We start from the raw sequence: 144,179 nt of genomic DNA on the forward strand, positions 1-144,179 counted from the left end.
ATGACAAATATATGCCTCAGAATATTACTAGGCCATGAAAGTAAATGAAATTCTGATATAGAACTTACTTCCTAAGTACCATTCCATACCCTGTAAGGAACTAGGCATCCTCTATGAGTTGCTGGCTGCACAACTGGAGCAAAATAAACCTGGATACTGTTAGGTGGCCAGAGAGTAAGTGGTCCTCAGGAAAGGATATATGAACACATAGACAAGACTGAGACCACCTTGAGAGACCTGAATGGCCAAATGGGGGACAAACTGATTAAGGAAGAGTAATGAGGGGCACCTCGGTAGCTCAGGAGGTTAAGAGAATGCCTTTGGCTCAGGTCATGATCCTAGAGTCCTGGATTGAGCCCCACATTGGGCTCTCTGCTCTCTGGTGAGCCTGTTGCTCCCTTTCCCTCTCTCTAACTGCTAGTCTACTTATAGCACACAATCTCTCTGTCAAATAAATAAATAAAATCTAAAAAAGAACAATGATCTTAATCCATACAAGTAAAATATCCATGAGTCCACATTGAAATGACACTCAAAATTAAATGGGGGTAGGGAGAGGGGAAAGGAATAACTTTTATAGTACAAAATTCAAATTTTAATTAATAAAGTGTAAGACAAATTTTTAAAAATCACGATTTATGTTGTCAACACAGAATATTATCTGGAAGTTAGTGAAAGAGTGCAAGTTTGACTTCTTTGCCGATCTGGACGTATTTCTTTTTGTTGTCTGATTGCTGAGGCTAGGACAACAGTGGTTGAGAATGGACATTCTTGTTATGTTCCACACCTTAGGGGAAAAGCTCTGCATTTCTCCAGAAAATGGTATTTGCTGTGGGTTTCTCCAATAAGGCTTTTAGGAAAATATCTAAACAGGGAAATATCTAATATATAATATAGATATAGATATCTAAATATCTAAATAGGGAAATATCTAAACAGCCCAAGTGCAGAGTTTTAATCAAGAAAGGATGCTGTATTTTCTTAAATGCTTTTCCTGCATCTATTGAGATAATCATATGCTTCTTGTCCTTTGTTAATGTGATGTATCACATTGATTTCCAGATACTGCACCACCCTTGCAGCCCAGGAATAAATCCCACTTGGTTGTTGTGAATAATCGTTTTAATGTACTGTTGGATCCTATTACCAAATATCATCCTAGATAAAGGGCTATTATCAAAAATCTATAAAGAATTTATCAAATTCAACACCCCAAAATAAAAAAAATGCAATCAAGAAATGGGCAGAAGACATGAATAAACATTCTCCAAATGGCCATTTAAATTGCCAACAGACACATGAAAAAATGCTCAGCATCACTCAGCATTAGGGAAATACAGATCAAAACCACAATGAGATACCTCACACCAGTCACAATGGCTAAAATTAACAACTCAGGAAACACCAGATGTTGGTGAGGATGCAGAGAAGAGAGGAACCCTCTTACACTGTTGGTGGGAATGTAAACTGGTCCAGCCACTCTGTAAACCAGTTGGAGGTTCCTCAAAACGTTAATAACAGATCTATGCTATGACCCGCCAATTGCACTACTAGGTACTTACCCAAAGGATATAAACATAGTTATTTGAAGGGGCACATGCACCTGAATGGTTATGGCAGCAGTATCCACAATAGCCAAAATATGTAAAGAGCCCAGATGTCCATCAACATTGGAATGGGTAAAGATGTGGTGCGTACACTCACACACACACTCATAGTCACCACACACACACAATGGAATATTACTCAGCCATCAGAAAAATGAAACCTTACCATTTGCAACAATGTGGATGGAATTAGAAGGTATTAGGGGCTAAAGTGAAAAAAATCAAAGAGAGACAAATATTATTTTTGATCATATGTGTAATTTAAGAAATAAAAAAGAACACAGGGGAAAGGAGCGAAAATTAAAGGCAGAAAGAGGGAGACAAACTAAGAGACAACTATAGAAAACATACTGTGTGCTGAGGTGGGGAATTGGGGTAACTGTAACTGGGTGATGGGCATTAAGGAGGGCACATGATACAATAAGCACTGGGTGTTATACAGAACTGAGGAATACCTAAACTCTACAACTGAAACCAAAAAATTTGTTTTGTCAAAAAAAAATTGTCACTGTGTATGAATTATTGTAAGCAACAAACATCAATACATTCTAAAATTAGCAGATATAGTATAACAGAATTTGTGGGATTATCCCCTACAGATATTTAATATGTAACACTAAGAAATCAAAGGAACATCACTAGTGACAAGGCATATCAACAGTATATGATCTCTAGTGATGAATTGAGAAGGGAGCACCATTTCTGTAGTAATATGCACAATTTCAATGACAAAAATCGCACAAACTCATACTGATGAACATTAAGCGATATTTTACAGACCCTTCAAAAATATCAAAATCATGAAAACCAAACAAAACTCGTCAATGGTCACAAGCAGATGGGACATTAAGGAAAGTATGAGAAGTATATGAAACACGGGATTCTACTTTCAAACATGGATTATAAAAGGATCAGGTAAAAGCAGTTTATCAACTTCCTGGTTTAGATAACTCTCTCAGGCAAACAAAAAGATGTTAATATAAGTTACAGAACAATATACATTTCTGTAAGCCAAAAATTATTTCAAAATAAATATTTAAGAATTAATATTAATACTTTTTGTTTCCAGCCTATAAAAAATAATGCTCCAAACATTTTGGTAGAGCAGGCAAACCAAATACAAAAACCTGGCAAAAAAGAACAATATAAGCTGTTTATTTAGGAATAAACATGTATGTTTAGAATGTTTATTTGCAAATGTTTAGAATTTGAATATGTTTGTTTAGAATTTGCAAATAAAACTTTAACAATTATAATAGGGAAATATATATGAATTCACACACACCTTCATGCACATTCACACACAAATGTAGTTCATTCATTGAGAAGATGCAAGAATGTTCATTTTTAGGAAATGTTAGTTTTTAGCCTAATCAATGATTATAATAGCAAGTATGATCACCTATAATACATGACAAATACAAAACATTTTATTAAACCTGTCAACAAATTTTGCAATAAATGCTCAACAAAGGAAGGATACCTAAAATGTCCCATAATTAAGTGATACTTAAACTAACAGGTTTAATATTCACTGTCAAATAACCAAGAGCCCTTTCTGCTTTCCTATATTCTGTAATAACCATGAAAAAATAAAGAAAAGCACAATTTTGGAACTTTAATGAAATACTATTAGGAAAGTAAACTAATTATACAATCCCCATCACTCCACTAACAAAACTATGATATGACTGGGAATGATTAAAAAAATTACACTAGCAATTTTCCAACATAACAATTTGATTAAAAATAGAAAGACATACCTTGCAGTTGGATGATTCAATTTTAAAGAGATCTATTCTCTCCTAATTAATCTATTAAATTTGGTGCAAATGAAATTAAAACTGCATTTTTTTCCAACTTGCAAAATAATTTTAAGCATCAATTCAGAGAAAAAAATGCGACTATAGACAGGGAATATTCTGAAAAGAAAGAAGAGAAATGAGATAGAACTCAATGGAATAGACTAAAAATCATCAATAATTTTAAAGTATCAATAGAATGTGAGGCAAACAAATAGAAATGCAGCTGATTATATGTGGGAATTTCTAAATAACTATGGTAAAATTTAAAATGAGTGGTAACTGCTTAAGTCAGGGTAAATAACTTGAGTATGTAATGCTTTAAAACCACAGTTAATGATTAATGAAAAAAATGACAGAACTGACAAAAACGTAGAAGAAAATACAGACAAAGAATGCATGATGGTAATGCCCATGTTTTACAATAAAAACACAAAACTCAAAAGGCATGAATTATAACATTATATTTCAATACACAACTTCTGTACAACCAAAAAGTAAAACATCACAGTAAAATGGTAGTGAGAAACACATAGTATTTCACTTGCAATGCATGGCAAATGGTTAACATCCTTAGTCATAAATAATCTCTTAGAAACCAGTAACAAATGCACTAATATTCTAAGGTAAATAAAAAAAGTAAGTGATTAGCAGGTTTAAAGACATATGAAGATGACTAAACTGAACAGTAACAGAAGAACAATTCCCTTGTAATACCATGTTATCAAAGATTAAAACACTGAAATCTAACATTTGTACGGTTTCAGAAAACAGGTATCTTAAATGCTGAGAGGCAAGATTGATGAAGACAATGTAATTTGGTGAAAATTGAAAATTTCTACTGTAGACTCAGAATATAAATTTTGGAGAGCATTAATTCAATAAAGTGCAAATACTAGGACTATTTCAACAAATTAGCTGGAGGAATTAAAAATAATTTATATATAAGCACGTTATATGCCTAGAAAATCTGTAGCTATGTATGGGTGCAAAAGACTACTAGCCTAACAATTTGTTCAGCAATATACCCCAAAAGGAAATACACAAAACTTCATTAACAGTAGATAATGTTTCTGTGACCTTTGGAATCTGGAAGATTTTTTTATCAATCAATTTTAAATTTACCCAGTGAAAAGTGAAATGTATAAATATGTGCACTATGTATTTATGAGAACACTGAAATGAAGCCTTACAATCATACCATCCTGAGCTTTTCTGTGTATTAACATCTACACCATTCAAGCTCCTGAGATTTAGTCAAATGTCAATAATGAAAACAACATGCCTTGTTACAATTCCCTCCAATGACACTCATCTTTAGATAACTTTCAAACATGATTTTTCTCAGTCCAGTTTTTCTGATCTGAAAAGTATCCACCCCAACACAAGAATGAGAAGTCTCCATACATTATAGAGATTGTCTTTTGGATTTGAAGATGGTGGCAGAAATAGCATCAGTTTCCGGTTTAGACATCACACATTAGGAAATGGGTAACAAATTATGTACCATCAAATGCAACAGCCATTTTATTGTGAAGAAATAATAGATGGAGAATTACTTTTGGAATTTTTTTAATAAGGCTAGACATAACTACATTTATTGTGTTGACCACTGCATAACACATAGAATTATCAATTCACTATCACTGTTCGCTATCTATATACCTGAATCTAACATAAAATTGTAGGTCAAGTTTTTCCAAAGCCAGTTATTGGTATTCTTTCTCCTTATACCTTGATAAATGGACTGATTCCAACATTCTCATTTTATGTTATCTTTCCAACTATGTATTTGAATTCTTGCTTGTATCTCTAAATTGCTCATTTACATACAGAATTATTTCACATAATCTCTATGCATTTCTGTACACAAAACATGACAACAGTACCAAAAATTCCAATGAAAATATCAAAAGGACATCAGTGCATTTGGTGCGAAAAATGGTAACTATACTAATGATACAGACACTACAATGGAATTCAGGAATAGATTTAGATCCTAAATCCATTATTCCAACTGGCTACCAAAATTGTTGAATAGGCACTACCCCAAGAAGTTCTTAATCTTCTATTTAGTAATCATGTGAAAAAATACTTTATGATTAAAGCTTTCACACCTTTAAGGTTATTCTGGGATTAACAAGTAGGCAATAAGTCTCTCTGAAAAAGAATATCTAAGGAATCTGACAGCTTTCTATCTTGACCTCACATCTCATCAATTAATCTTCCAAAGGGGCAGAGTGGGTAATAAAAGAAAAATGAGAATCCTAATACTCCTAGGTCCATCAGGATCTGGAATTCACTATTTGCTATAACATCAATGGTTTCATTAAAAACTGCTCCCTCTATTTTTATAATTCATTTTAGTTACTTCTAAGATTGCATATCATTAGCTTAGTGCAAGTGGGCTCTAGCCTCTTTTGCATTCCTGAAACTCACTTAATTTAAAATAATCACTTTTTCTTATTTCTCTAATTTCTTATCTTTTACATAATTTAATTCCAAAGTCACAAGAGAGTTCAGTAAAATTGTATTCTGTGGCAGGCAATAAGTAAAATGCTTTTTGAAAAATATCAGCAAGAAATACATAATGTGAGAAGTGATATTATGAAAATCAATTTTGGGATTGAGCTCATAATGATGTGTGATTTGATGGGAAAATTGTGAATGGATCCCAAAATTAAAAAAAAAAAAAACTTCTGAAATTCCATAGTTGTAGGTCTTAACTAGGTACCTTCTTTCATCTATTCTTATCTGTAACATCAGGTCAGCTGTTACCCTGGCACTACTCCTATTAAGATGGAATCTCTACTAGAAAGTGGGTGGTCATATAACAACGCTAGCCAACAAAATATGGCAAAGTGATACTACATGACTTCTAAAGTTGGATCATAAAGGTCACAGGCACTTACACAAAGCTAATACTCATTTTTATGATGCTTCCTCTGGGGTAAACTCATTGTGTGAAGGTGCTTTAACCTAACCGCAGCCTTCCATGTCATCCCAAACCAAATGTAAAAACATGTATGAAATAGGGTAGACCAAATAACTCCAGCCTTAAGCTGTTTGAGTAATTGTTAAACACAGGTTCTCCTGGGCTTAAGCCTACATTCTGGCACGGTCTGAAATCTTCACACACAGAAATCATGAAATTATAACTCAAGAGATGCATTATGCCAACAACTTTCAGGGTTATTTATTACTCAGCAATATTAACCTGAACAGATCTCATTCCCCACTAGCTGCCACCAAAATAAAACATTAATCTTAAAAAAAGCATAATATTAACTCCTGTCTACCCAAATTGTCCCTCTCTAGATCAAATGAACACTTATCCGTCCTTACAATCGTTTCACCAAGGGGTATTCCTGGAACCAGAGATGGGAAGTGAAGAACACTTGAATGAGTAATACTGCCAATGGAGGTCTGGTGATACCAAATCTTGCAATTACAAAGAAAGATGGCAGAATTGTGTTTTCATGGAACTATCATCTCCTAACAGGAAAAAAAAAAGAAGAAACATTGTAAAGTAAGATATATACTATTCTCATAGAATAGCTAAAGCAGCAGGTAAGTGGAGGCTCATCACGAACTTTCTTACAAATTTCTTTTAATGCTTACACACAACTCCTCATTAATCAATCCCATATATGATACAACTCTCCATCAGCATTTAGTTTATCAATACTTTTCAAGCTTTTATTTAAATTCCAGTTAGTTAACAAAGAGCATAATACCAGCTTCAGACGTACAATTTAGTGATTCAGCACTTCCATACAACACCCCTTCTTCATCACAAGTGCACTCTTTAATCCCCATTGCGTGTTTCACCCATTTCCTCTACCTACCTCCCTGCTGGTAACCATTAGTTTCTTCTCTATAATTATGTTTCTTGTTTTGCCTCAGACTCTTACCTTTGCTACTTTGTTTTGTTTCTTCACTTTCACATATTAGTGAAATCATACTGCATTTATCTTTCTTTAACTGCTTTATTTAACTTAGCACTGTACTCTCTAGCTCCATCTACTTTATTCCAACTGGCAATGTCTCATTCTTGTTTTATGGCTGAGTAACCCATTGTGTTTATTTATCAGTTCTCTCTTATCCATCAAATGATGGACCCTTGGGCTATTTCCATAATTTAGCCATTGTAAATAATGCTGTATAAACACTGGGGTGCATGTATCCCTTTCAATTAGTATTTTTGTATTCTTTGCATAATTGCCCTGTTCAATTAATTGCTGGCTTATATTTTTAACTTTTTAAGTAACCTACCTTTTTTTATTCCACAGTGGCTGCACCAGTTTGCATTCCCACCAAAGGTTCAGGAGGGTTCCCCTTTATTTTCAGTTTCTATGAACTATAAAATATATAAAATATAAACTATAAAATATATATAAAATATAAGATATATTTGCAAAGATCCTATTTCAAAGTTTTTTCCAATTCATGAACTGATCATTTCCTTTATAACATTAATTACATCATAATTGATTATAAATGAGGTAAATAATTGAAAGAAGACAAATAATCTACATTCTGCATATACTATTCATTTCTATTTTCATAAAATTATCTTTGGAAATAATTAACTTTCTCACGAATTCTCAGACTTGGTTGAATATTCCAAAGTCAGCCATTAGTGATATTTTCCTGAGCTTAGTAGTATAACCCTTGTCCTAAAACAGCACTACTTGATCCAAAACCTTCTTACCTGTAGTTCCCAGTGAAGACTTTGAAATTAAGAAAGTCCATTGGATGAGGAAGGAATGTTCCTGATATGAGCTGTTCTTGGGTTATCTATACATTTCTTCTTTTCATAATGTACATCTGATAAGTAAGTACACATTATAGCCAATCAGTTACAAATGAGACACGAGGACACACAGATTAGGATAACTGTAGAATTATAATGATTATTGAATGCAGATAATTAAACAAGCAGCTAATATTACTGTACAATAACTTACTAAATAATATAAAACCAACAGCTTGCTGAAATCCTGCTGACAGACTCTACCATGAAAGAATCCATTCTCTATCATGCCCATTAAAAGTCATTTCCAAAATATACCAATAAACGCTCCTTCAAACAATTTGATCTAGTCAGTAATCACAAAAATGGCAGTATATTACGAAAATTTTCCCTTTATAGAGTTTCAAGGATTTCTTTAAATCACTGAAGTGTTTATAAACCCAAATATAATTGTTTAGCACCTACCTCAAATCCCATCTTCTCTCATTTCTTTTCATAGGTCCCATAATACTGTTTCAGTGTGTAGACTTTCTGCTCTATTGGAGTCTCTAGATCACTCACAAATTATTCATAATGGCCACTGGGAATACAAAATTGGATATAACAGCCCAATACTCCAAAGAGGATAATAGGCAACGAAGCAGAGAGGCACAGATTGGTAGTACCTTTAAAAAACCCCTTTCATTGTTTAAATGTTCCTTTTGAAATCTTTAAAATTTCAAATGCAGAAAGCAGAACAGTCCTCCATTCCCATCTCCCCACACAGTAATGATAAATTTTTGCCATATGATCTTCTAGGGAAATTTCTATTCAACAATTCATATATTCATTTCAGACCGCCAAGTAGTAATAATACAGATAATTAACAATGTATTACCACTTAACTTACACATACACAAAATTTTAAGAGTGCTAAAATAATCACCAATATGATAAAACTGATGAGTACTCATTACTTAACTCTTTAACCATGTCAAAATAATTACATTCCTCAGGAATAGTAACCATTAATATTTCCATTAGAACAACAGACATATATGGACATACCTCTGTAAACACACTATTAGTTGATGTTTGTTCAAAAGGTGAAATAATTTTAAATGTCCCTTTAAAACATCCTTTCATATCAGAAAATGTTCCAGTGTTTAAATTATATTAGTATAATGAATAAGCTATAACCATTACGATTTTTTATGGGTGTTTATTTCAGATGCTCCAATGTTATACTCAATGTAACTTTCTTCTTTGTAAATCTGAGATGTAAAATAGACAAAATCCCAGCAGTAAGTTATATTACTTCAAATGTTTTCACACTTGAATTTCAATTATTATGCCAAACCTCTGTTCAAAAACTACACTGCCTTCGATGTTTGTTTATACTTTTCTGAGAAATTTTCATAATTTATTACAGGCTACTGAGATGGAACATTTTTGACATTTGTTTATTACATAACATACAAATATAACTATACACTGGAAATTTTCAAAAAAACCTTTTAGAATAACAAAATAATCACAGAAATTCTATTTTAATTTGGATATATATACACATGGTAACAGATCAGAAGACAAACATATGGATAGCTACTCAAGCATTTCATATTAGAAATAACATATTTAGATAGAACATAGAGTCAATTTTAGAAATGTTTAATTAAGTTTGGAATCGAAATACTATTTCTACAATTTTCAGAAAAATAAAATACAAAGCAGTAACCTACAAATAAGAAAAAGAACATTATCAGATTTATATTCCTAAAACTAATTTTACATGTATACATGTACTTAACATTTATATTATATATGTATATATGGATATAGACATATAAATTTGCAATGAGTAAAATAATAATTAGAATACAAAATGTCTTCTAACTATGAATTTATCTGATATTAAGCAACAATTCACTTCTCATGTATTCATTCTAAAGTTAAAATACATCCTGGGTATTTTTGTTTTGGAATATAAAATCTAATACTTTCTTCTACATGAAAACATAATAATCTTAAGAAAAAGGAAGACGATCCACCTAACATCAAAATGTTACATATATCTAACAGAACAAATTATTAGTCACTTACTATACTTCCAAACCATTTACAAAAAACAACCTGTGGTATCTGACAATGAAGTATTTACAAATTTACATGTCATGAAATTCCATGCTTCTGGATAAACTAGGTATTTATAAATAATTTATTAATTTGTAATTTATAAAGTCGTCTTGAATGTTGTCATGTTATCCAGTTAAATATAAAACTGAATGGCTTGAAGGAGAATACAATTTCTTACATATTTCCTATGATTAAAATACATAACACCCTATCAGCAATACAACTATAAAATTACAACTTAGAATTTTTAATGCATAATAAATACGAGGACTAAACAGTGATTAAAATGTAAAATTTTCTATTAGAGAATGCAAGAGTAGTACACTCTTAACTTTCTCCTTCTTCTAACAACTCAGATACCAAAATATGTATAGCTCTAGAAACCTAAAATTGTTGCAATTTGTAATTGCAAGTGCTATTACACTTGCATTGCTATTACATTTGAGAACAATGAAAATATGAAATTTTACAATGAATTATTTACAAAATTATACTTTGTGAGACTCTACACATCTAGAAAGACTAGATGTTAAAAATTAAAAGCTTGTGCCTGCCTATTATTTACAAAGTTGTCTTGAATATTGTCATGCAACCAAAGGAACACATACAGAACTGTGTATAGTTCCAAGAGGTAGTATAAAGTCTCTTTAACAAAGTCATTTATATCTCCAATGTAAAAAACAACAATAAAAATAAATGTGGGGGAGGGATGTATAGGTGGAGCACAGAGGAATTTTAGGACAACTAAAAGAGTCTGTATAATACCATGATGAATACAGGCCATTATGTCCAAACATTATGTCCAAACATTATGTCCAAACCAACAAAATGTACACCAAGAGGTAACCATAACAAACCATGGACTTTGGTTAATTCATGATATGTCATGTAAATTCAGTAGGAACAAATGTACCAGTATGGTAAGGGAGATTGATAATGGGGGTGCCAAGTGGATAGTAGTGGGAATTATGCAATCGTGGGGCATGGCCTATATTGCAAATCTTGGTACCTTGCCCTCAATTTTGCTATGAACCTAAATCTGTTAAAAAATAGTCTTAATGTAAAAACAATCAAGATATGTATATCAGGATGCTACTAATGAAATACATTATGATAAATCCAGAAACACCAAATGAATTTACATGATTTAAGTTTTTTAATATACAATTTATATAATGGCACCCTATTCTATTACGAGAATGCTATAATGCATAACCTTTTTTCCTCTTAACAACCAAATTAATGTTAAATGTTGTATCGCTCTAAGAGCCTATTTATCAATGATCAATGCTTTGCAATACTGATTTTAAAAGACAATAATCCTAACACATTTACAATGAAAATATTTACAAAATTATACTATGACTCAATACATCTAAAAATATTAGAGGTTTAAAATTCATTTGCCAATTATTTACAAAGTTGTCTTACTACCACTTAACAATGAACATAGAAATTTTGTGATTTAGATTCTATAAAATGTTCTTCAGAAAAATCACTTTCATCAAGAACTTCAGTACATCTGGGAAAGTAAGATAGACTTACATGTCCCTTAAATCGGCAGAAATATAAACAGGTACAATTTAACTACTGCAGTCTAAAATTTCTTCTAAATGAAACTGTGAGGAAAAAAACTTTTAACCCCCTCTTCTCCCTGACTATATATATATATATATATATATATATATATATATATATATATATATATATATATATATGTGTGTGTGTGTGTGTTAACAAAAATATAGCTAAGAATCTTTTACCTCAATTTAAGTCATTTGTTTTTAATTATGTCATCAATCCATGTTATCCTATTCAAGGGTGCATAATATTAAAAACAAAACGTTTCTACCCTCTATTTTGTTCATCAACAATTCTACAGACTTCCTAAGTTAGACATTTATCAACTACTATAAATACCAGTGTTTACCAACAAACCATAAAAAGCCACCCAAGTACAATTCTTAGAATAATTTGCAAATGTTTAACGTTTCAAACTTCTGGTTTATCAATAGCATGACTGCAACATATACATGATGTTCAGAATCTCTTTAAACCAAAAAGGATAGGAAGCAAATGAATCATACATTATAGATGGGACTGGAAAGCATCCACTGTCCTGCCCATATATATGTCACAACAAACCACTGATCATGCAGAAAAATTAATTACTATATTGATTTTTTTAAAGTATGGTATTTAAAAGTAGGTTTGTCAGTAATGTCTGTATATCTGGAAATAACAAGTGTTTTAGATAACTAAATACACAGCAATCTAGAAATCATACTTAACAGTACAGGCTTATTTTACCATTTCATGTCTACAAGCATGAGAAAAAGTTTATGTGCTCTAACTTTAGGTGGAATATATTCAAAAATATGACAGAAATGTCTGTCCATCAATAGTTATATGTAGTATAAAAACAAAGATCTGTTCACATTTGCACACTATTTAATAACAACTTGCCACACACCAAGTGAAAACACATAGGGGTGGTTTTATAATACTTCTATTGGTAATATAGTTTTGGCCATAGTTGTTCAACATTAATAGATTTACTGTGTGTGTATGTATGCATGCTGTGTATTTGTGTGTTTGTCAATAGGGTTATTTCTATACACTTAGGAAAGCTTGTCCATTATATATATGCAGCGCTAAAATGCTTCCCTGCTCTGTTCAACATTTAACATCCAAAATTTATACTGAAATTTGAAATTATTCAAATCTCATATTTAAAAATATGAATGTAAATAATTTCTATATTTAAAAAAGTGTCTTAAAAAATCTCAATAACATAAAGAGACTTTCAACTATAGAGAACAAACTGAGGGTTACCATAGGGGAGGTGGAGGGCATGGGTTAATTAAGCGATGGATATTAAAGAATGCACTTGTGATGAGCACTGAGTGTTGTATGGAAGTGCTGAATCACTATATTGTTCACCTGAAACTATTATTATACTGAAGGCTAAACTAACTAGAATTTAAATAACAACTTAAAAAAACCCCACAAAAATAAACATCAAAATCAATCCTAACTCATGAGGATGCTCAATCTACTATAGCTACCTATATCAATTATAGCAATGTTTTCACTTTTAACATTTCAATGAAAATATATTTCTGAAATTATTGACATAAATTATTTATCTAACGTTTTATAAAATGACACTGACCTATATATACACAAATACTACTACAATCTCCAGCACCAAATACATCCCAAATAGAAATGGTACAGTAATTCAATTTGCCAAAATAAAATGTTTTAATTGTCTCTCAGATTGGTATTTCAAAATATGTGCCTATCAGCAAATTTTGTGCAGATGTTCTAAAACAAAAACTAAGATCTATCAGTCTATATAATTCAGGTAGCTATCAATACCTTCCAGCAGCTAAAGCTCATAAGCTAAAACTCCCTATATCATCCATCACCAAACAACACAAAGAGCAGACTAAAGCTGAGTGATAATTATTTGGCCAATAAGTATTCTTATGCTAGGATCCTTAATAAATACTTATTTTATAGACATGTATCCAATACATCTGTGTGTATATATACATGTGTGTATGAAACCAACCCCTAAAATCGAGTATTAAAAGTTTAAAGCAGAAACTATTATATATTATCCTAGCTGTTTTACACAAAATAATCTAAGAATATACACCCTGGACTTCAGCTGCCCAAATATTTACTAATAGATAATCTGAAAACTCTTATGGGTAAATTTTCACACGATATAGAATTCATGTATTTATACAAAACATGTTGATATAATAGTTTCTATACATTAGGAAAACAGTAACTGTGCCTATTATATATACATTTTATAAACATTTCTTTGTTCAGGCCATATTTAATGACCATAGGTTTGACAAAACAATCGCAAACATCCCCCATAGGAACTTATAATCACCTATACAACTATAAGAGTATTTTAAAATAACAACAATCCAGTTATCATTAAATGTTAAATTCCACTGACCTATGAGAACTTTCATAACCTGTTGTTTAACCACTTGTAGGATTTACCTGGTAACCCTATTCTGTTTGTATACAAACATCTGAAAACCATGAACAAAGGCAAATCAACACTTATGACATTTCTACCATGATGATTCTTATCTAAAACAATATTAAATATTATATTACACACTACATATTACCATAACCTAATGATCTGATGAACACCTGAGACTAGATATAATATCACTTGAGAAACAAAAATGCCTATCCTAATAAGATGATACGTATTTTTAGCAATGCCTAATACCAAGATTAGATGTTAAACAATTACATTATATATTTTAACAAAAGATGTAACAATATCCACTGAATAGGAATTAATGTTGAGAGGCAATTTAACAATTCCACCCTTAAAACATTAACAAATTCCCACACCTGTACTAACATTACAGTATTAATAACACATATGCAGGTTCCCAACATCTGAGCATGGAGTAAAACCTGGCTGTTAAAGAACTATCTCTGAACTTATGCATACACATATAGCCCTCCATAATTCCCTGTTCTCTAACTTCTAAATTCTGCTTTTGTTTTTCTAATATAAACATTCTAATATAAAAATTCCTCTATATTCTAACAATTAAAATGCCCCAAATATCAGCCATCTCCTGCTTAATAGGATGTTTTAACACACTTTTTTTTTTCAATTATATACAGGGAAATAAAAAAGCCCATCAAACATGCATAGAGGCAGGCCTCTTATGCAACAATTCCATCTTGAATATTAAATCTAATACAAGTAGTAACATAAAGACTATTTACAGAATAACATCTACACCACACAGAGCAGCCTTAACAATATTACTATGTGACAACTGCATACAGAACAATCCCCATCCCCCACAAAATGCAACAGCAATAATCCAATCAGATTTTAAAATGTCCATTGCCAAGAGGTATCCTAACAGGTCTGTTTCTATAACCGTGTATTGAAAATATTTCCTATACATATGTTAGCAAACTCTTTCTTAGCAATCATAATACCTTAAAGTCACAAAGCAATTACATTTGGTTATTTCATCTAAATACTCTCAAAATGCACATAATTAAATAGTACCTTACATTTTTTCCTGATTAATAAAGACTCCCCATGTCCATTTCCTTTTTGCTACCCATAAGCACTCAAACAATGAATCCAGAATTGTGTAGATCTTTACAAAACTGCTTCACTTCTTTCTAAAGTCTTTTTCGGAAAGAAGTCTTACCAAACATGTTTTTAGAAACCTCCTTAGGAAACCAACTCTATTATCACAGCAACCACTTAAAAAAGGATCTATCCACAATAAAGATTGGCTTATAAATGTAGGTCTCTGTGCTTAAGCATTAGATTCCAAAAAAGATTAAGCAAAGAAAGAAAACACAATAAAAAACTAATACATGTTGAATTTCATTCTCTTCACCTCCTAATATCCAATGAATAGTTCATACATACTCATCATTTACTAAGTATTTCACATTTCCATTTCAATACCATTTCCTAATCATAATTTTCTTAAGCATTTAAATAAATTTTTAAGCTATATATGTCCAATAAATTAGTTAACAGATTAGGTTCCTAGCTGTTTTAAAATGGCAGGTAGGGGAAGAAAAAAAACGACTAATATTTGTGTTTATCACGTATGCAATAAATGTCTAATGCAGGACAATTACCGGTCAATATTTTGATGGCAAGTTGATACTCCATAGAATGAAAAATACTGAGATATATTTTCCAAATCCAAAGACTGACAATGAAATATAAATATTTGAAAAGAAAGATGAATTTCAGGATAGTATACGTCTAATTTATTTTGTCTGTGATTTTTGTAGTTGTTAATGCTTCTAGCTCAATTCAGGACGTGTGGTTTCTCTCCACATATTCCTAGAAGGCTGGCTTGTATTTACTTGAGATTGTCCACACTAGACCAATACAACAAGTGCCATCCATTTGAAAATCATTTTCAATTCAGTAGAAATACGTTCACACACTTCCATTTTGGGGAATAATTTGGAATGAGATGCTATGATGATCATGTGTACCATGAAATAGAGTAGATGATGTACAGAGTGTCTCTATAGGGTCCTGGTCAAAGAACCCTTAAATCAGCATGAGGTTTAAACTTTCATAGCAGTCCCTGTAAGTAAAATTGCACATGATACTCCAAAAGAATTTGAAAATTACAATTTTATCAATGCAGATATTCAGACTATTCTCTCCTGTTCATGTTAATGGAGAAAAGGTATGTACATTATCCTAAATCATCCTAAATTTTAATCACATTGTTTTTTGCGGCACAAATTTCTTATTCAGGAGATAAAAGTGAAAGAAGGTCACAATATTTACGAATACAAATGTTCAGTGACTGAAAGTGGAAAAACTTCCAGTTTTAAGAGTGGCAAAAAAAAGCTCTTAATATTATCAGTTTATATAATCTTTGTCCTCTTCACTGATTATTGCTTATTTCTAACACTCTTGAAACATCTCAATGTCAACTGCAGATTTTTGAAGCACGGTGACGTGGTTTGTCATATCTTTCCCAAAGAATGTTCTGGCAGACAGATGAATTAGAGAATCTGAAGCTGGAAGTAAGGGGAGCAGTTAGAAATTTTAATACAGTTAAAATACAGCAATAATTAACAACGAAACTAATCTAGAAAGACATATCCAAAACATGATCTAATAGATTTTTGCACAGTATCTGCTGTCCAATAAATTTTCCTAAGTTTCTGGATGAAATATTTGTCCATGTTTCTTAGGCTCCATTCATGTCCATGAATGACAGCCACTTCCTCACCTAGCCAGCATTGCCTTTTTACATGTGTGTAAAACTGACAAACATATCATACAATGACTTTGAAAGGATGTTTATGAGTGATTTGTAGGCATTTCATTTTACTTGCCAGTATTTTCTTCTCTGAATTATCAATACATGTTTTTGTCATTTTGATTACAATTTGCTCCAAGTCTTTTGAAAAGAGCTGTACAGATATTTATGTGCATTACAAAAACCAAGAGAATAACCAATATATTTTTCCAACCCAAATAATGACACATTTTCATATCTTTTATGTAGTCAAGTACTCTATTACCTATGTCAATAAACTGTCATATATTGTCAACAGTGCTCTCTTGATTTTTAAGAAAGGTGCACAAAGGGTTGAGTTCAACTGAACATGTGGTTTTCTAAAAATTTAAACATGGAAGATTTATTCTCCTGTGAGCTATACTGAAACAGGTGTAAGTATCCAATAAGAGTACAAAACCTTAAGGACACCCTCTTCCCTTTCCACCAAGCCCCAAATAAAAATTTGGCACTCTAATGGAGAGAAAAGGCAAGCTGAATTTAAGAAAATACCACCCAATTTTGTACCGTCAGCAATGTGGCACAACAAAATTCCCATGTTTTGCGACTAAAAACATTAAAAAGAAAGAGAAATTGGAACTTTATTCTGAAGCAAGCCTTGCCTATACCATAAAGAAAATTTCCTGTGCCTTTTATTCATTTATGTCTTGATTCTACCAGCAACTATAACAATGTATCAATAAGGGGAGGGGCAAGATGGTGGAAGAGTGGGGTCCCCAAGTCACCTGTCCCCACCAAATTAACTAGATAACCTTCAAATCATCCTGAATCTACGAATTTGGCCTGAGATTTAAAGAGAGAACATCTGGAATGCTACAGTGAGAAGAGTTCACGCTTCTATCAAGGTAGGAAGACCGGGGGGGAGGGCGGGGGGAGAAATAAAGAAACAAAAGGCATCCAAAGGGGAGGGACCCCCAGGACAGGAAAGCTCCATCCCGGAGAAGCAGGAGCTTCACCAATCATCCCGGGAGTTGGAGCAGGATCGCAGGAGGGGTGAGGATGCCCTCAGACTCCCTGGGACACTAACAGACACCTGCGCCCCAGGGAGAGTGCGCCGAGCTCCCTAAAGGGCTGCAGCGTGCATGGCTGGATCCAGGAGCAGCTGGGCAGGGAAGGCTGGGGGGGGGGGGGGGCGGCTCCATGGAGAGGGGACTGCCTGGCCAGAAGCACGAATCCAACAGCACAGGCCCTGGAGCGAAGGCCCAGGAGCACATGGTGCGGGGGACACAGCCCAAGATCCAACCTCCCCCCGGGACAGGCAGAGCCCAGAAGGGCACAGGACAGCAAGGACACTCCTGTCTCAAGCTTAGCAGATCAGCAGCCTCGCCCCGGGAGCAACCAGGCCCATGCAGACTGAGAGCTCCATAGTTACTGCAGGAGCTGACTCCAGGGCTCCAGGGCTGGCAACCTCCACTGTGGTTGTTTCTCCTGGAGCCTCAGGGGGTAAACAACCCCCACTGATCCCTGCACCCAGCAGGGGGCAGAGCAGCTCCCCCAAGTGCTAACACCTGAAAATCAGCAAACCAGGCCCCTCCCCCAGAAGACCAGCTAGACAGAACAGTTCCAGGGGAAGTCAAGGGATTTAAAGTATACAGAATCTAAAGATACTCCCCTCTGTGCTGTTTTTTTTTTGGTTTTTTTTTTTGCTTTTTGATTTCTGTTTGCTTCCCCCACCCTCACCCCCACCTTTTTTTCTTTTTCTTCTCTTTTTTGTTCTTCCTTTTTTCTTTTTTCTTTTTCTCTTTTCTTTCCTTCTTGCTCTCCTCTCTTTTTCTCCTTTTCCCAATACAACTTATTTTGGCCACTCTGCACTGAGCAAAATGACTAGAAGGAAAACCTCACCTCAAAAGAAATAATCAGAAACAGTCCTCTCTCCCAGAGTTACAAAATCTGGATTACAATTCAATGTCAGAGAGCCAATTCAGAAGGACTATTATAAAGCTACTGGTGACTCTAGAAAAAAGCATAAAGGACTCAACAGACTTTATGACTGCATAATTTAGATATAATCAGGCAGAAATTAAAAATCAATTAAATGAGATGCAAACCAAACTAGACGAGGGTTAACGAGGTGGAAGAACAACTGAGTGACATAGAAGACAAGTTGATGGCAAAGAGGGAAGCTGAGGAAAAAAGAGACAAACAATTAAAAGACCATGAAGATAGAATAAGGGAAATAAGTGACAGCCTGAGGAAAAAAAACCTACGTTTAATTGGGGTTCCCGAGGGCACTGAAAAGGACAGAGGTCCAGAATATGTATTTGAACAAATCACAGCTGAAAACTTTCCTAATCTGGGAAGGGAAACAGGCATTCAGATCCAGGAAATAGAGAGATCCCCCCTTAAAAACAATACAAACCGTTCAACACCTCGACATATGATAGTTAAGCTCCAGATTCCAAAGATTAAGAGAAGTTCCTTAAAGCAGCAAGACACAAGAAATCCCTGAATTTTATGGGGAGGAGTATTAGGGTAACAGGAGACCTCTCCACAGAGACCTGGCAGGCCAGAAAGGGCTGGCAGGATATATTCAGGGTCCTAAATTAGAAAAACATGTAACCACGAATTCTTTATCCAGCAAGGCTCTCATTCAGAATGGAAGGAGAGATAAAGAGCTTCCAAGACAGGCAGGAACTGAAACATTATGTGACCTCCAAACCAGCTCTGCAAGAAATTTTAAGGGGGACTCTTAAAATTCCCCTTTAAGAAGAAGTCCAGTGGAACAATCCACAAAAACAAGGACTGAATAGATATCATGATGGCACTAAACTCATATCTTTCAATAGTAACTCTAAATGTGAATGGGCTTAATGACCCCATCAAAAGGCACAGGGTGTCAGACTGGATAAAAAAGCAGGACCCATCTATTTGCTGTCTACAAGAGACTCATTTTAGACAGAATGACACCTACAGCCTGAAAATAAAAGGTTGGAGAACCATTTAACATTCAAATGGTCCTCAAAAGAAAGTAGGGGTAGCCATTCTTATATCACATAAACTAAAATTTACCCGAAGACTGTAGTGAGAGATGAAGAGGAACACTATATCACACTTGAAGGATCTATCCAACAAGAGGACTTAACAATCCTCAATATATATGCCCCGAATATGGGAGCTGCCAAATATATCAATTAATAACCAAAGTCAAGACATACTTACATAATAATACACTTATACTTGGTGACTTCAATCTAGCGCTTTCTACACTCTATAGGTCTTCTGAACACAACATCTCCAAAGAAACGAGAGCTTTAAATGATACACTGGACCAGATGGATTTCACAGATATCTACAGAACTTTACATCCAAACGCAACTGAATACACATTCTTCTCAAGTGCACATAGAACTTTCTCCAGAAGAGATGACATACTGGGTCACAAATCGGGTCTGAACTGATACCAAAAGATTGGGATCTTCCCCTGCATATTCTCAGAACATAATACCTTGAAATTAGAACTAAATCACAACAAGAAGTTTGGAAGGACTTCAGACACGTGGAGGTTAAGAACCATCCTGCAAAAAGGTGAAAGGGTCAACCAGGAAATTAAGGAAGAATTAAAAAGATTCATGGAAACTAATGAGAATGAAGATACAACTGTTCAAAATCTTTGGGATGCAGCAAAAGCAGTCCTAAGGGGGAAATACATCGCAATACAAGCATCCATTCCAAAACTGGAGAGAACTCAAATACAAAAGATAACCTTACACATAAAGGAGCAGGAGAAAAAACAGCAGATAGATCCTACACCCAGCAGAAGAAGAGAGTTAATAAAGATTCGAGCAGAACTCCATGAAATCGAGACCAGAACTGTGGAACAGATCAACAAAACCAGGAGTTGGTTCTTTGAAAGAATTAATAAGATAAATAAACCATTAGGCAGCCTTATTAAAAAGAAGAGAAGACTCAAATTAATAAATCACGAATGAGAAAGGAGAGATCACTACGAACACCAAGGAAACACAAACGATTTTAAAGGTTTTTTTTTTAATTTTTATTTATTTATGATAGTCACAGAGAGAGAAAGAGAGGCAGAGACACAGGCAGACAGAAGCGGGCTCCATGCACCGGGAGCCCGATGTGGGAATCGATCCCGGGTCTCCAGGATCGAGCCCTAGGCCAAAGGCAGGCGCCAAACCGCTGCGCCACCCAGGGATCCCATACAAACGATTTTAAAAACATACTACGAACAGCTATACGCCAATAAATTAGGCAATCTAGAAGAAATGGACGTATTTCTGGAAAGCCACAAACTACCAAAACTGGAACAGGAAGAAATAGAAAACCTGAACAGGCCAAAAACCAGGAAGAAAATTGAAGCAGTCATCAAACACCTCCGAAGACACAAAAGTCCAGGGCCAGATGGCTTCCCTGGGGAATTCTATCAAACGTTTAAACAAGAAACCATACCTATTCTACTAAAGCTGTTTGGAAAGATAGAAAGAGATGGAGTATTTCCAAATTCGTTCTATGAGGCCAGCATCCCCTTAATTCCAAAACCAGACAAAGACCCCCTCAAAAAGGAGAATTACAGACCAATATCCTTGATGAACATGGATGCAGAAATTCTCAACAAGATACTAGCCAATAGGATCCAAGAATACATTAAGAAGATTATTCACCATGGGACCAAGTGGGATTTATTCCCGGGACACAAGGCTGGTTCAACACTCGTAAAACAATCAATGTGATTCATCATATCAGCAAGAGAAAAACCAAGAACCATATGATTCTCTCAAGAAATGGAGAGAAAGCATTTGACAAAATACAGCATCCATTCCTGATGAAAACTCTTCAGAGTGTAGGGATAGAGGGAACATTCCTCAACATCTTAAAAGCCATCTATGAAAAGCCCACAGCAAATATCATTCTCAATGGGGAAGCACTGGGAGACTTTCCCGTAAGATCAGGAACAAGACAGGGATGTCCACTCTCACCACTGCTATTCAACATAGTACTGGAAGTCATAGCCTCAGCAATCAGACAACAAAAAGACATTAAACGCATTCAAATTGGCAAGGAAGTCAAACCCTCCCTCTTCACGAATGACATGATACTCTACATAGAAAACCCAAAAGCCTCCACCCCAAGATTGCTTGAATTCATACAGCAATTTGGCAGCGTTGCAAGGTACAAAAATCAATGCCCAGAAGTCAGTGGCATTTCTATACACTAACAGTGAGACTGAAGAAAGAGAAATTAAGGAGTCAATCCCATCTACAATTGTACCCAAAAGCATAAGATACCTAGGAAGAAACCTAACCAAAAAGGTAAAGGATCTATACCCTAAAAACTATAGAACACTTCTGAAAGAAATTGAGGAAGACACAAAGAGATGGAAAAATATTCCATGCTCATGGATTGGCAGAATAAATATTGTGAAAATGTCAATGTTACCCAGGGCAATTTACACGTTTAATGCAATCCCTATCTAAATACCATGGACTTTCTTCAGAGAGTTAGAACAAATTATTTTAAGATTTGTGTGGAATCAGAAAAGACTCCGAATAGCCAGGGGAATTTTAATAAAGAAAACCATATCTGGGGGCATCACAATGCCAGATTTCAGGTTGTACTACAAAGCTGTGGTCATCAAGACAGTGTGGTACTGGCACAAAAACAGACACACAGATCAATGGAACAGAATAGAGAACCCAGAAGTGGACCCTCAACTTTATGGTCAACTAACATTCGACAAAGGAGGAAAGACTATCCACTGGAAGAAAATTAGTCTCATCAATAAATGGTGGTGGGAAAAATGGACATCCACATGCAGAAGAATGAAACTGGACCACTCTCTTGCACCATACACAAAGATAAACTCAAAATGGATGAAAGATCTAAATGTGAGACAAGATTCCATCAAAATCCTAGAGGAGAACACAGGCAACACCCTTTTTGAACTTGGCCACAGTAACTTTTTGCAAGATACATGCAGGAAGGCATAAGAAACAAAAGCAAAAATGAACTATTGGGACTTCATCAAGATAAGAAGCTTTTGCACAGCAAAGGATACAGTCAACAAAACTAAAAGACAACCTACAGAATGGGAGAAGATATTTGCAAATGACGTATCAGATAAAGGACTAGTTTCCAAGATCTATAAATAACTCATTAAACTCAACACCAAAGAAGCAAACAATCCAATCATGAAATGGGCAAAAGACATGAAGAGAAATCTCACAGAGGAAGACATAGACATAGCCAACAAGCACATGAAGAAATGCTCTGCATCACTTGCCATCAAGGAAATACAAATCAAAACCACAATGAGATAGCACCTCACACCAGTGAGAATGGGGAAAATTAACAAGGCAGGAAACCACAAATGTTGGAGAGGATGCGGAGAAAAGGGAACCCTCTTACACTGTTGGTGGGAATGTGAACTGGTGCAGCCACTGTGGAAAACTGGTGCAGCCACTTTGGAACTGGAGGTTCCTCAAAGAGTTAAAAATAGACCTACCCTAAGACCCAGCAATTGCACTGTTGGGGATTTACCCCAAAGATACAGATGCAATGAAACACCGGGACACCTGCACTCCAATGTTTATAGCAGCAATGTCCACTATACCCAAACTGTAGAAGGAGCTTCCGTGTCCATCGAAAGATGAATGGATAAAGAAGATGTGGTTTATGTATACAATGGAATATTACTCAGCCATTAGAAACGACAAATACCCACCATTTCCTTCAACGTGGATGTAACTGGAGGGTATCATGCTGAGTGAAATAAGTCAATCGGAGAAGGACAAACATTTTATGTTCTCATTCATTTGGGGAATATAAATAATAGTGAAAGTGAATAGAAGGGAAGGGAGAAGAAATGGGTAGGAAATATCAAAAAGGGAGACAGAACATAAAGACTCCTAACTCTGGGAAATGAACTAGGGGTGGTGGAAGGGGAGCAGGGCAGGGGGTGCTGGTGAATGGGTGATGGGCGCTGAGGGGGGTACTTGACGGGATGAGCACTGGGTGTTATTCTGTATGTTGGCAAATTGAACACCAATAAAAAATAAATTTATTATTTAAAAAAAAAACAATGTATCAATACAACAGAAATTACTAAGTATCCAAACTCCTACCTGATACCATTAATGTTTTCTTCTCCCTATAAGGTTAGAGTAAGTCTTGCTTCTTGGTACTATTTTTATGAATCTTCCATGTTATAATCTTAGATATACACAAATATTATTTGGTTAAGGTAGGGCTTTCTTTTTATTTTTTTTAAGTCAGGGCTTTCACACATTGTTTTCTCATTGGGACTTCAACAAATCTTAGAAGAATCAATGTTTCTATTGTTACTTTGACATAATTTAGGGCCAGGACTCCCTCAGTTGAGAAAGCATCCCATCTGTCTAAATAAAAGTCCATTTTCCAGACAACTTCACTAGGGAAATTTATACATTACACAAAATGTAAATAAGAAAAATACAGTGCCTCAGATCTTCTGCCGTCCTTCAAAATTAGAAAACCGGTTTCACTGCAATAACTTATTTTCAGAAATCATAAGTTACAATATTATAAAATCCTCTGTAATTTCTTTTACTCACTCCAAGCCACAGAAAGAATTCCCCTCATTTCAATTCTGGGTTCCTTATTTGCTATAGCATGTGGAAGTGACTGATTTGACCTATATATATATTCTTCAGCACTTCCAATATTGGAGAAAATTAGTCCATTGTAAAACTATTCCCATAAAGAAGCATCATTAGAAAACAGCACTGGATTTCAATAACCATGTACAGCCACCAGAATATTCACAGCCAAGCTATAATACAGTAGTTGAAATTTCCCCAGGGCACAAACTCTACCTCAAACTCAGTACACCAAGAAATCCACTGCATTGGTATTACCAGTTTCTGGCCTACTTAAAGTATCGAGAAGTAGATGCTTAAAACAAAACAGGGGCACCTGGCTGCCTCAGTCGATAGAGCATGCAACTCTTGATCATAGCATCATGAGTTTTATCTCCATACAAGGTTGTAGAGATTACTTAAAAATAAAATCCTCGGGTGCCTGAGTAGCTCAGTGGCTGAGCGTCTGCCTTTGGCTCAGGTCGTGATCCCAGGGTCCCGGGATCAAGTCCCACATCGGGCTCCCCCCGCTGGGAGCCTGCTTTTCTCTCTGCGTGTCTCTCTCATGAATAAATAAATCAATCTTTTTAAAAAAATCCTCAAGAAAAAAACCCCATAAAGTACTTCAAGTTATGTTGTTCTGTGACTAACAGAACACAAACAAGATAAACTTTGCATCCAAGTAGAAGTTTTAGGCAGAAATTACCATGTCCTGGAAATCAACACACTATTCACTGAGATCACATCCATTTTTCAAAAAAATTCATGGATACTTGTAAATTTTTTTGGTCATTTTATCCAATGTGAACTTGGTGAAAATTTGTATACTCGATTCATTACCAAAAGAAATTTACTTCCTCAATTGAAGTACATAATTTAAATGTGTATTGGTAATTTTTTCTCTGTATAAAAACCAAGGCATTTTCTACATGTCCTGCTGCAATCATTTACTGACTTCTCAGATCTGAGCCAGAAACTCCCAAACTGCCTAAGCCCTCCAGATGACCCTTAAAGTATACTAAAGTTGAGAAAGTTTGATGCAATCTAAGTTGTCTAGAAATATATAACTCTATCCTTTCCAGTAATTGTATAAGGAACAAAGAGTTGATCAACACATATTCTTGATCAGAGTAATTTCAACAGTAGATATAATACTGCCAAGCCATCTCCAGAAAAGAGACACACAGGGTCTAACATTACAAAGCTGGCTGAGACCCATACATTGAAGTTAACAACAAAGAAGCCGATAAATGGTTGTAATTCTGACTCCTAACCTACATTGACTTGTCCAATATTTAAACAGGGGAGCTTTCCTATTTCTAACAATTTAAAGAATCCTAACACTGCTCTCAATTTACAAGTTTCCATCACACTTCTACAACACTAAGCAGATGCTATAATCACTTAAACCTTGTCTTTTTTCCTTCTCACCTTCCTTTATCATATACACCTATGCTCTTACCATCTATTGCTAATTTGTTCCTTCTAAAAACTCTCACCAAAGTTCCTATCATAAATTAGCTTGGCTGAACCCCGCATTCTCTTTGTAGGAATGAATGTTGTCATCAGGTTCAATAAACAAGGAGTCTAATCATCAGAGCCAATTCCCCCTTCCAAAAAAGGACAAAAACTGATCATTCTCTAGAGATTCCTATTATGGAGGATTTTCTTTAGATGCAGCACCCCAAGAAATGGGTTATGTGGGGGCATCTAGGTGGCACAGTTGTTTAAGTGGCCAACTCCTGGTTAATGGAGTATACAACTCTCATGGTCCTGGGATTGAGCCCTGCATTGGGCTCTGCCCTCAGCATGTAGCAATATACAGAAAGCTTCAGATTCTCTCTTCCTCTCCCTCCTGCTCCTGTTCTTTCTCAAATTAATTAATTAAAGTTTTTAAAATGGCATTTTTTGGACAGAGTTGAGATAGCAAATACCACTGCATGCTTTCTCACTGTATTAACTGACCACCTTAGGCTGTACCAAACATCCAAGATTAAATGACCTTAAATTAACACTACTCCCCCACAGACTGCAAGGAGTATTTCCTTTCTCCCTCATTCAAAAGTATGTTTCTAATCGAATTCAGTTATAGTAACTGAATTCATCTAGCATATCCTTACTTGGGCAGAATCAGGAACATGGAAAAAAGCCAAACAAATATGAGGTTATAAATATTATAAAATTTCCGGCAGGGAGAAACAGGGAGTTGATAAGGGAAAGACCTGTGAAAAGACTTGCTCCTTTAAAAAAATGTGATTTTTCTGAATCCCAAAAGCTTTTCCTATAAACTACTACTTGTCATAGTATCAACACCCATGTTATTTATACATACATACATACATACACACAAACATACATACCCTATCTTTCCTTATCAAATTAAGGAATCTAAGGATAAAATCCTGGTATATTCAACTTATCTATGGTACTTTATGAAGTTTTCCAAAATTATCTAATTACCACTCAATACCCTCATAACTATAATAAAGCAAATCACAAGGACCTAATCACAGAATGCCAATTATATATAACAAAAGCTCCATTACTCATACAAGATAAATAATGAAGAATACTAGCAGATTAAAGCCTTGATTCAAAATAAATGCATGGTATTTATTAGCAAATAAGTTCCTCTCCAGGGCTCCATATTAAATGCAAATTGCCAATTTCATCCCCTTGAATCAAAATGAGTCAGAGCTTCTAAATTTCCATCTAGGACTCACCAATATACAGAAAGTGGTAACTTCCTAAGGGAATTAGAGTAACCCATCTGATGTATCTTTAAGCATTCTGCCTAAGGTGTAAATTCGCATTTCAGACCAAAGCAATGTCAACAACAAACCAGCAATTTCTTATTCATGTGGTAATTGGCACTTCCTCAGTTTCCAGACACGCTCTTGGGAAACAAGTATAAGCACTGGAGCTGAATGACATAGTAATATTTACATAGTTCATATAATAATATATTTATATATTATATATATAAGAAACAAAAACAAAACCATGAGTCACCTGGGTGGCTCAGTCAGTTAAGTGACTGCTTTGGCTCAAGTCATGATCTGGGGGTCCTGAATCATCAGGCTCCCTTGCTCAGTGGGGATTCTGCTTCTCCCTTTCCTTCTGCTGCTCCCCCTGCTTGTGCTCTCTGTCAAATAAATATTTTTAAAAACACATACAACATAATAGTTACTAATTCTTTACTCTTGAAATTATCACTTGAAATTCATAATGAAAAAGATACACAAATGCTACATAGAAGATACTCTACAAAAAGAAAACGCAGGGGGGATCCCTGGGTGGCGCAGTGGTTTGGTGCCTTTCTTTGCCCCAGGGCGTGATCCTGGAGACCCGGGATCGAATCCCACATCGGGCTCCCGGTGCATGGAGCCTGCTTCTCCCTCTGCCTGTGTGTGTCTCTGCCTCTCTCTCTCACTGTGTGCCTATCATAAATAAATTTAAAAAAATTATTAAAAAAAAAAAAAAAAAGAAAACGCAGTAGTGTAAATTAGAATCCACTTCCCTTTGTCTCATTGGAAAAATCTACACTTCTATTCTCCCTATTCCGCACAATATTGCTCAAAATACCTTATGAAATTTACAACCTAAGAACTTACACTCAGAATATGTATGTCCCAAATACTTGAATTGACACTTAGGCTGGACTTTAGAGTACTTACATTGAGCTACACTTCATCATGCTCAGTATACCTCATCATATCATTATAAACTCAATCAAGTTTCCCAACTACAACTCTCTAAAGAGTTTAATACTTCTGGATAGTTTATCTCGACTAACCTGAAGTCTTTTAGCTTGGGAAAATTAATGATCATCTTTATGTAACAATGTAAGTTAAATGGCAGCACTATCAGTCAGCTGACACAGAAATAAGGTGAAAATATGGGAAAAAATTAAAGACAACAAAACCCTAGCAATGTGCCAGAATAACATTAGGATCTTTGGTGTTTTAGAACTAAATAGAATAGCTTATAATCTACTTCTACAAGCATATCATCCAACAAATTGAAAAATAAAATATTCAAATATCTTAAGGATTTAGATTAAATTAAAAACATCTACCAGGGCAACCTGGGTGGCTCAGCAGTTTAGCGCCACTTTCCGCCCGGGGCATCATCCTGGAGACCTGGGATTGAGTCCCATGTTCGGTACCCTGCAGGGAGTCTGCTTCTCCCTCTGCCTGTTTCTCTGCCTCTCTTTTTCTGTGTGTGTGTGTGTGTGTGTGTGTGTGTGTGTCACGAATAAATAAAATCTTTAAGGAAATTTAAAAAAATAAAAATATCTACCAAAATAATTAGAATCAACATACATGGTCAAATAAAATTAAGGCAGATCAAATAGGTAAAACACAAAGTCCAACAAGAAGCCTACTGACACATAGTGTTGAGGGCTCTGAAGTTGGTCTAACATCTCTGACACAAAGAACCTAAGTGATATGGTAATATAACCCACATTATCAGGGAAAGAATAGAGCACTTACTACTTTTTCTAATATAGGTTTTCCAACAGAAAATAAATTATGGCTATCAGGAACTACATTTTCTTAAAGGTTTCATTTATTAATTAATGAGAGACACACAGAGTAGCAGAGACCTAGGCAGAGGGATAAGCAAGCTCCCTATGTGAAGCCTGATCCTGGGATCAGGCCCTGAGCCAAAGGGAGATGCTCAACCACTGAGACACCTAGGTGCCTCAGCAACTGTAATTTTAACTTTATTTCTGCTATAATAGCACAAATAAGGGGAGAAGGGAATTATGAAACATCAGCACATCTGATGTTTAAAGGTCCGGTGTTTGAGGATCACAATATTAGTCACTGGAATCTAATATTACATTATATGTTAAACCAACTGTAAATTAAATAAAAACTTTTTTAAAAAAGGAGAAAAAAAGAACCTATCTACATAGGGGTAAAAATAAATTTTATATAATATGGGAATAGGTATTATCATTTACATTGATGTTGATGGAACTGGAAGGTATTTTACTGAGTGAAATAGGTGAATCAAAGAAAGAATTATCATAAAATGTATCAATAATATGTAGAACATAAGAAACATCATAGATGATCATAGGTGAAGGGAGGGAAACCTGAATGGGAAGTCATCAGATAGGGAGAAAAATTTTGAAGAGAGTCTTAATTATAGGAAACAAACTAAGGGTTGCTGGACAGGAGGCAGACGGGGGGGATGTTGTAATTGGGTGATGGGCATTAAGGAGGCTCTATGATGCCATTAGCACTGGGTCTTGTACACAATTGAAGAATTACTGAATTCTTCATCTGAAATTAATGATGCGCTATATGTTGGCTAATTGAATTTAAATACAAAAATACAGAAATAGCCCAAAGATTTCAGGTGTACAAATATATAACCTCTCTACATCACTGTGTTATCCTCATCAACTATAAATCTAATACAAATGATTCAATATCATTAAACATCTGGTTGATCTGTGAGCCTTTTTATTGAATCTTGGCTATCTCAACTACTTTTAAGATTAATACTGTTAACCAAAGAAAATTAACCCAGTCAAGTCTTCTAATCATTTCTATTCCACATTAGACCTACCTAAATTATAGGCAAAAAACCCCCATTATATTAACAACATGGATTCCAGAATCAAACTGAGGTGATACTGAATGCAGAAGAAACTAGTGGATCTGTTTCTTCCAGTCTGCCTCCCTGCCACCAGAGGATATGAAGGATAAAAGGACACATCCCTTTTAGTATAAGGAAGGTCCCTTGAGGTTTCTTCATGTATCATTTTTAAAGTTAAATGAAGTATATACTCTAGCCAACACCCAGTTGCTTCCCTTCACCGTCTACTCACTTTTGGTGGAGATGGACTTGCTGCATTAACACCTGAAGTCACTAATCAACATTCATACTAGAACAAACATATCCTTGGAACTGGATTTCAAATACTGCTTTCTTATTGGGCCTTCATCTCACATAAGCAAGAGATATTCTCACCCCTGTAAAATTAAACAGAACTTTCTTATTTCCACTTTTTGACCAAAAATAACTGAAAAGTATTCCTACAAACACAGTGTAAACTTCAATGACAAAGTACCTAGCTTATTAAAACAAGTCAAAATAGACACCAAATGGTTTGGATTGGCTACTATTTAGGAAAAGCAGACTCCTTCTGTGTTAAGAGTATGAAGCTGAATATTAGATACAGAGTCTAATCACAGACATTCCACTATATGGAAGTAACTATAATAAATCTAAAAATGCATACCCCAACATTTTAAAAAAATTAGTAATTCTGACACATTTCTTATACATCTACTATATGATAGGCTCTATACTCATTGATCACTGCAGACAACTACATAAAAACCAAAATAAATTGTCCACAAACATCAATGGTGTCCATGTGAAGACACTTACCCATACTCACTGCATTTCATAACATATATTCCATAAATATAAGTTCCTCTCTCTTTCCTGGACATCACTTAAGGATTCCGCCAACTCTGGCATTTAATTTTGATCCAAGAGGTGGTAGTTTCCCTTTACACATCCTTGCTTCCAACTCAGCATATGTGCGTGCCTTCTGGGATCTAAGGATGAGTTTCCTTATTTGCTTTCAACAGCATATATGTTTAATAAAAAAGGAAAAAAATAATGAGCTCTGAATATGTATGAAGATTTTTAAAAAGCTGTATGAGGAATTGGCAGTGTGTACTGCTACACCTGCCATTTCTATGTATTCAAAGTTTTCATGGTAAGCCAAATTTTCTTCTGAAAATAATGTTCTCTGAAAATTCTACTGAGGCACATTGACTGGATTTCAGAGTGTCATTTAAGCTCAAATTTTGAATCATTATGTTCAGACAAGGTCCTATGTCATCATGAACCTAGCCAAGGCCTCTGTAATACACTATTACTTTTCTTTACAAGGTTCTTTTACCTGGAGTGGTTTACGTTTGTCCTAAACGCAGCTAACATCGTGTTCAGCTTCCTTGGGATGATACTATTGGTAAGAATCCAGTGACAGGTCAGAAAACTGAGTGGTCATATTCTCTTCTTCTTTCAGAGTCATCAACTATGTGAGCAAAAAAGCACTTCATAAGATTTTTTTAAAAAACTGTAATACCAAAAACCCATGATAATATACTCTCCTTTACTCATTTACTATAATTCAAATATTGAGCTTTATTATATGAATGGTCAGTCCCAAGGGAACTAAAACACAAAGATGAGTAAGAATCTGGCAATGTATGATCACCTGGATAATATCTATTTACAAACGTCATAAATCAAATGGAGGCTCTCATGGAGGACTTGCTAAAATCAAAGTTTATTTGAAAATAAATATTTTTCCTAATCTTGAAATCAGATTATGAAAATTCTAGACAACTATTAATACTGTCACATAATTCTGTAAGTTACCTGGTTTTACTCTACCACAAGTTAAGACTTACAAGTAATGAAGTACCAGTTAGGTTTACAAAAATTACAAGATTTTTGACATGTCACCTGCATATGAAATCTGAAAAAGTTAAACTCATAGAAACACCGTGTAATGGTGCTATCAGGGGCTGAGGGGTGTGTCAAATGGGGAGATGCTGATCAAAGAGTACAGACTTTTAATTAAAAGATGAAAAAAAAGTCCTAAAGATATAATATGCAGCATGGTGACTATACTTAACAGTATTGTATTATAATATTTGAAACATGCCAACAGTAGATCTTAAAAGTTCTCACCACAAAAAAAAGGTTAACTATGTAAGGTGATGGCTGTATTACTAAACTTTGTTGTAACCTTTTCACAGTATAGGTGTATAACGAATCATGCAGCACATCTTAAAATTATACGGGATCCCTGGGTGGCGCAGCGGTTTGGCCCCTGCCTTTGGCCCAGGGCGCGATCCTGGAGACCCGGGATCGAGTCCCACATCGGGCTCCCGGTGCATGGAGCCTGCTTCTCCCTCTGCCTGTGTCTCTGCCTCTCTCTCTCTCTGTGACTATCATAAATAAATAAAAATTAAAAATATATTTAAAAATAAAATAAAATAAAATTATACAATATTACTTATCAATTATATATTGATAAAGCTAAAAAATTATAGGACTTCTAAAATCTCACAGGATTTAAGAGTAATGAGTTTACGAAGGCAGGAAGCTATATTACTTTTTATACATTTTTATAGTAAGTCCAGTTTACCCATCAGATCATAAAATACAGAATAACACAAATAACTCAAAACCATAAAGATTTAAAGTAGGATAACTATTAAATTCCAGAATTCTATTTGAAACTATTCAGCCACAATGAAAACCTATATTGATATGCAATGTGTACATATTCATGAGGTTCCTGCTAATAAATGTGACCAGGAAATCAAAAAGTTGTTGCCCAACTGTGTTTTAGATATAGTATGGAACTCATTTGAATGCAGATGGAGGAAAAAATCCCAAGGACATGTATTTATTGCCATGAATGCTTGAAAATTCTTATGTTATTACATGTTCATAATGGACCTCTGTAGAAGGTTACATCTAGTACTCCATAATAAAAGATCCAGTCATCTTACATTCCATATGTCATTATAGGAGTGTCTTCACCAAATGTTTTTTTCAATATATGTTCCACAATTGAGATTTCAAAGTAGTTCTGAAAACAGAGAATATTACCACCAAATCAAAATAGCCATTAGAAGTAAACATCTTGCAAAATCTAGAGTTCTTGTCACTCACCTCTATCTTGCAAAAGAGGTCATCATCTTTACTTAAGGAAATACCAGAGAATAGGTTTTCTTTGAGTATGATGCACGATCACTCATGCAAAATTTTAAGGACCATGGATGTCAGGTCTATGTAAGAAGGAATTTTCCTTCTAAAACAGGAAAAAGTAACATAGATTATTGACGTTAGTCCAGAAAACCAACTGCATAGAAAACAAAGATCTTTGCATATAATCCATACAATTTTTAGAGCAAAAAGTTATACGTTATATGCATCAGTCAATTTTATCTTAACAGAACTGCTTTGACTCCAGAGATCTAGAAAAGTACTTTGCCTGGGGCTCTGGTAACCAAGAAGCTCCACAGTAACATTCACAATCTCTAAAATAAGTATCATATCTGTCTTATATAAATTACCTAAACTAAGGAGAATCTGGCAACTTTATGTTCCTTTTCTGATAGGGGCAATCAATACTAGAAACTACCTTAGGAAATACCATATAAGTTTGGTGACAATTGCAGTAATTTTGAGGGTCCCTTTTCCTTAGGAGACTATTAGTTAAAAGGCCATGATGAAAGGTGGAAATGAAGGGGCACCTGGCAGGCTCAATCAGTAGAACATATAGCCATTGGTCTCAGGGTTGTGAGCAGGGACCCCACTTTGGGTATTGAGATTATTTAAAAATAAAATCTTTAAACCATTTAAAATATAAAAGATGAAAAAAATAAAAAATAAAAAAGATGAAATGGTGATATACATACAACCTTGTTGGTAAAATGAAAGGAGAAGGCACAATCTACTAGTCTTAGGTTACTAAGGTAAGGAATTAAAGACAATCTTCAACTGGTATTTCCTATAATCAATAAGGATCGATTCATTGTCTAGTTGAAAGCTTAGCAGTAAAATCTAAAAACCTCTTTCCTCTTCTTTTTAAAAGGGAGTTCATCACTATTGAAAAATCAACTCAAACTGAACCTAGATACTTGGGCATCCCTTAGCTATTTAAGTGGAAGAGACTGTCCACTCCTCTAAACACTTCCAGTGTATTACTAAGTGATACAGCTGGATATAATTTGTACTCAAGAACATCAACTACATTTTAGGGGTAAGTTATATTTAAGTAACACAATTTACTCCAAATATGAAATCCCTCTTCCTCCCAATACCCAGGCTTTTCCATTTATTTAAAAATTTATAAGTAAATACTTACTGGCATGTGGTGATGATTATTCCAGGATCATATCTTCTACTCTGCTCACACAGGCACAAGGGAACTACTAGAAAAGCTCAAACTGAGGTAAACCTCCAAGAAAAAGAAAATCTCCAATTCCAAATGGTTTGATTTAAATGAACAAATTCTGATTCATTACCATAGTTTCCTTCCATAGGTAGCCTTACAAGGCCTTTCCCTATACATTCCTTCTTCCCTTCAAGTATGTATGACATAACAAAGTGGAGGATGTCGCATGTGAGTCTTAACCTAGCCACTTAAACCCCTGGTTAACAGTTTTCTTCTGTGTCAAGGTTACTGACTGATACCAGTCAATGCATAAAGTGAATGTTAGGAAGTTTAATCAGGTATCACAATCATTTTATCTTAAAAATTTAAGAGAAAAGTAATTTAATGAACTGCTTAACAGAATTCATCTCATCCATGTAACTTCAAGACCAAAACAAACCCAGTCTTCTCTTTGATCTCAACAAAATCAACAGTCAAAAAAATGTACAACATACAACAGTACCTTGCAGTTTAATTGCTTTGTGCATTTATTAGCTAATATTAATTCATCAAGGAGGGAACAAAAGCTCACAAACAATCACACAGTTTCACAAGACACATAGCAGGGAAAAAATGGACTTAAGAAGGATCAACAGTATCCTAGGGTCTTGGTGGACGCATTCCTGGGGGAGGTGGACCTGGGGGAAAAAAAGCAAAATTCCATGGGACCATTAGAAAAACAGCACATAAATATTCAGGGCCCCCAGCCTGCACCACTGCATAAAAGTGTATCCATTCACCTCTAATTCCTGGTGGAGGGGGTCTCATTCCTGGAGGGGGCATGCCTATAGGCGTCCCTCGAGCAGGCGGAAGCCCAATTGGTGGGCCCATAGGTGGTCTCATACCAGGTGGAGGAGCCATAATGCCTAGAGAAGAAAAAGGGTGGAAATAAGCTCAGCTGACAGAATAAAATACAAGATAATATTTAAAGAAATGGGTACAGATACTAAGTAGAGGGTTGAACAATTTCTCCTGGATCATTACCATGTAAGCCATCCCCAACTCAACAATCCACAGCATTTCACTAAAAAACTACTGTTTAAAAATGGGAAACATACTTTAAGCAACTGGTGGTACTTAGGTTGCTCCTTAGTTCAGTATCTTCTTAGAGTATTTTTAGCCATCACTTCCTGAAGATAATACAGTCTTTTCACAGAATCACCCCCCACCCACATATATCCTTAAGAACCAAATTCTTACTTCTTTTTTCAATTTCTTACCTGGAGGTGGTGTTGCTCGCCCTACAGGAGTGGGTGGGGTCCCCCGTCCTGGTGGGTATTGAGTTGGGGCCCCAGCAATGCTGGCAGTAGCAGCAACTGCAGCCGCTGCTACAGTTCCTCTTCCCTGTGGAGTCATTACCTGAGAAGGCAGGGTTAGATACGAAAAGGGACATTCTCACATTATTCAAACACAAAATAAGTGGTGGATACTGGGCCTATTAAATATGAAATAATTATAGCAATTTTGTACTTCTCCCATTATTTTCTTTTTAAAAATCTTGGCATACTAATATAACCTCCTAACACCCAACATGCCCTATTTTAATCTATTAAGTCCTTTCATTTTCTCAATTCTGGTTTACCCATCCATATTTCTCTTTACTCACCAATAGTGATAAGTTTCTTATCAAGGTGACTTTAAACTTTTCCCCTCCTAATGTGTATTTGTCCTTCAGCACCCTTGATAGCATATGCTGCTTACATAGAATAGGATGTACACTCAGGCTTTTAAATCTATTCAGCCTCTAGGCAATTTCTCTCAATAATATAAAACCTTCTCTCCTAGTTCCTCACCTGTTGGGATGGTCCCCCAACCCCTCGGACAGGGCCTGCTAATCCAGCAGGAGCCTGGGGAATTGGAACACCAGCTGGAACTCCTCTGCCAGCTGCCCTCCCAACCCCAGGACCTCCTGCAGCTCCAGCAAGTGGTACTCGAGCAATGCCAGTCTGAAACAAGAAAAATTAGTTTGAAATCAAATGATTTACTAATGTTAATAATCTTATTCCTAAAAGATTACTCCTTCCAACTATTTTTCCATACCACTTGCCTTGTAATAGTTATGAAGATCAAAGTAACAGACAGGTATGCCATAAAGGCATTCTACAGGTTCAATGTACATGTCAAATTTTGAGTACATATATATGAATCAGCCATTCCACCCATGTCTAGGTAGTACCTAGCACACAAAGTAATTCATCAGAAAGTCCTTAATCAACAAGTATAGAAAAATACTAACATTAAGTGCTGGGCACATTTTACTTGACAAATGTATAATTATTATGCTTCATTGTACCCTGATTTAGCAAACATTTAAAGTGTGGTATAGCCTTCCACATTCATTCTGTCCTGTCCTACATGTTCCTTACATCTTTGGGGGGTGGTCCTTCCACAGTCATGGAAACCAAGTTCTCTCCACGTAGTAACACGAGACCCAAAACACGCTTTTCTTCACGCTCTGGCTGCTTCGCATTCTTTGGCCTACAAATCAAAAGTAAACTTTGGTAAGGTAAGTTTAGATCACTCAATAGAAGATTTACAGTTCATTAACTATCAAAACAATAATCTGATGCCAAGATATCCTTGCTATTACTAAGTTATTACAAAACAAAAACAAATACAGTAACTCTAGACTCACTGACATCAGGGTAAATGGTGAAGTCCTTTTCCTACAATTTATTCCAGAATGTTCCCTCAATGTTAGACTACAGAGCAAGAGTAATTTCTTCATGAAACACAGATGTAAATGTAGCCAATGGAAGTAAGTTTTGTACATCATTCTTAAGTAAATCTGGATGACAGGCAACTAAAACAGTAACAAGAACAGGCAATGAGGTCATACCAAATGATAAAGAAAAAAAGGTTTTGAGTAATAGAGATGCATCTGTATTCTTGGCTTTACCACTTACTATATAACCACATGGAATTAAAAACAAATTTAAAAAAGAGAAACCTTGCATACAGTAACAACTGTCAGCAGCAAAAATCATACATTCATGAGCTTTATACTACATAAGACAGATAAAATCAATTGATAATGCCATTTAACAATCCTCTCTAAATACTACCAGAGAATAATGCACAGTTTAAAGCATTATGCATGTGAAATTATCACCATAACTTAGTGAGAATAGTGAAACAAAGAAATCCATATGCCTAAAACTCTCATCAAGTATCTTCACAATTTTCAACATCATTGGGTTTATTCTATTTTCAGGAAAATTTTGGATTATGTAAAACAAAACACAAATATTCACCATCCTAGAATTTCTGAAATAATCCTACTTGATATATTGGGAGGACACTTAGAATACATGAAAAGGAAAGAGGAGGAATAGATTTTGAATTCTCTTCAAATTTGCCTGACAAGTGAAGTGAAGTCTTAAGAGTACAGCAGACAACTGATGCTGAGCATCACCTTTTTCTTCACATTTAACAAACCTAGGTGAAGTAGGCAAATTAAACTTCTGGACAGAACATCATTGACTGTGGAAATAAAGTAAATCAATCCAAGATCTCAGAGGTCCAGAGATACTACAATCACCAACTCAAATGCTCTGGAAAAGTCAACAGAGTGGAATGGAAGGAAGTAGGATGCCACACTAATATCCACCAATTTCTGTGATCTTGTTGCAAATAGTCATTGAGTAGCCTGTGAAAGGAAACTCCCTGGTCACAGGTATAAAGAGGGTAGACTAATGGTGTAAGGCACAAATACAGAGGTTATTCCTGAACAAATGAAATGGGCAAATCACAAAATAAGTGAAGTGGGTTAAGAACGGACATCAAATCAGCACTGTACATGATTATTTAGACAAAACAAGGGAGTATGCAAAGAAGCTAGCAGAACAAATGTTAGTATACTCCTAGCCTAGAGTATACTAATCATATCCCAAACTCCTCAACCATTAAGAGCAAATTATTCTTCTAAAGATTCCTTCAGCCTGAAGGAATGCTACAGAACCCAATCTGGTTTTTCTTCTTTATTTTTAGAACCTAACCTATTGACAACATTTCTTAACTTTTTAAATAAACATATTCTGGTACTCTGCTCATACCGTGCAGTTCTATTCTAAATTAAGTTCATGATTATGTTTGCAAAATTAGAAAAGTAGTAATAAATACAGTGACTCTAAGACAGAGGTTCTGATCCAATTCAGAGATGGTTCAAGGAGGATTAGGCAATAAGCTAGTCCTTCCATAGTTTCCTTCCTTCCCTTCACAATTACCGCCTATAATCTCTCAGTTCTATGACCCTCTTCCTCAGTCTCCCACTAACCAAACCTAGAGTGGTCTTACTTGATCTTCCTGAATTCATCACAATCGCAGAGGATCAAGTTCATATGCTTGTCAAAAGCCTTAAAGGTGCCAATGAAGATTCGGCCATCTTGCAAGATACATCTCATTCTATAGTCAATGTGCTGCAGCATCTTGCTGCTCTTTCCAACAGTCTGAAAGGAATAAGAAAAGCTGTCAGTCATTAACTTGCCTGCAATTGTGTTAGAACTCTCCACATCATGTCTTCCCTACTCTTTAATCAAGCCAAATTTGAGTTTCCTTATCATATCCTCCCTCCCATGTTTTCTCTAAAAATCCCTTTCAGTCTCAAGATACTGGACCAAATTTAGGACCAGGACATCTATATTCCTTTGCAGAACCCTCTACTTCTCAAAATGTCACCCTATGCAGTTTCCCATCATCCTAACTATATTTCTTCCCCAACAGATTCACAAATCTAGTTTCCCGTTAGTATTTTATCATTCTAATTCCTTGCCTTTCCCAATTTTAACCCCAAATACCACCCTCTTTCAGAACACTTGATCCTATGGACTATTTCTTTCCCCCAGGCCCCCAGACAAGCAGTGGAAAATTCCTACATCCATCAAAAACTTTCCAATCCCCATCAACCCAATGCAATTACAAAGTACTATTTAGTTCCCCAAGACCTTTATCGTAGTTACATCACACCCCACATCCCTTCCCATTCAGAATGTGGATCAGTGTTTCTCAAATATTTGTTTCATTTATCCTACTACGTCACCTTTTAAAAATACTTTTATCCTATGTCACTAACTCCGCTGAAATTTTAATATGCTGATAATACCATACCATACCTCTATTCATTTACTATAGTCCTTAGAAAGACTGCAAGCTATTTTAAAATCTAATATTCCTTGCACCTCTCAAAATTAGGTTTTTTTGCTAAATTAGGTTTTTTTGCCTTGGTATATCCCTCTTGTTGATAATACATGCTGTAAGTTATCTGAAGTTTAACAGAACCACAAAACTGATTAGGATGTTCTATCTCTCTACAGACTGCTTATTATTGTGTGTGTACTTACTTCTCAAGCTGTGAAGCACAAACCCCCTCTCCATTTTCTAAATAGACTCCATGTCTATTTTAACATAAGAATCCTCCATCCACAGGATGGTCCCTTACTATTGTAAATCATAACCAAAACTCTGTTCTGTATTTTCTCACATGTAAGATTCCTGTTAAGACGTTTTTTCAACCATTTTATCACTACAACAGGACAAGATATAAAACATCAAATAAGATTGATTCCTTATTTCTAACATTAAAAACCCAAAGATGCCCTACACACTATGGCAAATCATTATATTAAGCCCTTCTAGCAGTTTTTCACTCTTGTCTTAATATACATCTTACCATGGTTGCTGTTCCACCAAATCCAATGTCCAGTTAGGTTTCAGGATCCTTAAGACCTAAGGGAAGGCTACAGATAAAGGTATGATGCAGGTTCTCCTACAAACAATGCAAGCTTGGGGCAGAAGCTTCAAACAGTAGATGGAGCCTGTAGAGGAAAGCATGATCTAGCTGCACTGCAATCTACCATGTTTAAAAACAGGTAGACAACTTTTCATGAAAATCATTATAACAGACATGTTCAAAAACACTTCCCATTTTCTTTTTTTTCCACTTCCCATTTTCTTATACCCACTCAGTGTATACAAAATTTCATTATTCTCACCTTAATCTCCATATTTGTGCACCTAAAATTGACAAAGTTTATAAATAATTTTTGTTTTATACAGAAATTTTACAGGCCTCAAAATCACTTTCATTTCCCATTCCAAAAATGTAATCTTTTTTCTTTCCATTCTTATTTTAGGTGTAGCTCTTTTTTCTCTGGTCCCATGTCATCTCAATGTCAACATTTTACACACGTTTTACACATCTGAATTACTCCCCTCAGTTAGGAGTTAGGTTAATACTTTTGCTTCTTAGCTAAAGCACCTAAATATTTTCAATTTCAATGACCCCCTGACTCCCTCCCTTGCCCCAGCTGAAATCTCTTCAAAATAATGCTACGTTATACACCATCATGTACCTGCTTTTGACTTTGTACATTAAACTAGAACACAAAACAACTGAATACCTTATGTGGATATATGGGGAACTTTCTTAGTCATCTAAAGAATATGCAATATTACAAAAGTGTTGTTCTTCCCATTATACAAATGAAAATGCTCGATGGCAAACAAACTGTCAAAACTGGAAAAGGGTCTCAAACTACCAATTATACTTATTTGAAAAGTAAACACACAAATACGACTTTAAAGAGAATTTGGCTCTATGCATAAAAGTAGCCCCATATCATAAGCAAAATCTGATGTAATTTTACTTTTAACAATACAGGTATTTCCAGTAAAATCTTTCTTCTATTTTCAATAGAAACACCTTTCAACCAGTGAAATACACTCGTTAAATAAATTATGAGTTATCTATTTCAAGATGTAAAATAAAATCATTTAAGCTGTGGTTGTGAAGTGTAACATCAAAACAAGAAGGTAAAAAAAAAAAAGGTAAAAAAAAATACAAGAAGGTAACGGATGTTTTGAGGATAGTTTTCCATGTGGAACTATAGAATACTAGATCAGAAAAGAACATAATAGCATGAAAGAAATGATTCACTTAAGGGTGTAAGATGTAGAGGTTTCCTTATAATTACAAAAATCTGATGGCAGTTAAATGCATTTGTAGGAGAACTGGGAGTATCAGAATGTCTAAAAAATAAATTCCTCACCATTACTCAGAATACCTCTTAAATTTTGTTCTCCAAATGCAAACTGCCATGTACGTTTTGTACATTTCTTTCTGAATGACAATTTACCTATATACATCCTCAACACTGTCCATACTTCTCTAACATTTATCTTAACTGTCTATAATATCTATTCACTTGCTGTTTCTCCCATCTACCCAATTTATGTCTTCAAACATACAATGACATCAAGGAGACCTCCTTTTGTAGCACCCAAAATTTGTACACAGATTTATGTTTTACATAAAACTGACATGTGATGATCTCCAAAGATCTATTCATACCCTCCCCATAAAAATGTAGTTTCTAACCCAAGCTCACATGACTAGTTTAAGGCCTATAATATAGATGTTCTGAGTCCTGACAGGATAATCTATAAAGCAGAGTCTAAATCCTTGTATAATATATTTGTATATTTTTTAGATTAGCAATTTTCATTTTTATATTATATCTATTAAAATATAAAATCTTCAACAATCTATTGTAACAAAGTGGATTCTCTACGGAAATAAAAAGAAACACATAGAAACACAAATTAAATGGTAATCTGAAGTTGGTGGTGGAAACAGGGAATATATGTAAAGGGGCACGAGGGATCGTACTTTGGTAATATAGAGTCCCCAAATTACCTGGCAATGGTTTCAAAAGTCAGTAAATTTACAAAAAATTAGGTGTAGTTATGTAGTTAATGTAAAATATTTGATAAACTAAGACATACATTTTATGTGCAAATCAGAGTAGGGGTTAACTGGGATGGCTAAGAAAGATTTCCCTTAATGAATAGCACCTAAAATTTAGAAACAGTTTATCTCTTATCCCTAATACACCATAATCATGAACCCTTGTAAGGGAAAAGACTATCACTTTGCAGATTGATCAAATTTACCTCCATAGCAAAAGACAAAATGCTTCAAGAAGAAGAGCACAAGAGCAGGAACATAACACTGCACTGATTATATGGTTATGATAAATCTCCTCACATTAAAAAGCATTTAAGCAAACAAACGGCTCCAAGTCCCGAACTCAAACTTCCTAAGATTCCTCACAAAAGTTCTAACTTCTAGAAAGTCTGCACTTTAAAATGTTTAATCTTTATAAAAACCTAAGTGAAAAGATAAAGTGGTCAAACTTGGCCAAGATACATAATAGAACAAATGAGAAATCATGTAATAATGGGAATCTATTAGTGCTCATTTAAATCTGGTAAATATCACATCCTTAACAGAAAATGTAAAAGAAAACACAAATAAACAGAAAATATTCATCCACAAAACAATGCCAATTAAAACCACACACACACACACACACACACACACACACACCAATTTTCCATTTTTGGAACTATTTATTTATCAAAGGAAAAAAAAGGACAGCAAAGATGGTACTGAGAAACTGTGCTAATAAGTAATTATTCTGGATGGCAATTGACAGTGCTTATGATGCTGTCAGAAAGCAAAATAAAAGAACACTTAAGAGTCATACTAATATGTATACCCTACATTCCACAATTGGATCTTTATCCTAATAAATTTAAGATACCAAATATGTCTTTAAAATATATAACTAATATTTATAAAAGCATAGCAAACTAGAAAAAAAACAAGTACAAGGGAAAAGCAAATCATGAATAAACTATCATTTATTCATTGCAAGTGATAATTAAATGAGGAAGCATTAATGATATACATTTAAGTGGAATAAATACAAAATAAAATCATTTAAAGGCACGATTCCAACTAAAAAAAGCAAATGGGCAAAATGAAAGAAAATTCAATCTTGCACTGTGATTGAAACATGGATTTTAAAATCTTTGGGTTACTTCCCCATTTTTCTTGGATAGCGCTTGGATGCTTTAGATTTCTATAGTAAAAAAGAAACCTATATTTTTTTTTTCTTCTGTCAATTGTTAAAATGTCTTTTAAAACTCTCCATCTACATATATTCTTTAGACCTGATTCTTTAGGGAATCCCTGGGATGGTTCAGTGGTTTGGTGCCTGCCTTTGGCCCAGGGCTTGGTCCTGGAGTCCCGGGATCGGGTCCCACGTCGGGCTCCCTGCATGGAGCCTGCTTCTCCCTCTGCCTGTTTCTCTGCCTCTCTCTCTCTCTGTGTCACTCATGAATAAATAAAATCTTTAAAAAAAAGACCTGATTCTTTAACCCAATTCTTAGACTGGACCTTTTTCTAGAAATTCATCTGGTTCCCTACTCTCTAATGTTTACTTTCTTTTTTTTTTTTTTTTTTAAAGATTTTATTTATTTATTCATGATAGTCACACAGAGAGAGACAGAGAGGCAGAGACACAGGCAGAGGGAGAAGCAGGCTCCATGCACCGGGAGCCCGATGTGGGATTCGATCCCGGGTCTCCAGGATCACGCCCCGGGCCAAAGGCAGGCGCCAAACCGCTGCGCCACCCAGGGATCCCTAATGTTTACTTTCATATACCTTCCTGCCTATAACCGTTTCTCATCTTTATCTTCTATAGTTTTCACCATTCCCCAACTGTCCCAACCTGGTGTTTTCATCTTTAAATGTGGTTCTCTAAGAAAGAGAGAACTTGCTTTAAAAGGGAGAAGATAGTATCTCAGGCTTTGCCTGCCATTCAATCTGTCACAACCACTCCAGTCTGCTCCTGTAGTTACAAATACAGCTACAGACCATAGACAAAATAAAGTTACATGGCTATGTGCCAATACAATTTCCTTTACAAAAACAGTGAGTGAGTTACTTTACTAACCTGTTCTAAAATAATCCTAGAAACTAGTGCTGTTAACTAGCACTTGAAACTAGAATAAATCATGATATCAGAAAATCAGAGGATTCTACTTACAGATCATAATATATAGGGATCCTTGGCTGGTTCAGTTGGTAATGCATGTGACTCTTGATCTCAGGGTCATTAAGTTTGAGTATCGTGTAAGTAAGTAAATAAATAAAATTATACTTAGAACTTACAAGAGGATATGAACTGCACAGAAGAGCCAAAAAAATTCCTGGTTAAAAAAAAATAGTCAACTATTCTAATATATTTAAAAATGGCCTTTCTCTGGGGGAACAGCTGGGGACAAAGATAAGATTCCACTGCTTGAAATCAATTCCAATGCCCCGTAATCAACTCCAGGTAATTACTGGAGAATCCTGAGTAAAGGATTCAGCAGGAGAATTTTTCTCAGAGAATCTGTTTTTCATCCTTTACTTTAAAACTCAAAATAGGGATCCCTGGGTGGCGCAGCGGTTTGGCGCCTGCCTTTGGCCCGGGGCGCGATCCTGGAGACCCGGGATCGAATCCCACGTCAGGCTCCCGGTGCATGGAGCCTGCTTCTCCCTCTGCCTGTGTCTCTGCCTCTCTCTCTCTCTCTCTCTGTGTGACTATCATAAATAAATAAAATTAAAAAAAAATCATTAAAACTCAAAATAGTGGCTATAAACAATCCTAATTATTGTGAGTTGAGGTTTAATACACCAAAGCAGAAATAAAGAAAATCTAGAAGGAAACTCATCTATAAGCCCCCTTCCTCTCCTAGTTTCTAAAAAGTATATTAAACCCTTTGGATTACAGTCATTCAAATCTTAAAATTTTTAAAAATTCACATAAAACATAAAAAGACACACTGTAAATAAATCTACATCACATTGAAAAAATCCTGCATAATATTTTTATTACACTGTCAGCTGAATCAAACACATTGATACAGTGTCAGCTGATCCAAATACATTGTTGAAAATGAAAAATGAAAAAAAAGACAGAACAAAAAAGGTAAATTAGTAAACATGCATGGGAAAATATTTAGCTTATTTGATTATGAATGTGATGTGTATTTATCATTCAGTAGGCATAAATGATATATAATTAAAACAACCAATACAGGTAAAAGCGTATTGTGACTAGCATTCCATTTTCTCAAGGCAACACAGACTAATATTTTGTAAAACAATTTAGAAAATGTACCTAAGCTTATATTTCTAATTCAGTTTATTTTCATATCTGCATACCTGAGGAAATGATCCTAATCTGTTATTCTCAGCAGTTCACTGAAGTTTTATTGAAACTACCAGAAAAAAATGAAGTTTCTCACAAAAGTTAACTACAAAACATTCAATATTAAAGCAGTCATTTATATAATGCAGTATTTTTATACAATGTTAATTAGAAAAATCAATGGAAATTAGGTAATAATAAAACTACCTAAAAAGCATACACTACAAATGACTGAGAAAGTGCCAGCTTAAGAAGATCAAGGTTCTATTGCTTGCTTTTACTTTTTTAAACTTTCTGCGGGTGTGAAAGTTTTAAGAAAATGTGAAATATTTTTAAAAGATTTATTTTAACGTATCCCAAATAATTGACCTCCAAACACACCATTTATTTATTCCTAACCATGACTGTATCAGTTCTAACCTGGTTTTTCACTTGGATATTAGCTACCTGGATGTTCCAATACTGCTTTAACCACCTCTTGGTGTCTCAGCCAAGAATGCCTGTCTCAGTTCTGCCTGGAAATCCACCACAGGGACTTGCTGCTGCTGAGATCGCCTTGGGTACAGCTGACACCTATGACAAGAATACAATACGTAAAAAACAAATATAAGTTAAAAGAGTATTGCCTATATGGATAATAATAGAAAAGAAAATGTGGAGACCCTTACATTTAAAGAGAGCCTGAATTAAGATCACAGCTTGCTATTACCTTATGAAGAGACTATAACAGGAGTCTCCAATCTACACAGGAATGTGCAAGGAACAGAGGTACTATTGGGGGGATAGCACCCAAGAAACTTAAAAAGTTTTGTTTTAAAAAGCCCTGTGGAAAAACCATTAGAACCATATCCATTACTCATTTTCTAACCCTATATGGAAATAATTTTTTAGCCCCTAGCAAGGAGGTATTTGCTAAGTCAATTCCAGCAAGACATTAAGGCTATTGTTATGCATACTGATACGCTGATGAGTTACCACCTAAAACAAGGAACTACCAGAGCCCAAGTTTTTCGGATCTCAAACTATATAAACTGACTACCTATTAGAAGGGAATTCCAGATGAAAAGTCCTCAACATATCTCTTTGGATCAGTAATCTGGCTGTGAATCTAATTCTGAGAATGATGTGTTACTAGCTAACAAAGACAAGCATGAAAAAAAAAATCACCACCAATTCTGCCCTTGTTAAATGTATATGTGTATATATATGCATGTGTATATGTATAGAAATATAGATCTACACAGCAGTTAGATTTGGAAATGAGCCTGAAAAAAGGTTTATTGCATTATTTTAATACAGTTTTTAAATGACATTTTTAGTATTGTTATATAATAAAGAATTAGGTTAGACTTTGTCCAGGACTCCTGGGAAATAACCTCTAAATCCTTGAATTTACCAAGTGATAGAAGTATCTTCATTATTCTTGGTGAGCCCCTTGGATCATACTGGAGCTAAAGCTAACAAGAAGATTCAGGATAGGGGCTGGCAAAGCCAAAAAGACCAACCATGTGATTAGAGTGTGGGGCCTTGGACTTGACCTCTTGGGAAGGGATGGCATCAAGGGAGATAGAGTTCCTGGTCACATGATCAATGATTCAATCATTTTTAGTAATGAAACTCTAGTAAAACTTTAGAAGGCACCCAAAGGTCTAGTCAGTTTCCCAGTTGGTGATATATAAACACTAATGTGCTGAGAGTATTATCCGAAGGACATGAAGTTACAGATCTTGTCCTATGAATCTCTTCATTTGGCTTATCCTGATTTGTATCCCCTATAGTAAACTTAATAGTAAGCACCGTGTTTTTCTTGAGTGCTGTGAATCATTCTAGCAAATTACGGAACCTGAGGAAATAGTGGAAATCTTGAATCTATATCCAGCTGTTGAGAAGTGCAGGGGGCCTAGAAAATCTGGGATTTGCAGCTGGTTGGTATCTGATGAAGGTAATCTTATGGAGGGACTGTACCCTTAATGTGTCAAACCTGCACTAACTCCATTAAGAGTCTGAATTACACTGCTCATGCTTTCAAAAATAGCCCACTTTTATATAGGCATTCTTAGTCCAATCCTTTATTACCAAACGGTAACTGAAAGTCTGACTTAATCAGTTCTAAAAAGTGTTTCAGATAAAAAAAATTTTTAGTTTTTAAAAAGCTACTGGAGTGTTCCTCTTGTGTTTAACCTGAAACCCAACTGCAAACTAAAACTGGGAACATCGAATACAGTACACCTAACATTCATTTCATAAAATGCAGAATATAATTTAGAACGACATCTAAAAGGTTGCATAAAATAGACTCTCCAACCCCAACCTCCAAATTCTCTCAAATTTATAATACATCAAAAAACAGGAAAGGGGGCACCCAGGTGGCTCAGTCAGTTAAGGTCTGCCTTTAGCTCAGGTCATGATCTCAGGATCCTGGGACTGAGTCCATCAGGCTCCCTCATCAGTGGTGGTTAGGGGTAGGGAGAGTCAAGTCAGCTTCTCTCCTCTCTGGCCCCTCCACCTGCTTTTTGCATGCACGTTCTCTCTCTCTCTCAAAAAAATAAAATCTTTTTTTATACCAGTGAGTGAAAATTAACAAGACAAGAAACAACAAATGTTGGAGAGGATGTAGAGAAAGGGGAACCCTCTTGCACTGTTGGTGGGAATGTGGACTGGTGCAGCCACTTTGGAAAACTGTGTGGAGGTTCCTCAAAGAGTTAAAAATAGAGCTACCCTACCACCTAGCAATTGCACTACTGGGGATTTAACCCCAAAGATACAGATGCAGTGAAAGACCGAGACATCTGCACCCCAATGTTTATAGCAGTTATAGCCAAACTATGGGAGGAGCCTCGGTGTCCATCAACAGATGAATGGATAAAGAAGATGTGGTTTATGTATACAATGGAATATTACTCAGCCATTAGAAATGACAAATACCCACCATTTGCTTTGCTGTGGATGGAACTGGAGAGTATTATGCTGTGTGAAGTAAGTCAATCAAAGGACAAACATCATCTCTTTTCACTCATACGGGGAATATAAAAAATAGTGAAAGGGATTAAAGGGGAAAGGGGAGAAAATGAGTGGGAAAAATCAGAGAGGGTGACAGAACAGAAGAGACTCCTAAATCTGGGAAATGAACAAGGGGTAGTGGAAGGGGAGGTGAGCAGGGGATGGGGTGACTGGGTGATAGGCCCTGAGGAGGGCACTTGATGGAATGAGCACTGGGTGTTGTACTATATGTTGGCAAATCGAACTGCAATAAAAAATATACCAAAAAAAAGGGAAAAAAAGTAATTCCCAAAATAAAAATGTAATAAAAGAATTATGAGCTCAAAAGAATAAAATAAACAGAGAAAATGGAGATATCATTAGCCTCATCAGTAATTTAATGTGCAAATAAATGTCTTGCAACTTTCCCACAAATAAAATGAGTAACAAAAATAGAAAACAAAATTCTACCCCCATCTTATAATAGCTTTGTAAAGAAAGCCTTATATTTAAGTAAAATAAAATGTAAGTAATATTAATAACAAATATTAACTTTCAAATTGACTTCTGTATCTTTGTTAATAGCTAATGCAAACCTGTTAACCAACTTTAAGCTAATGATAAATGAAATTATTATGCTACCTATGCTCTACAATTTATATAATAAGGTATTTACATGCAATGACATAGATCTCCAAGACATATTGCTGCAGAACAATAAATCTCATAGATGTAAGCAGATCAAAAGTATGCCTCTGTCCCTTCTTCCTTCCATGTGTGTATACAAATGAATGAATAGGAAAGGTCTTAAAGTACAGACATCTACATACCTGTAGATGATCTCTAGGCAGGGAAGGACAATGGAGGAAATGGACTGCTGGTAATTTGACGTAGATACTTTTTATCTCAAAGTTATGTTTTATAACATACATGCAATATACATGTACATGAATATATAATATTCATGTATTTTTAATACTTGTAGTTTTGGAAAATAAATAAAACAGCTTTGGCAAGGGAAGAAAAATGTTACCCATTGATTCTGTCAAGATACATGATAATAACAAAATACAAGATCCAATGAATACCAGTATGTGTCAGGTCATTAAAATGTTGGTATATTTTGCATTAAAGTAATCCTTCTGGAAAGCTAAATTTAAAAGTATGTAGGGGTGCCTAGGGAGCTCAGTTGGTTAAGTGTCTGACTCTTGATTTCAGCTCGGCGCATGACCTTGGAGTTGTAGGATGGTCTCCCCCATCAGGCTGCTTGGTGGGGAGTCTGGTGGCAACTCTCTCCCTCTGCCCCTCCCCTGCTCACTCTTGCACTCTTTCTAAAATAAATAAATAAGTCTTTAAAAAAATTTTTAAAAATAAAAGTGTATCTATGCATAAATATCCTATGTAAGGAAAGGAACAAATACATTCATTTCAAGTTTTTAATTGGATAAATGTTATTTTTTAACCGAAAGAAAAATCTGGATAGTGCAACATTAAGTATGAATATATAAATTAGCATTCCATCAATTCATAAAAAATTTGGCAAACATAGAAGTGATTTAGTAACAATATGAATAAAACAGAAATAACAAATATTAAAGGTTAAGGATGAAGAATTTTATGAAGATAAAATCCACCTACATATTTGGGAAAAAAATGCCTTTTACTAAAATTTTTACAAAAGTTAGTACTACATGGTTAAGGTTGACTCCACTGTTTTGTTCTATATTCTATATTATAAGCATAGATTTCTTTCATTAAATTAATTTCAGTACCCTTCATTGCAGGATATTCCATCCCAATATGAACAAGAATTCTAAACTAAATTGGTTCTCAAGCCACACTATACTCACTCTTGGTTGCTCAGTGAGGCTGTCCTTCTACGTTTGACTTGGACTTCCACCTCTGGGACGTGCTGTTCCGTAGTCCGTCTCAGGTGTAAGCGGTCCCTGAAGTAGGGGACATCCATCATCAACCTTAAAATAACCACTTATTTAAAGGCTGTACTTAGAACTATTTTTATATAATGGAGTATTTAAAGTACTTGTAATCTAATTAAAACAAGGTAGTAATGTATGTAAACTATATCTCAATAAAAATGGTGGAAAGGAAATGAGGCAAAATTTAAATGAGAAAATCCTCCAATAGTCACGATCTATCCGAAAGCCTCTTTCTCCCATTAGAAGTCCATTAACATCAGGGGTGCCTGGGTGGCTCAAGTGAGCATCTGACTCTTGGTTTTGGCTTAGTTGGTGATCTCAGAATGGCAAGGTCATGATCTCAGGGTGGTGACATCAAGCCCCATATGGGGCACAGCGGCTAGTTTGCTTCAGAGTCTCTCCCTCTGCCCCATTCCCTACCTGCAAGCACCTTGTTTCTTTCTCTCAAATAAATAAATCTTAAAAAAAGAAAAAGCTCCTGACATCAGAAAACTGGGAGTGATGGAGATATCAGAGAATTAGGCAAAAAGAAAATATTCATTTCCACTTACTTTTACATATACAGATATAAAACTATACATTTGCAGAAACATATTTCTATACACTGACCTACTACCCATACCTACATACCATGAAAAAATAGTAATGTTGGAAAATATTTTATTAGGACAGATGTTTTAGTATAATGGAATAAAGCATAAAGTTTAAATTATACGATTACTACTTAAGCAGTGCTCATATACGATTTCTACTTAAGCAACCTCTTGTTGAAATGTTATTTTCCTAGGGTCTGCAAAACAAAAAATAAAAGGTTGCTTAAGCAAAAAATAAATACATAAAACCAACACAGCTACCACCATATCATGACTGCAGAACTCACAAAATGGCTGCTCAAGGGATCTGAATATGAAGTCTCCCACCTGGGTCATCCATGTTAGAAACTACAAGAACCACTCTTAAAACTGCAATTTAACAATGCTTATCAGAAAGGAAAGAAGAAAAATCATTTTATGAAAGTCATGCATATATTTCAACAGAATTCAAATGAAGCATCCCCAAAACTAATTCTTTGAACCCTTGCTATTTTAAAATTCATGCTATACTGTGCAAGGTAACCAATCAAATAAATAGCTTTTAAATAAGCCCAAGTTGTTTTACTGCTTCAAAAACTACAGTTTTCCAATCAAGCAATAGAAATCATTTAAAAATGTACATGAGATTTTTAAATAATAAAAGTATAGAATTTGCTCATCTCCTTGACCTTTGATCAGGCAATGGTTTCTTAGATACCTAAAGTACCAGAGAAAGGAATCCATAAATTGGATTTCATCAAAAGTAAAAAATAAAAATTAAAAAAAATAAAAAGCATTTGCTTCAAAATATACTATTAAGAAAGTGAAAATACAACTGGCCAAATGGGAGAAAATATCTACAATTCACACAGCTGATTAAAGCCCAGTATGCAGAATATTTAAAAAACTCTTAGAACTCAGTAATAAAATGAAAAAACTCCATTTAAAAATAGGTGAAAAATTGGAACAGATTGATTTCCAAAGACTTACAAATTTGTATCAGCACAAGAAAAGATACTTAATATCACTATAGCCCCTAGGGAAATGCAAATCAAAACTACAAACACACTACTTCACACCTCAGGAGTGGAGGAGGAGGTGGAGAAACTGGTAGTGGGAATGTGAAATGGTGGAGCCTCTGGCACTTCCTAATAATGTGAACCACGTAGTTTGCATTTGACATTGTAATTCCAATCCTAGAGGAAGTAAAATAAAAACATAAACTTGAGTGTGAAGGTTCCTAGCAGCATTAATCAAAGTGCCAAAGAGTGGAAACAACCCAAAATAGAACCACTAAAAAAAAGATAAAATATGGTGTGGTATCGTATATTCAGTACAATGGAATGTCTGTCATTCAGTCCTGAAGAGGAATGAAGTATTTATAGATGAAACAGTTTCACAGATATAGTCATTAAAACATTAAAATTATATAATAAAGAACTATCATGGACCACTACATTGTAAGACTGTCAATTATGATTAATAGTTCATTAAAAATAACTCATTACCAAAAAAACCTTTAAAAAACTAAAAATTTCAGTTCCTTTATCCCTTTCATAGCAGTTGCTCAGTATGAAAACGTCTGAGTTCACTGGAGAAAGGAACCAGCACATAAAAGTATTAAATTTTCTAAATCCATTTTAAAGTTACATGTAAGATAATCAAGAAACAGCTTTGTTTTGATAATCTAGAACTTTGTTCTAAGGGGGGCACTTGACAGAATGAGCACTGGGTGTTATTCTGTATGTTGTCAAATTGAACACCAATAAAAAATAAATTTATTATTAAAAAATAATTTAAAAAAATAAATAAATATATGTACATTTATACATTATAAACCTCCTGCATTCTCAACCTAAAAACCAGCTTTCAGAAAATAAGCATTTAAAGGGAAAAAAGTGGGGAAGCCGGGATCCCTGGATGGCTCAGCAGTTTGGTGCATGCCTTTGGCCCAGGGCGTGATCCTGGAGTTCCGGGATCAGGGATCAAGTCCCACATCGGGCTTCTTATGTGGAGCCTGCTTCTCCCTCTGTCTGTGTCTCTGTCTCTCTCTCTCTCTCTCTCTCTCTCTCTCTCTCACTGTGTGTGTCTCTCATGAGTAAATAAATAAAATATTTAAAAAAAAAAAGTGGGGAGGCCTGGCTGACTCAGTAAAGCATTTAACTCTTCATCTGTAGATTGAGGATTCTAGCCCCTCATTGGGTGTAGATATTACCTAAAAGTAAAATCTTAAATAAGTAAGTAATAAAGGAAAATAAAAGATGGGGTGCCTGATTGGCTCAGTTAGTAGAGCATGTGACTCTTGACTTCAGAGTTGTGTGAGCTCAAGCCCCACACTGGGTAAAGAACTTACTTCAAAAATGAAGGGCAGCCCGGGTTGCTCAGTGGATTACCACCACTTTCAGCCCAGAGTGTGATCCTGGAGACCGGGTGGAGTCCCATGTCAGGCTCCCTGCATGGAGCCTGCTTCTCCCTCTGCATCTCTCTCTCTCTGTGCGTCTCTCACAAATAAATAAATAAAATCTTAAAAAGAAAATACTAAAAAAATGAATACAAATACCAGGGAAATGTTATATGTGCAGTTAGTTTTTTTGCTCCAAAATTACTTTCATTAAAAAAAATGAATGGGAGAAGATATTTTCAAATGACGTATCAGATAAAGGGCTAGTTTCCAAGATCTATAAAGAACTCATTAAACTCAACAGAAAAGAAATAATCCAATCATGAAATGGGCAAAAGACATGAAGAGAAATTTCACAGAGGAAGACATAGACATGGCCAACAAGCACATGAGAAAATGCTCTGCATCACTTGCCATCAGGGAAATACAAATCAAAATCACAATGAGATACCACCTCCCACCAGTGAGAATGGGGAAAATTAACAAGGCAGGAAACCACAAATGTTGGAGAGGATGCGCAGAAAAGGGAACCCTCTTACACTATTGGTGGGAATGTGAACTGGGGCAGCCACTCTGGAAAACTGTGTGGAGGTTCCTCAAAGAGTTAAAAATAGACCTGCCCTATGACCCAGCAATTGCACTGCTGGGGATTTACCCCAAAGATACAGATGCAATGAAATGTCGGGACACCTGCACTCCGATGTTTCTAGCAGCAATGGCCACAATAGCCAAACTGTGGAAGGAGCCTTGGTGTCCATCGAAAGATAAATGAATAAAGAAGATGTGGTTTATGCATACAATGGAATATTACTCAGCCATTAGAAATGACAAGTACCCACCATTTGCTTCGATGTGGATGGAACTGGAGGGTATTATGCTGAGTGAAATAAGTCAATAGGAGAAGGGCAAACATTATATGTTCTCATTCATTTGGGGAATATAAATAATAGTGAAAGGGAATAGAAGGGAAGGTAGAAGAAATGTGTGGGAAATATCAGAAAGGGAGACAGAACATAAAGACTCCTAACTCTGGGAAACGAACTAGGGGTGGTGGAAGGGGAGGAGGGCAGGGGTGGGGGTGAATGGGTGACGGGCACTGAAGGGGGCACTTGACTGGATGAGCACTGGGTGTTATTCTGTATGTTGGTAAATTGAACACCAATAAAAAATAAATTTATTATTAAAAATAATAATAATAATACTGATTTGGAAATAACACAGAGAAGCAACAAGTGATGACACTATACAATGTTTTTCCAAATAGCCTAGCATTGTCAAATATTTAATGCCTTATATCCTGCCAAAAAAAAGACTAATAAAAATTCTACTAAGATCTCAAAATGAAAAAGAAAACATAACATGTGAGGTAATTAATATCAGTCTACGTATCTTCCCATAGAGAAAATCAGAGCTCCCAACCAAAATTTGTGGAACCACCAAATAGGAAATTCTAATCCAGCCAACACTCAGGAACTAGAAGGCAAAAGAAGTAACTGGCCTACACAATATTTGTTACTGAAAGAGACAATCTTAGCCACCACCAACTCTTACTCAAGCTTTCTGGCTCTGGGCCACAAAAGTGGAAGGAGACCAGTATTAAATTCCTTAATGTACACTTAAGATCAAAAACCTCGCTGTTCCTGTCATGTTGAGACAATACTCCTACCCTGCTTACTTCAAGGATTCTTCCTAAATATAACTAAGCAGCAGAGTGCACTGAAGTAAGTGATGAAACTCCAAATGGATTATAGATCTAAATGTGAAACCTAAAATCATAATACTCAAAGAAAATATAAGCAGTAATTTCTTGGACGTTGGCTTTATTAGCAATATTTTCCTCCTTAGGTCTCCTCTGGCAAGGGAAAAAGATAAAAAGCTTTTGAACAGCAATGGACAATATCAACAAAATGAACAGGCCACCTGAATGGGAACTGGTATTTGCAAATGATAAATGTGATAAAGGGTTAATATCCAAAATATATAAAATTTAAAAATCCAACATGTGCACACACACAGAAATGAAAAAAAAACTCATTAAAAAATAGGCAGAGGAACTGAACATTGTTTTTCAAAGATAGCAGGCCAACAGATACATAAAAAGATGCTCAACATCACTAAGCATCAGGAAAATGCAAAACAATACCATATCGAGGCATCATCTCAAACCAATCAGAATAGTGAGTATCAAAAAAGACAAGAAGTAACTGTTGGGGAAGAGGTGGAAGAATGAAAACTCATGCACTCTTGGTGGGAAAGAAAACCAGTACAATCACTGTAGAAAACAGTATATAGGTTACTCAAAATATTAAAAACAGAAATATTACATTGATACAGTAATTTCACCTGAGTATGTACCCAAAGAAAAAAGCACTAATTCATAAAGATACATGTACCCTAGTTGACTGTACCAATATAGCCAAGTCACTAAAACAATCATCTGTTTACCAATAGATGAATCAAAAAAGCTGCAGTATATAAATACACATATATATATATATATATATATATATACACACACAATGACTATTACTCAGCCACAAAGAAAATGTTGCCATTTTTAACAAGATGAATGGACCCAAAGGATATGAGTGAGATAAGTCAGAAAATGCCAAATATCTTATTATTTCACTTACCTGTGGAATAAAAAAAAAGGAGGGGGGGGACTAAAACAAACACAAAGAGATACCCAAAAATACCAAGATGAAAACTGCTGGTTACCATGGAGAAGGGAGTGGGAGGTACAGGCTTCCAGCTACAGGAGGAGAAAGTGTAGTCAATGATGTGTACTGTTCACAGCACCGCATAATGACATAGTAACTGCACTTGTGAACATTGCACAACATGGAGCTGTTGAATCACGACGTTGTACACCTGAAACTAATGAAGCATTGTGTGTCAACTAAACTCCCCACACCCCGCCCCAAAAATTAACTTTGAGGCTCTGACATCTTAAATGTGGAATTTTTCAGCAACAAATCTGAGCACATTGAGAGAAAAGGGAGGAATAAAAATCCAGCATCACCAGATAGAGGAAAGTATGAGCAATGGAGCACTAGACAGATGCACTGGGCAAACCAAGATAACACAAAATAAACTGTAGAAGCCCCAGCCAGACAGTCCCTTGCTTTAGCCATACCACAGTCCCTGATTGTTTCTGAGCACTAACTACAGACAGGGTTCCCACTGCCCAGTCATTCTCAGGTATCCCTGACCCTGACCACATACCCAGGTCTGCCCATAGGGCCCGCCATGTTTAGACCCTGAGCCTGCGCCACTGACCACAAAATGGCCGCGCTGACCCTGACCACCTACCCTGGTCTGCCCACAGGGCCCGCCATGTTGAGACCCTGGGCCTGTGCCACGGACCACAAAATGGCCGCACTGACCATGACCACCTACCCAGGTCTGCCCACAGGGCCCGCCATGTTGAGACCTTGAGCCTGCGCCACGGACCACAAAATGGCCGCACTGACCCCTACCACATACCCAGGTCTGCTCACAGGGCCCGCTATGTTGCAAGCCTCCGCCACGGACCACAAAATGGCCGCCCTGACCCTGACCACATGCCCAGGTCTGACCACAGGGCCCGCCATGTTGAGACCCTGAGCCTGCACCACCAACCACAAAATGGCCGCCCTGACCAGGGCAGTACATGCTCGACCTGCAAGGAGCCAAAGGGATCAGATGTCAAAGCAAAATGAAATTATTTGAAGCAGTATGTGTATACAAGTGCGGAAAATAAATAGTATAACAGACTTCCAGCCTGTTTTTTAAAACTACTCAAACAATCCATAACAGAACTTTCCAAGGTTTCTGGGTTTAGGTTTTCCTAAATTACATTCCAACACAGCACAAGCAGACATCCTGTTTCATAGAGGAAAAAAGGCCAGCCTATTAACATTGTGGGGGGAAAAAATGAAGTTCTTGAAAATGCCCACCTATACGCAAAGGTGGAATACAGAATACTGGATAGTTAACTTGTTAATTATTCATTCTCACCCAATTTTCACAGTAGCTCAAACTTCAAAAATGATGCTTCAATAGCATCACAAAGAATCTGACCCAGGCAAGGTTCCCCTGATCCAGTGCACATACTTACAGCCGTGAAGCATTCTAATCTTCTGAGTCTCTCCTCTGCTCCCCTTCAGCAAACAGCCTATAGCTCTCAACTTCTACAAACCCTGCAGGAGCCCTGACCCCCCGGTTTAAGGAAACTGAACATAAAGGCAGCATCACAAAAAGAATATCCAGAGACTAAGAAATTGACTCTTGAAGGTGCTGCAGCTGTGGGATTACCCAATCTGGAACACGAAGTAAAATGTTGTAAGAAGGGGGTTGTTTCAAAGGTGACTGGATCCCCTTTGAATATCAAGAACTAGACTGTTCATAATGCAACCTGGGAAATCTACGACAATGAAAGGGGGGACCTCTCTGAAAACATTTAAAATCTTCACCAGTAATGGAGGCCGCCTGAGGTGGCACTCCAGATGCAGGGATGACCTCGCCCTTCCACCCTGCCTGCAGGCCCTGTCTTTCTCTTCCACCTTGAAGCGGAGAGGCAGGGAAGCAGCACTGCGGCTGGTGCACACGGGCAACAGAGACACGAACGCACTGCCTTCTCGCCCTCTGCAACGCAGTGTGGCCTCACAGGGAAGGGCAGCCACGGTACACGCTCATCAAACCCACGTCTTCTCTCCCTGCACCCACTGCAGCCGTCAGAACAGACAGGTGACGGGGTAGCTGCCCACCACGCCCCGCAGACAATGCACACAGGCCTCCCCGGTGCCCGCCCATCCCAGCTGCGCCCGCGCATCCAGAGCCCACAGCCTCCCCCACTGCGGCACTCTGGGGAGGGGCTCGCCGCCCGCCAGGCAGCCTCCTCTCCTCAGCCCTGCGCTCTGAAGATGCTGCAGACCCGGCCGCGTCGGGAGAGCGGCGGAGGCCCCCCTCCCCTACTGCGGCAGGGGCACGGCGCCGGTTGCCCCCCCTCCATCCCCTCTCCCCACCTCCCGCCAGGCCCCCCCACGCCTGCGCACATCCACAGCTCTGCAGTGGCAGCCATCTTGGCGAGCCTCACAATGGCTGTGACGCGGCACCACCAGAGCCCTGCAGACCGTACACGGAATGCAGGGAAGACCCCACCTCTCCGGCACTACATCCTGGAACTCGACACGCCTCGCATAAGCTCTGCATACCACTGCCTGAATCTTACGCCAGAACCACAAAAGTGAGCAATTACAAATGAGTAAAGTATCCAAAGACAAACATTTCTTCTGCTACCGCTTCCGGGGAGCAATGGACCACTGGTTCGCCCTGATACCAACTCTTAAGACGGCCTCGGGTCAGAGAACTGGACGTTCGCCCCTCTTCTGCTAAGTGCTGTGGACCACCTGCTGTCCCCACGGTCTGCCCTTCACCAGACGCTGTGCACTGCCTGCACCCCGTTACCACGCTCCGTCAGCCACTGCGGTGAGAACCGCTCTTCCAGGGATCCCAACACCACACCGTCATCATCACCGTCACCCCCACCGATCCTCCCATCACCGCCATAGTGACCGCTCTTCCAGGGATCTGAGGTCCATCACACCATCACCACCACCACAGTCACCGTCACCTCCCACCGCCTCCAGATCCCACACACCCACCATGATCGCACCACACGTCACCATTACCACCACCATGGTGACCGCTCTTCCAGGGATCCGGCACAGACCACCACCATCGCCGCCCCTGGAACCCGCACACACACCGCCATCACCATCACCACCGCCCCTGGCCGCCCCTCCCATCACCACCATCACGGCCGCCTCCCTGCCCCCCGCCCCCCCCCCCCCGCACACACCACATCCAAGAGGGTCACTGGCCCACCACGCCAGCCTCTCTACTGCCCTCATGGTGGTCTCCCAGCCGCCCCCTCCTGAACACTGCCCTGTCAGCCACCCGCCGCTCCTCCTAGAACTGCCCCTCCCTACCCCACCGTGACGGTCACTTCGCTGCTGATGACCCCGCCATCACTTCCCTATGACTGCCACAGGGATCACCTGGTGGACCCCCAAACCTCCAATACTGCCGCCCTGGCCAACCCCTTACCACCACCACGAACAGCCGACTTCCTACCCCCCCTACCATGGCGGCCATACCGCAGGGGACACTTCACCCTGAGGACCCCTCCTTCTCACCACTGTGGCCGCTCTGCTACCTCCCAGACAGCACGGTCACCCCGTCTTTTGCACTTCGGAACCCCACCGACCCCACCCCGCCCCATCTCCCTGCCATTCGCACCACCGCAGCCATGGACATGGCCTCAGATCTCTCAAGGACAAAGGGCCAGTTCAGAAACGATCTGACGTGAGAGGACAGATCTCCCACAGGAGACGGAGAGGGCACCGTCCAGGGAGGTACAACGGACCCTCAGACCCGCAAGGTGCCTCCTTGTTCTCCGGAACAAAGACTTCAGAGCCCGGGTTCCGAGTATATACAACGCGGCAAGTTCCGCAAACGTGGAACACTGAACGAACAAAGCAACTATTCCCCCAGGTTGTCTGTAAGGGCAGATGGACACACAGCTGACCTGGCCCGCTCCATCGCGCTGTCAGCCGCTCCTCAGAACAGACAGTCACGCATCTCCGGCGACCACTCCACTCTGCGCCCAAGTCACTGCGCCAAAGCCAACCAGTCACGCCAGCTCTACCTGCGCATGCGCAGCAAGACGCCCCTCCTGCAGGCTGCGCAAGCGCAACAGCTTGCCGCAGTGCTGAGGTCCTGCCGCAGTGCGGGCAGGCCAGTACCTCTGCTAGCAGGAGTAGTTGGATTCTGAGTAGCCAGAGAGTTAGCACCTGGAGAATGAGACCTCAGGGACTGCACCACCACCTTCGGCTTAAAGGCAAAGTCTCTCTCTCCCCTTTTTAATATGTGTAAAATGTTGAGATAAATCTTCGCAGGCACCGTGAGCCAAACAATCCTGGTAATAATCACCTTCGTGTCTTCCTGTAGACCGTGTCAGAAATGCTGATTCGGAAAAGTTAATTGATGCAAAAGCACAGTCCATGCAATATTGCCAGATAATCAAAGCCCAGTCTAGAAGAAAATCTCTTTTAAAAAATACATTGTTTGAACTTTGTTGGGTTTCTTTTCCCCTTTTTCTGCTTTCTACAATTTTTTTTGCAAGTTGTGAAAAAAAAGATGACAAAACAATTATGATACAATTAAATTCTCCAATACAGAATGGGTAAGTATAATTAGGAAAGTTGGTTACTCATTTCATATAAAACGAAAAATGAACTTGGATTCCTACATAAAACCTTTTACATCGGTACGTTGAAATTTTTACTTATAATCAGTGATAACCAGAGTGGGGGAAATGGCAGCTTCATACAACAGGGATGAATAAGTAGATACAATGATTTTGGTTTTTTCATATAACAGCATCTACAGATTTAAGGGACACTTTAGTAACTCCAAAATCGTTACCGATGTGTAACATGGAAAAAGAAAATGCTAGGAAGTAAAAGCTAAGGAAGTAATCCTGGAGCTATAGTTGCATAGAATTTTGCATAGCATTGTTATTTTCACAATTCTCCATGTCAAAGAACTCAGGGTGAGGGTGGGCTAATGATGACTAAATGGCTAAAATCCCCTCCCCATCCTCCTAAGTTAGTGCTTTGTTCCGAGTCATACTATACAAACAAGTGTGAAGAGATATACTAATGCAGACATCTATCATAATAAAATATTGGAAACTAATGTGCCTCATGAAAGATGCATCTATTTTATAGACATATAAAAATAAATGTTTACATATACATAAATAATAATAGGCTTATATATATAAATATGGCTCATATAAAGAATGAATCATTTGAAACTATCAATATTAAACAGATTTTGAGAGATGCCTGGGTGGCTCAACAGTTGAGCATCCGCCTTTGGCTCAAGGTGTGATCCTGGTTATGGGATGGAGTCCTGCATTGGGCTCCTGGCAGGGAGCCTGCTTCTCCCTCTGCCTGTGTCTCTGTCTCTCTCTGTGTCTCTCATGAATAAATAAAATCTTTTTTTAAAAATTTGTTTAAATAAAAAAAATAAAAATAAGCAGATTTTGATTTACAATATTGACTAACAGTTCATTTTTTACACATTCTTGTGAAGTAACATAAGGAGTTCATAACATACTTCCCCAAAAGTAGTATTGACTATTCACTATTTACTCCCCTACCCATAGAAAGTTAACTCTGATCAGAAGAGCAAAAAGGAATATATTATATAAAATTAATGCTATGTGGATATTTTATGTAAATATATGTTTACATGCATATTGAAAAAATGTATGAAAGAACACACACCACTACAGTTAGTGATGAAAACCACCTTGGACTCAGATTCATTTGAGTCAAATTATACTTTTGAAACTTGACAGCAATGTTACTTTAGGCAATTTATCTTTCTGTGCCTTTTTTTAATTTGTAAAATATGGAGGAATTGTACTTATACAACTATTTGACAGCTAAATAAGTTAATATGTATATATAGAACAGGGCTTGGTTCAGACTAAAACTCTGTGAAAGTGTTATTAGCTCTTCAAATTGCCCCAAATATTATAGTGGTAACTTTCACTAGGAAATGAAAATTGGGTGTGTATGTGTATATACATATATGTATATATATGTATATATGTATATGTGTGTATGTGTATATATATGTATATATGTAATATATGTCTTTTAGATTATAGCCCTCCTACTGATTGTGTAATATATGTAATATATACACATATTTACTTATTGCATATATATGTGTATATATGCACACATATGTACACATATATGTAATTGTTAGTTAAAATCTGTACCTTATTCATATTTCCTCAGATTTTTTTTTAAGATTTTATTTATTTATTCATGAGAGACACGGGGGGGGGAAGAGAGAGAGAGAGAGAGAGGCACAGACACAGGCGGAGGGAGAACCCGGCTCCATTCCATTCAGGGAGTCTGACGTGGGACTCAATCCCAGGTCTCCACCTGAGGGCTGAAGGCAGCGCTAAACCGCTGAGCCACCCGGGCTGCCCCACCTCAGATTTTTCATAATGTAAATTTCTTATTTTGGTAACACATGTTCAGTAGTCATGTCCTGCTGGCTATAAAAATTTGGAAATTTGGGGTTTTTTATGTTTTTACTGTTTACACTTTTTATAGTGATCATTAATTACTTTTAGAATTAAAAGACATAACAAAATTATACTTCTCAACTCTGATGTACTTGATTGCCTAGTTTATCGATCCATCTTCCAAATCCTTTCCAGTCTGCTCTTTCTGATAACTCTATCCACTGTCATAATTTTCTAGATGTTCTACCACCCTAAGAATCTAGTTCTACATGCCAAAGAAGGTATAAGCTCCCTGAGCCTTACACACAATCCAAAGAGAGCTGCCATATTGGATCACTCATGTATTTAAAGAGTTTAATTTATATCACTTTATAAACCTGATTGAGCATGCTCTGCAATTTGGAAGTAAATATACAAAGAGTAAGAGAGAGAGAGAGAGACTTTACCAATAAGCTTTGCTATAAGGACTATGTGGCTAGACTCAGATACATCTCCCAAAAATTCAATTTTTTTTCCAAAGTCTAGACCTATCCCCAAGTCATACATCTCCCAAAAATTCCATTTTTTTTCCCAAAGTCTAGACCTATCCCCCAGTCATACACTCAAATGTATGAGCTTAAGGAACAACAAATCTGGAATAAAACTATTCTCAAAAAAAAAAAAAAAAAAGATTCTCTATACAATGAAGCTAAGGAATCTGCAAAAGTGATCAGAACTCCTACATCATATACAAAAATTAAATCAAAATGGATTAAAGACAATGTAAAACTTTAAAATATAAAACTCTTAGATGAAAACACGGTGTAAATCTGTGTGACCTTGACTTAAGTAAGCAATGTTTTCTTTGATAGGATACCTAATGCATAAGCAACCAAAAAAATAAAGTGGACTTCATCACAATTACATAAAAATTTGTTTTTAGAAAGACACCATTAAGAAAATAAAATGACAACCAGCAGAATGGTAGAAAATATTTGCAAATATCATATAAAGGAAGTCTTACTACTCAACAATAAAAGGATAAAAAATTTAAGTTCAAAAGATTTGAATAAATAATTCACCCCAAAACAATAAACAAATGGCCAATCTGCACATGAAAAAAATGTTCACCATTATTAGTCATTAGGGAAATGCAAAAGATTAGCTCAATGAGGTGCCACTTCACACTCAGTAGGAGGGCTATAATCTAAAAGACAATAACAAGTGTATGGAGAACCTGCATATTTTGCTGAAAGGAATGTAAATTAGTGAAGCCCCTTTAGAAAAAAGTTTAGGAATACCTAAAAATTTAACCATAAATTTTTCCTATGACCCACAACTCTACTCTTAAGTATATAACCCAAAAGAAATGAAAATACACATCTATGCAAAAATTTTAATCTGAATTTTCATAGCAGTGTTACTATAATAGTCAGAGGAAATAACTCAAATGTCTATCAGCTAATGAATGGGTAAATCCCAACAGCATTATTTTGAATTTTCTTGCTTTTTGAAATAATCCAAATAAACAGTGATAAGTTCAAATATACAAACATGATGTTTTTGAAGTAACTCAGTCAATCATAGAGGAAAAATTTGAGGACAGGAAGGAGCAAAGAAAAAGTTTGTTTTGAAAGTAGATTTCTATGTTGAGTTTGTAATATTGTGCAATTATATGTTGAAAATGTATATTAATACATTAATAAATTGTTATAGACAAGTGATAGATTGTGTGATTTTGACTCATATAAACTGTTTTGTATTTCCTGAATTTGAGGCAAGTATAAAAATCCTACCCAGGCTTGAAAATAAGATGTCCTGCTACTTCGATAAAAGCCCTTTGTAGGGGATAAAAATATACTTTAAAATAAAATAAACAGAACTATATTACAGAACAAGGTATAAAATCTTTAAGTATAAAACAAGATATTATGAAATTTTGTTTGTGGGACCACTAGACAATCTCTAGTCTATCTTTTCTGCCATTAGAAGGACTTTTATGGAGGAATATTTAAAATATGATTTTTGTCTTTTTTATTTAAATACATTTTTGCTGGATGAAAATAAAAGTCATACCCACTAAAACAACTTTTTTGAAATTTTTATTCCAATGTATCAGAACTAAAACAATTACAAAAGTTAAAATTAAAAAAATGAGATGCAAACAATTTGAGATACAGGTAAAATGACTTCGAATCTTAAACATTTGCGGAATATGGACAATATTTGAAATGATACTGCAGAGAGACTAAAGTCATTTTTATAATAAAATTTAAAATTCAGAAGCAGAAATTCAAGGCAATAAAACTATAAAGACTACAATGGTTTAAAATCTGCATTCTATGTGAGCAGCTATTTTTCATTATTCATTTATTTTACAAATTGTTATCTAGTAATTACTTACTATGTTATCTAGTAATTTTGCAGGTACTTTACCTAACCCAAATAACAACCATATGAATTGTTTCCTATTTCCATCCCTTTTGCACATTAGGACTGAGGCCCAAAAATGTCCAGATCCACACTCAAAGTCACACAGTTCACAAGTAGTTGAACTCAGATTCAAGCCTAGCACTCTGCTTACTTTGCCTCTGCTCTTAACCACTATTGTATGCTACAGTGAGTATTATAGGCAGTGACTCTCATTATAATTTTTATTCCACAAAGTTAAAGCCCAAGCAGAAAGCTGGGTGGAAGACAAAACAGAACACACACTTTCAACACAAAAGCCCAAGACAACCCCTACAAGTTCTTTGCTCAAGGCACTGGGTGGCAGCCTTTCCCTACAGGCACAATCTATTCACAGGAAACTGACCAGGATATATTTTTGTTGTAGGTTCCCTTCCCCCAGTCTGAGGAACAGCATTCTTGAAAATCCCAAAATCAGCTCCAGAAGAGGCTGAGCAGGGAAAGGAAGTACCTACTCCCCTTGATAATACTCCAGCAGGTCACAAGAAACAACAACAACAAAAGATACTCTTCCAGCAGCAGCTCTTGCACACATCCTCACGGTATCCAGGCTTTGGGCAAGAACACACTACTTGGTCAGCAAAGGACACCAAATCTTACCTACTGCCTGTCCATTTTGTAAGTAGTTGGGAGGGAATCAAACAAAAGAAGGGCAATTTTGTGGCACATGAAAATCATATAAAGTTCAAATTTCAGTATCCATAAATGAAATATAATTAGAACACAGGTGTATAGGAAAACCCAGTCTTTCCTTCCTGATTGGGAAAAATTCAGTTCTCCACTTTATGTGTTTCTCCCTTACTCTCACACTACTATCACATTCACATAGAATACTTCACTACTGATACTTCTGTCACTGAATTTGTGGGGTTTTCTCCACATCAAATGATTCTCTATGACACCAGCAGGGTGTTGTACAATTGAACTCAACTCTGATACTGTCTTATGTGGAGACTGACAGATCCTACAGAAGATTGCTTCCACCTACTTCAGATGCCAATTACAAGTAGTGGGTCCAGAGGTCACCTGCAACTTCTGTCTGGTGTGGCTACAAATCAGAGGTTCCCATGACCTTCTGAGCCTTTTAGTTTAATTAATGTGCTAGAGCGGCTCACAAAACTCAGGAAAACGTTTACAGTTTCCCCTTGAACAACACAAGTTGGAACTGCATGGGTATACTTTATATATGGGTCTTTTTCAGTAAATAAATTAGAAACATTTTGAGAGATTTGTGACAATTTGAAAAATCTTTCAGGTACATCACATAGCCCAGAAATACTGAAAAAAATAAGAAAAAGTATTGTAAAAATATAGTATATAATACATGACATGTAAAATAGGTGATAATCAACTATTTGTTTTCAGTAAGGCTTCTCTGGTCAACAGTAGGCTATTAGTAGTTAATTTGGGGGTGGAGTCAAAATTATGCATAAATTTTCAACTATGTGGGAGTTGGGCCCCCTAATCCCCACATTGTTCAAAGCTCAATTGTACTTACCTTGACCAGTTTAATTAAGGATATGATAAAAGGATACACATGAACAACCATATGAGGAGATACATAGTCCTAAGTCTAGGAGGTTTCTAAGAGCAGGAACATTTGTCCATGGAGCTGGGGTGTATCATCTTCTAGGCACATGGATGTTTTCACCAGCCTGGAAGGTGAGTACTGTCCGTTGGGAATTTTTGTGGAGACTTCATTAGGGAGACATGATCAATGATTAGTTCCATTTCTAGCCCCTCTCCTCCTCTCTACAGAAGTAGGGGTTGGGACTAAAAAAATTCTAAGCTCCCAATCATGACTTCATCTTTCTGGTGGTCAGCTCCTATCCAGGAGCCATCCAGAAGCCCACCCACAATTGCCTCATTAGAACAAAAAAATGTTGCTAGGATTCTTATCAGTCAGGAATTTGCAAGGGTTTTAGGAGCTCTGTGTCAGGGATGGGGTCAAAGACCAAATATCTAAAAAAGAGTTGCCTTTAGCATCCTTATCAATCAAAAAAAAATTACAAGGGTTTTAGGAACTCTGTGCCATGAATGTGTGTATTGTTTATATTTCTTTTGTTGAAGTATACTTGATGTATTTTTTTATATTATCTCACACAGCCATATCCATTTGTTTATATATTTATCTGTGGCTACAACTTCACAATTGAATAGTTACAACTGATGGGGTTCAGGCCATACTACCCATGAATATGGTACCTTGGCATATTGAATATTTTAAGCTGACAGAGTTTGAGGAAATTGCAGAAGAAAAAAAGTTCACTTTGGGGGCACCTGGATAGCTTAGTTGGTTAAGTGCCCCTCTTGATTTCGGCTCAGGGTTGTGAGATATAGCCCTGCATTGAGTTCTACACTGGGCAGGTAACCTGTTTAAGATTTCTCTCATCTCCCTCTTCAACTCACCATCCTTTCTCTCTCAGAAAAAAAAAATTCACTTTGATCTCCTCCCCAACCCTTCTCCTCTGAAATAGGACACAAAATCCTCAAGTGAACGGGGCCCTCTCTATACCTACAGTGAAGGTATATCCTTATTTCCAAAGAGAAAGGAATGCCAAGAATCTAAACAAACATATCAAAAAATAAAAAAAAATAAAAATAAACAAACAGATCTTGCTCAATTTCCCCCCACACTAAGCTCATGTTCTCTGACCTATCATATTCTTCCATGACTCCCCACCTTTCATCAGATCTGGCAAAAAAATATCATCTGTTTCTTTGGGTCTTCATTTCCTTAAAAATGAAGGCTTCTGGGTCACACAAAACTTACATTAGATAGATGTATGATAGATAGATAGATAGATAGATAGATAGATAGATAGATAGATAGATAAAATTAATAAAATAAAATAAACTTACATTTTCAGACCCAGACAGAGGCCCTAAGACACTTGAGGAAACTTTTCCTCCCCTACACGGTGGGTACACAAAACAAAAATATTTACTAAATGACTGTAATGGTAATATTATGTGTCAAATTGAGTAAGCCATTATACCTAGATATTTGGTCAAATGTCAACCTGTATATTTTTGTGAATATACTTTTAGATAGGATTAATATTTAAATATGTAGATTTAGGGCAGCCTGGATGGCTCAGCGGTTTAGCGCCACCTTCAGCCCAGGGCATGATCCTGGAGACCTGGGATCGAGTCCCATGTTGGGCTCCCTGCATGGAACCTGGTTCTCCCTCTGCCTGTGTCTCTGCCTCTCTCCCTCTCTCTGTGTCTCTCATGAATAAATAAATAAAATATTTTAAAAATATATTTAAATATGTAGACTTAGAATAAAACAGATTACATAATGTAGGTGATCCTTATTCAATTGAAGGTCCTTTTCTTTTTTTTGAGAGAGAGAGAGAGAGAGAAGACTGTGTGCCAGCATGGGGAGAGGCAGAAAAAGAGAAAGAGAGGGATAGAGAGAATATCAAACAGATGCCAACATGGGTCTCAGTCCCATGACCCTGAGATCATGACCTGCGCTGAAATCAAGAGTCAGACACCTCACTGACTGAGCCACCCAGGTGCCCCTCAACTGAAGGTCTTAAGAGAAAACAAACAGGGGTCCCAAGTGGGTATGACTGACTTTGGACTCAAGCTTCAACATCCACCCTTTACCGGATCTCCAACCTCCTAGCCTACTTTGTAAATTTTGGGCCTGCCAGCCTTCATAATCACATGAGTCCATTTATTAAAATAAATCTTTCTGTCCCTATTAAACTGGCCCTTTAGAGAAAAGGTTTTGCTGATCTGTATCCTGGTCACATGGCCTACATCACAAAAGTTGTCAGGGACTCCTAATCAGAATAGTGCGATGGGCACTGGGGAGGGACTTGACGGGATTAGCAATGGGTGTTATACTATATGTTGGCAAATCAAACTTCAATAAAAAAAATAGAAAAAATATAAAAATAAAATAAAATCCTCCTCATTGTATTTATTCTTACAAGCTCTACTAGGAATGCTAATTTTGATTTTTTAAAAATATTTTAATTATTAATTTCAGAGAGAGCATGAGAGCACAAGCAGGGGGTGGGGGCAGAGGGAGAAGGAAAAGCTGGCTCCCTGCTCAGCAGGGAACCCAATGTGGGGCTTGATTCTAGGACCCTGGGATCATGACCTGAGCTGAAGGCAGATGCTTAAGCAACTGAGCCATCCTGGTACCCTAATTTTGAAATGTAAAGCCTAAGAAATATTCTTTTAAAACCTGCAAAACACATAGACCAATGGAAGAGTCCAGAAATAAATTTTTGCTTGTAGTAAAATGATTTTAACAAGAGTACAAAGACCATTCATCTGGGGATAGGACAGTCTGTTCAATACACAGTACTGGAAAAATTGAATATCCACAGGCAAAACAATGAATTTGGATCAAAGACCTAAACCTGAGAGCTAAAATTATAAATCTCATAGAGAGGGACATCTAGGTGACTCAGTCAGTTAGGTGTCTGCCTTCAGCTCAGGTCATGATCCCAGGGTCCTGGGATCCTGTCCTGCAATGGGCTCCCTGCTCAATGGGGAGCCTGCTTCTCCCTTTCCCTCTGCCCCAGCTATACTCTCTTTCTCTCTCCCTCCCTCTCTCTCTGAAGTATATAAATAAAATCTTTTTTAAAAATCTCATAAATGCTTCAAGACATTAAATTTGGCAATGATTTTTTTGATATGACACCAAAAGCAGAGGAAATAAACAAAAAATAGATCAAATGGAGTATACCAAGATTTAAAACTTCTGTGTAATAGCAGTGTGATGAAAGCAATCTGCAGAATGGGAGAAAATCTTTGTAAATCATATCTGATAAGTGGTTAATATCCACAATATATAAGAATTCCTATAACTCAACAACAACAAAACAACCTGATTAAGAAATGGGCAGGGATGCATGGGTTGCTCAGTTGGTTAAGCCTCTATCTTCAGTTCAGGTCATGATCCCTGGGTCCTGGGATTGAGTTCTGTGTTGGGCTCCCTGCTCAGCAGGGAGTTTGCTTTTCCCACTGCCTACTACTCCCCCTACTTGTGCATGCACTTTCTCTCTCTCTCTCTCTCTCAAATAAAATGTTAAAAAAGGAAAGAAAGAAATAAAGAGAAAGAAAGGAAGGAAGAAAGAAAATGTGCAAAGGACTGGAATAAGAATTTCTCCAAAAAAGAGAAACCATTCAGTAAAAATCAGAATACAATGAGTTACCATTTTACACCCATTATAGTGGCTATTAAACAGCAACAACAAAAACAGAATAACAAGTATCGCCAAGGATATAGGGAAACTAGAACCCTTGTGCTTTGCCCTTAGAAATGTAAAATGGTACATCTGCTACAGGAAACAGTGTTTCCAAAAAACAAACAAAAAAACATAATTAGCATATGTGGCATGTATATGTTATATATACAAGCAACAGAATATTATTCAGTTTTAGAAAGGAAGAAAAGTCTGACACCTGCTGTAACATGGATGAACTTTGAAGATATTATGCCAGTGAAATATGCCAAAGAGCAAAGAACAAATGCTATAGGATTCCACTTAAGGAAGTATCTCGACTAGTCAAATTCACAGAGACAGAAAATAGAATACTCATTGCCAAGGGCTGAGGATAGAGAAGAATGGGAATTGTTACTTACAGAGTTTCAGTTTGGCAAGATGAGAAGAGTTCTGGAGATGCATGGTCGATGATAGGAGAGCAATGTGACACACCAAATGCCACTGAGTTTACACTTAAAAATGGTTAAGATGATAAATTTTATGTAATATGCATTTGACCACACACACACAAAGATAATGCAAAGCCTTATGACAAAGGAGCAAATTATTAGATTCATGAAAATCAAGTCCAGATGCAAATTTTAAAGTACTAAAAAATGTCAGTGTATTATACATTTCCAAGGAAATAGTTTTGGTTTTCACTAATTACTTTATTAAAAGGTACTGGTAAAACATTTATTTTTTATCAACAACTAATTATGTTATTCAAAATAAGTGTTTTTTTGGGTTCCCACTCCCCTGGCCTCAACCATCACTAGTCCATTGATCCATACCTATGCTATGCCTAAATCTGAGTCTCCTCCCACTGAGATTCTGGTTCCCAATCCCCTCACCATTCCTATATCAGGAATCTGATAATTTCAGGAATCTGGGCTCCCTGAAGATATGGCATCAAACTTGGCCTCTCAACTCTTTTCTTTAAAGAGTTAGTTTATTCATTCATTCATTCATTCATTCATTCATGAGAGACAGAGACAGAGAGGCAGAGACCTAGGCAGAAGGAGAAGCAGACTCCCTGCGGGAAGCCTAAGGTGGGACTCGATCCCAGGACCCCAGGATCACAACATGGGCCGAAAGCAGACATTTAACTGACTGAGCCACCCAAGCACATGGAGAAAGAGAATCTTAAGCAGTCTCCACACCCAATATGGAGCTTGATCTCACAACTCTGAGATCATGACCTGAGCTGAAATCAAGAGTTGGACACCTAATCAACTGAAACTCAGGCACCCCAGTCTCTCCCAACTCTTGATGACAAAGGGTATGTCAGGCAACCTTGATTCTTAGAGACAATTTTTAAGAAAAAAATCAAGGAATATAGGTAAGTATACTTTTTAGCAGGAGACTCATTGTTACATTCATTATTAATTTGATGTGGGAAGCAAAGGCAGATGAAAGATTACTAAATTTCCTCACCACCTACAGTCCATTGACAAGTCCTTGAAATAGGCAGAGTGGGATGCCTGAGTGGCTCAGCAGCAATTGAGCATCTACCTTTGGCTTAGGTCATGATCCTGGGGTCCTGGAATCAAGTTCCACATTGGGCTCCCCTCAGGGAGCCTGCTTCTCCTTCTGCCTATGTCTCTGCCTCTCTGTCTCTCACATGAATAAGTAAATAAAATGAAAAGAAAAAAAAGAAAGAAAGAAACAGGCAGAGTGACATTTCTCTAGGGACTCAACTGCCCTGATGTTAATACTTTGTTTAGGTCAACAGACAATCTTAGCCTGATCCCCAGGACCCTGTAAGTCTACCTTAACATATAAAAATTTCTCTACCAATTTCCTTTATCTCTACTCCCCAAGATATGTGTTGGCAATCATGCCCCAAGCATATGACCTAAAGGATCTCATGACTAAGGTTTTTTAGACAGTTATAAATGACCTTTCCCCAACAATAGCTAGACTCCTCAAGGTCCTGGGAACCTTGCTTCCAAATTCCTTAGACTTACACTATGCCGAAACCCCTCCCAACTTGAAACTATATAATGGGCCACTCCTTACAACCACAGTGCAGCTATTTTTGCCCATAGGTCCTGTCCCTATGCTTAAATAAAACCACCTTTTTGCACCAAAGATGTCTCAAGAATTCTTTCTTGGCCATTGGTTTTGGACTCTAACATCTTTTCCTACATAACATTCTACAGGATACTCATAGAGCAGGAAGGGTGCAAAAATGGAGAAATAATATAAATAATGCAAAGAATGAACTGACCTATAGTTCACTTTTCCCAAAAGCAAGAAGGACCTTCTTATATTTAAGCTTATTTGAGGACAACTTTTCAGATTCCAATGGTTTGAGAGATCTCTTGTTAGAAATTTCCCTTGATTGCATTTGTTCCAAACAGGCAACATGTGCTAGAGATGACATATTTAGAGCAACACAATCTCCAATCCAAATGACTTGGCATGTGTCACTCCCCTTGAAACCTTTTATGATTCCTCTCTTTCCAGTACAGTCCTCATAACACTCCCCATTCCTCCATGGTTCTGTCTCATCTAAATCTCAGGTCAGACTCTTGCTTGTAGCCTAGAACCTCTTTCTTTCCATCCTTGTTTCAGTTTGGATAGTTACAAACTTAAGGAAGCCTCTAAGGAAGCTATTGGAGGTAGAGACATCTTAACACAAAGCACATTCCCTATGCCAGTACTTCTACCTGGATTTCAAATAAAACTCACCAATTAAACAAAATCTATCTTCCACTAGAATGTAATCTTGAAAAGGGGTCTTATCCTCCTAACTGGTGATCCCCTAAACATACACACAAGTATAACTGAATGCCTGCCCCCCACATGAGCATTCAATAAGAGCTTAATTGTATAAATCAGAGGTCAGAAACTCTTTTCTGGAAAGAGTCAGAGAGTAAATATTTTAGGCATTAAGAGACATAGGTCTCTGTTGCAACCACTTTGCTGCTATATAGTGCAAAAGAGTCATAGACAGTGTGTAAATAAATGGATTTAATTGTACTCCAATAAAATTCTACTTATGGACACTGAAATTTGAAGAAATCATATTTATTAAGAGATTTTATTTATTCAGTTGAGAGTGAACAAGAGAGAGCACAAGCAGGGGGAGGTGCAGAGGAAGAGGGAGAAACAGTCTCCCCACTGAGCAAGGAGCCTGACAGGAGGCTCAATCCCAGGACCCCGGGATTATGACCTAAATTGAAGGCAGATACTCCACCAACTGAGCCACTCAAATGCCCTTAAATCATATTTTTAAAGATTTTTTCCCAACTACTTGGAAACATAAAAATCACTTTTAGCTACATGCCATATAGATACAGGTAACAGTCTAGATTTGGCCATAGATTGTAGTTTACTGGCCAATGGTATAAATTGATACAATTTAAGTCAGTTCCAGATGTGTGTCTAGGATTCCATTATTTATTTTTACAGTTTTCCTACAGACTTCTCCATATCTTACCAGAGGACTATCCCAGTGAAAATCTTTCAGTGTATGCCATGTGCCCTCCATTCTTTGGGGCCTCTAAAACCATTAAACCCCTCTCCCTTCTATCTCTATATTTGTGAGGCAGATCATTCCCCTTTTTGGCAGTATCTCCAAATGTTTAGTTTCCTGATTTGTGAACTTCCATTAAACCCAAACCTTTCCATACCCTAGAGTCCTAACCCAATCATTGTCTTCCTTAAGAATTCCTACCCGACTACCCTCTATCAGGGTCCCAAACACTGTACTTTGCTCATTGTCTTGTCATGGACAGCAGGTTGTCTGCTTACTTTCTTTCTTTTCCAAATAAGCTCCTAACAAGAGCCATCGATATTTTACCAACAATTCCACAAATGAGCTGGTAAAAAGTGAATTTTCAATTACCACTATAGAATCAATAACTCTCACTGTTGGGAAATATATTTTAAAAAAAAAGAATAAAACTGAAATAAACTAGAAATCATTTGATGTATGTGACATCTTTGCTAATAAGACAGGGACTAAGCATAGCATGTTTAGGAGAGGGGTGTCACTAGGCAAAACTAAGTAATAGAAGCAGTGGCTCTGTCATGCTAAAAGATGGGCTGGGGAGAGTGCTATAATGATTGAAACTTGCTAGCAGGGTGATCCCTGGGTGGCTCAGCAGTTTAGCACCTGCCTTCAGCCCAGGGCGTGGTCCTGAAATCCCAGGATCGAGTCCCACGTGGGGCTTCCTGCATGAAGCCTGCTTCTCCCTCTGCCTGTGTCTCTGCCTCTCTCTCTGTGTGTCTCTCATGAATGAATAAATAAAATCTTAAAAAATAAATAAAGAAAGAAACTTGCTAGCAGGGCTGGCTCCTGGCTCACAGAATAGAGAGCTCCAGCCCCAAAGGTGACAGCCTTACCTCTGGGGAACTGGCTGCCTGTGATACTGTGATTTAGAATAAGAAATATATATTTGGTCTTCATCCCCCTTTCTGGCATAGAGCTTCTGAAACTCTTGGAATTTCCTGTGATGAGGTTGATAAAGTACCTTTTGCTATATTAATGAGATACATTGGAAGGCCAGGCCAGATGGGGTCTGGTTTGGTTGCCAGGAGGACCATGTGATTAGGAGGTTGGAATTTTCAATCCCATCTCCCTAATATTGGGGAGGGGAGACAGGCTGAAGATAGAATCAATTTCCAGTGGCCAATATTTAATCAATTGCTCCTATGTAATAAAGCCTCCATAAAATCCCATAAGGATAGGGTTAGGAGAGTTTCCAGGTTGTTGAAACAATGTTTCTGTGTGCCATTGTGCTGGGCACAAACCCCAAGGGTAAACAAATTCCTTTGTTTGGAACCTCACCCTACATATCTTTTCATCTGGTTGCTGATTCCTATTCTTTATATGCTTGGTAATAAGCTGGCAGTCTAGTGAATAAACTGGTTTCTTGAGTCCTGTGAATCAATCTAGCAAATTAATCCAACCCAGGAGGAGGTCATAGGGATCTTTGATGTATAGCCACTTAGTCAGAAGCACAGATAACAATCTGGAGTTAACAATTGGCATATGAATTGGAGGACAGTCTTGTGAGTCTGAATCCTTGGCCTGTGGAATCTGATGCTATCTTTGGGTAGATGGTGTCAGAATGGAGTTGAATTATAGGTCACCCAATTGGTGTCCAAGAGTCCCTTGATGATGTGGGGGAAAGTCCTCCACACCTTGGAATTGAGTGAAGAAACCATAACACCCACGATTCAGCCAGCATAAATATCACTGTTCTCTAGCTCCCACACCAACATCAGCTCCAGAACACTACTGGATAGGAGAGAAAGACAAAGAGTGGGGGAACTGAAAGAACTGGTTAACCTGTGGGCTTCCCTTCAAGTACTCCAAACATGTTTCTTTGTCTGAACTTCTTTTTCTAGTGCATTCTCTGGAAAGAGTAAAGAAACTGATACACTGGTAACTTAAGTGACTTGCCCAAGTTCCCACACCTTTTTTCTCTATTACCATCATAAGGCTAAGAAAATCACGTGCACATGCCAGTGAATTGGCAAGATTTAGATCCAGACAGTGCTACAGATGTGGAAGATGTTAAGATGTTTAAGAAGAACTTACTAAGGAATGTGAAGAGCAGTGTTTGGCTGGCTCAGTGAAGCACATGACTCTTTATCTTGGGGTTGTGAGTTCAAGCCTCAGGTGGGGTGTAGAGATTACTTAAAAAAACAAAGAATATGAAAGAACATGGAATGATAGGAAGTAATGTTAGAACAAATTATTAATCATTTATAGAGAGAATAACTGATTGAAAGCCCCAATGATCATTTTTAGTTATATAGGTGAAATATCTAACCACTGAACTCAGTTAATGACAAACTCCTGATATAGTTCTACTGAATGGAGATGTTCTGGTAACATAAGGAAGAGTTCCAAAAATTGAGATATGATCTGGAAATGGTACTGCATTTAGTCAAAGAATGAATAGTTAAGGAAGACTTGGAAAGAGAATTAAAGGATTGGATAAATAGCAGCAGATACTGCAATCCCTTAATGTACTATACACAATGAATGGAAGTATCATATAGCGACATTTCCTGAATTGAAAACTTTCAATAAGCTGAAAATAAAAATATTTAAAAGAGGAACTTCTGGCTGGCTGAGTATGTGACTCTTAATTTTAGGATAACAAGTTCAGGGATCCCTGGGTGGCGCAGCGGTTTAGCGCCTGCCTTTGGCCCAGGGCGCAATCCTGGAGACCCAGGATCAAATCCCACGTCGGGCTCCCGGTGCATGGAGCCTGCTTCTCCCTCTGCCTGTGTCTCTGCCTCTCTCTCTCTCTCTCTGTGTGTGACTATCATAAATAAATAAAAATTAAAAAAAAAAAAAACAAGTTCAAGCTCCATGTTTAGTGTGGAGCCTACTTTAAAAAAATTATTAAAAGAATAGGAGACACTCTTGATTACTTAGGTATCTAGAAGACCATTTTCCTCTACGTGAAAGAGATGTTAAAAAGAAAAAATAAACTCAAGGATCAACTGCATAGGGGTGCCTGGTTGGCTCAACTGGAAGGGTGTGCAGCTTTTTTTTTTTTTTTAAAGATTTTACTTATTTACTTATTTATTTATTTATGGTAGACATAGAGAGAGAGAGAGAGAGAGAGAGAGAGAAAGAGGCAGAGACACAGGAGGAGGGAGAAACAGGCTCCATGCTGGGAGCCCGACATAGGACTTGATCCGGGACTCCAGGATCGCGCCCCGGGCCAAAGGCAGGCGCTAAACTGCTGAGCCACCCAGGGATCCCCCGGGTGTGCAGCTTTTGATATTGGAATCATGGGCTTGAGTCCCCACGTGGGTGTAGAGATTACTGAAAAATAAACAATTTTTTAAAAAAATCAACTGCATGGCTGATAGCATTGTGTGAAATGTTACAGATTCATATAAATAGATTATATATTCCACAAGATCCCTATCAAATTAGTAATTCCTTTTGGCCACCTTATATTGAGCTGCTGTTACTTAATGGAATTGCCTGTACACATCCAAAAGATTCAACCTAGTTAAAATTGAAATATTCCATCAGTGAAAGGATGATTTCTTTTTCACATAGTGCTCTAAGAATCTTGTCAGTGATAATGAAAACACTGAGGAGGGGCAAGATGGTGAAAGAGTAGGGTCCCCAAATCACCTGTCCCCACCAAATTACCTAGATAACCTTCAAATCATCCTGAAAATCTACGAATTCGGCCTGAGATTTAAAGAGAGAACAGCTGGAACGCTACAGTGAGAAGAGTTCGCGCTTCTATCAAGGTAGGAAGACGGGGGAAAAAGAAATAAAGAAACAAAAGGCATCCAAGGGGGAGGGGCCCCGCAAGGAGCCGGGCTAAGGCCGGCAAGTGTCCCCAAAACAGGAGAGCCCCCGCCCGGAGAAGCAGGAGCTGCACCAATCTTCCCCGGCTGAAAGGCACTCGCAAGGAGTTAGAGCAGGAACCAGGAGGGCGGGGATGCCCTCAGGCTCCCTGGGACACTAACAGACACCTGGGCCCCAGGAGGAGAGCCCACCGATCTCCCAAAGGGCTGCAGCGCGCACGCATTGACCCAGGAGCAGCTCAGAGGGGCTCGGGCAGCGGCTCTGCGCGGAAGGGGCTGCGCAGCCGGGAGCAGCTCCGAGGCTGCTCCTCCAGAGGAAGAGGCTCCGTGTGGAGGGGGCTGCACGGCTCCGGGAGCAGCTCCGAGGGGCTCAGGCGGTGGCTCCGCAGAGGAGGCTGCGCGGCCGGAGCACAGGTCCAGGAGCACTGGGCGCCAGGACACAGCTCAGGATCCGGCCTCCCCCCGGACAGGCAGAGGCGGGAGGGCCCAGTACAGCAAGGACGCTCCTGCCCGGAGCTGAGCAGATCAGCGGCCCCGCCCCAGAGCCTCCAGGCCCTGCAGACAGGAGTAGTTCCTGCGGGAGCTGAATCCAGGTTTCCAGAGCTGCCGCAGCCACTGGGGTTGTTCCTCCTGGGGCCTCACGGGGTAAACAACCCCCACTGAGCCCTGAACCAGGCAGGGGGTAGAGCAGCTCCCCCAAGTGCTAACACCTGAAAATCAGCACAACAGGCGCCTCCCCCAGAAGAGCGCTAGACAGACAAGTTCCAGGGGAAGTCAAGGGACTTAAAGTATACAGAATCAGAAGATACTCCCCCGTGTTTTTTGTTGTTGTTGTTGTTGTTGTTTTCCTTTTTGATTTCTGTTTGCTTCCCCCACCTTTTTTTTTCCTTTCGTTCTTTTTCTTTCTCTTTTTTTTCCTTTTTTCTTTTTTCTTTTTCTCTTTTCTTTCCTTCTTTCTCTCCTCTTTTTCTCCTTTTCCCAATACAACTTGTTTTTGGTCACTCTGCACTGAGCAAAATGACTAGAAGGAAAACCTCACCTCAAAAGAAAGAATCAGAAACAGTCCTCTCTCCCACAGTTACAAAATCTGGATTACAATTCAATGTTAGAAAGCCAATTAGGAAGCACTATTACAAAGCTACTGGTGGCTCTAGAAAAAAAGCATAAAGGACTCAAGAGACTTCATGACTGCAGAATTTAGGTCCAATCAGGCAGAAATTAAAAATCAATTGAATGAGATGCAATCCAAACTAGAAGTCCTAACGACGAGGGTTAACGAGGTGGAAGAACGAGTGAGTGACATAGAAGACAAGTTGATGGCAAAGAAGGAAACTGAGGAAAAAAGAGACAGACAATTAAAAGACCATGAAGACAGATTAAGGGAAATAAACGACAGCCTGGGGAAGAAAAACCTACGCTTAATTGGGGTTCCCGAGGGCGCCGAAAGTGCCAGAGGGCCAGAATATGTATTTGAACATCCTAGCTGAAAACTTTCCTAATCTGGGAAGGGAAACAGGCATTCAGATCGAGGAAATAGAGAGATCCCCCCCCTAAAATCAATAAAAACCGTTCAACACCTCGACATTTAATAGTGAAGCTTGCAAATTCCGAAGATAAAGAGAAGATTCTTAAAGCAGCAAGAGGCAAGAAATCCCTGACTTTAATGGGGAGGAATATTAGGGTAACAGCAGACCTCTCCACAGAGACCTGGCAGGCCAGAAAGAGCTGGCAGGATATATTCAGGGTCCTAAATGAGAAGAACATGCAACCAAAAATACTTTATCCAGCAAGGCTCTCATTCAAAATGGAAGGAGAGATAAAGAGCTTCCATGACAGGCAGCAACTGAAAGAATATGTGACCTCCAAACCAGCTCTGCAAGAAATTTTAAGGGGGACTCTTAAAATTCCCCTTTAAGAAGAAGTTCAGTGGAACAATCCACAAAAACAAGGACTGAATAGATATCATGATGACACAAAAATCATATCTTTCAATAGTAACTCTGAACGTGAACGGGATTAATGACCCCATCAAAAGGCGCAGGGTTTCAGACTGGATAAAAAAGCAGGACCCATCTACAAGAAACTGATTTTAGACAGGACACCTACAGCCTGAAAATAAAAGGTTGGAGAACCATTTACCATTCAAATGGTCCTCAAAAGAGAGCAGGGGTAGCCATCCTCATATCAGATAAACTAAAATTTACCCCGAAGACTGTAGTGAGAGATGAAGAGGGACACTATCTCATACTAAAAGGATCTATCCAACAAGAGGACTTAACAGCCTCAATATATATGCCCCGAATGTGGGAGCTCCCAAATATTTAAACCAATTAATAACCACAGTGAAGAAATACTTAGATAATAATACAATTATACTTGGTGACTTCAATCTAGCTCTTTCTATACTAGATAAGTCTTCTAAGCACAACATCTCCAAAGAAACAAGAGCTTTAAATGATACACTGGACCCGATGGATTTCACAGATATCTACAGAACTTTACATCCAAACTCAACTGAATACACATTCTTCTTAAGTGCACATGGAACTTCCTCCAGAATAGACCACATACTGGGTCACAAATCGGGTCTGAACTGATACCAAAAGATTGGGATCGTCCCCTGCTTATTCTCAAACCATGATGCCTTGAAATTAGAACTAAATCACAACAAGAAGTTTGGAAGGACCTCAAACACGTGGAGGTTAAGGACCATCCTGCTAAAAGATGAAAGGGTCAACCAGGAAATTAAGGAAGAATTAAAAAGATTCATGGAAACTAATGAGAATGAAGATACAAACGTTCAAAATCTTTGGGATGCAGCAAAAGCTTTCCTGAGGGGGAAATACATAGCAATACAAGCATCCATTCAAAAACTGGAAAGAACTCAAATACAAAAGCTAACCTTACACATAAAGGAGCTAGAAAACAAACAGCAGATAGATCCTACACCCAGCAGAAGAGAGTTAATTAAGATTCGAGCAGAACTCAACGAAATCAAGACCAGAAGAACTGTGGAACAGATCAACAGAACCAGGAGTTGGTTCTTTGAAAGAATTAACAAGATAGATAAACCATTAGCCAGCCTTATTAAAAAGAAGAGAGAGAAGACTCAAATTAATAAAATCATGAAAGAGAACGGAGAGATCACTACCAACACCAAGGAAATACAAACGATTTAAAAAACACATTATGAACAGCTATAAGCCAATAAATTAGGCAATCTAGAAGAAATGGATGCATTCCTGGAAAGCCACAAACTACCAAAACTGGAACAGGAAGAAATAGAAAACCTGAACAGGCCAATAATCAGGGAGGAAATTGAAGCAGTCATCAAACACCTCCGAAGACACAAAAGTCCAGGGCCAGATGGCTTCCCTGGGGAATTCTATCAAACGTTTAAACAAGAAACCATACCTATTCTACTAAAGCTGTTTGGAAAGATAGAAAGAGATGGAGTACTTCCAAATTCGTTCTATGAGGCCAGCATCCCCTTAATTCCAAAACCAGACAAAGACCCCCTCAAAAAGGAGAATTACAGACCAATATCCCTGATGAACATGGATGCAAAAATTCTCAACAAGATACTAGCCAAGAGGATCCAACAATACATTAAGAAAATTATTCACCGTGACCAGGTAGGATTTATCCCCAGGACACAAGGCTGGTTCAACACTCATAAAAAAATCAATGTGATTCACCATATCAGCAAGAGAAAAACCAAGAACCATATGATCCTCTCATTAGATGCAGAGAAAGCATTTGACAAAATACAGCATCCATTCCTGATGAAAACTCTTCAGAGTGTAGGGATAGAGGGAACATTCCTCAACATCTTAAAAGCCATCTATGAAAAGCCCACAGCAAATATCATTCTCAATGGGGAAGCACTGAGAGCGTTTCCCCTAAGATCAGGAACCAGACAGGGATGTCCACTCTCACCACTGCTATTCAACATAGTACTAGAAGTCCTAGCCTCAGCAATCAGGCAACAAAAAGAAATAAAAGGCATTCAAATTGGCAAAGAAGAAGTCAAACTCTCCCTCTTGGCCGATGACATGATACTCTACATAGAAAACCCAAAAGCCTCCACCCCAAGATTGCTAGAACTCATACAGCAATTTGGTAGCGTGGCAGGATACAAAATCAATGCCCATAAAGCAATGGCATTTCTATACACTGAGACTGAAGAAAGAGAAATTAAGGAGTCAATCCCATTTACAATTGCACCCAAAAGCATAAGATACCTAGGAATAAACCTAACCAAAGAGGTAAAGCATCTATACCCTAAAAACTATAGAACACTTCTGAAAGAAATTGAGGAAGACACAAAGAGATGGAAAAATATTCCATGCTCATGTATTGGCAGAATTAATATTGTGAAAATGTCAATGTTACCCAGGGCAATTTACACGTTTAATGCAATCCCTATCAAAATACCATGGACTTTCTTCAGAGAGTTGGAACAAATTATTTTAAGATTTGTGTGGAATCAGAAAAGACCCTGAATAGCCAGGGGAATTTTAAAAAAGAAAACCATATCTGGGGGCGTCACAATGTCAGATTTCAGGTTGTAGTACAAAGCTGTGGTCATCAACACAGTGTGTTAATGGCACAAAAACAGACACATAGATCAATGGAACAGAATAGAGAACCCAGAAGTGGACCCTGAACTTTATGGTCTACTAATATTCGATAAAGGAGGAAAGACTATCCATTGGAAGAAAGACAGTCTCTTCAATAAATGGTGCTGGGAAAATTGGACATCCACATGCAGAAGAATGAAACTGGACCACTCTCTTTCACCATCCACAAAGATAAACTCAAAATGGATGAAAGATCTAAATGTGAGACAAGATTCCATCAAAATCCTAGAGAACACAGGCAACACCCTTTTTGAACTTGGCCACAGTAACTTTTTGCAAGATACATGCAGGAAGGCATAAGAAACAAAAGCAAAATTGAACTATTGGGATTTCATCAAGATAAGAAGCTTTTGCACAGCAAAGGATAGAGTCAACAAAACTAAAAGACAACCTACAGAATGGGAGGAGATATTTGCAAATGACGTATCAGATAAAGGCCTAGTTTCCAAGATCTATAAAGAACTTCTTAAACTCAACACCAAAGAAACAAACAATCCAATCATGAAATAGGCAAAATACATGAAGAGAAATCTCACAGAGGAAGACATAGACATGGCCAACATGCACATGAGAAAATGCTCTGCATCACTTGCCATCAGGGAAATACAAATCAAAACCACAATGAGATACCACCTCCCACCAGTGAGAATGGGGAAAATTAACAAGGCAGGAAACCACAAATGTTGGAGAGGATGTGGAGAAAAGGGAACCCTCTTACACTGTTGGTGGGAATGTGAATTGGTGTAGCCACTCTGGTAAACTGTGTGGAGGTTCCTCAAAGAGTTAAAAATACCTGCCCTATGACCCAGGAATTCCACTGTTGGGGATTTACCCCAAAGATACAGATGCAATGAAACGCAGGGACACCTGCACCCCGATGTTTCTAGCAGCAATGTCCACAATAGCCAAACTGTGGAAGGAGCCTCAGTGTCCATCGAAAGATGAATGGATCAAGAAGATGTGGTTTTTGTATACAATGGAATATTACTCAGCCATTAGAAACAACAAATACCCACCATTTGCTTCAACGTGGATGGAACTTGAGGGTATTATGCTGAGTGAAGTAAGTCAATCGGAGAAGGACAAACAGTGTATGTTCTCATTCATTTGGGGAATATAAATAATAGTGAAAGGGAATAGAAGGGAAGAGAGAAGACATGTGTGAAATATCAGAAAGGGAGACAGAACATAAAGACTCCTAACTCTGGGAAATGAACTAGGGGTGGTGGAAGGGGAGGAGGGCAGGGGGTGGGGGTGAATGGGTGACGGGCACTGAGGGGGGCACTTGACGGGATGAGCACTGGGTGTTATTCTGTATGTTGGTAAATTGAACACCAATAAAAAATTAATTTATTAAAAAAAAAGAAAACACTGAGGACTACTTGGATAAAGAACATTATTTGCAATTCAAAGCACATACTCCATCTTCCCTTTGTCATTAAAATGAATGTGCCAAAGGGGTACCTGGCTAGCTCAGCAGAATGTGTGACTTTTGATATCTGGGTTGTGAGTCCAAGTGCCATGTTGGGTATATACATTACCTAAAAATAAAACCTTAAAATAAAAAGCCATATGACACAATCTATTAACTTTTAAAAGATTTTATTTATTTGAGAGATTGCAAAGGAGGAAGCACAAGCAGGGTGAGGGACAGAGGGAGAGGGAGAACCAGATTCCCCATTGAGCAGGGAGCCTGATTTAGTACTCAATCCCAGGACCCCAGGATCATGACCTGAGCCCAAGGCAGACACTTAACCAACTGAGCCAGTCAGGTGCCCTTATTTTAAATTATTTTAAAATGGTCCTCTCTCATTCAGTTACTGCTTTGGAGTTTTAAACTATATGGACAAGTAGGCAATTAAAAATATTCTAGACTAAAAAAAAATTCTAGACAATATAAAATATTTAATGTACCTTACTTCATGCAATATTCTTTGGAAAATTATTTATGATGTTGCTAATGTAATATTTTCCATTAAGTTTCAATAGTTTTTAATGCCTTTAGGTTCCATTTCGTGCTTAACTCTTTTATATTTAGGAATTATAATAATAAATACTATATAATAATATATAATACTATATATATATACTATAATACTATATATATACTATAGTAAAATAGTATAATATACTATGCTACATAGTATGTGTATATATGTATATCCAATAGATGAAAAGATACTTAACATCACTCATCATGAGGAAAACACACATCAAAACTACAAAGAGATATCTATTGGAATGGCTAAAATAAAAACACAAGACACAACAGGTATTGGCAAGGATGTAGAGAGAGGAGAACTCTCTTGTACTGTTTGTTCCTGGGAATGCAAACTGGAACAACCACTCTGGAAAAATAGTATAGAGTTTCCTCAAAAAGCTAAAAATAGAACTACACTTTGACTCAGCAATTGCATTACTAGGTATTTATCCAAAGGATACAAAAATACTAATTCAAGGGGATGCATCAATCCCAACGTTTATAGTGGCATTATCTACAATCGCCAAACTATGGGAACAGCTCAAGTGTCTATCGATGGATGAATGAGTAAAATTGTGATATATATATGTGTATACACTCACACACACACATACACACACACACACAACACTTACAAATACATAAAATGGAGTATTACTAAGCCATAAAAAGAATAAAATCTTGTCATTTGCAAAGACATGGATGGAGCTAGAGAATATAATGCTAGGTGAAACAAATCAAAGAAAGACAAATACCATATTTTACCCCTATGTGGAATTTAGAAACAAAACAAGCAAGCAACGCGAAAACGAGAGAGAGACAGAGAGAGAGAGAGAGAGAGAGAGAGAAAGCAAATAATGGACCCTTAATTATAGAGAAGGGGCTGATGGTTAGCAGACAGGAGGTGGTTGGAGAGATGGGTTAAAAAGGTGATAAGGATTAAGGAATACACTTTTAATGAGCATCAGGAGTTGTATGGAAGCATTGAATCACTATATTATAGAACTAAAACTAATATTATACTGTGTTAACTAGAATTTAAAAACTAAAAGAAACCATACTTCATTTCTGGGGCATCTGGGTGGGTGCCAGAGTCGGTTAAATATCCATCTCTTGGTTTCAGCTCAGGTTCTGATTTCAGGGTCAGAAGTTCGATGTCCAAGTGGGGCTCCACACTCAGCACAGAGTTTACTTGGGATTCTCTATCCTTCTCTCTCTGCCCCTCCCACTTGTGATTACGCGCTTTCAAATAATTTAAAAAAAAGTTCATTTCTGATAATGTATAGATGCAACAGGAAACACATTCAGAAACTTCTGGAGATGGTGATCTATCTTCTGAGAGTTTAAACTAAGCACTAGGCAGAATGAATGAAAAAATATCTATGCATAAAATATCCTTTCCTCTCTTAAATAAAACAATAACAATACAATTTATTACCTCCTTTATTCAGTTCACTTGAAAAATATTTATTTTTCTCCTGTTGCAGAGACTGGTTGCTGACATGAAAAGTATCACATGTACCCTGAAAATTCTTTTCCACAGGAAAAGAATTGTTGGAGCCAGCTTGGGAAAAAATGCACATTCGGCTTTTATAGGAAACTGTGGGGCAGCACCATGGAAGGTTGTCTGGGCCTTGGCCAAGGCCCTGGGCTTCTGTTACCCAAGGTTCAGGCAGACAAGCTGCTAACTTCATGAGGGGACACCCACCTGACAGGGTCCCTGCAGCTTCTCTGAGCCAAGGTAACCTCAGGCCCTGGGTACTTGTAAGTATTCCTCATCCCCCTAGGCCAAACCCCTTTCACTTTCCAGAAAACTGCTTGCATTTTCTGTGACATTTTTAAAAATTTGACATTAAACCTATGATACCTGCATTGTGCTCCTCTGGTTTGTCAATCAATGGGAAAGAAGGAGAACGGAAGATGAAAAGGGAGGAGAAAAGAAAGGAGGAGAGAAGACAAAACAGGGAAGACTCAGGGAAAGAGTGTTCTCAGTGTGGAAGAATATCATGCAGATAGGGAATGGAGGAAGGCAAACCAAAACTGTGTAACCAGATTGGGATTGAAAGTATCATTATAAATACATGGAAAAGATACATGCTCACACAGTTTTAAATATCTATATATCTGTACACAGATCTTCACCAACTTATTTTGGGGTTATGTCCTGATAAAACTGAGTTGAAAATATTGTAATCAAAAATGTTTAACACACATAACCTACCAAACATCATAGCTTAATCTAGCCTACCTTAGACATGTTTAGAACACTTATATTAGCCTATAGTTGGACAAAATGCAGTAGATGACTATTGTATAATAAAGTGTTGAATATCTAATGTAATTTATTGAAAGTGTAAAACAGAATGGTTGCATGGCTACCTGGTAGCTGTGGCTCTCTGTCCAGCATCATGGGAGAATATCACACATACATGATCAATATCATGATGTATCATCATCCTGAGAAAATAGTAAAAATTAAAATTTGAAATATTGCTCTCTCATATTCTGGCTTCCAAATGACCAAGACAAGAAGGAATGATGGTGTGCCAAAAAGGGCCACATACAGCCCATTCACTGCACCATCTGCAATCATTGTGTGTCTGAGGACAGCACAATTGAGAAGTTCTTAATGGGAACACCGCCAGCAGGAACATTTCCAAAGCAAGTGTCTTTGATGTCTCTGTGCTTCCCAAGCTGTGTGTGAAAGTCCATTACTATGTGAACTGTGCCATTCACAGAAAGGTGGCCAGGAATTGTGCTGGTGAAGCACAGAAGGACTAAACACCTCACTCTGATTTAATCCATGAGTGCTGTCCCACCACCTCCACCAAAGGCCATGTAAAGGGCTAAATCCTTAATCACTGAAGAAAAACTAGGGTGAAAAAATAATCAATAAAATGGAGATTATACTCTAAAAAAATTTAAGTATGATTTCTACTGAGTATTGCATTCACACCATTGTAAAGCTAAAAAATCATAGGTCAAACCATTGTAAATTGGGGACTATCATACTTATTAGAACTCTCTCCTCTTATATATATATATGTATATATGTATATATAACTATAACTATAGCTATGTATATAGCTATATCTACATATCTTTATCTGAAGTGACCTAAAAGCATTATTAGTAGTGCTGAGACCTTATTTTCATAAACAACTTTCCTGATGTCTATTTTTTTATTTATGAATTTGAATGGCTAATATAGTCACATGTTGAGAAATAAAAATGTACAAAATAGCATACCATGTAAAATCTGCCTTCCATGCCCAATGACCATATATCCCCATTTTCCTAGTGAAGACTCATTTTACAATCATTATCCTGGCATAATAATGAATAACCCCTTCTTTCTCTCAGAAGTATGCTATTTTGGATGATAAATTATCAGTCTACTTGGAACCCTCTTCATTCAGCGTGCTGTCGCTCCAAGACATACAGAGTCACCTGTGTTATCAGTGTATACTTCTGGAGGAATTTTATGCATATAAGTAAATACATACGTAAATTCTGTTTTTTTTTTTTTTTAAGAAATGAGTATATCCACGGTATTTTAACTTTATTATTTTTTAAAAAAAATTTTTTTTAATTTTTATTTATTTATGATAGTCACAGAGAGAGAGAGAGAGAGAGAGAGAGAGAGAGGCAGAGACACAGGCAGAGGGAGAAGCAGGCTCCATGCACCGGGAGCCCGATGTGGGATTCGATCCCGGGTCTCCAGGATCGCGCCCTGGGCCAAAGGCAGGCGCCAAACCGCTGCGCCACCCAGGGATCCCTTTAACTTTATTTTGAAGTAAACTTACATATATAGAAATTGCAAAAATATTGAAAAGAATTCACATTTACCTTTTACCTAGACTCACTAATTTTAAATATTTTGCCACATTTGGTTTGTCATGTTTTGAGCCACCATCACTTTCACTTGGATTGCAGTTTCTAGCCCTCCCTCTCTCAGCCCTCCTTCTAAATAATTTGGGAAAATTAATACCCAAAGGAAGACTCCAAGAGGACAATATTGAGAACTTTGTAGAGTAGAACACTGGCAGAAATGATAGCAGAGGAAGGGGCGTATTGAGGTGGGGGGGGGTGGGATGCATAAGGAAGCCCTGCAATCCTAATTTTGAGAATCAAAGAATCACAGAATTAGTAGATATATAGATGCTTTACCCATGAATGACATAAAACAATGGAAATGTCCTCTCTCCTAGGAGCACTTTATTTTTTATTTTTTTAAAAGGATTTTATTTATTTATTCATGAGAGACTAGAGAGAGAGACATAGAGAGAGAGGCAAAGACATAGGCAGAGGGAGAAGCAGGCTTCATGCAGGGACCCTGATGTAGGACTCAATCCTGGGACTCCAGGATCATGCCATGAGCCTAAGGCAGACGCTTAACCACTGAGCCACTCAGGCATCCCACAGGAGCACTTTATAAACTTAATAATAATGCTGAGTGGCATAGGCAAAAAAAAAAAGGCCTGAAATCTTAACTTTACCTGCCTCACTCCTGAATAACTTCAGTGCACGCCTTCATATATAATTCTATTTAAGTCAACAAAAATATAATCATGTGGATTTTAACCTTATTGTGTTCACAGACTAATAAGGAATTAGAACTAGTTAATGAAGCTTGAATTTAAATAGTAAGAAAATAACTACAGCTAAACCAGAGGTTGTGTTCCCTCAATCTGTACCCAAACCTCCTGCTAGAGATGTATGTATTGCATCTATTGACAATAGTCATTTATCTGTTTTCACATTACTGAGTGTAAGGATCTGGTCTAGTCTTACTTTTAAGTATAATGGTCTAAGGATAAACATACTGAATTCATGGCAGCAGTGTTGTTGATATTGTACAATACACAGGACCCAAGCAATGATCAGATACAGAGGGCCCCATCTGCCTTGGGAATTGTTTAGATATCATATAAAATGGTATATATTATATACATAAATATGAATAATTGTTGGTATTAGATTTATAGTGGTGATAGATCTTGATAATGATAACTGTCTAGAGAGGAGAATTAACAGCTGGAGCTACACACAACATAGATAAATATTGAAAACATAACAGCCATACTTTGGAGATATTGTGGGTTCAGTTTCAGACCATTGCAACAAAGTGACTATCACAATAAGGTGGGTCAAATGAAGTTTTTGGTTTTCCAGTACATATAAAAGTTATGTTTATACTATAATTTAAGTGTGCAATAATATTAAGTCTTAAAAAAGTACATACCTTATTTTGAAAATATTGCTTCAAAAATGCTAACCATCATGTTAGCTTTTGATAAAACATAATCACTGTCATAGATCATCATGCAAATAATTTAAAGTTTTAAGTTTTATGGATGTGACACAGAGACATGGAATAAGCAAGTGCTGTTGGAAAAATAGCACAGGTACAGCTGTTTGAGTCAGGATTGTCACAGATCTTCATATTGTAAAAAATGCAACATTTGGGGATCCTGGCTGGCTCAGTTGGAAGAGCGTGAGACACTTGATCTTGGGGTTGTAAGTTCGAGGCCCACATTTGGTACAGAAATTACTAAAAACAAACAACATAAAAAATGTAATGTCTGTGAAGCACAATAAAATGAAGTATGCCTGTTGTAAGTGGGGGGAAAAACAAAAAAATATGCAGGTAAGAGCAAGTAAACTCTATAAACTGTATAGCTTAAATATGTAATCTTAATGGATAAAACTCTAAAGACTACATGGAAGATTCATCTCCATTAAAAGAGAACATCAAAATTGGGAAGGGATGGAGAAAGAAAGTGATAAAACTTTTTGTGGGGAAAAATTTACCTTCCTGTATCACAGTTGTTAATTCTTTAACAAATGTATTCTAAGTAGGCTTGAAATTTTCTGTTCTCCAAATAAGAAATAGCAGAGAATTTTTGCTGAAAAGTCTTGCTTTACATTTATTTTTTTGTTTTTTTTTTTCTGTTTAATAGTATATGAAGATCTTCAATAAATGCTGTAAACTGCTCTTCCCCACCCTGCAAAAACCAAAAGATTGAGAAGGAATACTCAATAGTTGTGAGAGATCCAGGGATCTTCCTTCACTTGGGTATGAGCCTGAATAAGCCTCTTTGGGTGATGATGATGATGATTTTTGAGAGAGACAGAAAGAGAGAGAGATTGGGAGTGCAGGTGGGGGAGGGATGGAGAGGGAGAGAAAGAATCCCAAGCATGCTCTACTCCCTGCCTAGAGCCCAAAGTGGGGCTCAATCTCATGACCCTGAGATCAGGACCCCAGCTGAAATCAAGAGTGGGATATTTAACCAACTGAGCCACCGGCTGCCCCTGTATGATATTTTTTACTTTTAAGATGGAATATTCCATGGAAAGCAAGGACAATGGCCAATACAGAGCAAGTATTCACTAGATGCTTGCTGATGGTGGTTACATTCACATCGTCTATTATATTCAACCCCAACAATCTGAGGTTCTGTTCAAAAGCACAATTGTTCTAACAGACCAAGGAGGACCATGGTAAATTCATTGAAATGACTGTGCCCTTTTGAAATGGCCACTTGACTTGGAGATGCAAAAGCAGGAAACAGGTCTTGAAACCTCATTCTGAAATGTTCACAGGCTCAAGGCAAAACATAAGGTCTTTCACCGAGTCCAAGGCTGTTCATTTACAATGGCATTCAGTTCATCTATCTCTAGCTGGAACTCTGTAACCACAGGATGATTTGGAAAAACTGACCGTATATGTTCCCTGTTGCAATAAACCCCATGCTTTAAGATTCTACATCAGTGTTACTCCCACTCCCTTACCTGGAAAATTAGTTGGGATCTCCTTAGACTAATAGAAGAAAGACTCATTCTTGAGTGCAAATAGGCATGATTCTCAGCTTACTCTGCAGCAATACGTTCTGGGAGCCACTACAACTCTTCCAGGATCCGTGTTTTTCAAGCATATAAAAGCACCCACCTGCTTCCCTGTTAATTCCCCCAAATAATCCTCAGGGCAAACTCTGTTCACCTGCTAATGTCAATCTTCTTAAACATGCCTGCATCAGAAATCTTCACAAAGCTGAACTTACAGTTCCAGTTCCACTGACTGGGTCACACCCAGTCTTGCACTAAGGCAATCCTGTCAGAAGAGCATTACATCTGTATCATTGGGGTAAATACCTGGTAGTACAATTGCTGGGTCATAGGGTAAGCTCTATTTTTAACTTTTTGAGGAACCTCCATAATGTTTTCCAGAGCGGCTGCACCTGCTGGCATTCCCACCAACAGTGTAAGATGGTTCCTCTTGCTCTGCATCCTTGTCGACATTTGTTGTTTACTATCATGTTAATTTTAGCCTTTCTACTGGTGTAAAGTGGTTTCTCATTGTGATTTTGATTTGTATTTCCCTAATGACAAATGATGTACAGCATATTTTCATGTGCCTATTGGCCATGTGTAGAGCACAGGGTATTATACTATATGCTGGCAAATTGAATTTAATAAATACATTTTTAAAAAGGAGAAAAAGAAGAGCAATACAGTTGGAATATTGTAACTGTCTTTGGATCTATGCCAATCCCAGAATTTGTGAGTGTCCCCACCAGGCAACTTGTAGATACCTCTGCTCTGTCAGAAGCTGTTCTGAGATAGAAATAGAAGATAATGCACCTTTAGATCATGCTCATTAAATCCCTACTTGAAAGGATGCCACACCTGGGTAACACTCCCAAACAAATCTGAAAAGTAGCTTACAACATAATCACAAAACATTAGCTATCTAAATGTTCTCAGTGAGCTGAGAGCTCTGCTTCAGGGATTCGAGATTTGGAGGAGTGCTTTTCAAACTATAAGGAACTTTGAAATCACTGGAGACTTTATGGATTCTGATTCAGTAGGTGTGGATGAGAGCTGAGTTTTTTTTTTTTTTTTAAGAGCTGAGATTTGCATTTCTCGGAAGACTCCAGCTGATGCCAATGGTGCTTGTTCACAAACCTCACTTAGAGTAACAAAGATTAAGCATCCTGCTTAAGGTTGTCCTTGTCAGGGAGACATAAATAGATAGAATCCTAATTTTAACTAAACTTCTGTGTGATCTTGAACATTTCCGTCCAGAGTTGAGTTTATGACTAACCCTCCTCCCACTTCTGCCTTGATGAGGTTTGAGTATGTCAAGCATTCATTTACATATTAAATCAAGCATCAGTTCTGCACTTTCAGACTTGGCACATCAGTAATTTTCTCTATCCCAATTAGTGAACCCCAGTCTCACTCACTGGTTGTGCTACTGTGATCTCTCAGAGTGTGATCTTCAGATCAATCCTGGCATTTGTTAAAAACAAATTATTAGGCCCCAAACCAGACCTAGTGAGTTAGAAACCTGAGGTGCAGGGGGGCAGAGGGGTTTCATTCTGGGGTGATAAGTCTTCAGATTATGCTGATGCATTTGCCAGAAGGCTATAACAATCAAGCAAAACCACTGGAGAAAATAAAATATCCAAAAATTATATTTATAACTGCACAATATTATAATTGAAATGTTCATTGCTTTATTGATATGAAAAATGTTTCTTTTTTTAAAGATTTATTTTAGAGCAAGCGAGAGAGAGTGCACGCACATGAGTAGGAGGGTCAGAGGGAGAAGGAGAGAGAAACAGACTCAATGGTGAGCACAGAGCCCCAAGTGGGCATCTAACTCATGGCCCCGAGATCACAACCTGAGCCAAAACCAAGAGTCAGCCACTTAACCGAGTGTGCCAACTTGGCACCCTGATAAATGGTTCTTTTAAATTTTTTTTCTTAAAGATTTTATTTATTAATTCATGAGAAACACAGGCAGAGGGAGAAGCAGACTCCTTGCAGGGATCCTGATGTGGGACTTGACCCCGAGACTCTGGGATCATGCCCTGAGCCAAAGGCAGATGCTCAACCACTGCACCACCCAGGCGTCCCAAGAGTGTGTAACTTTTGGTCTTGGGGCTGTGAAATTAAGCCTCATATTGAGTGTAGAGATTATTATTATTATTTTTAAAGATTTTATTTAGTTATTCATGAGAGACACAGGCAGAGGGAGAAGCAGGCTCCGTGCCCGGAGTCGGATGTGGGACTCCATCCCGGAACTCCAGGATCATGCCCTGGGCCAAAGGCAGGCACTAAACTGCTGAGCCACCCAGGCGTCCCAACTGTAGAGATTATTAAAACAACAACAACTACACACTTGATTTCCTGCAGACATGCACACATGCAAGAACCTGAAATAACTATATACTGATATGTTGCATAAAACCCACATAATTTTTTAAGATAAAATAAGTGGCACTGTGGCAAATTTGCTCTAAGAAGCCCTTGTATCAGCTCTATGTGAGCAGACAGGCTTCATAGAAAAGTGATAGAGTGATGGAATTAAAAGAAAACTGAGTTTTTTTTATAATATGAGTCTTATTTAAAAAAAAAACAAAATTACCATTACTTAATGAAAAGTATCTCAAGTGTTTAACAAATGTTAAAAACAACACAAAATAATTGGTTTGAAAGGAAGGCACATATGCAAATTTGTGCCCAGATGATTTCTGTAGCCATAGAATTAATGCAAAAAAATGTTTTCATGTTGTTTTCTGTGAAATTCAAAGCTCTCTTCAGGGCACATTTGTAAAGTCAGAACTAAAGGAAGAAGGTAAAAGATAAATGGGGAAAATTCAATCATTTAAATTGTGTATCATATGGGCACATTTCTAAGGCTGTAGCTGCAAATTCATATTTATTTATTTATTTATTTATTTATTTATTTATTTATTTATTTTAAATATTTTTATTTATTTATTTATTCATGAGAGACAGAGAAAGGCAGAGACATAGGCAGATGTCTCACGTCCTGGGCTGAAGGCAGGCACTTAACCACTAGCCACCCAGGCGTCCCATAAAAAAATTCATGTTTTAGAAACCTAAATCCTAAACATAATAACGAAAGCACTGAAAAACTCAAATATGAAACAGGTAGGTTTCCTGGGGCCTGGAAAAGGAAAACAGAGGAAGAGCTCAGAAGCAGCAGAATTGACCCCTGGCGGCCTTGGTCAGCAAGATCTCCCTACCACCGTGCCTAGGAATGGGGGCGGAGATATGCTGGTCCTGGCTCACTTCCTCCAGGATGTGGTCCAGGGATGGTTTGCTGAAACCAACCCATGGAGCAAGGGCTTAGCAGGCATGGAACCTCAAGAGAAACTTCTTATAATATAATACTTTTAGTAATAATTATAGTTTTTAAATGATTTTCGTTTTCAGGATAGGCTCCATTAGCCTGAAAAAAAAAAACAACAACTTCAAAATTACTAATTAAGTTCATTCCTTCAGGATGCTCCAAAAATAAGTTTTAAATAATTAGTGATATGGGAGTGGTTCTTGTCTCATGGAGTCGAAGAATGAATGTTGTGGACAAAGGAGAGTGAGTAAAGGGATAGAAGTTTTAAGTGGAGGAGAGAGAGCTCTCAGAAGTGAGAAGGGTCCCGACTGGGTTGCCACTGAGGGCTTATAGACTTGGCCTTTTATTGAAAGCCAACCAGGAAACCTAAATCCTTTTAACATGATCTATTGACATCACCATTGAGTAAGTACTAGTGATAACATCTTTAACGGCTTACTTATTCTTTGGGGTCTGATTATTCTTTGTTGGTCACAGATGACTTTCATAAAAAAGACACCCTCCCTTGTCCACACCTAGGGCGGGTTGTCTGGCTTGTTTCCTTATCTCTGGTTTCCTTACACTTCAGCATTTTTGGGATTTTTGTTTTTGGGGAGCCTGTTTCTGAGTGGCCCCCCACCTAGCCCTGCCTAGCCCCATTGTCCCTAACTCATTAGGACACCATAACACCGTGATAAAACATATATCCCAAAAAGTGTTTGAGGGCAGCCCTGGTGGCGCAGCGGTTTGGCGCCACCTGCAGCCTGGGGTGTGATCCTGGAGACCCGGGATCAAGTCCCACATCCGGCTCCCGGCATGGAGCCTGCTTCTCCCTCTGCCTGTGCCTCTGCCTCTCTCTCTGTGTCAACGAATAAATAAATAAACTCTTAAAAAAAATAAAACCTTAAAAAAAAACAAAAAGTGTTTGATTCACAGGAATTGAATCACTGACCAAAAAAAAAAAAAAAGACACCATATCATTTCAAAGGAAGTTTCCCTTTATTTCGTTCTTTCCCATTTTTCTGAAATTTGTGACCTTCAGAAATGCGTTCTTAATTAAAATTTCAAACTTGGAATGCAGTACGTACTGTACAAATACATGCTGCTACTGGCTAAATTTAATAATATTAACGTGATCTATATAATACATATGCATGTATACAAGCTACTGGCTAAATTTAATAATATTAACGTGATTTATATAATACATATGCATGTATACAATGAAACACATAGAAGCACGCAATGATGGTATTTCTTAAGTGGATATCTAAACAGAAAGAAACCAAAATGCAACATTGTGTAACCATTCAATTAGAGGCTGAGGTAAACTTTAGTTTCCTAATTTTTGAATTGTTCTTTTAATTACGTTAGAACGTAGTCCTTCTTAAAAAAAAGTCAAAATGGTGAAAAATACCTAAATATATGTTATTTTATAAATATTTATTTATTTAAAATTGATTATTTTTTAAAAAAGACTGGACATAGTTGAGGATCATTCCTAAATGTGGTACCAGGAGTTTTATCATGTTGGAATTATTCTCTGCCTCCTCTTAGATTTTCTATAGTCTTAATATTTTCTATCATTACATTAAAAACTATATAATAAAATAAATAATTAATAGAATTTAAAAATTACAAGTCAACTTCCAAATAATTAAGAATAAAGGAAATAAGAAATCCTATATTGTGGAATAGTTTGGAGTAATTGAGGAATGCAACAGATATAAGTTTCTTCTATATCTTTGTAATACACATTGAAATCAGAAAGTGGGGACCAGCACTGAGGAAATGCATCCACTGGACAATAAAGTTGAGGCAGATAGTGAGTTCCAGTGCAAGCTGATGAGAGGAAAGAAAGGGAGCAGTGGAGCATTGAGTAGGGGTGAAAGTAAACAAAGATCAGTAGCTACTTTGAATATAATTTTGAGAGTTATTTATTTCAAAATTCTGCAGAATGCACCAAAATTGTCAAACTAAGAATATTTTTTAAACTCAACATTTTATTATTTTTAACATAATTCTTGAAACTCGGGAAATTTTGTCTCAGTCAAGCAAATGTTCTTCAGTTAATTTGATGATTTTATTTTTAAGGTAAGTCCCAAAGAATGCAAGACAAAACCTAAAATTTCATTGTATTAAAATAGCATTCCCATTTAAATAAACAAATGAAACTTAATAGCTTCAATGTAATTTTAAAAGTATTTGAAAGTTGAAACCAATGAAATTAAAAAAAGAGAAATAAAAATAAATGCTTATGCAATATTTTACAGACAATAATTATAAAATAAAATGTCTATGGACATAAAAACATCACGTTATTTTTCTGATTCAATGCTAATTACTCTACATGCATAAATACTAAAACCAAAAACACAAGATTATTCCGCATCTTTCCCCCACCTTCATAGGTGGTCTTTTCCTCTGTGGAGCAAACAAATGATGGAAATTCCCCTAAAGGAGGAATCTTACAGAAGCCAGGAAGACAGAGTCCAGGAGCCAGAAGGAAGTCATATAGGGTACCACATCCCCATGCAGTGCAGATGCTCTCCGGATCATCCCATGGGGGTCACTGTCCTCCTGCCATTCACATGACCTTCCCTGGTGTGCCTGGAGAGATCCAGCAGGATGGAAGGATTATGGGCTTTCCACTGGTGGTAATGCCAGTTCTGGTGCCCTGATAGAACCTGGAGTGACAAACTCCTGGCTTCTAGGCTTTGGGACAAAGGCTGCATTGTTTCTGGTTTCCTGCTACCCTGCTGATGGTCCAGAAGTAAGATTTTCAGATCACTGCAGAAAATCTAAAATTGACATAACATAAAATTCAATCTTCCATAAAAGCATTATAAACCAAGACTCAGTAGGTACCAATATGCTGTCAGGAAACCACAGATTTCAAGACAGGTTTGTCTTGTTTTAAAACTTCAAATGCTCTGTAAGTTAACAATTGTATCGTTATATAATTTTGACTATATCCCAACGATTTCGAAGAACTGTAGAAAAAATGGCTTAAGTAAAGACACTAGGTAGGTGGAAACAAATGCTAACAGAACTTTAGTTGTTAGAAGGATAGAAAAATTCAAAATTAGTAACTGGACTCCTTCAAATGAAAGATTAGCAAATCAAGAAAAGTAACACTATGATTCACTTAGAGAAATTCCAACAAGGTGAATATAAAGTGATTTATTTTTTTTCCTCAATCATATTGGAATACTTTTTAAAAACAACCTACCAATGATTTAGGCTGTGAAGTTACATTTATCTTAGGAACCACCTTGCAATTGGTGAGGAAAATGACACATATTTATAGAAGGATGAATTTGACACAAGACAAGCACAACCATGAACATTTCATTTTATAAGAAAATATGAACTATGCATGTGTGTCCAAAGAAACACCCTGTTGTAGCCCATGTTTGTAAATGAAACCCATCAGTCTAACAGAGTTTCACACCAACCTGAACAATAGTTAACTATAGGAAGTGACATTACAAAATAGATATGTAGCCATACTTCCCTGTGTTTTTACTGTAAATAACTGAGTTGTGTTGTTTCCGTGGAAGCAAAACATAGTATTATGTTTCAGTTTAGAAATAAGGATTTAAAAACAGATTCCTACTCAAATGAATGCAGTTATTTTTGGATCTTGAGCCCATCTTTTCCTTGTTAAGACTTTTTCTCTTTCCAGCCTAGTGAGACTTGACCCCTCCCAACACAATTCTGCATTTTCCTCAGCAGCTGCTGTGAGCTTTTCAATGAGATTGACTTTGGCCTCTCATTTTCTTGATGCCAGATGGCACTGCAATCTTGAGTCCTATAAATGAAATGAAGTTTCTATTCCCGAACATGAGCAATAAAGGCATGCAAATAACTTGTGCATGGAATATTCATGGACTGATTTGAGATCTCTCACAGGGAAGAATAAGTGGATGTAGAGAATGCTGTGAGTTACAAACCATTATTCCTAGTGGTCTCTACCTTGGACTTCAGGATTATTTTTCTCTCTCTGACAAACCCTTTATCCTTTTTCCTGCACAAACTCTCTCTAAAACCAAGGGTTTGAATTAGTAAGTTTTCAGATAATAAGAAAACAAAATTTTCAATATAGACAAATAGCAATATTCCTGTTGAGAAGATGTCAAATGTAGCTAATGAATTTAAGAACAACATACAATCAAGTAATTGAAGTGTCATTAAACATTTTCAAAATTTAGCTCCTACAAGTATATTCCACTTGTTTCAGGTAGATAAAATATTTTCTATTTGTGGTGCCTCAAATATTTTGTCTTTTGTTCATACCCTATTTTCTACCTGGAACAGAAATCCTAGTTTTATCTTCCCTAATTTTTTTTTCCTTTAGTTTCTACTATTTACCTTTTATGTATCAGTCATTATTTGCTTCCTTCAGGGAGTCTTCCCTGACCACTTAAATCTAAACTACAGGCTCATATATCCTCTGAAATCCTCCAGTACTGTGCACAATCCAAATCACAACTTTTCTACTAAGGGAGAGGAAAAAAAAAGTTTTTCTTTGTATCATTCTAGATTCTCCACTGAGACTGTAACAAAAAGTTAGAATAACAAGAGAAAAGTTTACACATTAAGTTTTACATGATATGAGAGCCTTCATAATGAAATGAGAGGACCCAGAGGAATTTTAAACCTGAATGTTTTTATACAAGGTTTGATAAGAGTTGAAAGTCATAGAAAAATATGATAGGACGAAAGGTTAAGGGCTAACTATAATAAACTGGAGGAAATTTAACAAGGCCTATTTTCATTCAGATTCCTTTTGGTGTCTCCCTCTGTCTTAGGAGACAAGGATGGTCCTTCCTCCAGGTATAGGGATAGCGGCTCTCACAGGAGTGTCTTAACACTTGCTTCACGAAGAAGGTTAGCAAGTCCTTTCAGTAACTATTGTTTCTCAAATTCCTTCAGCTTAAAATAATATGCCAAGGTACCATATGTTGGGGTACTCTCCTGAGCCCTCTCACTATGCACAATTTAATTGCCTATTAATTCATCTGAATTCCCACTCCATTGATGTTAAATACAAAAGGAAAGCTGTCTTTTCATCCACTACAGGTAAAGTAGGTGCCATGTGATTGCCACTCAAAATTTGCATACATGCAGCAGTTTCCTTATACTCATCTACTCTTCCCCAAATTAAACACAATTTAGTATTTAAATAGTACCACTTCTAAGTCCAAAAATATTATTAAACCCTTTACCACATTACAATTTCTCAGTTTCTTCTAATTACATAGAGATAAAAATGACATCAAGTCCTCTCCCTGTCCTATCTCATCTCTTTCTCCAAACCTCCATTTTACAACTCTATGAATAGGTGATTCTGATTTTTTGTAATTTGTCAGTGTTGCGCCATGCTTCTTCTTGCCTTCTTACACTGGCAAATTTTCTTTTCTGCTTGTGTGTCCTTTTCTTTCTATGTTCTGTGCACTTGAAATCTGTATTCACCCTTTAAGAATGAAGTCACTCATTTTACTCCAGAGACCAATGTTCATATCTCATGGTATTTTAAGATATGAGTTGATCCTGATTATTTGTGGATTCAATATTTGCAAATCCACTTACTAAAATTTATTTGTAACAGCAAAATCAGTGTTTGTGGTACTTTCAGGGTCATTTGCAGACAAGTGAAGATTGACAAAAACTTTAAGTCTTTCTTTGAGAGTATGTTCCCAGCTAAGATCAAATAAGGTGATTGCCTCTTTATTTCAGCTTTATACTGTTAAAGTGTTCTGTTCATGGTGTATTTAATGCCACTCCAAGTCTGTGAATTGACTTAAGTTTGGAAGCTAGGTGGAAATCTGTTGCATTTTTGTCTTTTCCTCTTTTATAGCTCAAATAATACTCCAGTAGGCTTCCCATCTAGTTCTAGGTACCCTCTACTATCATAGATCTCTGTGTGGTAAAACATTCTGATTACTAGTATATCCTCACTTTATGGTAAATCATACACCATGACTGTGGCAGTTAAGTTCTCACAAAAGCAAAACTATTCAAGCCATCAGCAGCTGAAGAAGACAACATGATAAATCTTGAATCCCTGGTAATTGCACTGATATTATTAATTCAAACCAATCAGGTGTTATATTTTCCCTCCTTGTTATAACCACCTTAGACTCCCCTTCCAAACATGCAGTAATTTCAGAGGTGGCCTAGTATCTGTTTTAAGGGGTTCATCTGGGGGGATCCCTGGGTGGCTCAGTGGTTTAGCACCTGCCTTAGGCCCAGGGCATGATCCTGGAGTCCCAGGATCGAGTCCCACATTGGGCTTCCTGCATGGAGCCTGCTTCTCCCTCTGCCTGTGTCTCTGCCTCTCTCTCTCTCTTTCTCTCTCTCTCTGTGTGTCTTTCATGAATAAATAAATAAATAAAATCTTTAAAAAAAAAGGATTCATCTGATCAGATGAATCTCACAAAAGATAGTCTACATTTTAATTAATTAAAAGTCAATAATGAAGTGTAGATTCGTGACCCTCTCAGAAGCCTTTCTGAAATAATCTGTGATTGGCATAGGGCAGGAAAAGACTGAAGAAAAAGGCAAGCCAATACAGGTTGGTAAGTGGTTATTTTATTTTATTTTAATTATTTTATTTTATTTTAATTATTTTATTATTTTTTGGTAGATGGTAATTTTATTAATAGTAATAATGATGATGATATTGTTATTATAATCACATTGACTCATCAAATCTTAAAAGTTTACAAAAAGGCCCTAACTAGGCTCAGACACTTTTTTTTTAAATTTAAATTTTAGGGAGACAGAACATGAAGACTCCTAACTCTGGGAAACGAACTAGGGGTGGTGGAAGAGGAGGAGGGCGGGGGGTGGGGGTGAATGGGTGACGGGCACTGAGTGGGGCGAGCACTGGGTGTTATTCTGTATGTTGGCAAATTGAACACCAATAAAAAATAAATTTATTGTTAAAATAAATAAATAATACATTTTAGTTATTTTTTTAAAAGATTTATTTATTTATTCATGAGAGACACACAGAGAGAGGCAGAGATATAGGCAGAGGGAGAAGCAGGCTCCCCACAGGGATCCCACTATGGGACTCAATCCCAGATCCCGAGATCATGCCCTGAGTCAAAAGCAGATGCTCAACCACTGAGCCACCCAGGCATCCCTAAGTTTAAATTTTAGTTAGTTTATATGGAGTGCAATATTGGTTTCTGGAGTAGAATTCATTGATTTATCACCTACATATAAAACCTAGTGCTGGGATCCCTGGATGGCTCAGCGGTTTAGTGCCTACTTTCGGCCAGGGCCTGATCCTGGAGTTCTGGGATCGAGTCCCATATCGGGCTCCCTGTATGGAGCCTGCTTCTCCCTCTGCCTGTGTCTCTGCCTCTCTCTCTCTCTCTCTGTGTGTCTCTCATGAATAAATAAATAAAATCTTAAAAAAAAGAAGCCAAAGAATAAAGAAAACATTAAAAAACAAACAAACAAACAAACAAACAAACAAACAAAAACCTAGTGCTCAGGATGCCTGGGTAGCTCAGTGGTTGAGCATCTGCTGTTAGCTCAGGGCATGATCCCAGGGTCCTGTGATCAAGTCCCACATCAGGGTCCCCACATGGACCCTGCTTCTCCCTCTGCCTATGTTTCTGCCTTTCTGTGTCTCTCATGAATAAGTGGATAAAATCTTAAAAAACAAAACAAAACCCTAGTGCTTATCACAAATGATGAGTGCTCATCACTCTTTAATACCCATCACCTATCTAGCTCATCACCCAGCTACCTCCCTCCATCAATCCTGTTTGTTCTCTATCGTCTTTTTTTTTTTTAATTTATTTTTTATTGGTGTTCAATTTACTAACATACAGAATAACACCCAGTGCCCGTCACCCATTCACTCCCACCCCCCGCCCTCCTCCCCTTCTACCACCCCTAGTTCGTTTCCCAGAGTTAGCAGTCTTTACGTTCTGTCTCCCTTTCTGATATTTCCCACACATTTCTTCTCCCTTCCCTTATATTCCCTTTCACTATTATTTATATTCCCCAAATGAATGAGAACATATAATGTTTGTCCTTCTCCGACTGACTTACTTCACTCAGCATAATACCCTCCAGTTCCATCCACGTTGAAGCAAATGGTGGGTATTTGTCATTTCTAATAGCTGAGTAATATTCCATTGTATACATAAACCACATCTTCTTTATCCATTCATCTTTCGTTGGACACCGAGGCTCCTTCCACAGTTTGGCTATCGTGGCAATGGCCACGATAGTCTATCGTCTTTTTTTAAAAAAAGATTTTTTAAAGATAGATTAATTAATTAATTAATTCATTCATTCATTCATGAGAGATGCAGAGAGAGAGAGGCAGAAACACAGGCAAAGGGAGAAGCAGGCTCCCAGCCAGGAGCTGGGATCCCAGGGACTTGATTCTGGATCCCAGGATTGCACCCAGAGCCAAAGGCAGATGCTCAACCGCTGAGCCACCTAGGCACCTTAAAAAGATTTTAATTATTTATTTGACAGAGAGACAGAGAGACAGAGAGAGGTATATATATATATAGAGAGAGAACACAAGCAAAGGAATCTTCAGGCAGAGGGAGAAAGAGAAGTAAGCTCCTCAGTGAGCAAGGAGGTCAACACAGGACTCAATACCAGGACACTGAGATCATGACCCAAGTCAAAGGCAGACATTTGGGATCCCTGGGTGGCGCAGCGGTTTGGCGCCTGCCTTTGGCCCGGGGCACGATCCTGGAGACCCGGGATCGAGTCCCATGTCGGGCTCCGGGTGCATGGAGCCTGCTTCTCCCTCTGCCTGTGTCTCTGCCTCTCTCTCTCTCTCTGTGACTATCATAAATAAATAAAAAAAAAAATTAAAAAAAAAAAAAAAAGGCAGACATTTAACTGACTAAGCCACCCAGGCTCCCCTGTCCTTATGAGTCTTGTAGTGTGTTTCATTCTCTTCTTTTTTCCTTTACCCTTTCCCGTATGTTTAGTTGTTTTCTTTCTTAAATCCCACATATGAGTGAGATATGGTATTTTTCTTTCTCTGACTTATTTCACTTAGTATAGTACACTCCTGCTCCATCCACCTCATTGCAAATGGCAAGATTTAACTTTTTTTTTTAAAGATTTTATGTATTTATTCATGAGAGACATACACAGAGAGAGACAGAGACACAGGCAGAGGGAGAAGCAGGCTCCCTTCAGGGAGCCTGATATGGGACCCGATCCTGGGACTCCAGGATCACGCCCTGGGCCAACTGCTGAGCCACCCAGGTGTCCCAAGATTTAACTTTTTTTTTTTTTTTAAGATTTATTTATTTATTTATTCAGAGAGAGAGAGAGAGAGAGAGAGAGAGAGAAAGGCAGAGACAGGCAGAGAGAGAAGCAGGCTCCATGTAGGGAGCCCAACGTGGGACTGGATCCCGGGTCTCCAGGATCACACCCCAGGCTGCAGGCAGGGCTTAACCGCTGCGCCACTCGGGTTGCCCAAGATTTAACTTTTTTGATTGGCTGAGTCATATTCCTTATATATATTATTCCATTACTGCTGAATGGATAAAGATGTGATGTATGTCTACAAATTCTTTATCCATTCAGCAGTTGATGGGCATTGTATTTGAGCTCTCTTCATAGGCTATTGACAATAGTACTATAAACATCGGGATGCATGTACCCCTTTGAATCAATACTTTTGTATCCTTTGGGTAACTATCTAGTAGTGCAATTGCTGGATCATAGGGTAGTTCTATTTTTAACTTTTTTGAGGAACCTCTAATCTGTTTCCTAGCATGGCTTCACCAGTTTGCATTCCCACCAACACCATAGGAGTGTTTTCCCTTCTCTGCATCCTCACTAACACCTATTGTTTCTTGTGTCGCTAAATTTAGCCATTCTGTCAGGTGTGAGGTATTATCTCATCGTGGTTTTGATTTTTTTTAAATATAAATTTATTTTTACTGGTGTTCAATTTGCCAACATATAGAATAACACCCAGTGCTCATCCCATCAAGTGCGCCCCTTGGTGCCCGTCACCCAGTCACCCCCACCCCCCGTCCACCTCCCCTTCCACCCCCCTAGTTCATTTCTCAGAGTTACGAGTCTCTCATATTCTGTCTCCCTTTCTGATATTTCCCACTCATTTTTTCTCCTTTCCTCTTTATTCCCTGTCACTATTTTTTATATTCCCCAAATGAATGAGACCATATAATGTTTGTCCTTCTCTGATTGACTTATTACACTGAGCATAATACCCTCCAGTTCCATCCTTGTCGAAGCAAATGGTGGGTATTTGTCGTTTCTAATGGCTGAGTAATATTCCATTGTATACATAGACCACATCTTCTTTATCCATTCATCTTTCGATGGACACCGAGGCTCCTTCCACAGTTTGGCTATAGTGGACATTGCTGCTATAAACATCGGGGTGCAGGTGTCCCGGCGTTTCATTGCATCTGTATCTTTGGGGTAAATCCCCAGGAGTGCAATTGCTGGGTCGTAGGGCAGATCTATTTTTAACTCTTTGAGGAACCTCCACACAGTTTTCCAGGGTGGCTGCATCCCATTCCAGGGTGGTTCACATTCCCACCAACAGTGCAGGAGGGTTCCCCTTTCTCCACGTCCTCTCCAACATTTGTGGTTTCCTGCCTTGTTAATTTTCCCCATTCTCACTGGTGTGAGGTGGTATCTCATTGTGGTTTTGATTTGTATTTCCCTGATGGCAAGTGATGCAGAGCATTTTCTCATGTGCATGTTAGCCATGTCTATGTCTTCCTCTGTGAGATTTCTGTTCATGTTTTTTGCCCATTTCATGATTGGTTTGTTTGGTTATTTGCTGTTGAGTTTAATAAGTTCTTTATAGATCTTGGATACTAGCCCTTTATCTGATGAAAAAGAAATAAAATGCATTCAAATTGGCAAAGAAGAAGTCAAACTTTCCCTCTTCGCTAATGATATGATACTCTACATAGAAAACCCAAAAGACTCCACCCCAAGATTGCTAGAACTCATACAGATTTGCCAGTGTAGCAGGATACAAAATCAATGCCCAGAAGTCAATGGCATTTCTATACACTAACAATGAGACTGAAGAAAGAGAAATTAAGGAGTCAATCCTATTTACAATTGCACCCAAAAGCCTAAGATATCTAGGAATAAACCTAACCAAAGAGGTAAAGGATCTATATCCTAAAAACTACAGGGCACTTCTGAAAGAAATTGAGGAAGACACAAAGAGATGGAAAAATATTCCATGCTCATGGATTGGCAGAATTAATATTGTGAAAATGTCAATGTTACCCAGGGCAATTTACACATTTAATGCAATCCCTATCAAAATACCATGGACTTTCTTCGGAGAGTTAGAACAAATTATTTTAAGATTTGTGTGGAATCAGAAAAGACCCCGAATAGCCAGGAGAATTTTAAAAAAGAAAACCATATCTGGGGGCATCACAATGCCAGATTTCAGGTTGTACTACAAAGCTGCGGTCATCAAGACAGTATGGTACTGGCACAAAAACAGACACATAGATCAATGGAACAGAATAGAGAATCCAGAAATGGACCCTGATCTTTATGGTCAACTAATATTCGGCAAAGGAGGAAAGACTATCCACTGGAAAAAAGACAGTCTTTTCAATAAATGGTGCTGGGAAAATTGGACATCCGCATGCAGAAGAATGAAACTAGACCACTCTCTTTCACCATACACAAAGCTAAACTCAAAATGGATGAAAGATCTAAATGTGAGACAAGAATCCATCAAAATCCTAGAGGAGAACACAGGCAACACCCTTTTTGAACTTGGCCACAGTAACTTCTTGCAAGGTACATCCATGAAGGCAAGAGAAACAAAAGCAAAAATGAGCTATTGGGACTTCATCAAGATAAGAAGCTTTTGCACAGCAAAAGATACAGTTAACAAAACTAAAAGACAACCTACAGAATGGGAGAAGATATTTGTAAATGACGTATGGTTTTGATTTGTATTTCCCTGATGATGAGTGATGTTGAGCATCTTTTGCATGTGTTTGGGCTCAGTCACTGTTAAGATGAAGACATTTTCAGTATTATAGCATCAACTCAAGGCTCATGTCCTTGGAGCAAAAAGGGCAAGTGGAACCTACACCCAGGGGGAGATTAGTGGGTCCAGCTTATGGCACAATCAGTTGTCATATCTTTTTTGATCACATTCCCCAACATTCCACCCCTTGTGACTGGCTCTTACAATATAATATGCCCCTCTTTTCTGCAATGGGCCTGAGTGGTCAGCAAAGGGTTTCATAGCATGGAGGTGGCTCTTGTGGTGGCTATCTGGCCACATTAGAGACAGATGTCACAACAATAATATAGGCACATGCAAGAGAAAATTCAGATTAAGGCAATATATTTTTAAAAATTATTTATTTATTTGACACAGAGAGAGGGAGAGAGCACAAGCAGGCAAGGAGCAGAGAGAGAGGGAGAAGCAGGTTCCCTGCCAAGCAGGGATCCTGACTTAGGGCTTGATCCCAACACCTCGGAATCATGACCTGAGCTGAAGGCTAACACCCAACCCACTGAGTAACCCAGGTGCCCCAAAACAATGATTTTTAAAATTAGTGAAAACTTTTTCTACCAAGAGATAGGATCCAACCATTAACTTATTAAATCTTTCTGTGGGTTGGGTCACTCACGACATTTACTTGTGTCCTCCTGTCATTTAATAAAGATGATATATTAACAGACTCATCAGGTATGAGCATACATCATTCTGTATGGATAATAGTACAGGTGCCTTCTTGTGATGCATAATAATGTCTAATACCATCCTACTTAGGAGGACATAAGAGTCATTTCAGGGTTGAGTAGGACCAGGCTTTGTTGGTTATCATGCAGGGCTTGCTGGGTGAATTTAGTAAGGTATCCTGTTTGTGCTATAACATCTTCTTGGCCTATGGGGGGAACAAAGGCAGTGACCAAATGATCATACCTGTGAAAAACAATGTCTAAATGGCTGTGAGGAGAGGGAGGTAGGCAGCTTTAGGAACTTGCCTTGGTTATAAATGCCATACATATTGGCCAGGGGAAGAAGCATTATCAAACATGAGAAGATGAAATAGGGATGGGATATACCAGAGCAGAACCCCCAACTTCTCTCTTCTCTCAAGGTGGATGTTCCATTTCTGTGGATAGGTCTGCTGATAGCCTTATGCCTACCCTTATAGGTTAAGGACTTCTTGTCCCAAGCTACTTTCAGGATTTTCTCTTTATCTTGTAAATTTGCAAGTTTTGCTATAATATGTTGAGGTGACCTGTTTTCATTGATTTTTAGGGAGGTTCTCTGTGCCTCTTGGACTTGAATGCCCGTTTCCTTCCCCAGGTCAGGGGAGTTCTCAGCTATAATTTGTTCAAATAAACATTCTGCCTCTATATCCCACTCCTCATATTCTAGGATCCCTAGAATACAGATATTATTTTGCTTTATGGAATTGCTAATTTATCTAAATCTCCCTTCATGATCTAATAGTTTTCATTCTGTCTTCTTTTCATCTTCCTTATTTTCCATCATCTTTCATGTTACTGATTCACACTTCTACTTTGTTCATGTTCATTTTCATTTTATGGCCTCCACCTGGGACTGCATAACAAATAGCTTTTTAAATTTTGGTATGACTAGATTTTAATTCTTTTAGCTCTACAGTAAGGGATTCTCTAGTGTCTTCTATGTTTTTTGCAAACCTAGCTAGTATATTTATAATCATTGTTTTTTAAATTCTAGTTCAGACATCTTACTTATAACTGTATTGATTAAATCCCTGGCAATTAGTACTACCTCCTGTTCCTTCTTTTGGTATGAACTTCTTTGTCTTGTCATTTTGTCCAGAAAAGAAAAGAAGAAAAAAAGAGAATAAACAACGACAACAGAAAATAAAAACCCAACAAAAATCTATATATATCCTGGGCGTGTTTTGGTCTGCTTGTTAAAGGAAGTTAGATCACAAAATTAGAAAGGAAAACTTATATGTATAAAAATAGAATAAAGTGTCTTAACTATAGGAAATAAACAGAGTTGCTGGTGGGGCGATGGGGTAACAAGGTGATGGGCATTAAGGAACATATTTGATGTAATGATGTAATGGATGTAATATGCAACTGAGGGATCACTAGATTCTACCTCTGAAACTAATAATATGTTATATGTTAATTAAATTGAATTTAAATAAAATACTAAGAGTAAAATACAATGAAAGGAAGCAAAATAATATATATAACAAAATTAAAATAAAAAAACAATTAAAAAGAAGTAAAAAATAAAAAAACAAAAATAATACAAAAAGAATAAAGAATAAAAATACAATGAATGCTATATACTGTTTTCCCCAAGAGCTGAAATTTTGCAGCTCTCTATGATCAGTAAACTTGGTCCAGTGAGTTGTTTGTGCTGGTCCTCTGGGGGAGGAGCCTCTAGCACTGATCCTCAGGTACACTTGCCCTAGTATAAATGTGCCTTTCATGCACAGAGACAGGGCTCAGAATAAGGGGCTCTGGATTCCACTACGTGGCTCCGTTTTGCTCCTTGAAGGCTTTCAACACTGATGAGTGGGGTGAATATGACTATACCCGACTCTCTATCCCTGGAGCTGAGAATTCGTGTCCCCCACTCTTCAGTAAGCCATCACAGAAAAGCAATCAATCACTTGTCTCCTTGGTTTCCATACAAACTCTGTGTTCACCCACCCTGTGACTGAGTGTTTTTATTTCAGGCACATTACTGAGTTCCAAAACTCCAAATTTTATGGACTCCTGTGGCGAAGACCTATGCTGTTCTGCTTTGGGGTGAAGGGGAGGTCTTGCCACACTTCTGCTTTTTGCCAGACCCCTCCCAGGAAAGTGGTCACCCAACTGTGCAATGGTTTGCAGTTTATGGCAACGCAGAACAGAAAGTTAGCACCTAGACTCCCTGTTTTCAGCTGGCTTCACTGCTGCTATGCCTAGGAATTCTGCCATACTCAGGCACCAATGGTTCTTCTTGTGACCCCAAGGATCCTGAGACCACACTGTCATAGCTGGCATTTCCACCCTGCTTCAGCACCTGAGCACCTACTTATAAGCTAGGGATGTCCCCCACTGTAGCCAACTTCTGAAAGTTGCACTCCTCTGTTTGTAATACTTTGCAGAAACCTCCTTAAGAAGGCTCCCTTTTCTCCACCATATCCTCAGCTATATCACACTGGTTTCAAGTCTCCACACCTTTAACCTTCCAAATGGTCATGCTTCTCTACTTGTAGGCTTGCAGCTTTGGTTTTCTCAGTTCTCTGATTGATTTCTCAGGTGTTCAGAATTATTTGATAGTTATCTAGTTGTATTCAAGGGATGAAACAAACTTGGAGTTTGTCCCCCTACTCTTCTGCCATCTTAACTTCTCCCCTGTGACCAAAGTGGTTTTATCTGTGAACAATCTATTCTGCTGTTTTATCATTTTATTTTATTTTTATTTTTATTAACCTTGTCACTTGTAGGTTATAGGGAAGATGAATCCTCTATTTAATATCAAGTTTCTGTGTTTGTTTTTTTCTCAGTATTACAGAGATTGACCTTTGAAATGTGACCCCCCCCCAATTACTATCTATTCAATGGGAGTATCCATTCATAGTACTTAAATTTCTCCAATCCCCTAATGGTAGCAGCCTGGTTTGCATGACAGCAGGGGAAAGCTTGTGTTAGGCTAGATGTGGTTTCCACACAAACCAAAGCATATTTAAAACCATCTCTCAGGGGAGGGGGCCAATATAATAAATTTTCTAATTCCTCACTGGTCGAGAAGTCTGATGAACGGCCCCAAATTCTTCTGGCAGTTGCTGTAGGTCTTTTTTTAGAACAGACATGACAGGCTATTACTGAACTAAGTCACTGTATTTTAAAGGAAATCTGACATCCTTGGCAATATGTCATTTCACCAGGGTCTTTCGATAGCCATTCTTTCTCTGCACTCAATCTGCTGTATCTACTGATGGGTCAGTAGCTAAGGCTTATACCCAAGCTAAGGCATCAGCTTCCTCATAGACAGGTGGTGATAGTGCCTTGTTAGCTGTGACATGGAAAACAGTGAGGGCTGCCATAGACTCTTGCATATGGACCCAAATGTCTCTCTACATGTCTTGACCTCACATGGGCTTATTCATAATCATCCATCCCTTGGCTTTCTATTGTCTGAGCTGTAAGATTAATCCCTTTGGAGTATGACTGTGATTGCAAAGTGCTCATGAGTAATCACCAGACAGACTGCTCTGAGCTCAGCTCATTGGCTGCTGCATTATCTGAAGTGTGAGAGGCCCTACCTGGAGGAGTGTTGTGTCCACTGCTAGGAGCTGTTGCTCTAAGGGGACAAAATCTGTCCCCTTTCAGAACTGGGACCAGAATGCTAAGGGCATTCTTCTGCTGTTTCTGCTATAGTGCCTATTCATAATTTTTAGTCAAAGGCCTCTTTAACTAAATTAACTAAATTGTTAGATACTTGTGAGATATCCAGACCTTTCATCTGCTTCACTAGTATTTTTGCCTTTTCAAAGATGGCTTGCTTCTCTGATCCCCAGTCCCACATACGTCCTTGTTAGAGAGCAAGAAATTCCTGTCCTTTCAAGGAACTGGACTAAGAATCAAATTTATAGGAGATAGATTAAGAGGAGAAAATCAAATTTAAGAGGCATACGGAGAATCCACATAGACATGGAAATTCCAAAGACAGTCAGGCAAACTGATGTATATATGTCTTTCTGACCTAAGGGGACGAGAGTTGGGGTCTGGGATTTCAGAGAAAAGGAATGCATTATGGAACAGATGTTTTGGTAATCATATGTTTGCTCTAACATACAGATGGGTCATTCAGATAAAATTTATCTGTTAATAACCCTATTCTGGGAAAGACCCTCAGTTTAGATTCCACTGTGTGATTAAGGGAGAGACAAAAGTTTCTCTTGAGCCCACAGGATCTCAAGTGCCTTCAATTCAAGATAATCCACATGCCAAAGAGGCACATTCTGGGGAAGGGTCCTATCCTGAACCCCCCTTCAGTTTCACTGCCGGAAACTTCTTTGAGAATTTCACATATTAGTAGATGAGCTGGTAGGTTCTTTCATCTCATCAATCCAATTTCTTAGTCCTGACAATACAATAGATCAGTTTAGTCGAAGTCACTTCAGGAGGCAGTGATGTAGGCATATTTTCAAAGTCAGGCCTGTGATTCAAGAAATCAGGTATTAAGGAGGAATTTCTATGGAAAAAAACAAACAAACAAAACTGGTGGTTAATGATTGGGTCAAATGTTAAGACAGTTTCTGGGTCCTAATGCTGCTGGTTACAAAGACTTAAGGATGTCAGACTTGTAGCATCTTCAGATAGTGTGAATAATGTGATGGCAGGAAATGGGAATCTGACAGATTTTCCTGTTTTGTTTTGTTTTGTTTTGTTTTTTGCCAAGTGTTCTCAAATGTCTCTGATGATCTTTTGAGTGGACCATAGAAAAGGTTCAAAGATTGTCTATGCATGAGCTATTATAGCAATTTCTTTACAGAAAGTCATTTGTATTTAATTTGCAGGGCTTCAGGATAAAGGGCAGTTTAAATTCTCAAATGATTTCAAGTCAGAAAGGTGGGAACAAAATCAAAATGTTAGATTGGACATTTGTAGCCAGGTATTGGAGAACATTAAAAGAACCCAGGAACTAGTCCAGTTTATAATGAATGGTGTTAAAATCTAGTATCTAAAAAGATGTTACTGAAACATATTTTCTCTCTATAATCACCCTAATTTTTACCAAAGATAGCCAACATAATTCTAATTTCTTTTACAAAATAGGTATGATTTCAAAAAAATAAATAACTTGACCTGATTATTTAAATAAGCAGAGAGAGAATACTGACTCTACATAGCCTCTTTAAACTTTGCTGGATCTTTTCATAAGGAATTTCTAGATAGAACTATTTTTCTAAGATCTTATTTATTTATTCATGAGAAACAGAGAGAGGCAAACACATAAGCAGAGGTAGAACCAGGCTCCCTGTGGGGAGCCTGATGCGGAACTTGATCCCAGGACCCCAGGATCACAACCTGAGCCAAAGGCAGACTCTCAACCACTGAGCCACCCAGGCAACCCTAGATTGAACATTTTTTGGTATATTTTTTATTGGAGTTCAATTTGCCACCATATACTACATCACCCAGTGCTCATGCCATCAAGTGCCCCCCTAATGCCCGTCACCCAGTCACCCCATCCACTCCCTCCCCTTCCACTACCCCTTGTTAGTTTCCCAGAGTTAGGAGTCTCTCATGTTCTGTCACCTTCTCTGATTTTTCCCACTCATTTTCTCTCCTTTCCCCTATAATCCCTTTCACTATTTTTTTTTATATTCCCCATATGAATGATACCATATAATGTTTGTCCTTCTCTGATTGACTTACTTCACTCAGCATAATACTCTCCAGTTCTATCCATGTTGAAGCAAATGGTGGGTATTCGTCGTTTCTAATGGCTGAGTAAAATCCCATTGTATATATAGACCACATCTTCTTTATCCATTCATATTTCAATGGACACCGAGGCTCCTTCCACAGTTTGGCTATTGTGGACATTATGGCTTATAAACATTGGGGTGCAGGTGTCTCAGCTTTTCAGTGCATCTGTATCTTTGGGGTAAATCCCCAGCAGTGCAATTGCTGGATCGTAGGGTAGCTCTATTTTAAAATCTTTAAGGAACCTCCACACAGTTTTCATGAGTGGCAGTACCAGTTCACATTTCCACCAACCAGTGCAAGAGGGTTCCCCTTTCTTCACATCCTCTCCAACATTTGTTGTTTCCTGTCTTGTTAATTTTCACCATTCTCACTGGTGTCATGTGGTATCTCATTGTAGGAATAGAGGGAACATTCTCAGCATCTTAAAAGCCACCTACAAAAAGCCCACAGGAAATATCATTCTCAATGGGGAAACACTGGGAACCTTTACCCTAAGATCAGGAACATGACAGGGATGTCCACTCTCACCACTGCTATTCAACATTGTACTAGAAGTCCTAGCCTCAGCAATCAGGCAACAAAAAAGAAATAAAAAACATTCTAATTGGCAAAGAAGGAGTAAAACTCTCTCTCTTTACATATGACATGATACTGTACATAGAATACCAAAAAGTCTGCACCCCAAGATTGCTAGAACTCATACAGCAATTTGGCAGTGTGGCAGGATACAAAATCAATGCCCAGAAATCAGTGGCATTTCTATACACTAACAATGAGACTGAAGACAGAGAAATTAAGGAGTCAATCCCATTTACAATTGTACCCAAAAGCATCAGATACCTAGGAATAAACCTAACCAAAGAGGTAAAGGACCTATACCCTAAAAACTGCAGAACACTTCTGAAATAATTTGAGGAAGACACAAAGAGATGGAAAAATATCCCATGCTCATGGATTAGAAGAATTAATATTGTGAAAATGTCAATGTTACCCAGGGCAATTGACACATTTAGTGCAATCCTTATCAAAATACCATGGACTTTCTTCAGAGAGTTGGAACAAATTTATTAAATAGACTAGACTGCCTTTTTCTAGTGGATAGTCTTTCCAGCTTTGTTGAATATTAGTTGACCATAAAGTTGAGGGTCCACTTCTGGATTCTCTATTCTGTTCCATTGATCTATATGTCTGTTTTTGTGCCAGTATGGTCAACTAATATTCGACAAATCAAAGTCTTGGAAAGACTATCCACTGGAAAAAAGACAGTCTCTTCAATCAGTGGTGCTGGGAAAATTGGACATCCACATGCAGAAAAATGAAACTAGATTATTCCCTTACACCATACACATAGATAAACTCAAAATGGATGAATGATCTTAATGTGAGACAAGATTCCATCAAAATCCTAGAGGAGACCATAGGCAACATCCTTTTTGAACTTGGCCACAGCAACTTCTTGCAAGATACATCCATGAAGGCAAGGTAATCAAAAGCAAAAATGAATATTGGGTCTTTATCAAGATAAAAAGCTTCTGTATATCAAAATAAACAGTCAAGAAAACCAAAAGACAACCAACAGAATGGGAGAAGATATTTGCAAATGACCTATTAGATAAAGCACTAGTATCCAAGATCTATAAGGAACTTATTAAACTCAACAGCAAAGAAACAAACAATCCAATCATGAAATGGGCAAAAGACATGAACAGAAATCTCAAAGAGGAAGACATAGACATGGCCAACAAGCACATGAGAAAATGCTCCACATCACTAGCCATCAGGGAAATACAAATCAAAACCACAATGAGATACCACCTCACACCATCGAGAATGGTGAAAATTAACAAGGCAGGAAACAACAAATGTTGGAGAGGATGTGGAGAAAGGGGAACCCTCTTACACTGTTGGTGGCAATATGAACTGGTGTAGCCTTCTAGAAAACTGTCTGGACGTTCCTTCAAAGAGTTAAAAATAGGTGTGCCCTATGACCCAGCAATTGCACTGCTGGGGATTTAGCCCAAAGATACAGATGCAGTGAAACGCTGGGACACCTACACACCAATGTTTATAGCAGCAATGTCTACATTAGCCGAAATGTGGAAGGAGCCTCGGTGCCCATAGAGAGATGAATGGATAAAGAAGATATGTGGATGTCCAATTTTCCCAGCACCATTTATTGAAGAGACTGTCTTTCTTCCAATGGATAGTCTTTCCTCCTTTATCGAATATTAGTTGCCCATAAAGTTCAGGGTCCACTTCTGGATTCTCTATTCTGTTCCACTGATCTATGTGTCTGTTTTTGTGCCAGTACCACACTGTCTTGATGACCACAGCTTTGTAGTACAACCTGAAATCTGGCATTGTGATGCCCCCAGATATGGTTTTCTTTTTTAAAATTCCCCTGGCTATTTGGGGTCTTTTCTGATTCCACACAAATCTTAAAATAATTTGTTCTAACTCTCTGAAGAAAGTCCATGGTATTTTGATAGGGATTGCATTAAACGTGTATATTGCCCTGGGTAACATTGACATTTTCACAATATTAATTCTGCCAATCCATGAGCATGGAATATTTTTCCATCTCTTTGTGTCTTCCTCAATTTCTTTCAGAAGTGTTCTATAGTTTTGAGGGTATAGATCCTTTACATCTTTGGTTAGGTTTATTCCTAGGTATCTTATGCTTTTGGGTGCAATTGTAAATGGGATTGACTCCTTAATTTCTCTTTCTTCAGTCTCATTGTTAGTGTATAGAAATGCCACTGACTTCTGGGCATTGATTTTGTATCCTGCCACGCTACCGAATTGCTGTATGAGTTCTAGCAATCTTGGGGTGGAGACTTTTGGGTTTTCTATGTAGAGTATCATGTCATCGGCGAAGAGGGAGAGTTTGACTTCTTCTTTGCCAATTTGAATGCCTTTAATGTCTTTTTGTTGTCTGATTGCTGAGGCTAGGACTTCTAGTACTATGTTGAACAGCAGTGGTGAGAGTGGACATCCTGTCTTGTTCCTGATCTTAGGGGGTCTATGTATACAATGGAATATTACTCAGCCTTTAGAAATGACAAATACCTACCATTTGCTTCAACGTGGATGAAGCTGGTGAGTATTATGCTGGGTGAAATAAGTCAATTAGAGAAGGACAAAATTATATGGTCTCATTCATTTGGGAAATATAAAAATTCGTGAAAGGGAATAAAGGGGAAATGAGAGAATATGAGTGGAAATATCAGTGAGGGTGACAAAACATGGGGGACACCTAACTCTGGGAAGCAACCAGGGGTAGTGGACGGGGAGGTGGGTGGGGGGTTGGGGTGACTAGGTGATGAGTACTGAGGGGGGCACTTGGCGGGATGAGCACTGGGTGTTATGCTATATGTTCGCAAAGTGAACTCCAATAAAAAAAGTTAAACAAAATTTAGCAGAATAAAAAGACATTAGAATTTTATCTAAGGCCTCATGAAGTGTTAATGGTAATCTAAGAATACACAAATTTAAATTTTATTTTATTTTAATTTTTTAAAAATATATTATTTATTTGATAATGAGAGCACACAAGGGGGGGAGCAGGAAAGAGAAAAGCAAGCTCCCTGCTCATCCTGTGGGGATCTATCCTAGGAAGCTGAGATTGAGCCCTGAGCTGAAGGCAGATGCTTAACTGATTGAACTACCCAGGTGCCCCTCAAATTTAAATTTTAATAACTGTAATTAAGACTACTGTAAATTATAAGGGAAACATCTCTGCATGCAAGGGGATTGAGACCAGTTATTTAAAAAAGGAAAATGGGTTCACTGGATAGTGCAGTCGGTTGAGTCCAACTCTTCCTTTCTGTTCATGTTGCAATGTTAGAGTTGTGAGATTGAGCCCCAGGTTAGCTCTGTACTCAGCAAGAAAAGTGCTTGAGATTCTGTCTCCCTCTATCCCCGCCTCCTACTGTGTGCTCTGTCTCTTGAATATATAAATCTAAAAAAAATAAAGAGGAAAAATATAGGAAAAATATAAATGAATGTTGAAAGGAAAGTTGTAGAAGTCCTGTAAGGAATCTTTGAAAAGGAATTTTTGTACATGGCTGTGACTAAAATTATGGAGTTCAGTGTGTAAAGTTAGGGGGTGATCAACATCTGGGGTGAAGAAGGGAGAATAAGAGAGGAAAACTAGGCAGAAATTGATCAATGATACAATATCAACAGAAAACTTAATTGATTCTCTGAAGAGATACAAAAATGGATTACCCTTTGGAACCATTTTAAATTGAAGCAAATGGCTGGACTTCTACAACGGTCCCTCAACAGGACCATCTGAGAAGAGGGCATGACAGTGGCAAAGCAGCTGTGTTCAATCAAGATAATCCCTGATGGTATTTGACAGCTGAGAACTGTTGGTAGCATTCCTACATCTGAGAGTCTTTCACTCCTGATGGAAATTATGATCAGCACATTGTGTCATCCACCATAGGAATTACTATCCATGCAGTGCACTGGATATCCTTAATTCAATATATTTTTAAGATTTATTTATTAATCAGAGACATAGAAAGAAGCAGAAACACAGGCAGAGGGAGAAGCAGGCTCCCTGACGGGACCCCAACATGGGACTTGATCCCGGATCCTGGGATCATGCCCTGAGCCAAAGGCAGATGCTCAACCACTGAGCCACCCAGGCATCCCCTTGACGCAGTGTTTTTTAAAAAGTTTTTATTTAAATTACAGTTAGTTAACATACAGTGTAATATTAGTGATTCCACACTTCCATATAATGCCCGATGCTCCTTTCAGTAAGTATATATCAACATGGGAGATAACAGGAAGGGAAAAGAGGGACTACATAAAAAAAATTATCTTGTTGGAATGAATGGGTTTTAATATCAGGAGTACACTTGCTTAAGATTGGAATTGTGTTTTCTTCATTATAACGACAGTTTTCTCATATTATTGGTTTAAATTGTAAATAAAGATTTTTCCTTATCTTTAATCTGCCTAGAAAAACATGGATCCTATGTTTTGTCTTTAATAAGTCTTTAATTACTTAAAGTTGAATCTTCTCAACATTAAAAGAGCTAAGTTTCGTTAACTGTATAATCCTCTGTATTTGCTTTTAGAATGTCTAATTGTCACCTTGGCTAGATAATAATTTTTGTAATAATCTTTAATATTATTTAAACATGTGCTTTAAAGCCTTCTGATATATCAAATGTTACAAAATAGAACTTCTAAATGAAGTCTTCTTGACTAATTAGGCTTGTTTATTTGGTATGTCAAATCATTTTGGAAGTATTGTCAAATAAATGATGATAAATCTGGGATGACTGGCTCAGTGGTTGAGCATCTGCCTTTGGCTCAGGTCATGATCCTGGGGTCCTGGGATAGAGTCCCACATCAGGGTCCCCACAGGGAGCCTGCTTCTTCCTCTGCCTCTCTCTCTGTGTCTCCCATGAATAAATAAAATCTTTAAAAAATGACAAACCTTCTTAGCTTATTATATGGTTAATTGCTATATAAAATTTCTAAGGTTTTGATATGTCCTTGTCTAATGTCATCACTTATAATTTTAATTATTGAAGTGCGTGTCACCAAATTTCCTTGTCAATTGCATTCTAATGACAAGTACAAGTCTCAGATAACTTTAAGATTATTATGTTTTCATAGCAATGTATTTATTTGCATTACTTCAATAAGAATCTGGATTTATGACAGAATACAATAGAAAAAATTGATTATATATATCAATGGAATGTCATATTTGAGGGAGCTAGGTAGAGACTCAAGTATGACAATGCAGATTTGAGGAATTAAGTTTGCCTTTACAGAGGCAATGAAGCCCCTTGGAAAAATTGGCACTTTGCTTACAGAGTTCCCAGAAGCCTTGTATAGTGAGTAAAGAAGGTCACTTCCTGGCAGGTGCAGAAACCTCAAGATTATTTTGGGGCCCCCGAGAAGACTTCACTCAAATCTATAGGTATTGCAGGCAAAGTCTGATGACAAGTATTTGGCTTGTCTTATTAGCTGTAAAAGGCTGTTAAAAGTCCAATTTGAAATTCCTTATGGAATGTTCCAGTAAAGCAGTCTAAAAACAACAACAACAACAAAAACTAACACTATATGGTTAATCACTATTCTTTTACAGATTCTTTTTTTTTCTAATTTTTATTTATTTATGATATTCACAGAGAGAGAAAGAGAGAGAGGCAGAGACACAGGCAGAGGGAGAAGCAGGCAGAGGGAGAAGCAGGCTTCATGCACCAGGAGCCCGCCGTGGGATTTGATCCCGGGTCTCCAGGATCGCGCCCTGGGCCAAAGGCAGGCGCCAAACCGCTGCGCCACCCAGGGATCCCCGGTTAATCACTATTCTTGCTATGCTTTTGTAAATAACTAGGCCAAGTTGTTTCCAATTTTCTCCCATTCTCTTGGCTTGGGATCATTGACAACTAAAACTGCTCTCTTTCCCTGAAAGTTGAAGCTACAAAACTTGAGGTAATCTTCAAAGAAAAATCACCAAAACAACCCATGCCTGTTCATGCCTGTTGCTGTATAGACACTGAGAAAGATTACCAGAGACATGCAGATAGTTGAACAAGTTCATTTCAACCTTTCTCATTTGGTGGACTTATCATTGGAAAATGCAGAATTTGAGATATTGATGGATGGGAACAGTTTTATGGGTCAAAGACAAGAAGTGGATGTAGTGGTGACCCATCCACTATTGTCCATTGCTGAGAACACCAGAAATCAAGCTGTTTGAAATAATATTTCTAAATGAGTGGAGATAGTTTCCACTTCTCTAGCACAATTTCTGCAAGAAGTATCTACAGTGGTCATTATCCCAATGTCCTCAAGAATGAGAAATATTCAAAAGACAGTGGGAATTGAAACCAGTAACCAAAGGATTAATGGGACTAAACACAGTTGCACCAACTGCAACTTTTTTATTCAGACAGTTTTAGTTTGCTTTTAAATTTACTTGACTAGCTTCTTTTGGGGGAAGTGGATTTGAGGCTTACCCTCCCATCTTATTTGCTTCTTGAATAACCCCTTTCTTTGCTGCATATTTAACATCTTAGTGACTGACTGTCTTTGCACATTGGACAGAAGAAGCTGGATTTGGTTACACAGTCAATGCATAAATGACCTAAGAGCTTCTCAGTGTGTCCTGTCAGAGAGTCTTATTTTAGGCAGAGATGGAGCAGAAAATAAAACTGATTTTCTGATTTAAAAGACAAATTGAATCCCCAGGTACTTAAGGTGTGTACTGTTATTGTGAAGACATTTATCTTTAATGTTGGTTGTAGATGCAGGGGAACACCTTTTGAAGCTGAGTATGTGGAAATCTTAATTTTGTTGAGTCTTTTTTGCCTATGGAAATGGTCTCACCAACACTAGTGGCAGCAGAAGTTTCACCCCAAGAGATTGCAGCCTGCGTATCCGCCGAAAAAACCCTCATTTTACTCTGAGATGATCAACTCTGCATTGCCTGAGAAAATGGTAGAGGCAAAACCTGAAGCAGTTGCTACATATGGCTGGACTCATGTCCTAGCAGACCCCTAAAGGGGCAATCTGTGATCCAAGAAGAGGTGTGTTACATTTTTAAAAGAACTACCTGATTTTTTGAGTATTGAGTTTTTAAAGTTCTTTATATATATTTTGGATATAACCCTTTATCAGATATGTCATTTGCAAATATTATCTCCCATTCTGAAGGTTGCCTTTCAGTTTTGTTGATTAATTCCTTCACTGTGCAGAAAGCTTTTTTTATCTTGATTGAAGTCCAATAATTCATTTTTGCTTTTGCTTTCCTTGACTCATGAGATGTATCTAATAAGACATTGCTATAGCAATGTCAAAGAGGTTGCTGCCTGTTTTCCTCTAGGATTTTGATGGTTTCTTATCTCATATTTAGGTAATTCATTCATATTAAATTTATTTTTGTGTGTGGTATAAGAAAATGGTCCAGTTCCATTCTTTTACATATTGCTGTCCAGTTTAAAAAATGGGCAGAAGACATTTATAGACCTTTCTTCCAAAGACATACACATGGCTGATAGACACATAAAAAGATGCTCACCATCACTCATCATCTAGGAAATACAAATCAAAACTACAATGAGATATCACCTCATACATGTCAGAATGGCTAAAATTAACCACACAAGAAACAACAGGTGTTAGTGAGAACATAGAGAAAGGGGAACCCTCTTGTACTGTTGGGAATGCAAACTGGCACGGTCACTGTGGAAAACACTATGGAGATTCCTCAAAAAGTTAAAAATAGTGCTACCCTATGACTCTGTGATTGCACTGCTGAATATTTATCTAAAGGATACAAAAATACTGATTTGAAGGGGCACATGCACCCTGTTTATAGCAGTATTATCAACAATAGCCAAATTAGGGAAAGAGCCCAAATGTTGATCAACCAATGAGTGGATAAAGAAGTTATGGTATGTGTGTTTGTGTGTGTGTATGTGTGTGTGTGTGTGTGTGTTTTACTGAGCCATAGAAAAGAACAAAATCTTGTCATTTACAATGACGTGCTAGAGAGTATTATGCTAAGTGAATTAAGTCAGTCAGAGAAAGACAAATACTATATTATTTTACTCATATGTGGAATTTGAGAAAGAAAATAGATTAACATGGCAGTGGGGGAAGAGAAGCAAACCACAAAAGAGGCTCAACTATAGAGAAGTTAGGGTTATTGGAGGGGAAGTGGACAGGGGGAAGGGTTAAAGGAGTGATGGGTATTAAGGAAGGCACTTATGATGAGCCCTGGGTGTTGTATGTAATTGATGAGTCACTAAATTCTACACCTGAAACTAATATTTTACTGTATGTTAACTAACTAGAATTGAAAAAGAAACTTGGAAAAAATATTTTATTTTTATTTATTTATTTTTTTTAATTTTTATTTATTTATAATAGTCACACACAGAGAGAGAGGCAGAGACACAGGCAGAGGGAGAAGCAGGCTCCATGCACTGGGAGCCCGATGTGGGATTCGATCCCGGGTCTCCAGGATCGCGCCCTGGGCCAAAGGCAGGCGCTAAACCGCTGCGCCACCCAGGGATCCCAGGAAAAAATATTTTAAAAATAAAAGAGCTACTTTAGTTTTCCAATTTATATAAACATAATTTATGAGAATTGTAGGAATGGGCATTAAAGGTTGTATGATAATTTGGAAGCAACATAAAATTGATAAGCTAAATTTAATGAAATGGGCCCACTTAGAGTTTGTGTATTTAATGTTGCCAGTTGGGTAGTGGTGAAGGGCACTATCAGTTTATTGGGTTTATTGGCTGAGACATTATTAAGTTATGGCTCACTGAGAGTGAAATGGAAATGTCCAATTTCCCTTAGTTTAATACAGAGCAAGAGATTTAAAATTTAGGGAGACATATAATAGTACTTCAGAAATATATTTGAGAGTAGAACCCCAGAATTTGTAATAAGCTTTGTGATTTCTCTTCTCTTGAGACCAGACATTACAGTGGGAACCACAACCACTCATGTGGAAAATCTAAATATCCAGGAATAATTAGATCCCAAGGTGGCAATGGCCAATGACCTCACTCAATTGACATAAGCAAGTTTGATATAATTACTATAATGGACAGTGGAGACAAAGCCACAATCAGAATAGTCTGTCACAGGGGCACCTGAGTGACTCGGTTAAATGTCTGACTAGATTGCAGCTTAGATTGTGATCTCAGGGTTGTGGGATTGAGTCCTGTGAGCTCCATGCTCAGCACAGTCTGTTTGAGATTCTATCTCTCCCTCTCTCCATGCCCCTCTCCCTGCTTGCTTGCTCTCAAAACTTGGGTGAAGGGAATGTTTTAAAAAGTCTGTCACACGGGCACTGAGGGGGGCACTTGACGGGATGAGCACTGGGTGTTGTTCGGTATGTTGGCAAATTGAACACCAATAAAAAATAAATTTATTATAGAAAAATAAAAACAAAAAGTCTGTCACAGTCCTAGGGCATTGGCTGATTATCATAGTATTCTTAGAAGTAAAAGAAAGACTACCAAATTATTAGTTAATCTGTATAAACAGAAAATTTCTAGATCAAGGGAATGAATGTCTAATGTGAATCATAAAAATAGAGTCACAGCCCATTAACCAGTTCCATGACTTTAGCCAGTTTACAAACATAGAACCATTCAAATGTAGGAGAGACCAGTCTCCTTGAGAGAGGACAATATTACATTACTGTTAAAATATTTCCCAGCTTTTCTCAAAGGGGCATACAGCCTTTGATAGGAAATCTGTGCATTGGGGGAACTGATACAATCAGACCTTTTGGGGACTGCTTAGACACTAGCTCTGAACTGACATTGTTTCCAGGAGACAAAAAAATCACAATAACCTTATGTTAAGAGGAAGTCCTTATGGAGGTCAGATGATGGATTTTAACTGAGTACTGTTTCACAGTTGGTCCAGAAGTTTCTTGAACCCATCCTGTGGTTATTTCCCATATGTAGAATGTATAGTTGGAATAGAAATGTTTCACAGCTGTCAGAATCCCCTCCTTGGTTTCCTAAAGTGTCAAGTGAGGGCTGTTATGGTGAAAAGGCCATAAGAAAGTCATTTGTACTGTCTCTGCCTGGTAAAATAGTAAATCAAAACTAATATTGAATTCCTAGAATTGCAGAATTTCATGCCACTATCAAGAACTTAAAAAATGAAGTACTGGTGATTCCCACACATCCCTCAAAACTCTTCTATTTGGCCTGGGCAGAGGCTAGTTGGCTCTTGGAGAATAACAACAGGTTAGGGAAATTTGGACCAATGATGATGCTAATTGTAGTTGCTGTAACACTTGTATTATTGTTTGAGCAAATTCACACATTCCCTGGCATTTGATAAGCAGCTACTGATCTGGCAAATGCCTTTTTCCTAATACCTATCCACGTGGCCCACCAAAAGCAGTTTCCTTTCAGATACCAATGTCAGAAATATACCTTCACTGTCTTTTACTTATTTTTTTCTTTTTTTAATGTAGAAAATGGTTTATTTTTTAGATGAGATATTCCAGGTGCTTTTGTAAGAACTTAACTCAGTTATTCTATACAGAACATACAATCATCTCAACATACAAGTTACTACACTTTGTGTACTCTTTTGGGCACACCTGGATGGCTCAGTGATTGAGCTTCTGCCTTTGGCTCAGGTCGTGATCCTAGAGTTCTGGGATTGAGTCACACATCGGTCTCCCCTCAAGGAGCCTTATTTTCCCTCTGCCCATGTCTCTGCCTCTCTCTCTCTGTGCCTCTCGTGAATAAATAAATAAAATCTTAAAAAATAAAAAAAGTTTGGAGACTCAAAACAGGGTCAAGTGCCTGAGATAAAAGCGCTCAGTTCAGGCTGGGTGAACATAGAGTGCAAACAGAAACTAGGGAGACAAGGGTGATTGATTGCTTTTCTGTGAGGAGTCACTGAAGAGTTGGGTGGCACAAATTTTCAGCTCTGAGGCTGGAGACTGGGGCACAGTTTCAACCTCTAAAGCCATCCAGAAGCCTTCAGGAAACAAAACCCACATAGAGTAATCTGAAGACACTTAAAATGAATCTGGCTCCTTGGCAAGAGGGGTGTGATTTCACTGGGGCAAAGACACCTGAGAATCAGGTCAACAGGCCTTTCCCCCAGAAGACCATCTGGGTAATAGCAAATTTACCTATTGCACAGAATTGTAAAATTCCAGTGTTAGGGGAAAATAGTGTGTAGAATTTGTTTTTTTTCCTCATGATTCTTCAATCTTTCAGTTAATTTTTTTCTTTTTTTAATTACTTTTCAAATAGTTTCTTATTTTAACAACTTTTTTTAAAGTCTTTTTTAAAATTTTCATTTTTTTCATTTTATATACATATTCTTTACTTTTGGCTTCTTTTCATTATATTCAATTTTTTACATATATATGTGTGTGTATATATATATATATATATACAAACACACATATACATTTTGTGTATATGTTTTATGTATATATGTTTTTCTTTCTGTACAATTTTGGAATTTAGTTTCTTCTAAAAAAATACACCCAGGATCTAGTGCATTATTCTGTTCTGTCACTTGTTGGATTATATTATCTCTTTTTTTCCTTTTACTTTTTTGGTTTCTAATTTCTTCTGATTTGTTTAGTGTATATGTTGCTGGGATCACAGTTGATATATTTGTATTCTGTTCCCTTGTTCAACTATTTTTCTGTGGACAAAATGACAAGATAGAAAAAATCATTCCAGAAAACAGAGCTAGAGGCAGTACTAACTGCCACAGACTTAATCAATATGGATACAAGTAAGATGCCAAAGCTAGATTCAGAATAACAATTACAAAGATACAAGCTGGGCTTAAAATAAAGCATAGAAGACACTATAGAAACCTTTCTGGAGAAATAAAAGAACTAAAATCTAATCAGGTCAAAATAAAAAAGGTTATTACTTAGGTGCAATAAAAAATGGAGGCTCTAATTACTAGGATAAATGAGGCAGAAGAGAAATCAGTGATATAGAAGATAAAACGATGGAGAATAAAGAAAATGAGAAAAAGAGATAAACAGCTATTAGATCACTAGAGGAGGATTCAAGAGATCAGCAATACAGTAAAGCAAAACAATATTAAAATAATTGGTGCTCCAGATGAAGAGGAGAGAAGTACAGAAGGTATATTTGAGCAAAGTAGCTGAGAATGTCCGAAATTTGGAAAAGATATTAGCCAATCAAGACCAGGAGGTGGGGGGGGGGGCGGGGGCGGAACAAGATGGCTAGGAGTAGGGTCCCCATGTCACCTGTCCCCACCAACTTACCTAGATAACTTTCAAATCATCCTAAAAAACCTACGAATTCGACCTGAGATTCAAAGAGAGAACAGCTGGAACACTACAGAGAGAAGAGTTTGTGCTTCTAACAAAGTAGGAAGGCAGGAAAAAAAAAATAAAAAAGAATCAAGTGGGGGAGGGCCCCCACAAGGAGCTAAGCTAAAGCCTGGGAGCGAGAGCCTCCAGGACAGGAGAGCCCAGTCCCAGAGAAGCAGGAACTTTAAAAATCCGCACCAGATTCTTCCCGAATGGAAAGGTGCTTAGCAGGAAAACTGGGCAGAACCACAGGTGGAGCAGTAGAGCTCCAGGTTCCTGGGGTCACTAACAGAGGAAGTGTGCCCCAGGGAGAGTGTGCCACAGACTGTCGGCCAAGCTCGGTAAAGAGCTGGAGCACGTGCCTGGTGGGGTCTTGGGGAGAAGCCTGTCGGTCAGTCGGAGGGTCCAAGCACAGGGGGCTGTGCCCTGCTGCCATGGGGAGCCGCAGCCCCGGGAGCTGATTTCAGCAGCACAGGCCCGGGATCCCAGGGCGCTGAGCAAACACAGCCCACTATCCTGCACTACCCCTGGGACATGTGGAAGCGGAGAGGGCACAGGACAGCGAGAACATTCCTGCCCCCAGGCACCCCTGAGCTGTGTAGGTCATCACCCCACACTCTGGAAGCATCCAGGCCAATGTGGACTGGGAGCTGCAGTAGTTACCGTGGAGGCTGACTCCAGAGCTGGGAGGCTGGCCGGGGCCAGTGTTATGCTCCTCCTGGTGTCACAGGATAAATAACAGAGGCCTCACAGGATAAACAGCTCCCACTGACCTGTGCACACACCTGAGAATCAGCACAGCAGGCCCCTCCCACAGAAGATTAGAGGAAGGACAGGGGAAGAACAAGTTCTTCGTGGAGAAGTGCTGGAAAGCTCCAGGGGACGTCAAGGGATTTACAGTATAGAGAACCAGAGGATACCCCTACTTGGTTTTTTTGTTTGTTTGTTTGTTTGTTTGTTATTTTTTTCTTCCTTGTTGCAATACAAACTGTTTTTAGTGACTCTGCACTGAGCAAAATGACTAGAAAGAAGGACTCACCACAAAAGAAAGGATCAGAAACAGTACTCTCTGCCACAAAGATACAAAATTTGGATTACAATTTGATGTCAGAAAGCCAATTCAGAAGCACAATTATAAAGCTACTGGTGGCTCTAGAAAAAAGCATAAAGGAATCAAGACACTTCATGACTGCAGAATTTAGATTTAATAAGGCTGAAATTAAAAATCAATTAAATGAGATGCAATCCAAACTGGAGGTCCTAACGATGAGGGTTAATGAGGTAGAAGAATGAGTGAGTGATATAGAAGACAAGTTGATGGCAAGGAAGGAAGCTGAGGAAAAAAGAGAAAAACAAAAGATCATGAGGAAAGGTTAAGGGAAATATATGATGGCCTCAGAAGGAAAAATCTATGTTTAATTGGTATTCCAGAGGGCACCGAAAGGGACAGAGAACCAGAAAGTGTATTTGAACAAATGATAGCTGAGAACTTCCCTAACTTGGAGAGGGAAACAGGCATTCATCAAGGAGATAGAGAGATCCCCCCCTAAAATTAATAAAAAACTGTTCAACACCCCAACATTTCATAGTGAAACTTGCAAATTCCAAAGATAAAGAGAAAATCCTTAAAGCATCAAGAGACAAGAAATCCCTAACCTTTATGGGGAGAAGTAACCTTAATTCCAAACAGCAGACCACTCAACAGAGACATGGCAGGCCAGAAAGAGTTGGCAAGAGATATTCAGGATCCTAAATGAGAAGGACATGCAGCCAAGAATACTTTATCCAGCAAGGCACTCATTCAGAATAGAAGGAGAGATAAAGAGCTTCCAAGATAGGCAGAAACTGAAAGAATTTGTGACCACCAAACCAGCTCTGCAAGAAATATTGAGGGGGACTCTGTAAAAGAAAGAGGAAGCCCAAAAATAACCCACAAAAACAGAGACTGAATAGGTATTATGATGACACTAAATTCATATATTTCAATAGTAACTCTGAACGTGAATGGGCTTAATATCCCACCAAAAGGCACAGGGTTTCAACCGGATAAAAAATAAGATCCATCTATTCGCTATCTATAAGAGACTCATTTTAGACCTAAGAACACCTCCAGCCTGAAAATGAAAGGTAGAGAACCATTTACCATTCAAATGGTCCTCAAAAGAAAACTGAGGTAGCTATCCTCATATCAGATAAATTAAAGTTTATCTCAAAGACCGTAGTAAGAGATAAAGAGGGCCACTATATCATACTTAAAGGATCTATATCCAGCAAGAGGACCTAACAATCATGAATATTTGTGCCCCTAATTTGGGAGCTGCCAAGCATATCAATCAATTAAAAACCAAAGTAAAGACATACTTAGATAATACTACACTAATACTGGGAGACTTCAACACGGCGCTTTCTGCAAATGACAGATATTCCAAGCACAGCATCCCCAAAGAAACAAGAGGTTTAAATGATACTGGACCAGATGGATTTCACACATATTTACACAATTTTGCATCCAAATGCAACTGAATACATGTTCTTCTCAAGTGCACATGGAACTTTCTCCAGAATAGACCACATACTGGGTCACAAATCAGGCCTCAACTGATGCCAAAAGACTGGGATTGTCCCTTGCATATTTTTAGACCAGAATGCTTTGAAACTTGAACTCAATCACAAGAAGAATTTTGGAAGGATTTCAAACACGTGGAGGTTATAAAGCATCCTGCTAAAAGATATAAGGGTCAACCAGGAAATTACAGAAGAATTAAAATGATTCCTGGAAACTAATGAGAATGAAGATACAACTCTTTAAAAACTTTGGGATACACCAAAAGCAGTCCTGAGGGGGAAATACATCGCAATACAAGCATCTCTCAAAAATTGCAAAAAAAACCTCAAATATACAAGCTAAACTTGCACCTAAAGGAATTGAAGAAAGAACAGCAAATAAAACCTACACCAAGCATAAGAAGAGAATTAATAAAGATTCAAGCAGAACTCAATGAAATAGAGACCGGAAGAACTGTAGAACAGATCAACAAAACCAGGAGTTGATTCTTTGAAAGAATTAATAAGATAGAAAAACCATTAGCCAGTCTTATTAAAAAGAAGAGAGAAAGGACTCAAATTAATAAAATCACAAATGAAAAAGGAGAGATCACAACCCATACCAAGGATATACAAACAATTTTAAAAAACATATTATGAGCAGCTATATGCCAATAAATTAGGCAATCTAGAAGAAATGGACGCATTTCTGGAAAACCACAAACTACCAAAACTGGAACAGGAAGAAATAGAAAACCTGAACAGGCCGATAACCAGGGAGGAAATTGAAGCAGTCATCAAAAACCTCCCAGGACAATATAAATAATAGTGAAAGGGAATAGAGGGGAAGGGAGAAGAAATGTGTAGGAAATAGCAGAAAGGGAAATTAAAACATGAGAGACTCCTAACTCTGGGAAACGAACTAGGGGTGGTGGAAGGGGAGGAGGGTGGGGGGTGGGGGTGACTGGGTGGTGGGCACTGAGGGGGACACTTGACGGGATGAGCACTGGGTGTTATTCTGTATGTTGGCAAGTTGAACACCAATAAAAAATAAATTTATTATTAAAAAAAAACCCAGGACATAAAAGTCCAGGGCCAGATGGCTTCCCACAGGAATTCTATCAAACGTTTAAAGAAGAAACAATTCCTATTCTACGAAGTGGTTCCAAAAGATAGAAAGGGATGGAATACTCCCAAACTCATCCTATGAGGCCAGCATCACCTTAATTCCAAAACCAGACAAAGACTCCATCAAAAAGGAGAATTATAGACCATTAGCCCTGATGAACACAGTTGGAAATATTCTAAAGAAGATACTAGCTAACAGGATCCAACGGTACATTAAGATTATTCACCATGACCAAGTGGGATTCAGCCCTAGGATGCAAGACTGCTAAACACTTGTAAAACAATCAACGTGATGGATCATATCAACAAGAGGAAAAACAATAACTATGTGAACCTCTCAGTAGATGCAGAGAAAGCATTTGACAAAATACAGCATCCATTCCTGATCAAAAACTCTTCAGAGTGTAGGGATAGTGGAACCATTCCTCAGCATTTTAAAAACCATCTACAAAAAGCCCACAGCAAATATCATTCTCAATGGGGAAGCACTGGGAGCCTTTCCCCTAAGATCAGGAACACACCAGGGATGTCCACTCTCACCACTGCTATTCAACATAGTTCTAGAAGTCCTAGCCTCAGCAATCAGGCAACAAAAAGAAATAAGAAAACATTCAAATTGGCAAAGAATAAGTCAAACTCTCCCTCTTTGCAGATGCCATGATACTGTACTTAGAAAACCCAAAAGACTCCACCCCAAGATTGCTAGAACTCATACAACAAATCGGCAGTGTGGCAGGATACAAAATCAATGCCCAGAAATCAGTGGCATTTCTATACACTAACAATGAGACTGAGGACAGAGAAATTAAGGAGTCAATCCCATTTACAATTGCACCCAAAAGCATAGGATACCTAGGAACAAACCTAACCAAAGAGGTAAAGGATCCATATCCTAAAAACTACAGAGCACTTCTGAAAGAAATTGAGGAAGACACAAAGAGATGGAAAAATATTCCATGCTCATGGATTGCAAAGTTAATATTGTGAAAATGTCAATGTTACCCAGGGCAATTTACACAATTAAAGCGATCCCTATCAAAATACCATGAACCTTCTTCAGAGAGTTGGAACAAATCATCTTAAGATTTGAGTGGCATCAGAAAAGACCCCAAATAGCCAGGGATCCTGGAATCTCGAGATGGAGTCCGGCGTAGGGCTCCCAGCATGGAGCCTGCTTCTCTCTCTGCCTCTCTCTCTCTCTCTCTTTCACTCATGAATAAATAAATAAATAAATAAATAAATAAATAAATAAATAAATAAATAATTTAAAAAATTGTAATAGAAAACAGTATGGGGACACCTGGGTGGCTCAGCGGTTGAGTGTCTGCCTTTGGCTCAGGGCATGATCCTTGAGTCCTGGGATCAAATCCCGCATTAGGCTTCCTACATGGAGCCTGCTTCTCCATCTGCCTTGTCTCTGCCTCTCTCTCTCTCTCTCTGTCTCTCATGAATACATAAATAAAATCTTAAAAAAAGATAACAGTATGATATTTGCACAAATATAGACACACTGATCAAGAGAACAGAATAGAAAGTACAGGGATCCCTGGGTGGCGCAGCAGTTTAGTGCCTGCCTTTGGCCCAGGGCATGATCCTGGAGACCCGGGATTGAATCCCACGTCGGGCTCCCGGTGCGTGGAGCCTGCTTCTCCCTCTGCCTGTCTTTGCCTCTCTCTATCTCTCTGTGTGACTATCATAAAAAAAATAATAATAATTAAAAAAAAAGAATAGAAAGCACAGAAATAACTCCACAGCTATATGGTTGATTAATATTTGGTAAAGCAGAAAGGAATATCCACACAAAATACAGTCTCTTCAACAAATGGTGTTGAGAAAACTGGATAGTTACATGCAAAAAATGAAACTGTCTTTATTCTTAAACCATACACAAAAATATATTCAAAATGGATTAAAGGTCTAAATGTGAGAGCTGAAACCATGAAAATCCTAGAAGAGAACACAGGCAGATGTAGCAGCTTTTTCTAGATAGACTCCTGAAGCAAAAGGAACAAAAGGGAAAATTAACTATTGGGACTATCTCAAAATACAAAAGCAAGGGAAAACAAGAAAATGAAAAGGTAACCTACAGAATGGGAGAAGGTATTTGCAAATGTTATACCCAATAAAGGGATAGTATGTATATAAAGAACTTAAAAAATCAACACCCAAATAACAAGTAATCCTATAAAAATGGGCAGAATACATCAACAGACATTTCTCTAAAACAGCCATCTAGATGGCAGACAGGCACATGAAAAGATGCTCATCATCACTTATCATTTGGGAAATGAAAATTAACACTACAATGCGATATTACTTTATGCCCTTCAGAATGGCTAAAATCAACATCTTAAGTAGCAACAGGTGCTGATAAGAATGTTGAGAAAGAGGAAACTTCTTACACTGTTGGTAGGAATGCAAACTGGTGCAGCCACTGTGAAAAACAGTATGGAGTTTCTTCAAGAAGTTAAAAATAGAACTATCCTAAGATCCAGGAATTACTGGAAATACTACTTATCCAAATACATAAACTCTAATTCAAGTGGATACGTGCATCCTTATGTTTATAGCAGCATTATTTACCATAGCTAAGATATGGAAACAGCCCAACTATCCATCATCTGATGAATGGATAAAGGAGACATTATATATAATATTTTTCAGCCATAAAAATGAATGAAATCTTTGCATTTGCAATGTTACGAATGGAGCTAGAGACTATAATGTTAAGCAAAATAAATTAGTCAGAGAAGGACAAAATAAATGAGAAAGGAAAAAGATATATAGAGAAACCAAGAAACAGACTCTTAACTATAGAGAACAAATTGATAGTTACAGAGGAGAGGTGGGTGAAATAGGTGAAAGGGATTAAGGGGTACACATGTTGTGATGAGCACTGGGTGATATGGAATTGTTGAATCAGTATATTGTGCACCTGAAACTATTGGCCTCAAGGCATCATTAATTGGTGGAGTAGGACAGAAGAAGCATGGTATTACAGCTGTGCAGTTTCAATGTCTGTGGTAATGGTATCAGGTGTTCCACTGAACTTTCTGAGTGGTTCACACAGAAGCTGGCATAAATTTGCCCATTTGCAATATGTTGTGAACATTTCCATGAAGTTTTTTTCCCATCAAGTTGTACAGTTTCAGCTTGGGCCACTTGGTAAACATACTTTTTTAGTTTTAGTTTCTCCAACTCAGAATGGAAAATATTAGGCATATTAATCTGGATACTTGTAATTAGATATTGATGACACTAGAAGAATTTGAGATTTTTCAAAGGAAGGCAAAATGTGTAATATTGAACCTAAAGTGTACATTAGAATTATCCACTGAAGCATAGTTTTTCCTCTCTATGGTCAGCATCTTTTCTGTCAGAGAAGATCAAAGTCAAATGAGTTTGTTTGCAAAATACATCTATCTTACTAAACTTTGCCTGATGATTTTCCTAAGACAGTAGTAATAATAATGATTGGCTACATGGGTCTTTTGGGTTTGATGCTGGAATTTTTCTTAAGCAATCTCAGATTAGATTTCCAAAAACTCTTTAGGGTAAGATTTTAAGCCTGGTTATTACCACCCACCACATTTTGCTGGCAATGCCTATAGAGCTGAGCAAATTCCTCTTTCTTGAGTTCCCCCAATTACCCTGAAGTTCCAGGTTCTGCCAATAAGTTGTCATTCTTACTTCCCTAGGAACACTATTAGCTTTGTTCATGCAAGTTTTTCCAAAGTGGGCTTTATAAACATTGGTCCTAAAAGTTGACCTAGTCCTTAACACTGTCTGGTCATATTTGATTCAATGCACATCATTCTCAGATATGGCTTTCCAGTCAAAACCTTAGTAATATATAGCCAATGTTTCTAATTATTTCCTGTTATAAACAATACAGATTCTACTGAAACTATCCAAATAAATATATGCCCATAAAAATAAGAATACTGAATGTTCAAATTCTGGGAAGATTAATTAGGGAGAAAAATTAATTGTTGTATCTATGTTCATAAAGATATAATTGATTTTTTCTAAGTAATCAAATGTCTGATTAGGACAACATGAAATGGAAGAAATTACTTTTCCCAAGCTGATTACTTAAAAGGTAAGGGAAATGTTTTTTTAACAATTCCTATTAAGAGCCATCCAATAATCTCTGTAAAATGTTTTGTGTAACCACAGACACAGCCAGATTCCGATTTTGTATAATTATAGTATTAATTTTAAAAATTGTTATAAATAAATCTATCCAATTTTAGCCAGCTTTGACTACACAGGACAAAATTCTTTTTTCAAAATCTTTTCCCCATAAAACTTCTATGATTTTTTTTATGTTCATTGTTTTCATCTTCTATTTATTTTTCTCAATTTGGAACACACAGTCACACTAATTTAAATCAAACTTATTCTTATATTGTCACTACCAGAAACACATCCCTCATTTCTTTACTTATAAAACCACATCTTTCTGTCCCTACATATAGAAGTTTTTATTTTAACCTTATAAATCAGAGTACTGTCATTCATATATACTGATTAGAATTTATAATAATTTGTCATGTTTAGTGTACAGAGAAAACCAGGATGTAAACAATTTTTAACTGTCACAGAATCATCTGCAGCAAACTTATGGATAAATCATTTCATATTTTCTAGATTTATATCCATTTTCATTGTATAATTTGTCATGTTTATTAAAAGGCCAGTATATGTTCCTAAACTGTATTTTAAAAATGGCAAAATTAGGGATGCTTGGGTGGCTCAGTGGTTGAATGTCTGGCTTTAATTCAGGTCTTGATCCCAGGGGTCTGCTTTTCCTCTGCCCCTGTCTCTGCCTCTCTCTCTCTCTCTCTCTCTGTATCTCTTATGAATAAATAAATAAAATCTTTTAAAAAATGACAAAATTAGATAAAATTTTGTTCATCAATTAGTATTTCAAAATTTATCCTATTTGGGAATGATTAAGGTGTTCAATGAATATTCATTATTTACCTTAATTTAGCATATATTTAAATTTTCAAGTTTTAAAAAAGTTTGTGGAACTGTTCCTTTTTTAAATTTATTTTTTATTGGTGTTCAATTTGCCAACATATAGAAGTCCTAGCCTCAACAACCAGAAAACAAAAAGAAATAAAAGGCATTCAAATTGACAAAGAAGAAGTCACACTTTCACTCTTCGCAGATGACATGATACTGTACACAGAAAACCCAAAAGACTCCACCCCAAGATTGCTAGAACTCATACAGCAATTTGGTAGTGTGGCAGGATACAAAATCAATGCCCAGAAATCAGTGGCATTTCTCTACACTAACAATGAGCCTGAAGAAAGAAATTAAGGAGTTAATCCCATTTACAGTTGCACCCAAAAGCATAAGATATCTAGGAATAAACCTAACCAAAGAGGTAAAGGATCTATACCCTCAAAAATACAGAAGACTTCTGAAAGAAATTGAGGAAGACACAAACATGGAAAAATATTCCATGCTCATGGATTGGAAAATTAATATTGTGAAAATGTCAATGTTACCCAGGGCAATCTACATGCTTAATGAAATCTCTATCAAAATACTATGGACTTTCCTCAGAGAGTTGGAACAAATTATTTTAAGATTTGTGTGGAATCAGAAAAGACCCCGAATAGCCAGGGGAATTTTAAAAAGAAAACCATATCTGGGGGCATCACAATGCCAGATTTCAGGGTGTACTACAAAGCTGTGGTCATCAAGACAGTGTGGTACTGGCACAAAAACAGACACATAGATTAATGGAACAGAATAGAGAACCCAGAAGTGGACCCTGAACTTTATGGTCAACTAATATTTGACAAAGGAGGAAAGACTATCCACTGGAAAAAAGACAGTCTCTTCAATGAATGGTGCTGGGAAAATTGGACATCCACATGCAGAGGAATGAAACTAGACCACTCTCTTTCACCATACACAAAGATGAACTCAAAATGGATAAAAGATCTAAATGTGAGACAAGATTCCATCAAAATCCTAGAGAAGAACACAGGCAACACCCTTTTTGAACTTGGCCACAGTAACTTCTTGCAAGATACGTCCATGAAGGCAAGAGAAACAAAACCAAAAAGGAATTATTGGGACTTCATCCATATAAAAAGCTTCTGCATAGCAAAAGAAACAGTCAACATAACTAAAGGACAACCTACAGAGTGGGAGAAGATATTTGCAAATGATGATGTAATCAGATAAAGAGCTAGTTTCCAAGATCTATAAAGAACTTATTAAACTCAACAGCAAAGAAACAGACAATCCAATCATGAAATGGGCAAAAGACATGAACAGAAATCTCACAGAGGAAGACATAGACATGGCCACCAAGCACATGAGGAAATGCTCTGCATCACTTGCCATCAAGGAGATACAAATCAAAACCACAATGAGATACCACCTCACGCCAGTGAGAATGGGGAAAATTAACAAGACAGGAAACAACAAGTGTTGGAGAGGATGTGGAGAAAGGGGAGCCCTCTTGCACTGTTGGTGGGAATGTGAACTGGTACAGCCACTCTGGAAAACTGTGTGGAGGTTCCTCAAAGAGTTAAAAATAGATCTGCCCTATGACCCAGGAATTGCACTGTTGGGGATTTACCCCAAAGATACAGATGCAATGAAACGCCGGGACACCTGCACCCCGATGTTTCTAGCAGCAATGTCCACAATAGCCAAACTGTGGAAGGAGCCTCAGTGTCCATCGAAAGATGAATGGATAAAGAAGATGTGGTCTTTGTATACAATGGAATATTACTCAGCCATTAGAAACGACAAATACCCACCATTTGCTTTGACGTGGATGGAACTGGAGGGTATTATGCTGAGTGAAATAAGTCAATCGGAGAAAGACAAACATTATATGGTCTCATTCATTTGGGGAATATAAGATAGTGAAAGGGAATAAAGGGGAAAGGATAAAAAATGAGTGGGAAATATCAGAAAGGGAGACAGAACATGAGAGACTTGTAACTCTGGGAAATGAACTAGGGGGGATGGAAGGGGAGGTGGGCAGGGGTGGGGGTGACTGGGTGATGGGCACTGAGGGGGGGCACTTGATGGATGAGCACTGGGTGTTATTCTATATGTTGGCAAATTTAACACCAATAAAAAATAAAAATATATAAAAAAAGAAAGCATTTTTCCTGGTACCACTGCACATGAAAAGTATGCAGTGTGCAAGAATGATTCCTTAAATGCCACTGAGGGACAAACCTTCCCAACTGTTTCTACTTATTCCACCTTGTGTCTTTTCCAAACAACACAGGTTTTAAGAGCAGATATATTTCTCATATACTATCTTCTCTTTAGTCTTGACTTTCCTTATCCTTTTCTCACACCGACCCCACAGCTTGCCATTTGCCTTTGAGATCACACTGCACACAGGTTTTGGGCTTCCTGCTCTACTTTAAACAGTTATCACACCCCAGAGTCACCTAGAAAATTTCAGAACTCCACAGCACTCTCTATATTTTCCATATGTTAACTCAACCATACACCTATTAAGAAATTCCACTTAAGTTCCTCAAGCTGAATATGTATAATGGCATTTGAATGGAATTGTGGTATAAACTCAATCAGGAAGAAAGCAAGAACTATTTCAAATCTATGGTTTTTGGTCACTGGACTAGCATTCTACTTCTAAAGCACATATTTTTAGGGGAAATAGTTACAGTTATCTTTAAGAAAGAGAGAAGGTTGTTGATACTTATTATTATCTCTCCTATGGCTTTGCCATAACATATTGAGTACCTCACATTCCTTGGTTCATTTCATCGGTAAATAAGGGCATATTCTAATTATGACTGACACTGGTGAAGTTGTCCATTTAAAGACTGACTCAAGGGGTGCCTGGGTGGCTCAGCGGTTGAGCATCTGCCTTTGGCTAAGGGCGTGATCTAGGGGTCCCCGGATTAAGTCCCATATCAGGCTTCCTGAATGGAGCCTGCTTCTCCCTCTGCCTGTGTCTCTGCCTCTCTCTGTGTGTCTCTTGAGAATAAATAAGCAAATAGGTAGGAGGGGCAAGATGGCGGAAGAGTAGGGTCCCCAAATCACCTGTCCTCATCAAATTACCTAGATAACCTTCAAATTATCCTGAAAATCTACAACTTCTGCCTGAGATTGAAAGAGAGAACAGCTGAAATGCTACAGTGAGAAGAGTTCGTACTTCTATCAAGGTAGGAAGACGGGGGAAAAGAAATAAAGAAACAAAAGGAATCCAAGGAGGAGGGGCCCGTGAGGAGCCGGGCTGAGGCCGGGGTGAGTGTCCCCAGGACAGGAGAGCCCCGTCCCGGAGAAGCAGGAGCTGCACCAACCTTCCCCGGGCGGAAAGGGGCTCGCAGGGAGTTAGAGCAGGACCCCAGGAGGGCGGGGATGCCCTCAGGCTCCCTGGGACACTAACAGACACCTGCACCCCGGGGAGAGTGCGCCGAGCTCCCTAAAGGGCTGCAGCGCGCCCGGCTGGACCCGGGAGCAGCTCGGAGGGGCTCGGGCGGCGGCTCCGTGGAGGGGGCTGCGGGGCCGGGAGTGCGAATCCAACAGCGCAGGCCACGGAGCACAGGGCGCCGGGACACAGCCCAGGATCCGGCCTCCCCCCGGGACAGGCAGAGGCCGGGAGGGCCCAGGACAGCAAGGACACTCCTGTCCCCAGCTGAGCAGATCAGCGGCCCCGCCCCGGAGCCTCCAGGCCCTGCAAACAGAGAGCTCCGGAGTTACTGCAGGGGCTGACTCCGGGGCTCCAGAGCTGCCGCAGCCACTGGGGTTGTTTCTCCTGGGGCCTCACAGGGTAAACAACCCCCACTGAGCCCTGCACCAGGAAGGGGACAGAGCAGGTCCCCCAAGTGCTAACACCAGAAAATCAGCACAACAGGCCCCTGCCCCAGAAGACCAGCTAGACGGGCAAGTTCCAGGAGAAGTCAAGGGACTTAAAGTATACAGAATCAGAAGATACTCCCCCGTGTGTTTTTTTTTTTCTTTTTGATTTCTGATTGCTTCCCCCACCCTTTTTTCAGCTTTCTTTCTTTTTCTTTCTCTTTTTCTTCTCTTTTTTCCTTTTTTTAAATTTATTTACGACAGTCACACAGAGAGAGAGAGAGGCAGAGACACAGGCAGAGGGAGAAGCAGACTCCATGCACTGGGAGCCCGACGTGGGATTCGATCCCGGGTCTCCAGGGTCCTGCCCTGGGCCAAAGGTAGGCACCAAACCGCTGCGCCACCCAGGGATCCCCTTTCCTTTCTTTCTTCCTTTTTTCTTTCTTCTTTTTCTCTTGTCTTTCATTCTCTCTCTCTCTCTCTCTCTCTCTCTCTCTCTCTCTTTTTCTCCTTTTCCCAATACAACTTGTTTTTGGCCACTCTGCACTGAGCAAAATGACTAGAAGGAAAACCTCACCTCAAAACAAAGAATCAAAAACAGTCCTCTCTCCATAGAGTTACAAAATCTGGATTACAATTCAAAGTCAGAAAGCCAATTCAGAAGCACTATTATACAGCTACTGGTGGCTCTAGAAAAAAGCATAAAGGACTCAAGAGACTTCATGACTGCAGAATTTAGATCCAATCAGGCAGAAATTAAAAATCAACTGAATGAGATGCAATCCAAACTAGAAGTCCTAACGACGAGGGTTAACGAGGTGGAAGAATGAGTGAGTGACATAGAAACAAGTTGATGGCAAAGAGGGAAACTGAGGAAAAAAGAGACAAGCAGTTAAAAGACCATGAAGACAGATTAAGGGAAATAAACGACAGCCTGAGGAAGAAAAACCTACGTTTAATTGGGGTTCCCGATGGTGCCGAAAGGGACAGAGGTCCAGAATATGTATTTGAACAAATCCTAGCTGAAAACTTTCCTAATCTGGGAAGGGAAACAGGCATTCAGATCCAGGAAATGGAGAGATCCTCCCCTAAAGTCAATAAAAACTGTTCAACATCTCGGCATCTAATAGTGAAGCTTGCAAATTCCAAAGATAAAGAGAAGATCCTTAAAGCAGCAAGAGGCAAGAAATCCCTGACTTTTATGGGGAGGAGTATTAGGGTAACAGCAGACCTCTTCACAGAGACCTGGCAGGCAGAAAGGGCTGGCAGGATATATTCAGGGTCCTAAATGAGAAGAACATGCAACCAAGAATACTTTATCCAGCAAGGCTCTCATTCAAAATGAAAGGAGAGATAAAGAGCTTCCAAGACAGTCAGGAGCTGAAAGAATATGTGACCTCCAAACCAGCTCTGCAAGAAATTTTAAGGGGGACTCTTAAAATTCTTCTTTAAGAAGAAGTTCAGTGGAACAATCCACAAAAACAAGGACTGAATAGATATCATGATGACACTAAACTCATATCTGTCAATAGTAACTCTGAACGTGAACGGGATTAATGACCCCATCAAAAGGCACAGGGTTTCAGACTGGATGATAAAGCAGGACCCATCTACTTGCTGGCTACAAGAGATTCATTTTAGACAGAAGGACACCTACAACCTGAAAATAAAAGGTTGGAGAACCGTTTACCATTCAAATGGTCCTCAAAAGAAAACAGGGGTAGCCATCCTTATATCAGATAAACTGAAATTTACCCCGAAGACTGTAGTGAGAGATGAAGAGGGACACTATCTCATACTTAAAGGATCTATCCAACAAGAGGACTTAACAATCCTCAATATATATGCTCCGAATGTGGAGCTGCCAAATATTTGAATCAATTAATAACCAAAGTGAAGGAATACTTCGATAATAATACACTTATACTTGGTGACTTCAATCTAGTTCTTTCTATACTCAATAGGTCTTCTAAGCACAACATCTCCAAAGAAAGAGAGCTTTAAATGATACACTGGACCAGATGGATTTCACAGATATCTACAAAACTTTACATCCAACTCAACTGAATACACATTCTTCTCAGTGCACAGGGAACTTTCTCCAGAGTAGACCACATACTGGGTCACAAATCGGGTCTGAACCGATACCAAAAATTGGGATCATCCCCTGCATATTCTCAGACCATAATGCCTTGAAATTAGAACTAAATCACAACAAGAAGTTTGGAAGGACCTCAAACACGTGGAGTTTAAGGACCATCTTGCTAAAAGATGAAAGGGTCAACCAGGAAATTAAGGAAGAAGTAAAAATATTCATGGAAACTAATGAGAATGAAGATACAACCTTTCAAAATCTTTGGGATGCAGCAAAAGCAGTCCTAAGGGGGAAATACATCGCAATACAAGCATCCATCCAAAAACTGGAAAGAACTCAAATACAAATCTAACCTTACACATAAAGGAGCTAGAGAAATACAGCAGATGGACCCTACACCCAGCAGAAGAAGAGAGTTAATTAAAATATGAGCAGAACTCAACGAAATTGAGACCAGAAGAACTGTGGAACAGATCAACAGAACCAGGAGTTGGTTCTTTGAAAGAATTAACAAGATCGATAAACCATTAGCCAACCTTATTAAAAAGAAGAGAGAAAGGACTCAAATTAATAAAATCACAAATGAAAAAGGAGAGATCACTACCAACACCAAAGCCATAAAAAAATTTTAAAAACATATTATGAACAGCTTTACGCCAATAAGTTAGGGAATCTAGAAGAAATGGACGCATTCCTGGAAAGCCACAAACTACCAAAACTGGAACAGGAAGAAATAGAAAACCTGAACAGGCCGATAACCAGGGAGGAAATTGAAGCAGTCATCAAAAACCTCCCAGGACACAAGAGTCCAGGGCCAGATGGCTTCCCAGGGGAATTCTATCAAACGTTTAAAGAAGAAATCATACCTATTCTACTAAAGCTGTTTGGAAAGCAGAAAGAGATAGAGTACTTCCAAATTCATTCTATGAGGCCAGCATCACCTTATTTCCAAAACCAGACAAAGACCCCACCAAAAAGGAGAATTGTAGACCAATATCCCTGATGAACATGGATGCAAAAATTCTCAGCAAGATACTACCCAATAGGATCCAACAGCACATTAAGAAAATTATTCACCATGACCAAGTAGGATTTATCCCCGGGGCACAAGGCTTGTTCAACACTCGTAAAACAATCAATGTGATTCATCATATCAGCAAGAGAAAAACCAAGAACCATATGATCCTCTCATTAGTTGCAGAGAAAGCATTTAACAAAATACAGCATCCATTCCTGATGAAAACTCTTCAGAGTGTAGGGATAGAGGGAACTTTCCTCAACATCTTAAAAGCCATCTACGAAAAGCCCACAGCAAATATCATTCTCAATGGGGAAGCACTGGGAGCCTTTCCCGTAAGATCAGGAGCAAGACAGGGATGTCCACTCTCACCACTGCTATTCAACATAGTACTGGAATCCTAGCCTCAACAATCAGACAACAAAAAGACATTAAAGGCATTCAAATTGGCAAAAAAGAAGTCAAACTCTCCCTCTTCGCCTATGACCTGATACTCTACATAGAAAACCCAAAAGCCTCCACCCCAAGATTGCTAGAACTCATACAGCAATTTGGTAGCGTGGCAGGATACAAAATCAATGCCCATAAATCAATGGCATTTCTATACACTAACAGTGAGACTGAAGAAAGAGAAATTAAGGAGTCAATCCCATCTACAATTGCACCCAAAAGCATAAGATATCTAGGAATAAACCTAACCAAAGAGGTAAAGGATCTATACCCTAAAAGCAATAGAACACTTTTGAAAGAAACTGAGGAAGACACAAAGAGATGGAAAAATATTCCATGCTCATGGATTGGAAGAATTAATATGGTGAACATGTCAATGTTACCCAGGGCAATTTACATGTTTAATGCAATCCCTATCAAAATACCATGGACTTTCTTCAGAGAGTTAGAACAAATTATTTTAAGATTTGTGTGGAATCAGAAAAGACCCTGAATAGCCAGGGGAATTTTAAAAAAGAAAACCATATCTGGGGGCATGACAATGCCAGATTTCAGGTTGTACTACAAAGCTGCGGTCATCAAGACCGTGTGGTACTGGCACAAAAACAGACACATAGATCAATGGAACAGAATAGAGAACCCAGAAGTGGACCCTGAAATTTTTGGCCAACTAATATTCGACAAAGGAGGAAAGACTATCCATTGGAAGAATGACTTTCTCTTCAATAAATGGTGCTGGGAAAATTGGACATCCACATGCAGAAGAATGAAACTAGACCACTCTCTCGCACCATACACAAAGATGAACTCAAAATGGATGAAAAATCTAAATGCGAGACAAGATTCCATCAAGATCCTAGAGGAGAACACAGGCAACACCCTTTTTGAACTCAGCCATAGTAACCTCTTGCAATATACATCCATGAAGGCAAAAGAAACAAAATCAAAAATGAACTATTGGGACTTCATCAAGATAAGAAGCTTTTGCACAGCAAAGGATACAGTCAACAAAACTAAGAGACAACCTACAGAATGGGAGAAGATATTTGCAAATGACGTATCAGATAAAGAGCTAGTTTCCAAGATCTATAAAGAACTTCTTAAACTCAACACCAAAGAAACCAACAATCCAATCATGAAATGGGCAAAAGACATGAAGAGAAATCTCACAGAGGAAGACATAGATATGGCCAACATGCACACGAGAAAATGCTCTGCATCACTTGCCATCAGGGAAATACAAATCTAAACCACAATGAGATACCACCTCACACCAGTGAGAATGGGGAAAATTAACAAGGCAGGAAACCACAAATGTTGGAGAGGATGCGGAGAAAAGGGAACCCTCTTACACTGTTGGTGGGAATGTGAACTGATGCAGCCACCCTGGAAAACTGTGTGGAGGTTCCTCAAAGAGTTAAAAATAGACCTGCCCTTGACCCAGCAATTGTACTGCTGGGGATTTACCCCAAAGATTCAGATGCAATGAAACGCAGGGACACCTGCACCCCGATGTTTCTAGCAGCAATGTCCCCAATAGCCAAACTGTGGAAGGTGCCTCGGTGTCCATTGATAGATGAATGGATAAAGAAGATGTGGTTTATGTATACAATGGAATATTAGCCATTAGAAACGACAAATACCCATCATTTGCTTCAACGTGGATGGAACTGGAGGGTATTATGCTGAGTGAAGTAAGTCAATTGTAGAAGGACAAACATTGTATGTTCTCATTCATTTGGGGAATATAAATAATAGTGAAAGGGAATATAAGGGAAGGGAGAAGAAATGTGTGGGAAATATCAGAAAGGGAGACAGAACATAAAGACTCCTAACTCTGGGAAATGAAGTAGGGGTGGTGGAAGGGGAGGAGGGCGGGGGGTGGCGGTGAGTGGGTGACAGGCACAAGGGGGACAATTGACGGGATGAGCACTGGGTGTTATTCTGTATGTTGGTTAATTGAACACCAATAAAAAATTAATTTATTAAAAAAATAAGTAAATAAATAAATAAATCTTTTTAAAAAGCGGTAAAAATATTAAAAAATAAAATAAAGAAAAAAAAGATCTTACAGCTTTTATTCCAGAATTTTAGCCATAAATCAGTATTACATAGTCATAAAATCTCATTGGTTTTTCTACACTTTCTATTCTCATTTCTATTGTGATTATGGAAAATGAGGCAATATTTTAAAAGATTTTATTTATTTATTCATGAGAGACACACACACACAGAGAAAGAGAGAGAGGGAGAGAGAGAGAGAGAGAGAAAGAGAGAGAGAAGAACAGACA

The 144,179-nt window shown here is 37.9% G+C and overlaps 2 protein-coding genes, 1 long non-coding RNA gene and 3 other non-coding genes across 7 annotated transcripts; 1 reads left to right on the forward strand and 5 right to left on the reverse strand.

The window, feature by feature from the left end:
- Positions 1 to 26,252: 26,252 nt before the first annotated feature.
- LOC140623947 (small nucleolar RNA SNORD108) lies at positions 26,253 to 26,324 on the reverse strand. The gene has a single exon (XR_012023489.1). It is a non-coding gene; the product is annotated as a small nucleolar RNA SNORD108 (small nucleolar RNA).
- Positions 26,325 to 28,382: 2,058 nt separating this feature from the next.
- On the reverse strand, positions 28,383 to 28,443 carry LOC140623943 (small nucleolar RNA SNORD64). Its single transcript, XR_012023485.1, has one exon. It is a non-coding gene; the product is annotated as a small nucleolar RNA SNORD64 (small nucleolar RNA).
- Positions 28,444 to 31,536: 3,093 nt separating this feature from the next.
- On the reverse strand, positions 31,537 to 31,608 carry LOC140623948 (small nucleolar RNA SNORD107). The gene has a single exon (XR_012023498.1). It is a non-coding gene; the product is annotated as a small nucleolar RNA SNORD107 (small nucleolar RNA).
- Positions 31,609 to 35,181: 3,573 nt separating this feature from the next.
- Positions 35,182 to 46,258, reverse strand: SNRPN (small nuclear ribonucleoprotein polypeptide N). Of its 2 annotated transcripts, XM_072795677.1 has the most exons (8): positions 46,207 to 46,258; positions 40,386 to 40,452; positions 39,014 to 39,165; positions 37,084 to 37,195; positions 36,511 to 36,663; positions 35,938 to 36,076; positions 35,458 to 35,583; positions 35,182 to 35,355 (listed from the first exon to the last, which is right to left on the reverse strand). In XM_072795677.1, exons 2-8 carry the CDS (start codon positions 40,386 to 40,388, stop codon positions 35,318 to 35,320), a joined length of 723 nt encoding a protein of 240 aa, XP_072651778.1. In that variant the 5' UTR covers positions 40,389 to 40,452; positions 46,207 to 46,258; the 3' UTR covers positions 35,182 to 35,317. The 2 variants fall into 2 exon arrangements, with proteins under 2 accessions (XP_072651778.1, XP_072651768.1); XM_072795667.1 differs by lacking the exon at positions 46,207 to 46,258 and having other exon boundaries at positions 40,386 to 40,526.
- On the reverse strand, positions 45,423 to 60,380 carry SNURF (SNRPN upstream open reading frame). Its single transcript, XM_072795691.1, has 4 exons — positions 60,220 to 60,380; positions 50,589 to 50,684; positions 46,207 to 46,332; positions 45,423 to 45,481 (listed from the first exon to the last, which is right to left on the reverse strand). The coding sequence occupies exons 1-3, from the start codon at positions 60,231 to 60,233 to the stop codon at positions 46,227 to 46,229; spliced, it is 216 nt and encodes a 71-aa protein (XP_072651792.1). The 5' UTR covers positions 60,234 to 60,380; the 3' UTR covers positions 45,423 to 45,481; positions 46,207 to 46,226.
- Positions 58,647 to 87,230, forward strand: LOC140615798 (uncharacterized). Its single transcript, XR_012016282.1, has 3 exons — positions 58,647 to 60,876; positions 65,564 to 65,814; positions 85,847 to 87,230. It is a non-coding gene; the product is annotated as an uncharacterized lncRNA (long non-coding RNA).
- Positions 87,231 to 144,179: the final 56,949 nt, after the last annotated feature.

Source organism: Canis lupus, chromosome 2 (genome assembly GCF_048164855.1).
Source record: "Canis lupus baileyi chromosome 2, mCanLup2.hap1, whole genome shotgun sequence".
NCBI lineage: Eukaryota > Metazoa > Chordata > Mammalia > Carnivora > Canidae > Canis > Canis lupus.

Coding starts and splice junctions, on each gene's coding strand:
- SNRPN (XM_072795677.1), bottom strand. Junction 36,664..37,083: donor AAGGACCACCCCCCAAAGAT/GTAAGGAACATG, acceptor TTCTTGTTTCAG/ACTGGCATTGCTCGAGTACC. Junction 35,584..35,937: donor GCGAGCAACACCACCTCCAG/GTAAGAAATTGA, acceptor TTTCTTCTCTAG/GCATTATGGCTCCTCCACCT.
- SNURF (XM_072795691.1), bottom strand. Junction 46,333..50,588: donor GCCTCACTGAGCAACCAAGA/GTGAGTATAGTG, acceptor TTCTTGTCATAG/GTGTCAGCTGTACCCAAGGC.